The sequence below is a fragment of the Puma concolor genome, chromosome E3 (genome assembly GCF_028749965.1).
Source record: "Puma concolor isolate L17-30 chromosome E3, mPumCon1.1.hap2, whole genome shotgun sequence".
NCBI lineage: Eukaryota > Metazoa > Chordata > Mammalia > Carnivora > Felidae > Puma > Puma concolor.
The window spans coordinates 16,325,393-16,438,666 of NC_141682.1; the positions used below are offsets into that span (position 1 = coordinate 16,325,393).

The following is a 113,274-nucleotide window of genomic DNA, read 5'->3' on the forward strand; positions in this document are numbered from 1 at the left end:
TGAATCCAACAACACATTAAGAGAATTATTCACCACGACCAAGTAAGATTTAGCCCAGAAATGCAAGGGTGTGATTCATCGTAAGAAAATCAATCAATGTGATACATCACATTAATAGAATGAAGACAAAAGCATATGATCATCTTAATTGGAGCAGAAAAGGCATTTGACAATATCCAACATTGTTTTATGATAAAAACTCTCAGAAAAATCATGTTTGCTTTGACAAGTAAAATTGGAATGATATAGGGAAGCTAAACATGACCCCTGTGCAAGGATGGCACGCAAATTTGTGAAGCGTTCCATATTTTTGTCAACTATACTTTGATTTAAAAAAAAAAAAAAAAAACTCTCGGGACACCTGGGTGGCTCAGTCGGTTAAGTGTCCAACTTCAGCTCAGGTCATGATCTCATGGTTTGTGGGTTCAAGCCCCACATTGGGCTGTGTGCTGACAGCTCAGAGCCTTTAGCCTGCTTCAGATTGTGTTTCCCTCTCTCTCTGCCCTCCCCTGTTTGCACTCTGTTTCTCTCTCTCTCAAAAATAAATAAACATTAAAAAAAAAAAACACCTCTCAGGTGGGGCGCCTGGGTGGCTCAGTCAGTTGAGTGTTCGACTCTTGATTTCATCTCTGGTCATGATCCCAGGTTCTGGGATTGAGCCCGGCATCAGGCTCTGTGCTGAGTGTGGAGCCTGCTTGAGATTTTCTCTCTCTCTCTCTCTCTCTCTCTCTCTCTCTCTCTCTCTCCCTTTGTCTCTATCTCTTCCCCTTGGCTCCTCCCCTGCTCACGTGTGCACACGTGCACACTCCCTCTCTCTCAAATCAAATTATAAATAAATAAATAAATAAATCAAAAGTAGGAATAAAGGGAAATTTCCTAAACATAATAAAAGGCATGTATTTATTTATACAATTACGATAATCTTTTTTATCGGTATCATAATACATTGGCTTATTAATAATTAGGGCGTTCTGCATATACAATATCTCATTATGGACAAGAAAATTTTAATGTTGATTATTTGCTAGATAAAGGGCATTTATGAAAAACCCACAGTAAACATCATATTCACAGACTGAAAGCCTTTCCCTTAAGATAAGGAACAAGACAAGGATGCCTGCTTTTACTGCTGCTATTCAATATTGTAGCCAGTGCAATTAGATAAGAGAAAGAAATAAAAGACCTCCAAACTGGAAAGAGATAAAACTATGTCTGTTCATGGATGGCAGGATTCTGTATTTAGAAAATCCCAAAGAATCCACGAGAAAGCTGCTAGAGTGATAGTGTGTTACACCAACCCTAGAAAACTAATACAGTCACATTCTGAAGTTCTGGGTGAACATGAATTTGAAGTGGGGAGAGGCACATTCAACCCACTACACTGGGCTTTCAGATTCCTTTACTGACATTTATTCCTCTATTCCTTTTTTTTTTAAGTTTGTTTATTTATTTAAAGAGAGTGAGCGGGGGATGGGCAGAGAGAGAGAGAGAGAGAGAGAGAGAGAGAGAGAATACCAAGCAGGCTCCTCACTGTCAGTGCAGAGCCCAATGTGGGGCTCGATCAAAACAATGAATGAGATCATGATCTGAGCCAAGACCAGAAATCTGATGCTTAATTGACTGAGCCACCCAGGTGCCCCTATTCTTCCATTTCTAATCTGAAGATCACTTTCCCAGACAGCTGAGGTGTAAGACAAGCTGCAGGCAGCCAGTCACTATGTTCTTGTTCCAAACACAACTTCAAAGCCTCTTATGATCACGTTAGCTTGTTTTTGTGTTTCCCCCTCTTGTCTTCTTATTGTAAACCAGGTCTCCACACGGCACTGGACCTGTTTGCCTTGTTTTCTGTTTCCCATCTGCTCCAGTTCAGCCAGAACGACTCCCCCTCCCCCACTCATTTGACATTACCCAGTAGAATTTGGATTTTGAGGTTTCCAGAGCCACCCTCCTCCTTAGAGCATCTACTGAACTCCGTGAGTTCAGCCACTCACTTCTGGATCATGTCTTAGAGTTGTATGCTTCCTGCCCAATATTCGAGACTAGGGATTGTCATTTTTGCTAAGGAAAGGGACTGTTGTGGGAGCAGGGACCTGGTTGATCTTCCCTAAAGGTGAAATCAGGAGTGGATCAGTTTGACAAGCTCCCTCCTCAGGGTCAGGACCCAAGCAGAGCTTTCATTCGCTGCCTTAGCTGATGCCTGTCCTGTGGCTGACCTTGAAGAATGCCCTCTGCACCCTGAAGTACCCGATGGCTCCCCGAGCCAGGCTTGAGAGCTGGCCTGGGCTGTTGGCAACTGCTTCATCTTCAGTCCTTGCTCTGATAAATCCTCCCTCCTCCAGACAACGGGACATTCATCTCTTTTCTCTACTCTTACCCCTTTGAAAGTCCATCTCTGGGATGTCCTCAAGCATCCTTCCTATCGGCAGAGCAGCTCTGCAGTCTGGAAATGGGAGAGGAGGCAGCCCTGACCCATCTCCCTGACGTTTGCTCCTCAAAGGTGAACTCAGACCCCACAGCAGGCAGAGCCTGGAGATCAAGGGCCTGGATAGCGAGAACTTCAATACAGGTTCAAAACTTCCTCAGGGGCGCCTGGGTGGCGCAGTCGATTAGGCGTCCAACTTCAGCCAGGTCACGATCTCGCGGTCCGTGAGTTCGAGCCCCGCGTCAGGCTCTGGGCTGATGGCTCGGAGCCTGGAGCCTGTTTCCGATTCTGTGTCTCCCTCTCTCTCTGCCCCTCCCCCATTCATGCTCTGTCTCTCTCTGTCCCAAAAATAAATAAAAAACGTTGAAAAAAAATTAAAAAAAAAAAAAAAACAACCTCCTGACTCCCTGGGTTGTTATTTTTTCCTCCTCTTCCTTTTGTTTCCCCTGGAGTGAACTCTTAAAGAAAAAACAAAACAAAACAAAAAACACCTCTGGGCATTTTTTTTAGGGAAGGGAGGAGAAAATGTGATTACATATTTTCTGTAATGTTCTGCTAATCTTGAAAAAAATGTATAAAGTGACAGACCTAAAAACACTGATTTCGTATTCTCAATTCACAAAGCAGGATTATAATATAGACACATTTATTTTCAAACATTAAGAGGCAAAAGCCCAGGGGTGCCTGGGTGGCTCAGTTGGTTAAGCATCCGACTTTGGCTCAGGTCATGATCTCACAGTTTGTGAGTTCAAGCCCCACACTGGGCTCTCTGTTGTCCGGGTATACCTGCTTCAGATCCTCTGTCTTTGTCTCTCTGCCCCTCACCCACTGTCTCTCTCTAAAAAATAAATAAGTATTTTTTTAAAAAGATGCAAAAGACCACATATTATATAATTCAACTTACATGAAACATCTGGAATAGACAAATCTATACAAAATCTAGACAAAAAATAGATTAACGGTTGCTTAGGACTGGATGGGAGGGATAGAAGGATAGAAAGCAAAGAGCACAGAGTTTCCTTTTGAGGTGATGAAAATGTTCCAAACTTGATTGCAATGATGGTCACACACATCTGTGAATATACTAAAAATTATTGCATTGTATACTGTAAATGAATGAATTATGTGGTGTTTGAATTCTATTTCAATAAAGCTGTTAAAAAAAATAAACATCAGGGGGTGCGTGGGTGGTTCAGTTAAGCATCCGACTCTTGATTTCAGCTCAGGTCATGATCTCACGGTTCATGAGATCAAGCTCCACGCTGGGCTCTGTGCTGATAGCTCTCTTTGCTGAATCCACTGCAAGAATGGGGACCATTTATCACTAGCCAGACTGTCCACATTCCAGAAATGTTATCACTCTGAAAGACCAGGTATTGTGAAAGCCCAGAGGAATCCTGTGGAGGGACCTCATCACTTTAGAAATCAGCCTCCTTGGAAAGAAAAGCAAGAGATTCTGGGTTGACAAAGAGAAACTGGTGACAGTTCACACAGTCTGTAGTCAAATATAGCACATGATCAAGGGTGTTCCACTGGGTTTCCATTAGGAGGAGGTCTGTGTGTGCTCACTTCCCCCATTTATATCTGTATTCAGGAGGGTGGGTCTCTTGTTGAAATCTGATTTTTCACGAATGAAAAAAATCAATCTGCTGGGTAAAGTGAGGCCCGGTATTACTTGTTCAGTATCTCAAGCCCAGAAAGTTACTGGCATTGAACTTGTACCAAACTCAGCTTCTTTGATTCAGCAAGCTACAGCAGTTAATCAATCACAGGCTATCAGAAAAATTTTAGATGTTATCTGTCTCTTAGAAAGGAACTGATTGGTGGGCTGATGAAAAGATCTGAGGTCGTTCAGCTACAGAAGCAAGAAGTTGCCAAATGAGTCCCAGGACCTATTTGAGATAATGTTTAAATGCAATAAAATTTATCTATTGGGGAGCAAAATAGGAAGTCTCAGACTTGTGCTCTGATCAGCTGAGTATCCTGTGACTTGCTTATGAAATTCAAAGCTGTGACCATACAATCTTTGCAGGGACATTTTGTGTTGCTGTACTAGACCACGAAGCATTAGTATTTTCCTTCTTAGACATCAGAAAGTCCTTTGGATGTAGGGTAATTTGGGAAAAGGAGTGAATGTGCCATCAACAATGGTAAATGTAGTTTTGGGTGTATTACCTTGAGTAAGTCATTTTACCTCTCTGAGCCTTAATTTCCTCATCCGTGATAGAGACAGAATAGTCATTTTATAGTCTTTCAGAGCCATAAGGATCCCTTAGCAGAATGCCTGCTCACAGGATTTCTATCGTTATTGTCATCAAGTGACAGGAATCCAGTGGGCACCCACACATACCTCACCTTTGCCCCAGTGATGCTCTGTAGGCTCTCACTTGGGGGTCAGGGACCATGTGATGGTAGTCATGGGACAAGGAAGAGGGTCAGCTGCCAGTAAGTCACAGTCTGGCGAAAGCCAGACAGCCAGGACTCTAGTGCTGTCCCCTGAGTACAAATGTGCTGACAGCTGCCATCCCAGGAAGAAGGAAAAGGGAGAGGAAACGAAAGACTTGGCATCTGAACCACGCTTAGAAAGATGACCCGGAGATCAGCCCAAACAGTGCTACAGCCTCCAAGACAAGCCTGGGAAAGTATTTCTGGGCCCAAGAGGCCCATAAGCAGAAGTGTGCTGAGGGATGGGAGAAATGCCCAGAAAAGTAGCTTAAGACAGACCTACAGTCAAATAGCAAAATGACTCCATGTTTCAGATACAAAATACCGGTGAATAAAGCACACAAAGAAACAGACCCAGAAAGATCTAGTCAAGATTAAAGTAAGCGAGGCCTCTTTGTGAACCAGACACAAGCAGAAGTGGTGAATAGGGAGCCATAGGGATCTGCCCTGGGTCAAGGGCAGAGCTGGTGGCCAAGCACTTCCCTTCTGTGGGGCAGCAGGAAATGAAAGCACCCATGTGTACCAGCCCCATGGAGGGCCCTCAGGATGCCCAGTAAAGGGGAAGATGAGCAGACCCACCAGGCCGCCAGGCCACATCTCTATTCCTAGAACGCAGCTGGGCAGTCTTGCATGTGAGCACAGGATCAAGAACCGCCTGAGGAATGGACGGCGTGGAGTTGGTTGTGAAAGTGCAAAATGGAAACAGCCTAATTGCTGCATAGGAAAAGGGCAGGGGCGCCTGGGTGGCTCAGTGGGTTAAGTGTCTGACTCTTGGTTTCTGCTCAGGTCATGATCTCGAGGTTCGTGGGACCGAACCCCTGGATGGACTCTGCACTCCTGCTTAGGAGCCTGCTCTCCTCACTCTGCCCCTCCCCGGCTCATGGTCTCTGTCTCTCTCAAAATAAACAAACCTTGAAAAAAAAAAAAAAAAGGAAAAGGGCAAAATCAGTGGTGGTGTATTCACACAGTGGAATCTTCTCCAGCAATTAAAATGGGTGAACTAGAGCTATGTGTATCAGTGTGGACAGTTCTGGCCAAAGCACGTGATGTGGCTATGCATGGTCCTGGGGGTGGGAAAGTAGACCCATCCCCCCAAGGAAGGATGCTGCTGTCAACGAATGGTTTTTCAGTCTACCACAGGTATTCAGAGAGAGAGGAGCAAGGTCACTTCAGACTATGACCAGTGTCAGGGATAAATCAGGGAGATGTGAGAAGGTGACTTGACAGGGTGCTAATTTATATTAGGTGTGTCAGAGAAGAACCTGCCCCTTATTTCTCTTGTTTAAAATTATCTTCTGGGGGTGACTAACTGGCTCAGTCAGTTAAATGTCTGACTTTTGATTTCGGCTCAGGTCATGATCTCACGGTTCATGGGTTCAAGCCCCTAGTCAGGCTTTGCACTGGCAGTGCAGAGCCTGCTTGGGATTCTCTCTCTCTCTCCCTCTTTCTCTGCCCCCTCTTCTCTCTCCACCCCCAAAATAAATAAATAAACATTAACTTCGATTTCCAAACTGTTCACTGGCAGTTGAGGGGCTACATCATCTGGTGGCCAATTCAGACAAGTTCTCTGACAAATATTTGGAGGAAAGTCTCAGATATAAGAGCAGGAACTAGAAACCAGTGCCCAAGAGAGCTGAAACTCAGTAACTTGCCTACATTTGTTAGTTAGGCTAACGTTCTCCTTCTGGCAGATGAGTCCTTAGAGTAGAAAGAGTTTGTGCACCTGTATTTGGGAACATTAAAGAGGGAGCTGGTCTCATTCCCAGATCAGGTTTAGGGGCTGGGGAGAAGAAGATTTCGAGAGTGAGGTGGGTGGGGGCAGCAAGTGAGGAAGACAAACGGGAAGGCCAGGTAGAGATGCTCCAAAAGAACAGCTATGGAGTGGCAGGTGACCCCAGGAAGAGGCAGAGCATTGGTTCCAGAGGCAGAGAATGGCTTCCAGAAAGAATGAGATGAGGACTGCTAGATCCAGAAAAATGGGGCGGGCAGAAGAGATGGCTCTTCAGTGTGGTAAAGGAGCAAGTTTATAGTGAATGGGGATGGTGAAGGTAGGAGGAGATTGTGTTCTGGATGGAATCTCAGAGGCAGTGGGGTTTCAGAAATAAAGAGTCTAGAGTGTGGTCCAGTATATGAGCAACGATGGGAAAAGAAAGGACTAGTAGATCACAGAACTGAGCCCCAGGATGGGGAGGCTACTCACAAGGACAAGAAGTAGGATGGAGAAGGGGCTGAGCCACGGCCTGAATTGCACAGTGAGTTTGTGTGCGCAGGGAGAGTCTTGGAGACCAAAGGGGTGTGAGGATAAAGCTGTCTGAATGGGGTGTTAAAGAATGAGAGGGGTGCCTGGGTGGCTCAGTCGGTTAAGTGTCCAACTTCAGCTTAGGTCATGATCTCAAGGTTCATGGGTTTGAGTCCCACATTGTGCTCTCTGCTGACAGCTCAGAGCCTGGAGCCTGCTTCAGATTTTCTCTCTCTCTCTCTCTCTCTCTCTCTGCCCCTCCCCTGCTCACACTCTGTCTTGCTCTCTCTTTCAAAAATAAATTTAAAAAACCCCACAAAGACAAAAAACAAACAAAAAAATGAGAATGAAGGCAGAGGGAAGGGCATGAGCGAAGGCACAGAGTCATGCAGCAACATGGTGTGTGCAGGAATTGAGGGCCGGGAATGGGTATGATGGTTGACAAACCAAGCTTTGGGGTTTGGATTTATCCTCAAAGAGATAGGGACCTGCTCATTTCTCCTATTCCTATACTCATAATTTTGGGATGTCTCCAGATACATCTTTGGATCTGCTCTCTACCTGCCTTCATTTCTTTGGTGACCACATAAATTCTCAAAGCTGACAACTTCCAAGTTTACATCTCCAGGCTCATATATTTACACAAGGCCAAAACCTTAGGGGTGGAGGTGGGGTGGGGAGAGGAAACTGGGCCAATGGGCTTTACCCACCAGGGTCTGTTTTACAGGTTCACCTTTCATTAGTTCTCTGTCCTTTTCCCCATTAGACGGTAGAAAATCAATTTGTATTAAAGCTGAAGGGTAAATGAAAAATCAATTTATTAATTTTAGGAGACAATAGACCTTTAATTGTTTATTTTTTGCCTGTTTTTTCAAAAATATATTTTTGAAAATTCGTTTTTTTTTATTTTAAATGTTTATCTATTGATTTGTCTTATAATTGATTTATTTATTTTGAGAGAGAGAGAGAGAGAGAGAGAGAGCTGGGGAGGGACAGAGAATGAGAGAGAATCCCAAGCAGGCTCCGCACTGTCAGCACAGAGCCTGATGTGGGGCTTGAACCCACTAACTATGAGATCATGACCTGAGCCCAGATGAGGAGTCAACCAATTAACTGACTGAGCCACCCAGGTAGCCCTATTTATTGATTTTTGAGAGAGAGCGAGCACAAACAAGGGAGGGGCAGAGACAGAGAGATACAGAATCTGAAGCAGGCTCCAGGCTCTGAGTGGACAATGCAGAGCTGGATGTGGGGCTGGAATGCATGAACCACAAGATCATGACCTGAGCCAAAGTCCCACACTTAACCAACTGAGCCCCCCAGGTGCCCCTATTTATTTATTTTGAGAAAGAGAACATGGAGGAGGGGCAGAGAGAGAGAGGGAGAGAGAGAATCCCAAGCAGTCTCCGCACTGGCACTGACATCGCTGAGTCTGATGCAGGGCTCAAATTCACCAAATTAGATTATGACCTAAGCTGAAGTCTGATGCTTAATTGAGCCACCCAGGCGCCTCTGCCTGTTTGATTTTAAAAAAGCATTTATCGGGGCGCCTGGGTGGCGCAGTCGGTTAGGCGTTCGACTTCAGCCAGGTCACGATCTCGCGGTCCGTGAGTTCGAGCCCCGCGTCAGGCTCTGGGCTGATGGCTCGGAGCCTGGAGCCTGTTTCCGATTCTGTGTCTCCCTCTCTCTCTGCCCCTCCCCCGTTCATGCTCTGTCTCTCTCTGTGCCAAAAATAAATAAAAAACGTTGAAAAAAAAAAAAGCATTTATTGGTTTGATTAAAAGAATAATGTTATGTTCATTGCAGGAAATTTCAAAAAACTCAAAAAAGTATGAGAAACAAAATGGAAATTATCTATAACACCAGTAATGCTTCACATCTATCTGTATTTCTGCGGATACAATATTTTGATCATACTGTATGTACTTTTGCATCCTACTTTTCTTGTTTTTATATTGTGAGAAAAAAAAACCTTTAAATCTTGTCAGCTCCTAAAATATATTTTATTTTTACTATTCTGGGGACTCTGTTGGCAGTATGAAGGCCCATTATTAGGTTGCTTTGTTAAGTATAAAATCAGCAAAAAGTAAAAAAAATAGTAATTTTAAGAATCAGGTAACTGTACAAACAATTTTATCTAGACCAGGTTACTGGGGTCATAAGCCCCCTCTCCTTGCATCTTTATGATCCCACAACACCAACTGGGAGCCCTGAGGCCCTGGTTAGAGGTTTGGGGCTCAGGTGACGGTAGCTGGAGGCCCACGGTCAAGGCTACGGCCGCGGGGTGCACGCCACTAGGCACCGCAGAGACTTCGCCTGGGCTCACGGGCTGTCCGGCTGTTTCCCTGGGTCCCGCTCTGGCCGCAGCCCCGGACCGACCGCCCCGGGCGGGGGAGCAGTCGGACCGGGGAGGACAAGGCGGCGGGGCGGGCGCAGAGCCAGGGACCTCTGCCTTTCAGGACGGGGGCTGGAGGCTCGGGGTCCCTCTCCCCTGAGGGCCCACCCCCATCCCCGCCGCGGCCCTGTGGCCAGCAGACAGTGGCGTCCCTGCGGCCCCAGAACTCCTCCGGACCGGGCACTCGCCCTCAACCAAAATGGCGCGGGAGGCCTCAGGTGGGGCACGTGACTTCGCGCACCGCCCCGTCCGCCTCCAGCGCCGCTCCGAGCCGGTCGGTAAGCGGCTGGCTGTGAGCTGCCACGCGCGAAGCATGCTCCGGGGGCCGGCGGCGGTCTGGGCGGCGCTCGGCCCGCTGCTTTGGGCCTGCGGGCTGGCGCTGCGGGGCGGGATGCTCTACCCCCGGGAGAGCCCGTCGCGGGAGCGCAAGGAGCTGAACGGCCTCTGGAGCTTCCGCGCCGACTTCTCCGAGAACCGGCGCCAGGGCTTCGAGCAGCAGTGGTACCGGACGCCGCTGCGCGAGGTGCGGGCCCAGCGGGGGAGGTGGGCAGGGAGCCTTCCTCTGAGGTCTCGGAGCTGTCGGCCAGGAGGAGGTTAAAGCTGGACGGCTTTGGAGGCGTGGGATCAGACGACGGGGAGAGAGACTGCGAGGGAGGAAACGGGTGGAGGGCCGGCCCGGACGTCCGGGGGGCGGCGGGGCAGGCCTCTGCTCCAGCCCGGTTCGGTAATACTGGCTGAGCCGGACAGGCTCGCGGCGCTGGCACCAAGCTCGGGGGCGGGAGGACAGGAGGTGTAGGCGTCTTGGCACCAGCCCTGCCCTGGCGCGAAGGACCTGGGATTCTGAGGTTCAGAGAGAGGACGGGGCTTGGCACCCACCCGGCCAAGGACTCCTCCCCGGCTCTCCCCTCTGACTTGGGTGGTGTCGGCGGGAAGTGGTGCTGGGCCTGTGTGCCCACTGGTCCTCTCTTCTCTCCTAGATCCTCTTTTGTCAGTCTTTGCCATCCGTTCCTCAGGGGAGGAAGAACTGGGTGCCGGGCTTGTGCCCCACTCACAGTTTCCTCAGCAGAGCAGCCCCTGCCCCCACCAGCTTCCTCCCCGGGGCAGTCGGTTGTCTTCCTCTTAGGGTCTGGTCTGAACAGATCCTCTTGCCCCTGCCTGGGTTGTGGGCTGGGCTCGCCCTTGTCCACAGACTGCCCTGAGAAGGAGCTGGCTGCCCCCCAGCCCCAGACACAAACCATGCTAGCAGGAGGATCTCTTACCAAGTTATACATCCATTCAACGTTTTTTGAGTCTCTTACATGCAGGGCTGTGCCAGACCCTGGGATACAGCTGTGAGGGACAGAGGAAATCCCACAGACAGGACGTCAGGAAGGTCTTCCCCAGGCTGCTTACAGGCTCACTGAGCTGTCCTGCTGGTGCCTAGCCTTCTACTGGAGATGTTCAGGGGATGCCCTGTCAGGCTTAGGGTCACCCAGTTCTGCCAGGTTGTCAGAAGGCAGTATCCCATGGGCCCCCAAAGGCCTTCCCTGACCATCCCTGCCACCCTCCACACTCTCTTCATAGAGCCGATCACCTGACAGCGGAAGCCTTGCTCACGGTTTTATTCCTAGCACCCAGAACAGCATTGTAGGTATTCACTGCACACCGTTGATCGAGTGACTGAGTGACCGCTGTCTGCTTCGTGGAGTTGTGTGAATTAAATGAGCTCCATAAACGGCATCAGTCAGTTGCTGGCAAAGAATAAGAATGGTGGGGTGGCCTGGAATCCCGGGGCCCAGGGGAAGTCATCTTACCCAGCCTTCTTCCTGCAGGCCAGGTGGCTGGGGGACGTGGCCCCTGGGGAAGGGGGTTGCCTGGGTCCTGGTCCTCGATTCCTAGGTGGTCCGGACCTGATCCCAGCCCTTCTTTCCTCAGTCGGGCCCCACCCTGGACATGCCGGTTCCCTCCAGCTTCAATGACGTGGGCCAGGATAGGCAGCTGCGCAGCTTTGTCGGCTGGGTGTGGTACGAGCGGGAGGCGACCCTGCCCCAGCGGTGGACTCAGGACCTGGGCACCAGAGTGGTGCTGAGGATTGGCAGTGCCCACTACTATGCCATTGTGGTGAGTACAACAAGCATCGGGCAGGGCGAGTGGTCAGGTGCAGTTGCCGAGCAGCCTGGGGCTGCCTTGGGGTGTGTGGTTCCCAGGGGTCACCTGACAGCCTGCCTCCTGGGGTGGACTGGGGGGGGGGGGTACACCCATATTCCACACTGGGGTTGGTGCCCTGGGTCGGGGGAAGGTTGCCTGATCTGTTCAGCTGGAGCTTCATTCCTCCATTCCTGAGGCAGGGGGTGGCTGGCGGGGCCCTGAGCCCCCACATACGACACTTCTGTGTGAGGGAGTGCCTGCGATGGCCACCCTGACTTGCTGTTCCCTCCCCGTATCTCTCTGTCTGCAGTGGGTGAATGGGGTCCACGTGGCAGAGCATGAAGGGGGCCATCTCCCCTTCGAGGCTGACATCAGCAAGCTGGTACAGAGTGGGCCCCTGGCCTCTTGCCGCATTACCATTGCCATCAACAACACGCTCACCCCCCACACTCTGCCGCCAGGGACCATCCTCTACCAGACGGATACCTCCAAGTGAGCGGCACCCTGCTCCCCCCTCCACCCCACTCCCCACCCTGCCGACTGGTCTTCCCACTAGGGGCAGGGTGGCCCTAGCAGAGGTGAGGCCCTGGCTCTGGGAGGCCAGGGAGACATGTGAGCTGAGGTCAGAGTATCAGAGCAAGGTCCAAGTTGGCCATTGTTCTCCCATCCTAGGTACCCCAAGGGTTACTTTGTCCAGAACATAAACTTTGACTTCTTCAACTACGCGGGGCTGCATCGGCCCGTGCTCCTCTACACCACACCTACCACCTACATCGATGACATCACCGTCAGCACCAGCGTGGACCAAGACACTGGTAAGGGCTCCCTGCAGGAACTTCCCTCAGCCAGGCCCCAAGTGGCTCTGCTCCCTGTTTGGAAAGATGCTCCAGGAGAAAGCCTCTGCCGGCATCTCTTCCCCCTCGGGGTTCCCATCCGCCCAAAAAGAGCTGAAATCCAGCCTGTCTGAACTGGCACGGGCAGCAGAAATCATTCATCTGGTCTGACCTCCTTTTGTGAGGGAACGAAGCCCAAGGAGAAGTGGGGCCTGTGTAAAACCATAGCTCAGGGTGAATCGCTTAGGATTCATGAGAATCTGTGTCCCTTCCCACTGTGCTGCCCTCGCCTCATCTCCCCTCACTGCAGGTTGGGCTCCAGAAATAAACGGTTGTTGGCTGAGGACTCCTCAGAGTGGTGGCTGCAGGAGGCTCTCTGTGTGACCCAGATCGTGTCCCTCCCTTTTTGGTCTGATCTTCCTTGTCTCTTGCAGGGCTGGTGGATTACCAGATTTTTGTTGAAGGCGGTGAACACTTTCAACTGGAAGTGCGTCTTCTGGATGAGGAAGGCAAAGTCGTGGCCCAGGGGACAGGGGGTCGGGGCCAGCTGCAGGTGCCCAATGCCCACCTCTGGTGGCCATACCTGATGCATGAGCACCCTGCCTACCTGTACTCATTGGAGGTAACGAGGTCTTTTGCCCCCACCCAGCAGCCTTGGCTTCCAAGGGGGTGCAGGACAGGTAGTCAGGTACACGTGGTCCTCTGAGCTTCCGGTCTGATTTTCTCACCGCTTGGTAGGGAGGCCCAGTTTTGAAGAGCAGGCACCAGGGGCAGGGTGAACGTTCCTCCTTGTTAATGGCAGAAGCTGGGAATTTCTGCATCTCTCTGCGTGCGGCCCCAGACGTTGGCCGTTGTGGTTCACGAGGGGCCTTCCCACTGGAGGGTGGGCTGTGCGGGGCTCAGGCCAGCACGGATGCCTCACACCGGTGCTCGGCTTTCACAGGTGAGGTTGACCGCGCAGACGGCAGCTGGGTCTGTGTCTGACTTCTACACTCTCCCCGTGGGGATTCGCACGGTGGCTGTCACAGAGCACCAGTTCCTCATCAATGGGAAACCTTTCTATTTCCACGGGGTCAACAAGCACGAGGATGCAGATGTGAGTCGTGGCTTCTGGGTTCCTGTGACAGTTGTTGCTCACCACTGCCTTCCGCGTGACCCCTGAAGCAATTGAGGGTGACTCAGAGCAGTGAAGCAAACTGCTTGAAACAGTTGCCGGATGGGGCCTGATGGGGCCTGTCCTTGTTCCAGATTGAGGGCTAATGGGGCGACCCTTCCGGGGCCTGGCTCCAGATGGAAGTGCATCTGGGACAGGGGAGGGAGGATCACTCGACTGTGCTCTCCCCTAGATCCGAGGGAAGGGCTTTGACTGGCCACTGCTGGTGAAAGACTTCAATTTGCTTCGCTGGCTCGGGGCCAACGCCTTCCGCACCAGTCACTACCCCTACGCGGAGGAGGTGATGCAGCTCTGTGACCGCTATGGGATCGTGGTCATCGACGAGAGTCCCGGTGTGGGCATCGTGCTGGTGTGAGTGCCCGCCGCCCTCCCTGCTCGGCCTGCCGGGGGCGCAGGCGCTGACGGCTCCTTTTCCTCCCTCTGCCACAGCGAGAGCTACAGCAACGTGTCTCTGCAGCACCACCTGGAGGTGATGGAGGAGCTGGTGCGCAGGGACAAGAATCACCCGGCTGTTGTGATGTGGTCTGTGGCCAATGAGCCCACTTCCTTCCTGAAACCTGCCGGTTACTACTTCAAGTGAGTGCTCCCTCTGCCCTGGGTGGGGTCAGGGGTGAGACCTCAGCCCTTTGGTCTGGGTCAGCCTTGGGTGGCAGCGCTGAGGTTGGCTCTGGGGCAGGCATGTGCTATGAGAGGCAGCGTCCACTCCCAGCCCAGGTGGGGGTGCCTCCGTACGTGGTCACTGCAGGGCACCAAGTACACACCCACCACTTGTGATTTCAACCCACTGAGCCCCAGTGTCCCTTTTTCGCATCTGAAATGAGATCTAGGGTTAACTTTTTTTTTAAGGTTTATTTATTTTAAGAGAGCGCGTGCAAGTGGGGGAGGGACAGAGAGAGGGAGAGAGAGAGAATCCCAAGCAAGCTCTGCACTGTCACCACGGAGCCTGACAGGGGGTTTGAACTCACAAGCTGTGAGATCATGACCTGAGCTGACACCAAGAGTCACATGCTTAACTGACTGAGCCACCCTGGGCACCCCTGGAGTTAACTTCTGCACAGAGTGACTTAGAGACATAACTTCAGGTTATGAAAAGAACAGTGGCCTGGCCCAACTATGATATAGAGGAGGGTCATTTATATAATTACACGTGAGTGCATGAGCCAACTCCCCAGAAGAGCCAGTGAAGGGGTCAGACGCTTGCACTTAGATGTGGAACCGCCTGAGAACGCAGCTACAGATGCTGACAGTGGGGGCATCGTTTTGGTGACTGATGCCACCGGCGGTGTTTCCTTCACTGCTGTGCATTTATGAAGTGGTGGCTCACTCTAGGTAAAGTTCCAAGCCAAACCAAGTGTAGTCTTCTCTCAATTTTTATGTTATCTCCATTCCTGGGAAATTTAGTGCATGTTACACCTGCAAAAACCACTTGGTGATGCTTTGGGTTCATCTCTGTAAAGTGGCTTTATGAAACTGGATTATGTAGGCACATGATTATAAACAGGTTTTTCAATGACATGCACGTTCTGACTGTTTTAAGTTACATTATTAGACAGGATCAGCCCATCTTTTGTTCACGGTCCCATTCACTAAATGCCAGTAGGCTTCCGCCACCCTGGCATTACAGTGGACAGAAACCACACCTACGGGTGGTTTCCAGCGGTGGGAGGGTCTACTACCTCAGGGTGGGGGTGGTCCTTGGTTCCTTGTCTTTCTTACAATCATGCAGTTGTAACTTGGCCCACAGAGGGGGATCACTTCGCTTGGCTATAGAGGCAGCAGAGGCCATTCAGTGTCGTGGAGTGCTGTGAGCTGAGCCGTGGGTACAAGATGCGGGGCTCTGAGCAGCAGGCCCACTGGGCAAAGCTCTGAACGTGCAGCCTGGTGCCTTGGGGCACAGGCCTGTGTGAGCCAGGGCTGGGGAGACAGAAGTTTGTCGTGGAGCAGAAAGCGCAGGTGTCCGAGAACGGGTGCCTGCAAGCTTTTCTGGGAGGTGGAGAGAAGGTGATGCATGATCGTTGGTGCAGTAGGGAGGTGGCCAGGGAATGGCTGGAGCTGCCTGGGCATCAGGAGCTCAGCGAGGCTTCAAAGCTTCCCGGAGGCACGCAGGTTGTTTCAGAGTGTGGCTCTGGGACTCGAGGTGAAGGGTGCTGCTCTGGCTTGAGGAACCGCAGCCCTCGTGTGAGGAGAGCAGGGTGGGAAGAGTGTCGTGGAGAAGGAAGCCAGCTGTGGGGACGGGTTGCAGAGGAGCAAGCTTGACCAGTGAACGGAGTGACCTGTGCTGAGGTGGCCTGTGACGGGTCCCCAGGCTGAGCCCCAAGCGCAGGCTGGGCCCTCTGTTGGGAGCCTCTTTCCGCAGCTCCTCCTTGGTGAATGACATGAAATGCTGTTTCTTCTGAGTATGGGGATGACTCTCCAGTGTCAGTTAAGTGCCCTGCTATTGTCTCCCAGAGCCCTGTACCTCCCACTTGTAATGGCAGCATAGCGTTTCCCCGTGCAAATGTCTGGTCCCACTGCTCCTGTTCCAGTCTCCAGTGAGTGCCCGGTGCACACACAGCCCGCCTCCTCACACACATCCTCTACTCGTTAAATTAACGTCCACGTTGGTCCACGCCCCACCCGTTCCCTGTTTTCAAGAGGTTTTTCCGAGATTCCGGCAGCACCCAGCCCAGCCCAGCCCAAGGACCCCAGCTGTGAGGGTGGCCTTCCCTCTGTGGGGGTGGGATTTGGGGAGCGAGAAGGAAAGAGGCCAAGGAACGTGATCTAAGGCTAGAAGACCGTGTTTGCCTACCGAAAGGAGTCTTCAAGGTCGGGAGGGAGGAAGGGTTTTGTCTTTAGTTTTTGGCTGCGAGACAGGGTGGAGAGAGAGAGAGAGAGAGAGAGAGAGACGGCTGTATGAGGGCCCTTCCCAGACTGATGAGCCTGTGTCTTCTGCCCTCTGTGGACAGGACGCTGATTGCTCACACCAAAGCCTTGGATCCCTCCCGGCCCGTGACCTTTGTGACCAACTCCAACTATGAAGCAGACCTGGGGGTGAGCCTGGGGGTCTCTGTGCCACTTCTCTTCCCTGCCTGTCCTCTCGCCTTGCTCTGATCCTTGCTAACACAGGCTGCTGGGAGGAGCCCTGAGCAGCCGGTCCAGACGCGTCCCTGGATGGTCTTCAGGTTAAAGATAACTAGCTGCTTGTTTGCCCAGCAGTATGGCTTCTCAGTCCAAGGAGGCTGGGCACAGGGAGGTTTCGTGCGTTCTCAGGTCAGAGTCAGGGTTTGATGCTCCGCGGTTTAGTATGCTTTTAAAGTGGCACAGGTTTAAGGGAGCTTAAAGTTGTCACTGTCCAGTGTTTCTCAAACCCAGCTGGTTGTCAGAACCACTCAGAGAAGCTCTTTGAAAGTACAGACACCTAGATGCTGATCTAAGAAGTCCAGGCTGGCAATCTGAGTTTTTAAAAAGGGAACCCCTGACTGGACTCGAAGGGTCAGACAGGCTCACTTGGCTGGCTGGACCACACACATCCCTCCCCACCCCCTGGTGCAGCAGCCCCTCGGAAACTATGTGCAGGGTTACACTGAGGCTGTAGATAGAACATGGCAGCAAGAGAATGTGTCTTCACCAGAGAACTGAAGGCCAGTCCTTAAAAGGAAAGCACTACAGAAAGAGAAAACATCTGCAGAAAGAATGGAGGAGAGAACGCAATGTACAAAATGAACTGGGAACACTCCTTTTAACATGAGCGTCCAAAGGCTCGTAGCCCTGGTGTTTCCCTTGCCATCTTTTGAGAACAGCCCCTTCAAAGAAGCATAAAGACTGTGCCCAAACACCAGCATGGCACAGGCAGGCACGGATGTCCTCAGAGCCCAAGTGGCATATCCTCGTTCTCGTCTTCTGTGTGGATGGGGCAGCCAGTGCCTGGGCCACAGAGGGTTGCCAGGCTCACCTGGTGGGATGTGTGATCCATGTGCAAGTGTCCACCTGCGGGCACTTCCCCAGCTCCCTCTTTCTGCCCGCTGCTTTCAGCCACAGTTTGGAAAGGGGCTCGGTCGCTTGGGAAGGTCGGACCACATCAGCCCCAGTACAGGCTTTCGAGACTGGCTTGTGTTCTGGTGATGGGAGAGGCCGGACAGTTGGCTGGCCTAGCCCTTGCCACTCAGTCCTGAGCACCGCACTGTGTAGACATGAAGGGTCCAACGCATCATTGCCACTGCCCTCCTAGGAGGGAAGTTTTCGGCCACTCTGTGGCCCCAGCACCAGCTCACAAACGACATGGTTCACCAAGACCTTTGTGGGGAAAAAAACCGCCTCTGTCCTTCAGTTGGGAACATTTCCCAGGTAAGGGAAGCCCAGTGACAGGAGCGCCACCGCCCCGGGCTGGCACCGCAGCCGGCTCATGGGGCGTCTGCTCTACTGCTCAGTCTCTCCAGAGCCCAGCTACAGCCAGGTCAAGAGCGTCAGCCCAGGATTATAGACTTGCCTTATTCAGGTCACTTCTATGTCTGCTACACGTGGGAGCACCTAGATCATTTTCTGCAGCCCCCTGTTGCCTCCTGTGCCGGAAGAGCCCCCTGAGTTTGTGAGCCCTAATGCTCTTACCGTCTTTTGGTTCGTGAACAAGTTTAATGCTCTCATCCTAGGCGCCGTATGTGGACGTCATCTGTGTGAATAGTTACTACTCTTGGTATCATGACTATGGTCACATGGAGGTGATTCAGCTGCAGCTGGCAACCCAGTTTGAGAACTGGTATAGGACCTATCAGAAACCAATAATCCAGAGCGAGTACGGAGCAGACACCATTGCAGGGTTTCATCAGGTAAGTGGTGTAGAACATCATTTATTTTTTCACTCTCGGACATTTCCCCAAGCTGGAAATGTGCTCCTCTCCTACCCGTCACTTGTCCTGATGATCTCCATGCAGTGCTGGCTCACACCAGCCTGTCCTCCACACTCGCGGCTGCCGGACTCGGGCCTCCGCCTCGCTTGCTTGGTCCTCCTTACTGGCCTTGTTTCCAAAGAGCCTCCCCTAGCTGCCCGAATGGTCTCCTGAGCAAATCCGAATCTTGGGAGCCTCGTCATTGGCTTCCCCTGACCCCCACGCTAAAGCCCCAGTCTCTGGCCGGGGCAGTCAACGTCCTTTGCTCTCTGCCCTCTCCCAGGTCGTCCTCCTCTGCTTTCACTCCTGGGCTGTTTTCACTGTGCTTGTTGGCTTCCTGCTCTGGTGTGGGCTGTTCCGTCTGCCTGGAATGCCCACGTTAGCACCACATTCACTGACTACGGGATTCTTACTGTTCTCATCTCAGCTTAGACATCCCCTCTTTGGTGAGGTTTACCCCGCCTGCCCTAGGCAGAGGAAACTGCTCCTTCTGCCTGGTCTTGGTGTCAGCGTTTCTCACTGGGTGCCATCATTATCTCTTTGGCCCCCTCCCTGACCAGACTGTGGGCTCCAAGAGAGGGACTGAATCCTATGTATCAGTGCTTCCCAAGCCCTCAGCAGTGTCCGGCCCTCAGTGGGTGCTAAATAATAATTGTTAAGGAAATGAATGAAATCTTGGAGCAAGGTTATTTTTTTTTTTCTGTTTATTTTTTATTTTTGAGAGAGAGAGAGAGAGAGAGAGAGAGAGAAAGGGAAAGGATCTGAAGCAGGCTCTGCACTGACAGCAGAGAGCCTGATGCGGGACTTGAACTCACGAACTATGAGATCATGACCTGAGCTGAAGTCAGACGCTCGGCCAACTGAGCCACCCAGGCGTCCCCGAGGAAGATTTAATCACTAGCTTTTCTCTCTCTCTCTCTCTCTCTCTCTCTCTTTTTTATTCATTTCCTTCCCAAAGATATGATGCTTTATCTTGGGGATTTTTTTCATGTGGGTTCTTGAAGCACAGCCAGCCCCTCATCCCTACCCAGCTTCCTTACACTCAACTGTCACAAGTACCACATTCCTTGTTGACACATTTTTTAAAAAATTTTTTTGTAATGTTTATTTTTGAGAGAGAGACAGAGACAGAGTGTGAGTCGGGGAGGGACAGAGAGAGAGAGAGAGAGAGAGAGAGGAAGACATAGACTCTGAAGCAGGCTCCAGGCTCTGAGCTGTTAGCACAGAGCCCAACACAGGGCTCGAACCCATAAACCATGAGATCATGACCTGAGCTGAAGTTGGACGCTTAACTGAGCCACCCAGGTGCCCGACACACCTTTCTTAATATGCTTATCCTTGGTATGTTGAACAGCTACCTCTATGTGCTATATTATTCTGTTCATACCCTTAAATTCATCTTGCTTACACAGAATGCCACTTTACAAACTGGTAAAGTAAGGGAAAATAGCTTATGAAGACAGTGTATATGTACATCAGTTCTCTGTTTTTGAAAAGGTAACCAACTCTGAATGTTTAAGAAACTCAGTCTAGATCTATTGCTGATAGGACCCTTTGCAGTGATGGAATGTTTCTGCATTGTCCAAGAGGGTAGCCACCAGCCACATGTGACTCTTGAGGACTTGAAATATGACTAGTTATGACTGAGTTGACTTAGTTTAATTCGGTTTTAAGAATTAGACAATGCGGTTGTCTAATGGGTTGTTTCCATTAAAACAAAGTAAGAACATCTACATATACAACTTTGGAACTGGAACAAAACCTGGCTCAGTTGTACCGTTACATTACCAGTGTGTCCTCAATAGCATTTCTATCCTTCTCTTTGGAAAAGAAAGCCAAGGCCTACAGGGCTTTGTTCTCTTATAAAGTCACTGAAAAGCTCTATCCTTGAACATTTAAGATTTGAGTGCCCCTCAGATTGCTATGGGATGAAAACTGAGACCATCCCAAGAACCTCTAAAAGGTCATTATATCTTAGTACACAGCACACAGGCGCTCTTCACCAGGTACTGAACGAGTCCACAGACGTGGCCTCTGCCTTCGTTCGTCAGGATGCTTCTCACCTGTCAGGTCCTTGACGTCTCCTCAAGGGAGCTTTGCGTGGCCCTTCTCAGCCCCACCGCTAACCACCCCCTGGCTCTGGCTCTGGCTCTGGCTTTGCACTCTGCCAGTCACCCCCGTTTACCCTCATTACGCTAACACCTTGAGTCTTTCTTGTCGGAGTATAAAGCCTGCAGGGGCAGGGACACTCGCCTTTCTTGCTTGTCACTTCATCACCAGAGCCTCCATCCATACTAAGTGATTATTTGTCGAATGGACGGATGTACTAAGTAGCAGCTGCTCACCCAGACCAGATACAGAGGAATTCGAGTTGAGTTCAAGTGAGTCACACTATTTCTCAAATCGTCAGCTGGCAGCTACTTAAAATGTGAGTTTTAAATTTATTATCTGAAGACTCATTTTTACTTCCAGTGTAGCTCAGCTTTCAGGCTGCACCGGTGAATAGAGATGGAATATAAAATATCAAACTCTGCTTAGAAATAAAGCAGTTCCTAATTAAGGTTCCTTAAACAATCCCTTTTCTTTACTCTGGGCTATGCCACAGCCTGGCTGTATCTCCACCCGCGCCCGAGTCCTGCAGTCACTGCAGCCCACCGTGGAGACGGGTATTTTGGTCACGTCACATGGATCTTTATTTTTATCTACCATTTACAATTCTGCCAGTTCTGCCTCTTAACTTCACTCTTTGCCTTGAATTCCAGGACCCACCTCTGATGTTCAGCGAGGAATACCAGAAAGGTCTGCTGGAGCAGTATCATTTGGTTCTGGATCAAAAACGCAAAGAATACGTGGTCGGAGAGCTCATCTGGAACTTTGCCGATTTTATGACTAACCAGTGTAAGTGGCAGTTGGGTTTGCGGAGTGTACTGTTCCTCATTTTTTCAGGTTGGCCTTTTAGTTCAGGACATTTGTTTGTAAGAGCAGTGGAAACGAGGGGGAAAGCTCTAATCAGTGTAGGCTACGTGAGGATTTCCTAGTTTGGCAAGCAGCAATCACTTGCCTGCTTCCCAGATCATTTCATGGTAAAAAAGCAAACGGAGGATGTATTATCTTGAGGCAAAAATGACCAACTTGCCTCTGTCTGTTTCACAACAGTGTGTGGAAAAAGTGGACCTAGCGTTGGATTCACGTGTGGGCTACACTTATTATTCCAGAGTACGGTACAAAGCCCGGGAAACTTAGTATGTTTTGGTGTGTTTTACATCGTTCACTTGTAGGAGGCAGGTTTACCAAATGCAAGTGTCAAAGTGTTTGGAATGTGGGAGGGTCTGAAAGTCTTCGGAGAGAATACCGTCTGCATTCTTTCTCAAGCAGGGAGACGTGAGGGCCACTTCAGTGCCATTCATCGTGGATCCCATTTCTTTCTATACCTGTAGGTGTTACTGGTTTCTTGATATCCCATAAACTTAGCATAGCGATTTGGGGAGGTAAGGAAGGATTTGGTGGTAGTGGGATTTACAACCTATTATTCACAGGGAAAGACGAGTCTTTGGAAGGCGAAAGTTTAATGAAAAATTAGAATGGAAAGAGGAAGGTAGAGTAAAAGGAACAAGAACTCAAGCCTCTCTCTGGCAAGTGAGATTGACGGCTCCTGAAGTCTGGTTTCGTGAATGGATGCGCTGGCTCTGTGTAGTAAGAAATTAGCTGTGTGACTGTGGACAGACGATCTGACCCTGTCACAAGCCTGTAAGTGGGGATGAGCCCCCTGCGGGTCGATGTAGGAATTCATGTGATAAAGTGCTTGGCCCAGTGCCTGGCATTTGCTTCTCGTGGAAAGACTTTCCCGTTCAACGGAAGCTGTGGTTTCACCTGAGGCGGAGAGAAGGTGTGCTGGGAGCCTGTGGCCCGCTTCGCCTCCTTCCCAGCTTCAGCTGCTGCAGAGCAGCCGACCAGCCGCTGGCAGTTGGAACCCAGCTGGAAGTCTGCCTGAGAGAGCTTTGAAATCTGGTAGATCCCACCGAGGCACCCTTGCCTGGTCAGGACCCCAGCTCCCACTAGGAGAGCCGTCTCTTTAGAAAAGGCCAGGCCTTTCTCAGGGTTGACTCTGTCTCAGTCCCCACTCTCATTACCGGGCAGCTGGGTGCTCATGTTTCTTTTTTTTTTTTTTTTTTTTTTTTCAACGTTTATTTATTTTTGGGACAGAGACAGACAGAGCATGAACGGGGGAGGGGCAGAGAGAGAGGGAGACACAGAATCGGAAACAGGCTCCAGGCTCCGAGCCATCAGCCCAGAGCCTGACGCGGGGCTCGAACTCACGGACCGTGAGATCGTGACCTGGCTGAAGTCGGACGCTTAACCGACTGCGCCACCCAGGCGCCCCTGGGTGCTCATGTTTCAAACCTTATTTTGCAGATAAAAGAAAAATAATTTTAGATTTTCCTCTAAGAGACAACAACAACGAAAATATACCAGGGAGCTGAGCTGTTTGGGGGAGCAGCAGGTTAAATCTTTAGCCTTACATTAAGTGGCCACTTCAGACCAAGCAATCCTAAGTTTTATAGAAAAGGACATTTCTGTTTCGTGCCCAGCTTGTCTCTAGGTTGGTTCCCATTTGGCCCATCAGAAGTCATCTGAAATACCTTTTTGCCTTGTTTTTAGCACCGCAGAGAGTAATGGGGAATAAAAAGGGGATCTTCACGCGCCAGAGACAACCAAAAGGGGCAGCGTTCCTTTTGCGAGAGAGATACTGGAAACTTGCCAATGAAACCAGGTATCCCTGGTCAGCTGTGAAGTCACAGTGTTTGGAAAACAGCCCATTTACTCTTTAAAGCAAGAACTACCTCTGCCGACAAGAGCAGGTAGCAGCCCCTCCTCCACAAGTAAGGGGCGACTTCCACAGCAGTCCTGGACTGTGCATGGCCGACTGGGAAGTTTCTGGCCCGGATTTTGTACTAATTTACCAGAAGGGAATGTCAGAGGTGCAAATAAAAGCTTTCGTAGTGTGGGAATAAAGAGTTGTCTTAAAAGTGACCATCCATAAATGCGATGATCTATATTGCTGGAAAGCATCTGAAATTCTTATGTGTTAGGCTGTTTTCACAAACTTAGCTGTGTACGGACTCTTGCGAAACTTGCTTCCACACTCACACCACGGCCGGAGTTGCTGGGTGCAGACGGCACTTCCGTAGGACTAGCCTGGCAGCCCTCAGGCCCCAGGGCCTGTGCAGCGAACCAGGCGCGTGAGGAAAAGACGACTGCTTCTTCAGCTCCACAGATGAGCTCACGTCCCAGTGAATTTACAGAAAGCGATGTTACTGGAATAATCGACAAGGTCTGTGTACCAATTTCCACCAAGTTAAGCTGACAAATAAGCATAAGAAAGGTAAGAGATGAAGAATGTCTGGATCAGAAGGGAGCTCAGAGCTTACCAGTTCTTCCAGGACATTATTCCAACCCCAGCCATAGTCTAGTCTTGACAGAAATGGACAGAGGAGCATAAAGGCCCATTAGTCCCTTCATATCCGACTCCACTGAATGTGACGGGACCCTCTTAAAGAGGTCAGGCCTACAGACAAGTAGTCTAGGGCTTTGTCCTTTTGGATGATGCCACCTGTCTTGCTCCTAGAGGATGGTCTTATTCCTTATGGAATCACTCCTCCTCCTCTTCCAGAGGCTCCGTTAAGGCAAGTAAGGTACATTATTCCAAGATGGCAGAATCGGTCCTGGTTTAAAGCTCAATGCTGTGGGGGCGCCTGGGTGGCCCAGTCAGTCAAGTGTCTGACTTTGGCTCAGGTCATGATCTCATGGTTTGGGAGTTTGAACCCCGCATTGGGCTCTCTGCCGTCAGCACAGGGCCTGCTTCAGTTCCTCTGTTCCCCACCTCTCTTTGTCCCTCTCCTGCTCTCTCTCTCTGAAATATAAATAAACATTTAAAAAAGGGGGCATCTGGGTGGCTCATGTCCAGTTGAGTGTCCGACTTCAGCTCAGGTCATGATCTCACAGTTCGTGGGTTTGAGCCCCGCGTTGGGCTCTGTGCTGTCAGCATGGTCTCCCTCTCTCTCTGACCCTCCCCCAGTCATGCTCTGTCTCTCTCAAAAATAAATAAACGTTAAAAAATAAATAAAGCTCAATGGTTTGGAAAAAGGCTCCCTTTGGTGTCCAGTCAAATGGAGGACCGTGAACCAAAGCAGTTAATACAGAACTTGATTCACTTCACTTGTGGTTGATTCACATGTCTCAACACATACCCATTTGTATCCTTTCTTTCCAAACTCCAGGAAAGACAGTGAAGATCATTGAACCTTCTTTTAGTGGCCATCTTTAGACCACTTTTAAGAAATGCAGGTGTTGTTGGTTCAGATATGAAGTTAGGGGCTCTGGGGGTTACATGTTTGTTTTGTTACCACTGAACTTAAGTTCCTTGAAGGAAATCAAGTTTTGCGTTCCATTTAATGTCAAGGAATAGCACAGAACTCTTTACTTAACAACATTAAAAAAAATTAAACACTTAAATGTTTTACAAGTTAGGAGTGGTAAGGTCCATTTCCTAAATCCTGAGGTTCTAGAGAACGCGTTTGTTGTATTCAATAAAATATGGCTGAACTCTATTTTAAATGGATTCATCTTCCTTGCAGATGTTACCTTTTTAGGGGACTGAGTGGAGCATTCAGGGGGAGCTGAAGTAAAGCCGTGGGCAAGATCTGATCAGCACGGGCATGTGCTTATAGAACTCTAAGCACTAATTCCTTTCTCATGAATTCTTGACAGCCATATATATCATGAGCCCACACGCATTCCAGTACTGGAATCTCTTAAGATTTCTGCCTGTGTCTTCTATAAATTACATCTAATTTAAGGGAAAAAGAATCAACTCAGGACGCCTGTAGAAATGAAGTTACAGTATCAGCTTCAAGAATAGTTTGTAGGAAGACTGGATTCATTGCAGCTTTTTGTTTGAAATGTAATACTGCAGTGTAAGAAGGATGGCCGTACAGCTTCCACAGGTAACGTCTACATTTATTTTATACCAAAAAAGTTATGTGCAACAAATAAACATTCTTACATATTTACATTTGTTTTTACCAGTTAGCAAAACTGTGTCCTAAATCTCTGGTAAAGAATATTTCTATCTATATTAAAGGGGAAGTCTGCCCAGTGAACTCCACTTTAAATGAATGTTTACTCCAGAGCTGAAAGCACTAGTAATAAATATTTTCGATGGAACATACTATACAGATCATACACCTAATACTTAGGCCATGCTTAATACAGTTTTATAACAAAACATTTCACCTTTTCTGGGCTAATTATTTGTAAAAAACAAACAAACAAAAAAACCAAGTAGCCCGGATTCCCACCCCTGCCCCTTTTGTTTGATTGAAGGGTAGTTCTCACAGATTAGGAATCATTAGTGCTGCCTAAAATGTCTGAATAGAAATGTTCCACCAATGCTTATATCTCGGGGGAAAACCCATGAGGACAAAGGTTGCAGGTTAGGTATTCCTTCCCAATAGGTTGCCAATAATGATAGTGAATTTCTTGTTGGCATTTGTCCAATACAGATTTTCAAGACAAGGTCTGTCAGCATTCACTCACGTTAAGCAGTGGTTCTAATCTCAGTTACAAAGCAATTGCTGAAGATTACTTTGCACTTTTGCTGATAATCTTAAAGATATAAATGAAATACAAACAAATAAAAGCCAACAATTTAGGTTTAATTAGGTTTAATTTCACTGTAGTCTTGGTCCTATATCCTACTTAGTAGGGTCCAAAGATCTCTTGTACCAAATGGCAGATCTCTGTATGAAACAGTCAATGCTTTCAACATCTTTAAAAGTAATAGATTTAAAGAGAGGTGACATACACAAAGGAAAAGTAATTCCTGGCACACAGCTAGTTAAACCTGAGTTATTTCACCAGTTTACCTTCCTGGAAAGCACCTAGCTGAAATGCAAAACTGAATGAAATCCTCCAAATCACCTAGATTGCCTAGAATTTATCATTTAACCACAGCTTCTCTCATTTCTTCAAATGATATGACTACACAGTAAATAAGAGGCTTCATTTGTTACATACAACTTATTCCCAAAACCAAGAAGCATGGAATAACTGCAAAAAACAGAAATCCAATTCTCCCTCCCCCCTCCCCCCCCCCCCCCCCACCGCAGTTTGTTCTTCAATGTCGGTGGCTGGTAATGTCGCAGTGTTTTAAATATTCAGTCTCAAAAAGTCATAACGATCCTCAAATTTTATAGCATGGTGTTTTCTCCTTCTTGGAGTGGAAGAGAGGATGTAGAGGGGAGCCTAAATTCTTCCAGGGCAAAAATATCCCAGCACCCACTGGGGTCCTGTTACTTACTGACATACTGGCATTACCCTGCTGTTACTTCAGGCGGCACACCTTCATCACTCAGTGAGAAAACAAAGAGATTAATTCTACTGGGCTCATAGGAATGTGGCAAAAAATTTTCGTACAACTGAAACAGTGGTGTTTCCCCCAAGGCTTAGGAAAGCAAAGGAAAATCTTGAAGGGTCTGGCTGAACGTTTTTACATTTTATCACATGAGAGTTGACATTTGCAAGAACACAACATCAAGACAAGCTTTAACTATACTCTGCTGATTGATACCAAATATGATGAAAATCCATTTGAAATTGGGACATGAGGAACTTATTTAGCACAACCAGTGTTATATATACCACAGAAGTCTTCACTGTTAACCTTTTCCATTCTAGCCTAGAAGAAAGAAGCAGTAAACTGCCTGGCAGACCGGGAAGCACTGCGATAAGGTGACCTCATTGTACAAGTCCTCCAACATTACGACTTGTTTCTCCACAAACACCAGACATCCGATCAATGCTTTCTAGAGTTCTTTAACTAGAAACAAGAACAATACACACATAATAAAACAGGCATTGAAATATTCACATTCATGGGAAAACAGCCTTGAAATCTGAATTCAACTTTTACAAAACCTGTTAAAACCCGTTGGAAGTTCATTACAATTCAGATTTTATACCTGCCTTGGGCCAGAAAAATACATTGCATCAATTAGGACAGTTAGTTGGAAACTGCTGAACAGTTGCTGACTCTACACAGTACGGTTTACAGAGCAGAGCCTGTCCCCTCCCTTCAAAAAGAAGGCTTATTAAAGAAAAGTCACCGGTCTATTTTTAACATAATGATTAATCTAACTGGAAGCAAAAACATTGCTACTACTTCTCAATCTAAGGAACAAAATGATTGTACAGAACCTTTTTATAGACTGATGCAGGCTTTCTACTTCATGGTAAGAGGAAGGAAGGACACTTCTGCCCAAGTTCAACACACAAAATATTTGGTTTGAGATTTAAGACAGAAGGCACTTTTAACATTCTGATATAAGGTGTTAACCATAGAAACATACTGTCACACTTTCATTTGGGTTTATTCAAATCACTCTTAAAACCTATGCATTGCGTAGTACTAGAAGGAGTAGTGACACCATTAGTGTATTTTACCTTCAGATATTTCTACCCGTACTACCGGTTATGCAAACTGAGCAGCATGTCAGCCCTAAAATTTACAAATCTAGTATGGACTCTAAAACAATTAGAAACTAGACATCCAATTAGTGCAGAATTAAACAGGAAATACTACAGAGCTACCCAAGAGCAATCCTACTCTGGAGCAACTGGGCTTATACTGGTTATTTCAAGGTCCTAATACTGTTTGGTCGACTGGCACCGATGTTAAGGAAGAATATCTGCATGAAAATTCAACTGCTGTAAGAGACTTTACCTAAAAATGCCATGTTAATATTTCCAGCTTTTCTCCAAAGAAATCTACCCATTTCCCCATTTTTAGTGTCCTGAAGGCCTTGGATGTGAAGGTCTGGTCACATGACTCATTTGGTAAGGTTATAATCAATCCAGTTTTATGACTAGACACAGGCTTGACTTGAATGTCCAAATTTAGTTTCTTCCTTTCTGAGGAAGGAGATGAAAGGGAACCAACTACCCTATTATTTTTGCTGTCAGTGCTGGACCCACAGCTGTCAGTACTTTTCACAAGATGCTCTGTATGGACTTACTATTTTCACTATTTCTTCGGTCAACGTTGAGCTGACAATTCTTCATCGCTACACTTCAACTAAACTGTACAGTAAGTTCTGCAGGGATGGATCCAATATTTCTACCTTTATTTACAAATATCACATAAATGGATTCTAGTTGAATCTACATGTTTAAATCCATCGGCTAAAAACATATTACATATTGTAAACATGGCAATATTTAATACAGTATCTATTCTAAAATATTTTCATGTCATGATCACATTTGTTATACCTGAAATTGAATTTATACACATTAGAGAATTACTAGCAATGGTTGCTCACTTTACAATCAAGGGCAGGGGGCTAGGGCTACATTTTATTATTTCAGAAACATTTTCAAAGTAAAGTTAAAGCTTGTCTTTGATTGGCTCGGCATATCCTTTTTTTTTTTTGTATCCATATTTAAAATGAAGATTGACACAAAATAGCTAGGGCCCCTTCTAATTTATAGGATTTTATAAAATCAGTTTAAGATTCTCAGGGAAAGTGTCTGTTGTGAAGAATTTAAAAAAAAAAAAACAAACAAAAAAAACAAAAACGCTGCAAAATAAACTTAATGGAAAAGGGAACTTCAGGCCGTCAGTCCGGAGCTGGTCAGGCTGTCAGTCTTGCTTAGGCTGCAGCTGCCGTTTCCAGGCCTCATTCAAATAAACTAGTCGTTTGTAGTTGATGATAAGAAGAATGAAGTTCAGCACATATGTGATGACACAGATGATGCAAAACTCCTTCAGCACAAAGTACAGAATGTAGGCCAGGTACAATGACCCCACCACAGACACAATGGAGGACGTCATGAGGATTAAAGCTGCGACTGCACTTGCTGTCATGCCTGCAAGAGAAAGAGACGTGTGGCTCTGTCAGTCCTTGACAATGGCGAGAAAGTTTCTGAGTTAAAAGCTAGCACTCCATGATTTGCTGCAGCGTTGCAATACTGATTTTACTGCAAAATGCTATGGAATTTGAGAACAAAAGTTACTCATCTATTTTATTAAGATTATGCAGGGTGACTTTTGCACACAGAATACCAGTTTTATAGCTGCAGTGTTTTTGATTTGTCAGTATTCTAGGTGAAGTATCACTTCTATCATAAACTAGCTTTAGTTAAGTCATGCAAAGAAAATATGCAGTCTTGTAATCACATTATGCAATAAGCCAGTCTGTAAAATTGACAGTCTCACCCCCTCCGAATGGATAAAGGAATGTGAGGACCACAACCTTCTCTCCCAAGCAGGACACGCTTCCCCTGGCCTTTGCACTGGAGGCTCCCCATGTGTGGGAAGTAAAATTTGCTTTCCATGTTTAGATCAAATTTATCAAAAATCCGAAATGGGAGATGATTATACCAATATGCTGCTGAAGAAGGGGAAAAAAAATTGTAGTAAACACTTCAGAAAGGGCTCACCCTGGAAGGTAACGGAAACCACGTTTGGCCAGTCGGCCACATGTGGGTCAAAGCAGATCAAGAAAAAAGGCAGTTATGTGCACTAAACCAGGGCTCTCTCAGTGCTGACATCCTCACGTGTATTGTTTTGCAATTTCCCACAGCTAACAGAAATGAGAACGTGTGTGCTTATTCTCAAGGACAGAGGAGTTAGAGCATTTTACACTACCCTCCTACCCAACAACTAACGGACAAGGAAAACACAAAGAGGAAAAAATAATTGGTGGTAGGAGGTTTGAAGAAGTTAATTAAGGAGCTGAAATCCCCACCTCCTGTTGAATGAGAAGCTGCCTGGAGGCTATAGTCTCACCATAAAGGCCTGACTTGCCCACAGGACTGGTCAGTACTAAAGTATGGCCTCTCATAAGACTCTTCCAGACTAAGATACTATTGGATTACTTACAGTGAGGGACTGGCCAACCTGGCCACCTGCTTTTGTAAATAAAGACTGACTGGAGGGGCGCCTGGGTGGCGCAGTCGGTTAAGCGTCCGACTTCAGCCAGGTCACGATCTCGCGGTCTGTGAGTTCGAGCCCCGCATCAGGCTCTGGGCTGATGGCTCAGAGCCTGGAGCCTGTTTCCGATTCTGTGTCTCCCTCTCTCTCTGCCCCTCCCCCGTTCATGCTCTGTCTCTCTCTGTCCCAAAAATAAAATAAACGTTGAAAAAAAAAATTTAAAAAAAATAAAAAAAATAAAAAAAAATAAAGACTGACTGGAACCCAGTCACACTCACTCATTTAGGTAACATCTGTGGTAGAGCTGAGTAGTTGCGACAGCCAGCAAAGCCTAGATGGTTTTCTGTCTGGCCCTTTACTTAAACAGTTTGCTAACGTCATTGATGCTAAATGTCTAAAACTTCAAAAATTAATGCTGCCACATTAATTTTAAAAAGAAAGTGAGTTTCAGAATGATACGAACTGTTATTTACTTCCTCCATGTCACTCTCTTCCTTGAGATAATAATCGTTTTTACCTCCTAATACTGATGTGTGGATTAAAAGAGCTGATAGGTGGGGCACCTGGCTGGCAGAGAGTGCAACTCTTGATCTCAGGGTTGTGAGTTCAAGCCCCATGTTGAGCTTAGAGCTTAGTTAAAAAAAAAAAAAAAAAAAGATAAATAAAGGAGCTAATAGGTACAAAGCACTTCGAATGCTCCATAAATACTGGCTGTTGGTTAAGTACTATTGTACCAAACCTGTCCTAATGTAACGTAATGTAGGCTGGTGGCTTGGGATACAATTCCCGGTGGAATTTACAATGTGCTGTAACTCTAAATAAATGACAGTACTATCAAACAATGGAATATTTTGCAGCTGTAAGGAAGGATGAAGACACTTAGTGGGTGGCTATGGATATCAATGTATTAGTCAAGCAAAAAAGAAAGCAGAGTATATAGAACAGTATGTATAGCATCTGCCTTTTATATTTTAAAAGCAGGAAAATTAAGATGATATATTTGTATTTTCTTGGATATGCCTTGCGAAACTCTACAGCAACAACAAGCAGATACCAGTTGGGCATGAAAGGCAGTAGGAAGTGGGCAAAGGGGGACGAGGGGTGAGGTAGGCGTTTCGCTGGACAGCATTTTAATTTTTTTTTTTTTACTTTTGAACTCATGAATGTATTACCTATGGAAAAATTAAAAATGCTGTCTCTCAAACACCTTAGAAGGGAGTGAAGATTATGTGCTCTGGAAAACTGTTAAATGAGCTCACATATATATGCCTTCAATGTGCCTCCAGACATTAAAAATGCATGTGAATGCACAAAATTGTGAACAGAAAAGATACATAGGATACATATGATTTTAAAATATATATATAAGGAAATTCACAAATCAAATATTATAAATAGAAATTTGTTCCATCTCTATCTCAAAAAATTAACATAGTCAAAAGCATGTTTTGGGCTATTTTAATTTTGGCTTGTATGTTTGGATTTATAGATTCTTCTTTAGAAATCCAAACAGAAAAAATAAATGGAATAAAAAATAAAAATCTCACTCCTGGCCTCCAACCACCAGACCCTTTCCTATGCATTCACATGCATCTATGTAACATAAACTTGTATCTATTATACTATAATTTACTTTTTTCACTAACCTATGTCTTGATCCTTCCAGAATATACATGTAGACCTACTTTTTCCTTAAATGGCTACATAGTATTTTCTAGTATGGAGGTAACCTAATTTATTCAGCCATTACGTTTGAACGCTTCCAATTTTTTTGCTATTTTAAACTGTACTGCTGTGCATATCCTTGTGTATATTTTTGTATTTCTATAGGATATAGAACAGGGCAAACTTGATAAGGAATATTTAGAAAACTTAGATTCACAATTTGCCTCATAACAAATCAACTTCAGCTAGACAGAAGAGCAGAAAAGAGCTGGCAGATAATAGGGCAGAATATTAACAATTGAAGCCCAAAGATAAAAATGGATAGATTTAACTCTAAAAACATAAAAAATTTTCGTATGATCAAAATTCACCAAACTAACATAAAAAAGGAAAAAGAATGGGTAAAATGTTTCTAACAAATATGGAAATGGACTATTATCAGGATCCCATCAACAAAAGTGACAATGTAAGGAAATTAAAATGTAATAATGGCTATACTTTGTAACTACTGAATTAGAAATTTAAACATTAAAAAAAATCTATGTGTTTTGACTCATCCATCTCATGTTTGGAAATTTATTTTGCAGAACTAATTCAAGGAGGGAGGTGTGTGTGAAGGGGTCTTTAAACGATGTTGATTACCACAGTGTTAATGAGCATAAAAAAATTGAAACCTTGTTATCAACAACAACAAAAAACTGAAAAGGAGAAACAACATAAGGATTCATATAAAATTAAGTAAAAATAACAGAAAGCAATGGGAATAGTGGAGGTGTAAAGGTGATGAAATTATGCACATGGTTCACTGTTAGTGTTTTCTCAGTGCGTAATAGTTTTAAGTAACCACACAGTATATAAAGTAATAAGAAAAAAAGTTTCCAGGGAAGACTGGAGTAATAAGTTCTCTGATTGGGACTGTTTTTTCTGGACACTATGGGATGTTGCCATCCTTGATTAAACACCAACAGATACCAAGTTCAGCATTAGCATCATCAAAATCTTAGGGAGCCAAATTTTCACAACAGAAAAATGTACTGTAAACTAGTGGTTCTATCATTAACATGCTTTTATTTAATATAAAGACATTTCAGGGAAAAGACACAAAGTACTAAATGGAATACAACAAAACAAACTTATTTTTGTATTGCTGTATACTTACCAAGTAATAATTGTAGTATATAAAATATAAGTCCAAAGACACTGTTTGGCTGGTTTAATACACCATCCTTTCCAAAAATGGAACCCAAAAGACCAAATCCTCGACCCCATCTGTAAAATAAGGAAAACCAATAACCCTATTTTGAGTCCTCCTATTTTTAAAAATATAAAATTACTTGAGAATGCCATGCCAATACACCCATCTGAATCTCTAAGTTGCCTATTTCTATATATTCTCTTATGCAAAAGGTAGGATAAAGTACTCTTTTTCTTTTTAAATGTTTATTTATCTTGAGAGAGAGAGCGCACACACGCACGAGCAGGGAAGGACAGAGAGAGAGGGAATCCCAAGCAGGCTCCGCGCTGTCAGCACAGAGCCCAACGAGGGGCTCAAACTCACAAACTGCAAGATCATGACCTGAGCCAAAGTTGGACGCTTAATTGACTGAGCCACCTAGGCACCCTCAAAGTACTCTTTCTCTGATGGCATTAGTATCTGCAGAGAAAGGGCTCTCTCAATTTAAGCCAGAGCCTCCTAGCAGCAGCAGCACTCACATTTTGGGCTAAAGAATTCTTTACAGTTGGGGGCGGTTCAGTGCATGACAGGGTGTTTAGCAGTATCCCTGGGCGCTGCCCACTAGATGCTAGTAGTACAACCCGCCAGATGTGACAACCAAAAATGTCTTAAGCCATTGCCAAATGTTCCTGGAGGGGGACAAAACCACCCCCATTGAAAGCCACTGACTTAAGCTGCCCTATTTCTTCATTCAAAGTCTGTAGATTGCAGTGTTGCTTCCTGACAAATTTCACCAGGATATGCAATAGGAAATGTATCTTGGGAACACATCTTTAAATGTAGAACAAGAGCAGAAACTATAGGCCCTTCCTAGAATCATACATACCTCAAGAGTAAAAAACTGACACACTATTTGTTCCATTGTTTTTATTTGCAGTTTAACCTCAAGTTTTGCATTTCACTTCGCATTTTCAGAATCATATTTTCCTATTTTTTAAAAAGATTACTTCTGATCTAATAAAATTTGATTCAAATATCAAACTAACATTTACTTCGGATGAAAACTTTTGAAGATAACTTTAACTACGAGCATGCTTTTTAAAATACCAGAAAGAAAACACTAATGGTTTTAAGTCCATAGCAAAGCACTCAATAAAATCTAAACTTTGGTTTGGAAAACAAACTACCTGAAGACAAGGATAAATAAGTGATTCTTTATTTGTCACACTATTTTAAAAATTTTTTAATGTTTATTTTTGAGAGAAAGAGAGAAAGAGCGTCAGTGGGGAATGGCAGAAAGAGAGGGAGACACAGAATCTGAAGCAGCCTCCAGGCACTGAGCTGTCAGCACACGACATGAACTCATGAACTGCAAAATCATGATCTGAGCCGAAGTCGGACGCTTAACCGACTGAGCCACCCAGGAGCCCCCATCACCCTATTTTTAAAAAATATATATATTTTACAAGCAAGTGAGAGCCCTGAAGATTTTTACTGTACAGAGTTACACACTTTGAGGAACACAAAATAATCTCCACGTTTTTGTATTCTTTCACACATCAAATACTCATTGTGCATGTTCTAGGTGCAGATAATGGGTCAGGCATTGGAATCCAGGAGAGTACCAGTCAGAAGAGGTGGTGCCCTTGTGGAACTCTTATTCCATTTAGGGAGGAGAAGTAGTGAACAGGTGAACAAATGACAAAGTTATCTTCAGAAATGGATGAAACCATTAACAGATATGTGGGAAAAGTGAGGCGGGAGATTATTCGAGACCAGAGCTTCTGAAAAGTTAAAAGTGCATATGATCACTTTGGGGTCTCATTAACATGCAGGTTTTCCTTTAGCAGGTCTGTGTTAAGGGCCTAGGACTCTGTGTTTCCAAACAAAACAAAACAACTCCCAGCTCAAGCTTCTAGTCTGAGGACCACACCACTCAGCTCTAGACGGAGAAGGGGTGGAGGGAGCTATTCTAGCTAGATGGTCAGAGATGGCCTTTTCCAGGAACTAAAATCCTGAATGAATTAAATCCTGAATGATGAAAAGCAGCCAATCTCAAGAGGAACAGCAAGCACAAAGGCCTTGAGGCAGGAAGGAGCCGATGAGTGTCCTAAGGCCATCAAGGCTGACACAGGATGAGGGAAGAATGGCAAGAGAATGAGGCACCCAGTCATTTACATCATTTATGGCCTTGTTTGTAGGCCATGATGAAGAGTTTGAATTTTATTCTAATTGCAATGGGAGGGCATTCAGTGGCTTTAAAATAGGAGATTAATATAAGCTTATTTATGATCACTCTTGACTACTGTGTAAAAAACAAACTGCAGGAGAGCAAGAGCAGACGGAAGAAACTATATGCAATCAACTTCTTAGCCCCACTCATCTGAAGTAGGAATTCAAATGTAAATCACCACCTTTGGCAATGGAAATAATTGGGCAGACTGCCAAAATTATAACCGGCAAACAGAATTTTTATATATTCCAAACACTGATCTCTAATTATTCACATAGGATCATGTCGATCTTTTTCCATAGAATGAATATATTGGCTTATCAAAGTAATACGTATATAAGGTTTAAAAATCAAATAACACTGAAAGTCTTACAGAATAGACACCCCATACTCCAGCCCTCTCCACACACAGTTCTGACCCCAAGAGGCAACGATTTTGATATCTTTTAACCTTTTTTCCCTATTTAATTCCACATTTCTAAATAATATGCTTACATGGCTATTTCTTGACTTCTGGATTCTAAATATCTTCTGATTTTCTAATACGGTAGACCAGAATGTTGCTTTAAAGAAACATTTTATTGTGGAAAGCGTTAAATGTACAGACGCAAAGTTAACAGAACAATCCATGTAATAATCTCATCACCCGGCTTCAAAATTAAACCTCTTTTGTTTCATTTCCACCTCTACCCACACACCACTCATGATGATTTTTAGTTACTTTTTAAATTTTAATGCACAAATCTTAACTTTTCTGTAATTTTTTAAAAATTTTTTTTAATGTTTATTTATTTTTGAGACAGAGAGAGACAGAGCATGAACGGGGGAAGGTCAGAGAGAGGGAGACACAGAATCCGAAACAGGCTCCAGGCTCTGAGCTGTCAGCACAGAGCCCGACGTGGGGCTCGAACTCATGGACCACGAAATCATGACCTGAGCCGAAGTCGGCCGCTTAACCGATTGAGCCATGCAGGTGCCCCAACTTTTCTGTAATTTTGATGAATGGAACACCTGACTACTCCTGGATACATCTGAGTAGTCCTGGTATACTAATTCTGGTATACTTACTAATAGTGTGAAAGGAGAATTTAAGTACCTTTCCTAAACAAACAAACAAAACCCAAACATTCCAACACCAGAGAGTCTTCCCATCTCCCCAATTAAGTTGTTAGTTCCTTCCTGTCGATCCACACTCCTCTTTACCACAAGCAGTAAGTACCTGGCTATCTAGGTTGGAATCCAACCTCAAAACCAAAATTAGATCTCTGGTCTTCCTGATCACACTGCTACGCCGTTTCCCTCAAGTCACATTAAGTTATAAAGTACAATTACCATTCTAGCATTTTCAACCAAACAGAACGATCACTTAATTACTTGATGAATATAATAAAGTTTAATAAACTTTGATGAACGATGGAATAAGTGTTAGCAAGTCAACTCACAAAGTAGACTGACATTATGTAAGATTATTTTCCTTGGAAAGGTCAATGAGAACAGATTTTCATAAATGACACTTAAAACTGCTAAGGGTGGTTGTAATTTAAAAACTTCTTAGTGAATTTTTTTCAAGTTGGGACATTTGAAAATACTGAGTTTTCCCCCACTTCTAAAAGCTATATGGAACTATATGAGATACATTTTATGTGCTAACTTTATTCCTGGCTTTATCTTAGTTTCTAACCATTTTCTCCTTGTCCCATCTATAATCACAATTCTATTATTTTACTTATCCCAGACCTGCCCCAAGTAATTTATGGAAGGAGGTGGGATATTAACCAATTGAGAAAAAAAAAAATGTTCTCATTTTTTTAAAATGATGATCTTTTTGGTCATTAAAAAAATTATTTTAATGTTTAGTTATTTTTGAGAGAGAGAGAGAGAGACCAGAGCACAAGCAGGGGAGCGGCAGAGACAGAGGAAGACAGAATCTGAAGCAGGCTCCAGGTTCTGAGCGGTCAGCACAGAGCCTGACGTGGGGCTCGAACTCACAGACCGTGAGATCATGACCTAAGCTGAAGTCGAATGCTTAACCGACTGAGCCACCCAGGCACCCCTTGTTGGTCATTTTTTATTAAGTTTTTAATTTTAATTCCAGTGTAGTTAACATACAGTGTTATATTAGTTTCAAGTGTACGATATAGTGATACAACACTTCCATACATTACCCAGTGCTCATCACAACTGTACTCTTTAATCCCTATCACCTATTTTACCCAATCCCCCCCACCCCCTGCCTTCCCTCTGACAATCAGTTTGTTCTCTATAGTTAAGAGTCTGTTTCTTGGTTTGTCTTTTTCCCTTTGCTCATTTTTTTTGTTTCTTAAATTCTACATGAGTGAAATCATATAGTATTTGTCTTTCTCTGGTCTATTTCGCTTAGCATTATACTCTCTAGCCCCATTCATGTTGTTGCAAATGGCAAGATTTCATTCTTTTTTTATGGCTGAGTAATATTCCATTTTATACACACACACACACACACACACCACATCTTCCTTATCCACTCATCTGTCGATGGACACTTGGGCTGCTTCCATATCTTGGCTATTGTAAGTAATGCTGCTATAAACATAGGGGTACGTGTATCCCTTTGAATTATTATTTTTGTATTCTTTGGGTAAATACCCAGTAGGGCAGTTGCTGGATCTTAGGGCAGTTCTATTTTTAACTTTTTGAGGAACCTCCATACTGTTTTCCACAGTGGCTGCACCAGTTTGCATTCCCACCAACTGTGCAAGAGGGTTCTTTTCCCCACATCCTGGCCAAAAGCTGGTTCTTGTGTTTTTTATTTTAGCCATTCTGACAGTGATATCTCACTGTAGTTTTGATTTGCACTTCCCTGATGAGTGATGTTAAGCATCTTTTCATGTGTCTGTTGGCCATCTGTATTCCTTCTTTGGAGAAATGTCTGTTCATGTCTTCTCATTTTTTAAATTGGATTATTTATTTCTTGGGTGTTGAGTTGTATAAATCCTTTATTTATTTTGGATACTAACCTTTTATTGATGTCATTTGCAGATATCTTCTCCCATTCATTAGGTTGCCTTTTAGTTTTGTTGGCTGTTTCCTTTGCTGCGCAGAAGATTTTTATTTTTTTTATATTTAGAAGATTTTTATTTTGATGAAGTTTATTTTTGCTTTTATTTACCTTGCCTCAGAAGACCTACCTAGAAAAATGTTGCCACAGCTGATGTCAGAGACATCACACTGCCTGTGCTCTCTTCTACAATTTTATAGTTTCAGGTCTCACATGTAGCTCTTTGATCCATTTTGAGTTGACTTTTGTGTATGGTGTAAGAAAGTGGTCCAGTTTCATTCTTTTGCATGTAGCTATCCAGTTTTCCCAACACCATTTGTTGAAGAACCTGTCTTTTCCCCATTGTATATTTTTTCCTCCTTTGTCAAAAACTGACCATGTAATTTGTGGGTTTATTTCTGGGTCTTCTGTTCTATGGATCTATGTGTCTATCTTAATCCAGTACCATACTGTTTTGATCACTACAGCTTTGTAATGTACCTTAAAGTCTTGAATTGTGATACCTTCAGTTTTTTCTTTTTCAAGGTTCCTTTGGCTATTTGGGGTCTTTTATTTATTTATTTATTTATTTATTTATTTATTTATTTATTTTTATTTTTTGGGGGGGGGCCTTTTTTTTAAATTATTTTTTTTAATGTTTATTTATTTTGGGGTACAGAGAGAGAGGGAGACAGAGGATCTGAGGTGGGCTCTGTGCTGACAGCAGAGAGCCCAATGTGGGGCTCAAACTCATGAAGAGCAAGATCATGACCTGAGCTGAACTCAAGTGCTTAACCAACTGAGCCACCTGGGTGCCCTGGGGTCTTCTATGGTCCCATACAAATTTTAGGATTACATTCACAAGTTTTAAGCTTCTGATGACTTTTATTTATTTGCTTATTTATATATTGGAAATCATTTGCTTTTTTCTTTGGTATTTAAATTTTGTAATGTGTGATGATTTTGCTTTTACCATTATATTTTAACAATACAATTTAATAATAGCAATTGAAAAATTCTCTTTATACAACAAATACATAGATATTTGAGTTCTAAGTATGTGTAGTAAATTTAATCACCAAATTTCCACATGGAGAGACCTCCATTTCAGCATTACTTCCTGCCTCTTGACCCATCCCCTCACTTATCTCTTGCTAGGCTGGTAGCAAAAACTTGTTTGATTGATCAGTTTACAAGAAGGAACTGGGCATCTGTAGATCAGACCCTTCTGGATTCCTTCTTTGGGATCTATCTGAACAAAGCTGCATCCAAGACTAAACTTTTTTTTTTTTAATGTTTATTTATTTTTGAGAGAGAGAGAGAGAGAGAGAGCGAGCACGAGCAGGGGAGGGGCAGAGAGAGAGGGAGACACAGAATCCAAAGCAGGCTCCAGGCTCTGAGCTGTCAGCACAGAACCTGATGTGGGACTTGAACCCATGGACTGCGAGATCATGACCCATGCCAAAGTTGGATGTTTAACCAACTGAGCCACCCAGGCGCTCCTATTTTTTTTAATTGTGGTAAAACACACACACACACACACACACACACACACACACACACACACACACACATTAAATTTACCACCTTAACCATCTTTAAGTGCACAGTTCAGCAATGTTAAATATGCTTGCATTGTTGTGAAACATCTCCAGAACCTTTTTATCTTGCAAAACTGAAGCAACTGCTTTTCTCTCTCCTCCCAGTCCCTGGCAACCACCTTTTCATTTTGTTTCTATGAATCTGACTACCTTACTTTAGACACCTCATATAAGTGAAATCCCACAGTACCTGGCTTTATGTGACTGCTTATTTCATTTAGTACAGTTCCTTCAAGGTTCATACATGTAGCATGTGACACGATTTCTTTGCTTTTTAAATAAAAGGCTGACTAATATGCCATTTTCTGTGTATACCATACTTTGTTTATCCATTCGTCCATTCAGGGACACTGGGTTGCTTCCACCTCTTGCCATATAAAGCTTGTTTGCTATTTTTTTTTTCTGGTACCCCAAACAATTACAATTGCTCTGGTAATTTTTCACCCATTCCTCTGAGTTTCAGGTAAAGCCCAATGTCCAAGCAAATCAAAGATGAGGCCCTTCAACAAGAGCTAGGACATCCTCTCCTACCATTTTGTTGTGAGAGTTAACAGCATGGTTCATGGGAGGAAGATGGCCCTGGGTGAAGATTAAAAAAAAAAAAAAAAAAGATATTTCTCTGATTCTAAAATCATGGGTTATGATAATGATACATCATCAACTTAGTAACAATTTTTCAGTGGAAAAGGTACCATATAAATATCTACATTCATCCAGATGTTAAAGCTAAATAACAATGGAACACAAAAATCAGAGAAACAAAGAAGTTAATGTCTGGGTTTAGAAAATCTTTGTCAAAGTTTCTTTTGAGGAAATGACCAGCTTGTACCAGGAAAGGGCCTCATTCCCAACCCACTGTGGACACGAGGTGTGGAACAAAACTTAAAATTTTTTCAGGATGAAAGGTCTGTTTTTTCACATTATCTCAAGAACCCAAAAGGGTCAAAAACCACTAAAAAGGAAAAATGGATCCTGGAAAACGCACAACAGTGGGATAATCCTTGTATTGGCCTAGCATGGTATCTGGTAATACCATATGTGAAAAAAATACCTGTGATTACTACTATAAAAATTTCTGAGGAACTTGATGGAAGACTTGTATTCTCATTTGGTAAGATTTTTTTTTTTTTTTTTTTTTTAATTTTTTTTTTTTTTCAACGTTTATTTATTTTTGGGATAGAGAGAGACAGAGCATGAACGGGGGAGGGGCAGAGAGAGAGGGAGACACAGAATCAGAAACAGGCTCCAGGCTCTGAGCCATCAGCCCAGAGCCTGACGCGGGGCTCGAACTCACGGACCGCGAGACCGTGACCTGGCTGAAGTCGGACGCTTAACCGACTGCGCCACCCAGGCGCCCCGGTAAGATTTTTTAAATTTGTTTTCATGATATTAGTTCTCTGATCTTGGAGTCACCCTTCTCAGAGGCACTTTCAACTCATTTGAGTGGTTTCTTTGGTATTTACCCAGAAATTTCTTTGTATACACATTCAAATGATCTTTTCAGATAATCTATTCAATGATGCAGCAAGCCACAGAGAAATACAGTCCATACCATGGTCTGGCCTTTGGCTTTCATGACACTGCTTAGTGTGTGGTTCTCCACAATCTTTGTTTTACTGTTGTCTCCGTAATTCAGCTGCTGCGGCGCTTCCTTATATTCTCAGCCAGCAAGCTTCCTTCACATTTCTTCCCTCCACCCCCAAGGTGAAGTCTTACGGTGACCATATTATTTATGTATGTAAAATTTAACAACTCTTTGAACTCTGTCAGTATTTTAATTAGGGTTATTGTTGCTTTCTCTTCATCATCTGGTTACATTTACACAGGTTTTGAATGGTCCACCCCATCCCTTGTTTTCCCATAAGCCCTGGGAAATGTACTTTTTAAATGTACTTTTGATCAAAGTATCATTTACATATAGAAAACTACCCACAAGTGTATTAAACTTAATTTCCAGGAGTCTCCACTCCCATTTTCTTTTATTTGATGTTAAGTCACTTTTAAGCAATAAATTCCTAGTCCTGGTATTTTTAAAGTTCAATTCCATAGGAAATGCATTTTTTTCAGTAACATATTATATCAGAAATTCTATTAAAACTATAATTACATTTCTTTTTGTGCACAAATTGCTTTTCCTGGAGTTAATAATTCATTCTTATTTTTTCTTTTTCTATGCCACCATCATTAATTTTCCAAAATCCTTCTGAGCAATATTATCCTTTTTTTTGACACCCTAACATGTTTTTTATTTTTTAAGTTTTTAAAAACTTATTTGGAAATATTTTCAAACTTATGAGAATCACAAAAATAAAAATAGAACAAAGAACACCCATATATTCTTTAGAAAGACTCACCTACTGTTATTTTACCCCGTTTGCTTTTTTATTCCATCTCCCTCTCCTTCTCTCTACACATACACACACATACTGACTGTCATCCTAACTTCCAATCTCTTCCCTACCTCAAACCTTCTTAGATCTTCCTTTTGCCCTTGGTTAATCACTTGTTTTGGTGAAACAATCTTTTAGTAGCTTCCCTGAGAAAATATTACACTGGAGGTAACATTTCTGAGATGTGGAATCTTAAAATATCTTTCTTCTACCATCAGAGTGGATTGGTAGTTTTGGGGGTATATAATTATAAATTAAAAATAATTTTCCCTCAGGAGTTTTAAAGCCATTGTCCTTGAAAAACCTGCTGCCGTTCTGACCCTTGAATATGTCCTGTTTTTCTTCCTTTATGAGACTTTTAAGAAACTTCTTTTTAATCCTACTGATCTAAAAAAATTTTTTAAAGTTATTTATTTTTGATAGAGAGAGACAGAGCACAAATGGGGGAGGAGCAGAGAGAGAAGGAGACACAGAATCCTAAGCAGGCTCCAGGCTCTGAGCTGTCAGCACAGAGACCGCCTGATGTGGGGCTCGAACTCACCAACTGTGAGATCATGACCTGAGCCGAAGTCGGACGCTTAGCCAACTGAGCCATCCAGGTGCCCCTAATCCTGATGTTCTAAAATTTCACAGGGGCACCTGGGTGGCTCAGTCAGTTGAGCATCTGACTTCAGCTCAGGTCATGATCTCACAGTTGGTGAGCTCAAGCCCCGTATCGGGCTCTGTGCTGACAGCTCAGAGCCTGCAGCCTGCTTCGGATTCTGTGTCTTCTCCTGTCTCTGCCCCTTCCCATACTCATACTCTGTCTCTCTCTCTCTCTCAATAATAAATATACATTAAAAAAATTTTTTTTAATTTCACAAAGGATGTGCCTTGATATAGGTCTTAAGTTGTTCATTGTGAAGGGTCCTTGGTAGGCCCTTTGAATGTACAAATTCATGTTTTTCAATGCCAGAAATTTTGCACATAGTACCACTTAGCCAAATGTTGGACTTCTTAAACTGAACCTCTAGGGTTTTTTTTTTTTACCCCTTTCTTTTATTTTCCATCTCTTTTTCCTTTTACTCCATTTTCTTGGAGATTAACATGATGTAACTCTTCCAAGTCTTCTATTAAATTCACTTATTAAACTTACTGCTACCATATGTTTAATTTCTAAGTGTTCTCTCCTATCCTATGATTATTCGTTTACATAAATAGAATCTTCTTTGTTTAAAGATACCACTTATTTCTTAGATCTAATGAGATAAAACCATCCATTTTTATTTTAGGTTTACTTCTTGGCAGCTTCATTTAGTTTCTTCTGAGTTCCTTGGTGTCATCTCTCATATTGGGAGACTTTTCTCAAATGTATGAGGATCCTTAAGTGTCAATTCACTTGTAAGACCAAGGCATTAAAAATATGAATGTCAATTCTAGCCCTGGACAGAATACAATATGGCTATTCCAGCCTCTCTCTCTCTTCCCTACTGATTATAACTAAAAAATGAACAGAATACAGAAAGCAACTACCTGAGGATCCTAAAAAGTAAAAATAGCCAGTGGATAGAGAAGAAAGGTCAAAACTTGAATAAAAACCAGAACGGTGGAATTTTCTGAGGGTTTTTCCTCCTTTACCTTCTTCTTTTGAACCGAGGGTGGTATAAGTTGTGGAACTGTCCATGGGAAGAGATAATAAAAAAGCCCCACTTTCTGGCCAAAGGATGAGTAAAAGGGACCCATGTGAGTTGGAGAATGTGGGAGCTACCAAGTTTGTTTTCACATTTAATTTTTCCCTCCTGGTCTTGCCTAAAGGGAAGCAAGAGAACTGTACCTCAGGCATGGTTTGAGATACCTTGAATTCTGAGAGAAAAGCCTCTCTCTGTCTGGAAAAAATAAGAAAAGGGGCCCCTGTGGTCTTAAGTATGTGGGAGGAATCCTGTAATTTTTCTCTTTTCTCTCATGGCTTTACCCCAAGGGTGAAGTCAGTCATGTGGAACCGTATAACAGTAAGAAGGGCTAAAGCTCTCTGTGAGAAACCTGTCTTTTTAGCAGGAGGAATTGTGAAAGGGGGCACTGGGAGTCAGAGATTAGGAAGAGAATCCCAGCAAAGAGCAAGCCAAATAAGGGACCCTTAATTCTGAAGAGAAATTAACAGAAGTCCCAGAATCATCCTTGAGATGCAGCATGGAACAGATCCAAAGAAGCATAGCAAAGTCTTTGAGAACTAAACTACTGTATAAACCACCACTCAAGGTGCAGACTAACTGACTACTGAGTGTGGCATGTGAAGGGAAACTCAACCAGGAGAACACGGAAAGCATCGTCTATAGTGGGAGAGACAGAACCTGTAGTCTTAATCTGATTGAGTTAATTGCCAAAACAAACATCAACATCTCAGAAGATCTTTAACAGGACCCAAAGTCTAACAAAATAATATTCAAAATACACTTAAAATAACATGCCAAAATGACATAACGTACAAAGAATTTAAAAAAAAGTGACTAACTCTCAAGGAGAAAAAATAATTAATAGATGTCAAGCCTAAAATAACACAGGTATTACCAGTATAAGATTTAAAAGTACATCTATATTCCACAAGGTGAAAGTAACCAGAAATGACTGGAAAGGTAAAAGTTCTCAGCAGAGAAGGAATCACTAGAAAAGGTCTAACAGTCATGTCATGGAAATCTAGAAGAGACTGAGGTGCACACACACACAGAGAAATACTGGTAAAAACTCCACAAATTTAGCCAAATATAAACATTTATAGACTTGACAAACTGGGTAAACATGAAAAAGTTGATAAATTCAAAGAACATCACACCCAGACACATCATAAACTGCTAAAAACCAAAGATTGAGGGGAGAAACTCCTGAAAGCATCCAGAGAAAAATAATACATTACCTTAAAGGAACAATAATTCAGGAGACACTGAAGGCATCTTTTTTTTATTAAGATTTTATTTTTACGTAATCTCTACACCCAACGTGGGGCTCAAACTGACAACCCCGAGATCAAGGGTCACAAGTGCCACCCACTGAGGCAGCCAGAAGCCCATGACACCAAAGCATCTTTAAAGTACTGAAACAAAAAGAACTATCAACCAAAAATTCTATATCCAGCAAGAGCATCTTTCAGGGATCGAGGATAATTGAAGACATTTCAGAAGCAGGAAACTAAAAGAATTTATTAACCACACTCTTGTACTAAGAAAAATGCTAAAAGCAGTTCTTTACATTGAGGGACAAGGATACGAGAGGGAAACACGGGAACTTCAGAAATTAAAGAGGGGAGAACAGAAATGGTATATATTTGGGTAAACATAATAGATTATTAGTCTCCTTATGAGTTCTTTAAAATATGTAAGACTATTGAAAACAAATGTTATAACATTGTTGGGGTGGGGGGTTCAATATATGTAGATGAAACACACATGACAACTATAACAAATGGGACAATAAAGGTCCCTTTATAGATGTAAAATTTCCATATTCTCCTTGGTTATTAAATACTAAACAGAATATGAAAGATTATGTATATCATAATCTCTACAACTACCATTAAAAAATAATTCAACTAAAAAATAATTCAGAGATATAAACAAAAAGCCTATTGTGAAGTTAAAATGAAATATAAAAACATCCAGATATCCAAAAAAAGATAAGAAATCGGGAATGGATGAGCAAAACAAGAGAGGGTACAAAGAGGGGGAAAAAAAAGGTAGACCTAAATCTAAACATATCAAATATTAAAACTAAACAGTCTGGGGGCGCCTGGGTGGCTCAGTCGGTTAAGCGTCCGACTTCAGCTCAGGTCACGATTTCACGGTCCGTGAGTTCGAGCCCCGCGCCAGGCTCTGGGCTGATGGCTCAAAGCCTGGAGCCTGCTTCCGATTCTGTGTCTCCCTCTCTCTCTGCCCCTCCCCAGTTCATGCTCTGTCTCTCTCTGTCCCAAAAATAAATAAATGTTAACTGAACAGTCTGAACACATCAATTATTATGTTGTACACCTGAAACTAATATAATGTTATATATGTCAATTATACCTCAATTAAAAAAAAATCATCCCCCCACCAAATCAAAAGACAGGCATTGTCAAAGTGAACTCAAGAACAAAAAAGGACTGAGTATATGCTGCCAATAAGAAAATCACTTAAATATAACACAGGTTAAAACTAAAAAGATAAAAAAGATATGTCATACAAACAGGAATCTAGAAAAATCTAGAAAGCTAGATTAAAAAGGTTAAAAATGGTAAAGTTTGTGTTATGTATATTTTACCATGAAGGGGGGAAAAAAAACCTAGAGTGGCTATATTAACATAAAAAAAGTAGTCTTCAGAACAAGGGAACTTATCAGGGTATAAAAAGAGTATACAATGTTAAAAGTGTCAATTTAACCAAGATGACAAAACAATCCTAAATGTGTAAGCATCTAATAAGAGAACTCCAAAATACAGCAGTGATAGAACTGTAATAATAAATAAATAAATTCATAATTATACTTAGAGACTTCAACAAATCTCTCAGTAAGTGATTGAACAAACAGGAAATCAGAAAGGATATAGAAGACCTGAATAGAAAATCAACCAACCTGATTTGACTTTTATAGAACATTCCACCCAACAATAGAATACATGTTCTTTTCAAATACACATAGAACATTCACCAAGGTAAACCATACTGTAAACAAAACATAAACAAACATTGTAAACAAACTTGAATAAATTTAAAATAACTGAATCCATAGAAAGTATATCCTCTGACCATAGTGGGAATTAAACTAGAAATCAGTACAGAAATATACCTGAAAAATGTCACCAATTATTTGGAAATTAACATACTTCTAAAAACAAAAATCCACAGATCAAAAAGTCTTAAGGAAATTAGAAAATATTTTGAACCCAATGAAAACATAACATATCAAAAGCACTGGTATGCAGCTAAAGTAGTGCTTAGAGAGAAATTTGTAGGATTAAAAGAAGGAAGGAAAAAAAACTAGGGCAAAAATCAATGAAATTAAAGACAGAAAAACAGGAAGACTGGGGCGCCTGGGTGACTCAGTCGGTTGAGCGTCTGACTCAGGTCATGATCTCACGGTCTGTGAGTTCGAGCCCTGCGTTGGGCTCTGTGCTAACAGCTCAAAGCCTGGAGCCTGTTTCAGATTCTGTGTCTCCCTCTCTCTCTACCCACTCCCCAGCTCATGCTCTCTTTCTCTGTCAAAAATAAGTAAACATTAAAAAAAAAAAATTAAAAAAAAACCAGGAAGACTAAATGAAATCAAAAGCTGATTCTCTGATAGAAAAAAAACTAAAAAACAAACAAAAAACTGATAAACCACTAGCTACAGTTCATAAAAGGAAAAAGAGAGAGACAAGGAAAGAGAGAGATATATACACAGACACAAAATATCAGATATGAAAGAGAGGATATCATTACAGACAGGTATAGACATTAAAAGGATAAGGGAATACTACTCTATGCCCATAAATTTGACAATTTACAAATAGAGCAATACTTTGAAATTCACAAATCCTAAAACTCACTCAAGAAAAAACAGAATCTGAATGGTTCTACTAATAGTTTAAAATCTTTCCTCGAAACAAAAACTCCAGGTCTAAATGGTTTCATTGGCAAATTCTAGATAATATAGAAGGAAGGAATAATACTAAATTCGATACAATCTCTTCCAGAAAACAGAAGAGAATGGGACACTTCTCAACTTCATTAATTTGAGGCAAGCATTACCTTGACATCAAAACCAGACAAAAACATTACAAGAAATATTAAAAGAAACAAAACTGCCATAGACCTGAATCACTCATGAAAACAGACACAAAAATCCTCAACAAAATATTATAAATCAAATCCAGCAATACACAGAAGGGATAATGGGAGCACCTGGCTGGCTCAGTTGGTAGAGCATGCAACTCTTGACCTCAGGGTTGTGAGTTCAAGCCCCACGTTGGATGTGGAGCCTATTAAAAAAAATAATAATAATGAATCATGGAATCTACTCCCAAAACCAAGAGCACACTGTATATGCTGTATGTTAGCCAACTTGACAATAAATTATATATATATAAAAAATAAAACAAAATAAAAAGAAGGGATAATGTATCATGACCAAATGGGATTAATTCTGAAAATGCAAGGCTGGTTCAACATTGAAAAACCTATCAATGTGTTTCATCATATTAACAGACTAAAGAAGAAAAATCACATGAGGATTTCAATGCAGATAATGCATTTGCTAAACTACAACATCCATTCATGGTTTAAAAAAATGTTCAGCAACTGAGAAGGGATTTTCTTTGACCTGATAAAGGTTATTTAAATATATTAAAAAAAAAATCCCTACAGCTAACATCACATTCAACAGGGATAGACTAAATTCTTTCTAAGATCAGGAACAAAAGCAAAGTCTGCTCTCACCACTCCTTTTCAACATTGTGCAGAAGTCCTAGTCAGTACAATTATGGAAGAAAATAAAAGTCACACAGATTAGAAAGTTAGAAATAAAATTCTACCTGCAGGCCACATGACTGTCTACATGGAATCCTAAGTGAGAGGATATATATACAAAAAAGATGATAGACCAAATACAAAAATAGAACTCTGACCTACAAACTCTGCAGCAACTAGTTGAGGAAGCCAAACCACAACTTCTAGAGCTATTGACTGATTCCAAACATCCAGGACTTGATCAATAATTGTCAGCTTCTCTAATTTTTGCCTCCACTTCCAATTTAGGACCAACCAGAGAAAACCAAATACGCTCCCTTAACCAATCACATAGGATGCCCCACTGCTAGTCAGGCAAGCTTCCAGCTTCCCCATACCAACAACTTCCAACAAGGACAACGTGAAGCTTTCTTTTTCATTAAAAAGCTTTTATATTTTCCTTTTAGATTCCCTTTTGAGTCTGTACCAAATGGAAGTAATGGTGGCTGACACCTTACTTGTTCTCATTTGGGTGATCTTCATGGATAGTATGTTAATTCTCCTCAGACTGATCTATAGAATCAATGCAATTCTAATCAAAATGCCAGTGAGATTTTTTCTGTAGATAGTGACAAAAATTTACACAGAGAGGTAAAGGAACTAGAAGAGCCAAAGCATTTTTGAAAAAAAGTGTAGGGGTGCCTGGGTGGCTCAGTTGGTTGAGTGCCCAACTTCGGCTCAGGGCATGATGTCATGATTTGTGGGTTCGAGCCCCACATCGGGCTCTGTGCTGACAGTGCAGAGCCTGGAGCATGCTTCAGATTCTGTCTCCCTCTCTCTCTGCCCCTCCCCCACTCGTGCTGACCTTCTCTCTCTCTCTCTCTCTCTTAAAAATAAACATTTTAAAAAATTGTTTAAGAAAAAAATATAGCTGGAGAATACATATTAATTTCAAGATATTCTAAAGCTATAGTAATCAAGACAGTACTGGCAAACAGGTAGATACAGATCAGCAGAGCAGAATACAGAGCTCAGAAACAGACACAATTGATGTTTTTGTTTTTTTCACAATTGAGGTTTTTAACTAAAGTACAAAAACAACTTAATGAAGAAAAAAATCTTCAACAAATGGTGCTGGGATTATTAAACATGGATATGCGAAGGAAGGAAGGAAGGAAGGAAGGAAGGAAGGAAGGAAGGAAGGAAGGAAGGAAAAGAATGAAAAGAAAAGAAAAGAAAAAAAAGAAAAGAAGGGAAAGGAAAGGAAAGGAAAGGAAAGGAAAGGAAAGAGAGGAAGAAAGAACTTTAACCCATTATCTCATACCTCAAGCATAATTCACAACAGAGAAAATTACCAAAGTGGACTTCGAAACTTAAAACAGTTGGTCTTGAAGATAGTGTCAAGAAAATGAAAAAATAAACTAGAGACTGGGAGAAGATACTTGAAAATTACATATCAGGTAAAGAACTTTTATCCAGAATATATAAAGATCACTAAAATCTCAACCATGAGAAAACAAACAACTCAATCAAAAAAGAAAAAGCAAAAGATTTAAATAAAAACATCACCAGATATATAGAGATGGCACACAAACATATGGAAAGATGTTCAGCATCTTCAGTCATTAAAGAAATGCAAATTAAAAATCTAATGACACACTACTACATACATAGCTACCAGAATGGCAAATAAACAAAATATAACAAAACTAAGCATACACATCTAAGTGACGATGAGGATGTGAAGCAACTGGAACTCATACATTTGTTGACGGTCATGTAAAATGGTACAGCTGTTTTGGAAAAGAAATGATTCGTTTCTTATGAAGTTAAACATACATGTGTCCTATGACCCAGCAATCCTGCCTGTTTATCCATGAGAAATGAACACTTATGCTCACTCAAAAATTTGTTTGCAAATGTTTATGGTAACTTTATTTATAATTGCCAAAAATTGGAAACAACGCAATTGTCCTTCAACAGATAAATGGTTGAACAAACCAATCACTCAATATCACTCAATAATAAAATGAAAGGATATATGCAACATATATCCATGTTGTATATGCAACAACCTGGATGAAACTGCAAATACATTATAATAAGTTAACAAAATGAGACTCAAAGACTGGGTACTGTAAAATTCACTTAAATGATATTCTGGAAAAGGTAAAACTATAAAGACAGAGAATAGATAAATGTCTGCCAGGGATTAGGGATGGAGAAGTGTGGACCTCAGTAGGGAACTGTTCTGATGCGATGGGACTGGTGGGCACCTGGCTGTGTGCATCTGTTTAAACTCAACAAAGTGTAAGCAAAATAGGGAATTTCACTGTATGTAAGTTTAAATTAATTCAGTTCGAAACGCAGAATGGAATTTCTATTATTGGATGTGGTTTTGTCAACATTATATGTTATCATAAGTAGATAATTAGGCAAAGAGCTATCAATTGTATCAGTAAGGGTCCCTGAATGTCAGTATCTGTACATATTTTACCTAGAAAATAAATTTCTGTACAAAATAAAAATTCCACCAGTCTCCTACTGCTAGAGGTAGGGATGTTCTTACAGCTGTGTCTACTTTCCTATTCTTTCTGTCCTTGTAGTTTTATACAATTTCTTTTATTCCTTTATTCTCATTTCCTTGGGGGTTCCTGAGGGTTCAGAGATAAACACATGCATAGAAGCTATTATGTTTACCTGGAAATTACTCATATCTTATCAAATACATATGTGCCAAGCAGGTGGTATCTGAAGCAGTAGGTAGGAATTGTGAAGTTGGACGGAGAACACATGAATCAGAGTATCTACCCCCAAGAAGCTTAGTCTTTAAAGAATGGGGAAAAGTCATATTCAGAAACACAGAAATACTGTAAAGTACCTATGTATCTAAGTGAAGAGAGCTTAATTTTGCTTAAGAGGGTTAATAGGTAATTGGTACACAGCAGAGATTGATTGGGGTGGGTGGGTGTCAGAACTGAAAGATAAGACCAGTTAGGAGACTGCTGTGTCCATGAAATGTGAAGGTCTGAACTAGGACAAAGAGCACAAAAGATGAACTCAAAAGAAATTCAGAAAGAAAAATGGACAGATTTGACAACAGAATTGTGAGGGAGTAATGACTGGATAGATGGTGAGGCCACTCATGAGACAACACAGGAGGAAGAACAGTGGATGACTGAGTTAGGTTTTTGTTTTTGTTTTTTAATGTTTATTTATTTATGTTGAGAGAAAGAGGAGAGAGACAGAGAGAAAAAGAGAGAGAGAGAATCCCAAGCAGGCTCCTCACCGTCAGTGCAGAGCCCAACACAGGGCTCAAACTCATGAACCATGAGATAATAACCTGATCCAATATCAAGAGCTGGTCGCTTAACTGACTGAGGCACCCAGGCGCCCCTGAGTTATTTTTAACATGTTGAGTTTACACATATCTCTGAGCCACACAGATAGTTGCGTTTAATAAGAGGCCCAAAATAAAAATCTAAATATTTATAAATGGGTTTAAACTGTGGATTTAGCAGTGTGGTTCTAAAAACAATAGCCATGAAAAAGATAGCTCAGGGAGAGTAGTTTTTTAAATGTTTATTTATTTTTGAGAGAGAGAAAGGGAGACAGAGTGTGAGTAGGGGAGGGACAGAGAGAGGGAGACACAGAATCCAAGCAGGCTCCAGGCTCTGACCTGTCAGCACAGAGCCCGACGCCCGGCTTGAACTCACAAACCTCAAAATCACTACTTTAGCCAAGTAAGACACTCAACCGAGCCACGCAGTCGCCCCAAATGTTTATTTATTTTTGAGAGAGAGACAGTGCGAGGGAGCGAGAGCGAGCACAAGCAGAAGGAGGGGCAGACACAGAATCTGAAGCAGGCTCCAGGCTGAGCTGTCAGAGCAGAGCCCAACACAGGACTTGAACCCATGAACTGTGAGATCGTGACCTGAGCCAAAGTCAGATGCTTAACCAACTGAGCCACCCAGGTACCCTGGGAGAATATTTAGAAAAAGATTATATAACGAAGGAGTCCATGAGGGTGACTGAAAACTGGCTAGCGCAATAGGAGAACCAGGAGAGAGTAAGAGGAGTGAATGAAAGAGAATTTAAGGAAGAAAACAGTCTTCAATATCAAATCCCAAGGAAAAGATTAGTAAGATACAAAGTGAAAAGTACCTCCTAGATTTGGCAATTAAGCTAGTGATTAACCATGACTTAAAAGAATGGGCAGGTCTTAGGGGTGCCTGGAGGGCCAACTCTTGATTTTGGCTCGGGTCAGGATCTCATGATCATGAGATCAAGCCCCACATCTGGCTCTGTGCTGGGTGTGGAGCCTGCCTAAGACTCACTCTCACTTTCTCTCTCTCTCTCTCTCTCTCTCTCTCTCTCTCTCTCTCTCTCTCCCCCTCTGCCCTCTCCCCACCCTCCAAAAAAAGAATGGGTAGGTCTTTTTTTTTTTTTAATACTTATTTTTGAGAGAGAGAGAGTGAGTGAGTACGAGCGGGGAGGGGGGGGGAAAGGGAGGGGTGGGGAGGGCAGAGAGAGAGGGAGACACAGAATCTGAAGCAGGCTCCAGGCTCTGAGCTGTCAGGACAGAGCTCGATCGATGCAGGGTTCAAACTCACGAACCCGAGATCATACCTGAGCCGAATTCGGATGCTTAACTGACTGAGCCACCCAGGTGCAACATCACTTTAATGTTGGTATGCCCAATTCCAATGTGGGGCAGGGAGCTTCTTATCCCCCACAAAACCAAGCAATTCTTGAACACAAGCAAGCAAGCTGTCTGAGAATTCAACTCAATTCCATCAGTATGTGGAGATTCCAGATTTCATAGATTAAGGGCTAAATCCTACAAGACCGCCTCCAACCTCAACTTCAGAGGCCAGCTGCCAGCCTCAGCAGCTCTCTGAACCTAGTCCTTCTTGATTTTTAATGGAGGCTTCATTACATAGACTAGCCCAAAAAACTCCAAAACCAAACACCAGAATTGATTAATCTAAGAGGAGAAAGAAATCAGTGGGAGAAAAAGAAATCGTGAGATATTATTTTTAAATCCAAATATACCAGTAATTAAATTAACCATGTGAAAGGTCTATTAAAATATCTGCTAAAACCACTATTATCAAAACTTGTGGGATTTAGTTAACAGTACGTATAGAGAGAATTTTTAACCATAAATGCATGCATTAGTGATCTAAATATGAATCTCAACCAATTAGAAAAATAAAAGCAAATTAAACCTCCCCAAAGTAAAAGAAACTAATATAAACAGTCAATGAAATAGAAATAAGTATAATGGCACAAATCAAAGATTAATAAAAGGAATCTATGCCTAGAAAGACCCATCTTTAATTAAAAAAAGAGAAAAACAATTTCAAGAATGAGAAAAAGCACACCATTTACAGAAGCTACTTAATGTTCATTTTTCAGATCCCAGCTTTTGACCCTTGAGGGGGGAAAAGCCTCCCCACCCCTCCTGTCAGCTTCCTAGGGTTTTTACTCTCATACAACCAAGCTCCTTCCTTGAGAGCTTTTCTTGGATTCTGCACATTCATTTATGTGCTATTAGTGTCTCCCATGAGTCTATGCTCCATGAGAGGGATCCCTCACTGTGACTACCCACAGTCTAGCACAGTGTACAGTCATTTATTTAACAAATACTGAGTGCCCACCATGTGCCTGGTACTATTTTAGGGGCTCAGAATACAACAAACAAAACAGACAAAATTCTATGCCTTACATTCTCATGGAAGGAGTGGCAAGCAAACAAGTAAAATATACATGTCGGATGGGGAGAAACAGAAACAAGGCAGGGAAAGGGGAGTGTGGGGCTGAAAAAATTACGTTTAAAATTTAAAGTCAGTGAGGTGAGAAAGCAAACTATACCCACCTGGCAAGTTTGAAGAACAGTCAAGAAAGCATGGATGGAACAAATTGAAGGGGAGAGCAACAGGAGACCAGGAAAGACAAGGAAGAAGAAAGCAATAGGAGACAAAGTCAAAAAACATCAGGGCAAGGGTAGCAGCAGATCATACAGGATGTTTAGGGCATTATTATGACTTTAGCTTTTACTCTCAATGAAATTTGTGGGTGTGGCCACTGTTTATATTATTTTTTTTTTTTACTGTTTATTTATTTTTGAGAGAGAGAAAGAGAGAGAGAGTGTGAGTAGGGGAGGGGCAGCGAGAGAGAGACACAGAATCCGAAGCAGGCTCCAGGCTCTGAGCTGTGATCACAGATCCCGGTATGGGACTTGAATTCATGAGCCGAAGTCAGACACTTAACGGACTGAGCCGCCCAGGTGCCCCGCCACTGTTTATAATTTAAAAGGATCACTCTGGCTGCAATGTTGAAAACAGTCTGAGGGACAAAGGTGGAAATCAGGAGTCCAGTTATGAGGCTACTACAATAATCCCCCAAAAAGACCATGGTGAGAAATGGTTAGGCCTCGCATAAATTTTGAAGGTACAGAGAGCCAAGCAAGACTTGCTCACAAATTGCATGTGCAGTGTGAGATAAGGAAAATGGTCTAAGATGATACCAAGGGTTCAACTTGAGCAGTTGAAAACAGAAGTTGGTATTTTCTGAGCTGGTAAAGAGAAGGCTTTGGAGAGACAGAATTGAGGGAGAATTCAGTTTTGGACACATTAAGTTTAAACTGCCCTTTATTAGCCAAGTGATGAGATGTCAGATAGGCAATTAGAGGAGTCTGCAGTTTAAACTAGAGATAAAAATTTGAGAGTTGTCAGCACATGGGTGGTATTTAAAGTCATGACACTGAATGACATCACCAAGTACCCTTTGACAAATGACTCAATTCATCAATCAATGACTAATAAACAAATGATGTGGCCCTCTGAGCTGTCAAGGATCAAACAGTTTTGTTGAACTTTGGGGACTTGAACTTCAGTTGGAGTGAAACCACAACTATGCTGCTTGTTGTGTTTTTTTTTTTTTGTTTTTTTTTTTTTTTTTTTTTAAAGAAGAATCTTCTCAAATATCACCTCCAAGGGGAAAAAATGTATAGCCAACATCAGGGCAAGTTTCCTCAGTTTCCTCTTACTTGTTCTCCAAAGTTGGTAGATTTCCTATTTGACACCATGTTACCTGCATTCTAACATGCATTCTATATATACCTTGAAATGGATGCTGTACATATCTTATCAAATCCTAGGGGTAAAAGTAACCTTTGTTGAGTGCTTGAAGATTATCCCAACCATTCATTTTGATGGGTATTAATTGGAAATCAACCTGGGCCATCAGAAACCTATGCCTTTGGGGTTGCCTGGGCTCAATCAGGTTAAGTGTCCAACTTCGGCTCAGGTCGTGATCTCACAGTTCGTGGGTTCGGGCCCTGCATCGGGCTCTGTGCTGACAGCTCAGAGCCTGGAGCCAGCTTCGGATTCTGTGTCTCCCTCTCTCTCTGCCCCTCCCCCGCTTGTGATCTCTCTCTCTCTCTCTCTCTCTCTCTCTCTCTCTCTCTCTCAAAAATAAATTAAAAAAAAAAAAAGAAATCTATGCTTTTGGACAACATTGTCCATCCTGTGTAAAACTGCTTGCATTGAGTTTCAGCTGGCATTACATCTGGTAATTTCTAAAGGGAAGAGTCATATGATAACTGATTTACTTTGTTTGCTATAGGAATATTGCTGAAAACACTGTCTATATCTGTGTCTTTTATGCGTAATCCTACAAGAAATTTCTTTTATAATTATAACGTATAGTAATATAGTAGTTTATAATTAACAGTAAGAAGCAGGATAAAACTTCCTGGGGTTATAGTTATGTTTCACATCAGCATTTCTTAAAAGTGGCACTACTGACAGCTGTGACCAGACTCTACCCACTAGATGTCAGTGCTACCCTACCCTTCCCATGCCCGGTTGGAACAGCTAAAACTATCTCCACATGGTCAAATGTCCCCTGGGAGGCAACATCGCCACTCATTGAGTACCACTGCACTATATCTTAACAGAATTTTGGCTTACAAAGGTGTATGTATTTATGTCAAAACTCAGAGAACATATACTATCAGTGTGTTGCACCGTGTGTATTTTAGCTCAAAAGAAAACAAACTACAAACACACAGTGAACTCTAGTTAATGATATACATGCTAAAGTATTTAGGGTTTTTTCAGTGATGGTTGGATAGAGAGATGGATATTTGTATAGTCATGTATAATGTATAATGCAGGCATAGTAAAATGTTAGTGGTAGAATCTAATTGGTGAATATACAGGCACTGTAAAAAACTCTTTAAACTTTTCTGTATGTTTGAAATTTTTCGTAAGATGTTGTGCTATTGTCATTGATCCATTACATAAATCGGGTACCCAGTGGAGCCAGTTCAGAAGCACGGGGATACTTGTGCATTGGAAAGGATCAGCTGTAAGCACTGTGATCTTGGAAAGTCACAAGTTATACCACACGGTATGTTGTCTCTGATGGCTCCTTGAAGAAGAAACAATGCTCTACAGCTCCGCTATCACTAATAACTTATATCAGCAAGTTCATACTTCATAAGTATTTAAGAACACTTTAAATAATCTGAAATTTCAGTTAAAACTATAAATGCCGGGGTGCCTGAGTGGCTCAGTTGGTTAAGCGTCAGACTCTTGATTTTGGCTTAGGTCACGATCTGCACTAAGTGTGGAGCTTGCTTGGGATTCTCTCTCCTCTCTCTGCTCTCCTGCTCGTGTTCTCTCTCAAAATAAATAAATAAACATTAAAAAACCCCACAAAACCCTGTTATTTCCTATAGACTTAAGTACTAGTGCATATAAAGCCTACAGCTTTACTGCGGGCAATACAATCATCTAGTCCACTGACTTTCAAAGCATGGAACATAAACCAGTGGTGGTCTATGAACTCTCTTATGGATTCATGTTGAGATCAATTCAGAAACTGAAAGTAAGCACTTAGAAACTTTTACAGAAGTGTAACATTACCATGACATCAAAGTGCATTAGTGGATTGTCTTGTTGAACAGAATACACACAGATCCAAGTGTGGACAAACTCATGTGGTGAGTTGTATATGGCATTACATGTGCTAGGCAAGCATAGAATCAAGTTACATGTGAGATTTTAAGGTAATCTTGCCAGCTACCTGAAGGCGTATAAAATTCTGAGAAAATACACAGGCTTATTCATTTTCATAACTAGTTAATTTTATGAACATTTTCATCTTAATCAAGCCGGCTTTTTATTTTATTATTTAACATAATTAGCTAAATTAGAGAAGTGAAATTTAGATTACTGTAACCTAATTTACTGAACAAGCTTCAGTGGATTTTTCAGCATCTTTTTAGTGGAAAAGGCACATCTTTTCTGAATGCACCAGCGGCAGTTAAAGAAATGAGAATGAAGGAAGTGGTTCTGAATAGATGTTATTCTGCTAACAGAAGCAGATATTCAGTATTTCATCCATAAATGTTTGTTTTACAGGCTTCCTATCCTAGCACTTTGGACTGTTAAAACTAAAATGGTAAATACGATTGTTAAGAAACAAGAGAATAACTAAATCAAAAATATTTGCTTGGAAATATTGGGTAAATCTGTATTTTTCGAAGCTAGCACAGCTTACCACATTTAGAAACTAATGATCTGGAAGAACCAATTTACAAAACAATACTTGCAAAGTATTTTTCATTGTACCTGGACAAGTGCACAGATATTGCTAATATGTTGTTTAAATATGAAGGAAGAACTCTTGCTCTCAGTGGAACAGCCAGCAAACACAATCAGAGCTTTGAACTGGATAAAACTATGAAGAATTACACTGCCAACACAAGTGATCTGGAGTTTTGCAGAGAACAATGTTCTGATGGCACAACTGATATGACAAGAAAACATTCTGGAGTAATTTTCCAGATGAAGAAGCATCAGAAAGTAAATCAACACACTGGTTCTTTTGTTGACAAAATCTTGTTACACAAAAAGTCAGTTTAACTCAACAGCGGGTTTAGTGTCCTAATAAAAATCATGAAAATGTAAAGCATCAAAGATTATTTTATTATGTAATAATAAAGATGTATCTTATAAAGGATTACTAATGGATTAATGTTAAAACAATGTTAATGTTAAAACAATGGCTACTGGGGGGGGAAGTTGAAATTACAAACTCAGTGTTTTCTGTGAGATAAAAAACGAGTTTCATTCCACTTTTCAAAGATGGCACTGGATAACCAAGTTGTATAATATCTTCAGTACTTTTAATGATCTTAAGCCTTCCTTACAAGGAAGAAATGCAACTGCACTTGTTTTTGGTTAAATTCTAAATGAATATTCTGAGCTTGATGAAACTGTTTTTAAGATCACTTCTTCTAATCCTACCAACATAATTAACATGTTCTCTCCTTTATTTTTTAATAGAATACACATTTTATTTTTTATTTTTATTTAAATTTAACATTTTATTTTATTTTTGAGAGAGAGAGACAGAACATGAGTGAGAGAGGGGCAGAGAGAGAGAAGGAGACATAGAATCTGGGACAGGCTCCAGGCTCCAAGCTGTTAGCACACAGCCTGATGCAGGGCCTGAACGCACGAACCGCAAGATCACAACCTGAACCAAAATTGGACACTCAATTGACTGAGCCACCCAGGCACCCCTTATTTTTATTTTTGAGAGAGACACAGAGAGAGAGAGGCAGAGGGGGAGACAGTGAGAATCTTACGCAGGCTCCACACTTACCGTGAAGCCTGATGTGGGGGGCTTGATCCCACAACCCTGGGATCATGACCTGAGCTGAAATGAAGAGTCAGATGCTCAACCGACTGAGCCACCCAGGCACCCCACAAATCCCTACTTTAGAGTACTATTAAATAAAAGCATAGCAACAGTTTAACCCTATGTCATCATCTGAAAGTATTGCCAACTTCAATCCAACCTAGATAACAAGCAAGACATAAGCTCATTTGTCACATTTAAACTTTAAGTACTGATAAGACAATGCTTGTTCAAGGTATATGTTAGGTGTCTAAAATACCCAACTGCTGGGGTGTCTGGGTGGCTCAGTCAGTTAAGTGTCTGACTCTTGATTTCAGCTCAGGTCAAGATCTCAGTCATGAGATCAAGCCCCACATTGGGCTTTGTGCTGACAGCGCAAAGTCTTCTTGGGATTCTCTCTCCCTCTACTTCTGCCCCTCCCCTGCTTGTGCTCTCTTTTTCTCAAAATAAGTAAATAAACTTTAAAATAAATAAAATACCCAACTGCTATTTATCATAACTTTATTTTTATAATTTTTTTTAGGTAATCTCTACACCCAACATGGGGCTCAAACTCACAAGAGTTGCATGCTCCACTGACTGAGTCAACCAGGCACACTTCTATTTCATAACTTTAGATACAATTACCAAATAACATAAAGTTAAGAGTGTAATAGAGAAATTTACCATAGTAACTGACTATACATGCACAGTTTTTATAATTCTTCACATTATTTTACTGATTATACTATTAAAATGCAATTTTGTCAGTTGCATAAACTACTTGACCTTTTATTTAGCATGTGTTGTTTGCATTTATTTTTTGATAAATGTTTTTTGTAAACTATCAGTCCATAATAGATGGGAAATTTTAAAAACTCATCTTCTACTAGTTTGAAAAACACTGGGCTAGCCTAAGTAGCTACTTGTATCTTGAGTTTCTGTCAAGAGTAAATCCACATAAATCCTGAAAGAATCTCTATTAACTGAAATTTTACAAACACTTGAAGTAAACTTAAATTATTAAATATTTGGAAACTTTCAAGTTTCCAAATACAGAAAAATGTCTTAACTGGTTGTTGGTATTCATATGCAGAGTAGTTGTGGCCTCCCTTTATCAGAGGAGTTCACAGGTCTGGCATATTGCTTTCTTTTTTCACAGTAAATAAAGAGAACCTGGACTATAGCATATTTTCATATTTAATCCAGCATTTCAGCCACTGAAACTACTGTCTCCAATGGAAAAAAGAAACTGATGAGGATTCTCTTAAAAGCAAAACCTCCCCAGCTGAGATTAACAAAATTGTATTTGTAAATATCAACATGTTCTGATTGTAACCTTAGACTCCCTGAAGTGTAAGTAAATTTGAACTTGAAAAATAATTAAACACCTGGTCCAGACATCTGTAGATCATTAGGCTAGCTAATATCAATGAAAATATTAGACCTTCCCCCCATGATTTAAAAATAATAGTGGTATTCACAGTGGCATATATTGCCAGTAATTAAAACTGGACACTGGGAGATGTACTGTGGATTATTCAGGAATATGAAAGCAAATCTAAGCCACTCTTTTTTTTTTTAATGTTTTATTTATTTGGAGAGAGAGAAAATACAAGCAGGGGAGGGTTAGAGAAAGAGGGAGAGAGAGAGAATCCCAAGCAAGCTCTGCACTACCAGTACAAAGCCTGATGCGGGGCTCAAACTCACGAACTATGAGATCATGACCTGAGGCAAAATCAAGAGTTGGACACTTAACCAACTGAGCCACCCAGGTACCCCTAAGCCACTCTTTCAAGACATAAGTCAGTGTTGGGAAGAGGATACCTGAGGCCATCAGAATTATTGCTACCATAAATAGTTTTCAAGTATGAAGGGAAAAAATTTTAAACCTCCATTTTAACTTAAAGTTTTAATGATTAATTTCACATTAATGTGAAAAGAAATAGAATTCTAGCAGCTACATGCACAAAACTGAGGTTCAGTCCCATTCCCTTCAAATCACCTATCTTGAGTCAATACATTAAGATTTGTTTTCCATCCCTATAAGAGGATTCTTACAACTAGAAAAAAAAAAAAAAACTTAAGCATTCCTTTGTAGCTTTTTTATTCATCACAGGTTAAATGGTATCACTCCAAAATGCAATCTCAAATCTCTTTCATTCTGCAAAAGTCTCTGCTGACCTCTCAGGAGAAAATGTAAACCACAAATTATGGATCTCCTTCACTTTCTGGTACACCACTACCACTACTGTTTTACTTACTTTGTTTATATTGTCTGCGTCTGGCATTAAATTGGACTTCAGGAGAAAAGGAACTCTCATTCATCTCTGGGTTCCCAGGTCAAAATTCTAAAGTATAAATAATTAAAGAAAGGAATAACCAATTCTTTCAAGTTCCCAATTGCCGTCCTCTAAAGAATAGGTATTTTGTATTCAAACTTTCATTACTTTTTCTTTGACCAGTTCTCTACCTTCTGGGGTCTCAAAAAGTAGTTGAAGAAGTAGATGCTGTCTCGGGGTGCCTGCCTGGGTGGTTCAGTTGGTTAACCGTCCGACTTGTGATTTCAGCTGAGGTCATGGTCTCACAGTTTGAGAGTTCAAGCCCCCCATTAGGCTCTGCACTGACAGTGTGGAGACTGCTTGGGATTCTCTCTTTCTCCTTCTCTCTCTGCCCCTCCCCTGCTCTTGCTCTCTCTCTCTCTCAAAAAAAGTAGATGCTGTCCAGAATCCTCCCACAGAACAATCTTTGCAAATAAAAACTCCTGAGCCCTAACTTTGTACTACTAAAAGGCTGTGATTCCACATTTTAATTGTGTCAAAGTGAAGTAAGGGAACAAATAACAATACTAATACTAATACTCCATTTTCTTTTCTTTCCCAGCCCTAAAGTATTTTGAAATGTACTACACAGTGAAGTTTAAATACCCTAGAGCTGAAAAACAGACATAAAATCTGAGTCTCAAATAGTTGATATAAATTGAGAGGAAAGTAATAAAATGCACAGAGCTTAATATTTTTAAAGAATCTCAGAAAATTCTGCATATGGGGAAAGGATTAATAGAGATGAAAAGATTTTCAGAGATGAATAACATGACTTGCCAAATTTAAAACAGCAACAGAAGTACTGAGTAGCAGATAAACTACTACCAAACAAAAAGTGACATAAAACAGTAAATTGATAAATTATTCCACAATAATAGAACAACAAAAAGGACAAAACAGACTAGTAAGATGAAAGAAAAAAATGTTAGAAATATTATACAGGGGTGCCTGGGTGGCGCAGTCGGATAAGCGTCTGACTTCAGCCAGGTCACGATCCCGAGGTCCGTGAGTTCGAGCCCCGCGTCAGGCTCTGGGCTGATGGCTCAGAGCCTGGAGCCAGTTTCCGATTCTGTGTCTCCCTCTCTCTCTGCCCCTCCCCCGTTCATGCTCTGTCTCTCTCTGTCCCAAAAATAAATAAACGTTGAAAAAAAAAATTAAAAAAAAAAAAAAAGAAAGAAATATTATACAGATCAACCTTACCAATAATAGTTGTAGAAAGAAAAAAAAAACAGTATTTATTCTTTTAACAAATTTATTGAGCATACAGTAAACTATTGCCAGGCACCAAGGAGGCAATAGTGAACAAGAGTGATATGGAAAAGTTCATATTCTAGAACAAATAAAGCTGAAGTAATAACCAAAGAAATGAAAACTAAACTATTAAAGTAGGAAGAAGGAAGGAGGGAGAGAGGGAAGGAGGGAAGGAAAAAGGGAAAAAAAGTGAGAGAACGAAGGAGAGAAGGTAGTTGAAGGAAAAATAAATGTACACATTTTGTGTTCTAGCTAAATTTAATGCAGAGATTGGCAGAATTTTCAAACTTCAAAGATAAAGAAGTATCCCATAAGCATCAAGTTACAGTTTAGAAAACAATCTGATTGGCAATGTTTAATACTAGGCATGTAACAAGGAAAAGGTTAAATTGGCACTCCTATACACTATAGGGGGAGTGTAAATAGGCACAATTTTCTAAAGATTAATTTAACAATCCCACTTCCAGGAATCTAGCTTAAGAAAATAATCAATGATGTAAAGATTTACATAAATGTGTACAAGGGTGTTCAACACAGTATTATTTAAAATGGCAAATTGAAAAACAACCTAAATGGCAAATTATCTAGGATGAAGCAAATTACATTTTGGATATTCAGTGGAATACTATACAGACATTAAAAGCTCTTTTCAAATATTTTATTATATGTCAAAATGCTTGTGATCCAAACTTAAATGGAAATGAAGAGCATGGCCTCAATTTTTTTTCTTAAAAAAAAAAAAAAACCCAGCACATATTTATGTATAGACATTTGGATGAATATGCATGTGTACACATACATATTTATAAACAAAAATCAACTGGGAGTGCACTAAAATATTAATAGAGGTAATTTTTTATCTCTTTTACTTTGCAAAGCTTTTCAAGACCATTTACATTTAATGTAATGACAGGTTGATATGACTATGTTTAAGTCTAGCATCTTGCTGTTCCCTGTTTGTCCAAACTGTATTTTGTTCTCTTTCCCCTCATTACCTGCCTTCTTTTGGATTAACGGAGAATTTTTTTAGGATTCCATCTCCACAATTACTTGATTAGCTATAATTCTATTTAATTTACCTAGTGGTTACTCTAGGTTTTACATTGTATCTTTTTTTTTTAATTTTTTTTCAACGTTTTTTATTCATTTTTGGGACAGAGAGAGACAGAGCATGAACAGGGGAGGGGCAGAGAGAGAGGGAGACACAGAATCGGAATCAGGCTCCAGGCTCCGAGCCATCAGCCCAGAGCCTGACGCGGGGCTCGAACTCACGGATCGTGACCTGGCTGAAGTCGGACGCTTAACCGACTGCGCCACCCAGGCGCCCCTACATTGTATCTTTATATTACCTTTAACTTAGGCTGCTTTCCCACAGCAGATAAAGAGCACCTCATGTATTATTTAAGAACTTTCTAATCATATATTCCCATTTTCCTCCCATCTTTTTGCTGTTGTCATACATTTTACTTCTATATGTTATAAAATCCACAATACGTTATTACTTTTGCTTTAAAAACCAAGTATCTTTTTTTCCCCCAAAATATTTTATTTTGAGAGAGAGCACAAGCAGGGGAGGGACAGAGAGAGAATTCGAAGCAGGCTCCGCACCACCAGCGCACAGCCCATGCAGGGCTCAAACCCACAAACCATGAGCCAAAATCGAGTTGGACACTTAACCGACTAAACCACCCAGGTGCCCCCCAAGTATCTTTTTAAAGCTACTAATTCCAGAACATTTCCATCACTCCGAACGTAAACACCATACCTGTTAGTCACTCAATTCAATGATCATTTAAAGGAATTAATAATAAATATCTTTGTATTTACCCCACATTTACCACTTCCGGTACTTTTCAATCCTTTGTAAAGATCCATATTTCTACCTTAAATAATTTATCTTTTGCCTGAATAACTTCCTTTAACATTTCTTGTTGTACAGGTCTGCTGGCAACAAATACTCTCAGCATGAGTTTGTTCAAAAGTCTTTATTTCACTACTATTTCTGAAAAGTATTTTCCAAGATAAGAAATACTAGGCTAACAGTTCTGTTTGTTTGTTTTTAAGCACTTTAACGATGTCTCTCCACCGTCTTTTGATTTGCTAAATTTCTGATAAGAAATCTGCTGACATTCTTGTTACCCTACATAATGTGTCTTTTTTCTCTGCCTGCTTTTGAGATTTTGCCCTATCACTGGCGGTCAGCAATTTGATTATGATGTATCTTGATGTGGTTTCCTTTATACATATTCTCCTTGAGATTTGTTGTGCTTCTTGAATCTGTGGGTTTGCAATTTTCATCAAATTTGGAAATTTTCTGGTCATTATTAAAAATGTCTTTCGTTCTCCTCCCTCCCTCTTTTCTGGGCTCCAATACACATATGTTAGACTGTTCTTGTTCCTGACTACTGTTCCTGTTCTAGACATTGATGATCTGCTAATTTTTCCTCACATTTTTTCTCTGTCGCATTTTGAACAGTTTCTACTGTTACATCTTCACGTTCACTGATCTGCTGGTGCCTCATGTGCTGCTAATCCCTTGAGTATATTTTTCACTCCATTTCCATCTCTGGAAGTTATATTGAGGTCTTTTTAATATCTCTCCATTATGTTAACCATTTCCTCTACCTACCTGAACATATAAAGCATATTTAAAAGAGCTGTTTTAGGTGTGCCTGGGTGGCACAGTCGGTTAAGCCTCTGACTTTGGCTCAGGTCATAATCTTGCAGTTGGTGGGTTCGAGCCACACATCAGGCTCTGTGCTGACAGCTCAGAGCCTAGATCCTGCTTCAGATTCTCTGTCTCCCTTTCTCTCTGCCCCTCCCCTGCTCACACCCTCTCTCTCAAAAAATAAACATTAAAAAAAAAATAGAGCTATTAAAAGAGCTGCTTTAATGAACTTTTTTATTCCATCATCTCTGGGTTTATTTCCATTTTTTTATTTTTCTGATTATTTTCTAATAATCCTATTTTTTGGTCCTATTTTTCTGGTTCTTTGCTTGCCTGGTAATTTTTTAATTGGATGGCAGGGACACTGTGAATTTTATGTTTGGGATACTAGATTCTGCTATATTCCCTTAAAAAGTGCTTGTTTTTGTTCCAGAACACAATTAAGTTTCTTGGAATCATCTGGATCCTCCAAGGCTTGCTTTTATGCTTTGGTAGGGCAGGTCCAGAGCAGCCTTTATTTTAGGGCTAATTTAGCCCTATAACCAAGGCAATATCTTTTTGATGCCCTACATATACTTTGGCTAGTGAGAACATACACTATTCCCAACCTTGTGTGAGTTTCAGCCCACTCTTTTTCAGTGGAGTTCTTTTTTTGGCTTCAGGTAGTTTCTTCTTATGCATGTGAAGATCAGTGCTCAACCAGACTCAAGGGTACACACCTGCATATCTCTGGGGTTCTCTGGGCAACTTCTCCTCTCTTACATTGTGCCCCACAAATGAGAGCTGCCTTTGCCCCATCAAACTCCCATCTCTGTCTTCTCAACTCAAGGAAACCATTGGGCTCTATTTGGGTTCCCCTCTCCGCTCTGCAGCCTGAAAAACACCTCCCAACAAGAAACCGGGGCAACCACAGAGCTCGGTAAATTCGTTTCTCTTCTTTCAGTGATCACAGCTGTGTTGCCTCTTATCCAATGTCTCTAAATTGTTATTTCATATGCTGACTTTCCAGTTGTTTAAAATAGCAAGGTAAATTCAGTCCCTGACATTCCATCGTTGCTGGACAGAATCAATTTTGTGATCAACTAGTGATTTCACAATTTCTTATCTAAAGTATTCATCCAGAACTCTCTTTTTTAGTACCTAACAATGCTAACTACTCCTTTTTTTCTTGGAATTTGTTCCACTCTTAGTTTGACACTAAACTCTTAATTCTCTTGCTTCTCTATGATTTCTTATTCTTGAATCCCCAAATATAGGCAAATTTCCAAAGTTCTGTCCTTGCCACATTATCTTCTCCATCTGTGCAGGATTCTCACCATGTGTGATTTCAACAAGCCCTACAATTGCATTTATGACCTCTTTCTTTTGCTGTTGACTTTTAACACAAGAGAAGCATCACATGTAACTGGCTCTGGACTTTTTCATTCATGAACAGAATACAAAGAAAAAAAGCAGAACACAAAATGTAAAATCTCAACTCCATTTTAAAATGTGAGAGTTCATACATATACTTTCATAACACGTAACCAAAACAAATAAACACACACACCCAGAAGTTAATTCAGTTAAAATGTTAAGAATGATAATCTATTCTATGGATAATTTTTTCTTCTATATACTTTTCTGCATTTTCTACACAGGCACACATAAACACACACACATTGGCATACACTAAATTTATAATGAAAACTTATTTTCTAAATCCCCACTTCCAGCTCACAGCTTCAGCATCTCAAACCAATACATATTCAAAGACTAGTCACATATCTTCCACCTAGAGCCTGCCTGTCCTTCTCTGTTCTGTTTAATAGTACAAAGTCCTCTCATAAACTTCAGTCATTTCAACTTGTTCCTCTGTCCCCACACTCAGTCAACAATCCTGATAGAATGAGTCTCAATTCATGGGAAACAATATTACTGCAGAAAGCTCTAGAACGAGACACCCCCCCCCCACCCTTTTTTTTCCAGGTCAGAGATACAGGAGAAATCTGCAAAGAGGAAGCAATGCCCTTGGCATAGAACCAGGTTGTGCCAGGGGTAAAGAGGTAGACTTTGAGGAAAGGGCCAAAGTTGGACAATAAGCCCAGGGGAAAAACTACTGTACTGAGCAGACTGAGAGTCAAGAGGCTGGGGACTTAATGACCCTCTATTCTGGTGATACCTATACATGAAAACAAGGAGAAATATGTAGTAAAATAAAACTTTAAATGGCACTATGGTATAAATCTGTTTTGCTGACAAAACTGGCATTAAATGATGGTTGATGTGAATAATACACACTACCAACTTTTACATATAATTAACCAGCTCTGAATGATAAAGTCTTACCTTTTTATTCTAATGCTCCTTTAAAAATAGGTAATAGGGGAGCCTGGCGCTTCAGTCGGCTGAGCATTGGACTTCGGCTCAGGTCACAATCTCATGGTTCACAAGTTTGAGCCCTGCATCAGGCTTTCTGCTATCAATGTGGAACCCTCTTCGGATCCTCTGCCCACCCCACCTCCCTCTCTCTTAAAAATAAACATTAAAAAAAATAATAGAAATCGGTAATAAATGAACAAGGTACAGAATTCAAAGATCACAAAATACGATGTCTGAGCCTTGAGGACATTATGTTAAGTGAAATAAGCCAGTCACAAAAATACATACGAATATTTTATGACTCCACTTTTATGGGGTATCTAGAGTAGTCAAATTCATAGAAACACAACGTAGAATGGGTGATTGCCAGAGGTAAAGGGGAGGAGGAAACGAGGAGCTGTTTAATGGGTTTGAAAAGTTCTGGGGGCACCTGGGTGGCTCAGTTGGTTAAGCATCAGCCTTTTGGCTTTGGCTCAGGTCATGATCTCATGGTTTGTGAGTTTGAGCCCCACTTCGGGCTCTGCTGACAGTGTGGAGCCTGCTTGGGATTCTCTCTCTCTTTCTCAAAATAAACTAAAAAAAATTTTTTTAAGTCCTGGATACTGGTTATACAATGATGTGAATAAAATTAAATTAGGAGTACTGAATTGTACACCTGAAATGCTTAATACAGTACATTTTATATTATGTGCACTTTGCCATTATGAAAATTTTTAAAATTTAAAAGTATACGAGTATTCAGGGAAAGTATCTCCCATTTTGTTCCCCAGCCACCAACTTCTCCCCAGAGAGCCAGCATTAATATATTTTTCTATACTTCCAGAAATATTCTATTTATATACTTTTTATGTAAATGACTTAAAAAATATACCCACACAAAATACAGTTGGTCCTTAAACACAGGTTTGAACTGTGCAGATTTAGTCATAATAAAAATTTTTTTTGATGAATACAGTACAGTACTGATGTATTTTCTCTTCCTCTTAAACATTTTTTTCTCTAGCTTATATATTTGTATAATATACAAAATATGTGTTAATTCACTGTTTATGTTATGTTCACAGCAAGCCTTCCAATTAACAGTAGGCTACTAGCAGCTAAGTTTTGGGGGAGTGAAAAGTTACACACTGGAAATGCAAATCAAAACTACAATGACTTCATACTAGTCAGAATGACTAGTATTAAAAACACAAGAAATAACAAGTGCTGGCAAGGATGCGGAGAAAAGGGAACCCTCACCCAGTTGGTGGGAACGTAAGTTGGTGCAGCTGCTATGGAAAACAGTTTTCCTCAAAAAATTATAAATTCTGTATGATCCACTAATTCCACTGCCCATTTACCCAAATGAAAACACTAGTTTCAAGATATATGCACTCTTATTTACTGCAGTATTATTTATAATAGCTAAGAGCTGAAGGCAATTTAAGTGCCAATGGATGGATGGATGGATGGATGGATGGATGGATGGATGGATGGATAAAAAAGATGTGGTATATATGCACACTGAAGTATGACTCAGCCATAAAACAGAACGAAATCTTGCTATTAGTGACAACATGGATGGACCTAGAGGGTATCATGCTAAGTGAAATCAGAGACAAATACCACAAGATTTCATTTATATGTGGAAAAATCTAAACAACAAAACAAATGAACAAACAAAAACAGAAAAATTCTCAAGAGAATTTTGCCAGAGGGAAGGGGGGTTGAGGGGACAGACGAAACAGGTGAAGGAAATTAAGAGGTACAAACTTACAGTAATAAAAAAAGTCACAAACAGGGATGAAAAGTATAGCAAAAGAAATGCAGTCCATAATATTACAACAATGTTGTATGGTGACAGAGTGTAACTGCATGTATAGAATTGTGGATTATTTTGAATACCTGAAATGTAACACTGCGTGTCAACTATACTTCAATTTTAAAAAATGCAAATTGTACTACACAGGTGGTCAGTGCCCCTAACCCCCATGTTTTTCAAGGGTCAACTGTATTAGCATACTACATATATCATTCATGCACCTTGCTTGGTCTTTTAAAAACATCTTAAGAGATGTTTCTAAATTAGTTCACAAAGAACTCCCTTTCACTTTTTAAGAGCTGCTATTCATTCACTCTATTACATTACCATTAATTATTTCACCAGTTCCCCACTGACTGGTAACTAGATTTTGTCCCAACTTTTGTTATGATAAGCATGGCAATGAATGTCTTCATACTACTTAACTGCCACATACAAGAGTGTATATGTATGTATTCGTGTTTACAAGCACAGAAAAGAACTGCTAAAAAAAAAAGGGGGGGTATGTGCATTATGACTGTGTATATACATGCTATTATCTATTTAGAATTTGTTATTGAATTATAGCATACATTCAGAAAAGTACACAAAAGCTTGATGAATTTTCCCAATGTAAGCACAACTGTGTAACCAGGACCCACATTAAGATATAGAACACTACAAGCCTCCAAAAGCTTGTCTTGTGTTCCTTTTCAGTGAGGTAACACTACTCTGACTTCTAACAACATAGCTTTAATTTTGTGTTTTGAAACTTGTATTTTTGTCTGGCTCTTTCACTCACCATTATGGTTGTAAGAACCATCTATTTTTGTGTGTAAATTGTAACTCATTCATTCTTGTTCTCTGTAATATTCTATTGTATAAACACATCATAATTTATTTATCCTTACTACTCTTGAAGTACATACATTTTTAATTTTAATGGATATTATCAAACTGCTCTTCAGAGTTTAGAATCCTACCATTACTATATGGAACTTGATACTTCTCTACATCTCAGCCAAGTTAATCAAAATTTTTGATCTTTGCCAATCTAATACATTAAAAACGTTTTCAATATAGTTTCAATTTGCTCTTATTATGGCTGAAATTTCCTGTTTAAGATCTATTTGTGTTTATTTTCAACTGACTTTTTTTAAGTTTGTTTGTTTGTTCGTTTGAGAGAGAGAGAAGAGAAGGAGAGAATTCCAAGCAGGTTCCACACTGTCAGCGCAGAGCCCAATGCAGGGCTCGAACTCAAGAACCATGAGATCATGGTCTGAGCCGAAATCAAGAGTTGGATGCTTAACTGACTGAGCCACCCAGGTGCCCCTATTTTCAACTGTCTTTGAATGTACTGTGCCCACTCGTCTGTTGAGATGTTGGTCCTTCCTGTATTTATTTAAAAGGATTCCTGTCTTTTCCTTTTCTTTAAAGGAAATTAGCTCCTTGAAAATGATGCACGGCAAATATTTTTTCCCAGTTTATCTTTGGCATTCCAACTTTATTTATGCTAGTTTTTGCCATGCACAGGTTTTGTCTGCCTTTATGCAAATTAATCAACTTTTTCTCTTTATGGTTTCTGAGATTTTATAAAACTTAGAGCAACTGGAACTCTCATATGTTGCTGGTGGGAATGTAACCTGGTATACTCACTGTGGAAAACAGTTTGGCAATATACACTAAAATTAAACATATATGTAGCCTATGACCCACCACTTCCACTCAATTCCAAGAACAAATGAGTACTTAACACCCAAAAAACACATACAAGAGTGTTCTAAGCAGTTTTATTCATTTTAGCAAAAAAAAAAAAAAAAAAGTAAACAAAAATTTCTATCAATGATAGTGTGGCATATTAACACAATACTACACAATAAAAAAGAACTGCTACATGCAACATAAATAAATCTCATATAGTGTTAAGCGAAAGAAATGAGACACAAAAGAAGACTTAATATATTGATTTATTTGAAGATCAAAAACAGGCAAAACTAATTGATGGCCAGAGGCCCAAAAAGCGATTACCACCAAGGGGGTTGGTACTGACTAGGAGGCAAATATAAGGGAAACTTTGGGGGTGCTAGAGAGTCTATTTCCTGATCTAGGTGACAGATCTTGTTACACGTGTACAGATACATAAAAAATATTGGCCCTTTAAAATATGTGTACTTTCCTTTTTTTAAAATTTTTTAAAAATTTTTTAAATTTACATCCAAATTAGTATATAGTGCAACAATGATTTCAGGAGTAGATTCCTTAGTGCCCCTTCCCCATTTAGCCCATCCCCCCTCCCACAACCCCTCCAGTAACCCTCAGTTTGTTCTCCATATTTATGAGTCTCTTTTGTTTTGTCCCCCCCCTGTTTTTATATTATTTTTGTTTCCCTTCCCTCATGTTCATCTGTTTTGTCTCTTAAAGTCCTCATATGAGTGAAGTCATACGATTTTTGTCTTTCTCTGACTAATTTCACTTAGCATAATACCCTCCAGTTCCATCCACGTAGTTGCAAATGGCAAGATTGCATTCTTTTTGGTTGCTGAGTAATACTCCATTGTGTGTGTGTGTGTGTGTGTGTGTGTGTGTGTGTGTGTGTGTGTGTGTGTATGTATATGTATGTATGTATATATATACCACATCTTCTTTATCCATTCATCCATCCATGGACATTTGGGCTCTTTCCATACTTTGGCTGTTGTTGATAGTGCTGCTATAAACATGGGAGTGCATGTGTCCCTTCGAAACAGCACACCTGTATCCCTTGGATAAATGCCTAGTGTGCAATTGCTGGGTCGTAGGGTAGTTCTATTTTTAGTTTTTAGAGGAACCTCCATATTGTCTTCGAGAGTGGCTGCACCAGCTTGCATTCCCAAAATATGTGTACTTTCCTATCTGTGAATTGTATCTCAATAAAAGCTTTTCTTTTTTTTAAGTGAGATGGCAAGCTAGCTTTCTTTTTTCTCAAATGGCTAACACAATATTACTTACTTATCGAAGAATTCACTGTTTTCACCTTCATTACCTGTGACATTTCTATAAATGAGGTCACAGCACTACTCTCAGCTGTGTTCTGGGGATAACCTACCTGCTCCGGGCATGCTTAATCACTTCAGCTTGAACCCTGACTTTCACATTACTAATTCTCCTTCTTGAATTATTGATTTTCATATTTTATAAAAAATTCCATTTGTGTTCTTTCATATAAACTTTAGAATCATGTTTTTAAAAGCCTGTGGAAATATTAACTGGGATTACACTGAATTTACAAATTATGTTTGATCAACTCCAAAATACCTTCAATGTAAGATGTACAATTTTATGTAGCCCTAAAAAAAGGACATTGCCACCCTGACATAATGCTGCCTTGTGACTGAGGATTTTTCTTTTAGGCTTATTAAAATAGCTCTTTTAGCATATGCATATGAATTGTGCTTATAATGAAAGGAAAATAAGTAAAATAAACTGGTTAAGATGTTCATAAATAAAACTTCTTCACCACTACCACATGGCCAGAAGTGACTAGAAGGTATCCTCAATTTTAAGGCATATCTCAATTAAAAAAATTTTTTAATGTTTGCTTATTTTTAAGAGAGAGAGACAGAGACAGAGCATGAGTGGGGCGGGGGCAGAGAGAGAGAGGGAGACAGAATCCAAAGCAGGCTCCAGGCTCTGAGCTGTCAGCACAGAACCCTACACAGGGCTTGAACTCGCAAGCCACGAGACCATGACCTGAGCCGAAGATGGACGCTTAATCAACCCAGGTTAAGCCCAGGCACCCCAAGGCATATCTCAATTTTAGAAATGACAAGACGCAAAAGTGTATTTAGCAGACAGTCTACAGGGATAATGATATCTTTCCAATGTGACAGTTATCCTATCTAAGAAAAAGTTATGTTTCAGCATTTATTCAATTCTTTTATGTCCTTCAGTGAAGTTTCACATTTTTCAGAGATACCCTTAGTCTTCTTGTTAAATGTTTTGGTTTTTTTTTAATGTATTCTGATATAGACTTTTTTCACTTTAAAAATTCTGTTAGGAAGATGCGCAAAACTGCTGTTTAGAAATCTACAAAACATTACTGAGAAAAAAATTAAAGAAGACCAAAACACACTGAGAGACAATGTTCATGAACTGGAAGATGCAACTGTGTAAATATTTCAATTATCCCTAAACTTATTCAATGCCAATTCCAATCAAAATCCTAACAAGTATTCTTGTAGAATCTTACAACCCGATTCTAAAATGTATATACAAATGCAAGGAGCCAAAAATAACCAAGATTTATTATTTACTATTTATCAAGATTTATAAAGCTACACAGTAACTCTCAAACCTGAGATTCTAAAGAGCTTCAGTTCATGTGCTTTTATCTATTATATTTATCACACTTGAAATTAAAATAGAAAACTGAGGGGCGCCTGGGTGGCGCAGTCGGTTAAGCGTCCGACTTCAGCCAGGTCACGATCTCGCGGTCCGTGAGTTCGAGCCCCGCGTCGGGCTCTGGGCTGATGGCTGAGAGCCTGGAGCCTGTTTCTGATTCTGTGTCTCCCTCTCTCTCTGCCCCTCCCCCGTTCATGCTCTGTCTCTCTGTGTCCCAAAAATAAATAAACGTTAAAAAAAAAAAATAGAAAACTGAAATATTTGTTCACTTAAAAATAACAAGAGGGGTGCCTGGGTGGCTGTCTCGGTTAAGCTTCCGACTTTGGCTCAGGTCATGATCTCGCAGTTTGTGAGTTCGAGCCCCATGTCGGGCTCTGTGCTGACAGCTCGGAGCCTGCAGCCTGCTTCAGATTCTGTGTCTCCCTTTCTCTCTGCCCCTCCCCTGGTTGTGCTCTCTCTCTGTCTCTCAATAATAAACAAATGTTAAGAAAAAAAAATGTTTTAATTAAAAAAAATAACAAGAAATCCATTACATGTTAACAGAAATAAATTCTTTATGAAAAATCACTATTTTCCAAAACAAAAACTTAGTGAAGAGTCACATCTGGCTTAAAAGGAGACAGTTTTTGTCTAGAGACAATTAAAAAAAAAATTCCATAGATTGTTGACCTAAATGTGAAAGACAAAATGTAAGAGAAAATATCTTTATAGAGAATATCTTCAATACCAAGATACAGAAAGCTGATTATAAAGGAGAAGGTTAACTATGTTAAAACTAATAATTTCTGGGGGGCGCCTGGGTGGTGCAGTCGGTTAAGCGTCCGACTTCAGCCAGGTCACGATCTCGCGGTCCGTGAGTTCGAGCCCCGCGTCAGGCTCTGGGCTGATGGCTCGGAGCCTGGAGCCTGTTTCCAATTCTGTGTCTCCCTCTCTCTCTGCCCCTCCCCCGTTCATGCTCTGTCTCTCTCTGTCCCAAAAATAAATAAACGTTGAAAAAAAAAATTTTTTTTTAATTAAAAAAAAAAAAACTAATAATTTCTGTTAATCAAAACATACCTTTAAGAAAATGAAAAGGCAAAGCAAGCCACAGAGTGGAAGATAATATACACAACACAGATTATCTGAAAAAATATACATGAACATACATAGACATATAGACACATGTATATACATACACACATATATACATATAAATATATATATATATATATATATATATATATGTATGTATCTTAAAATGAATAAGACAAAGAACGAACACCAGGTAGAAAAATGGGCAAAAGACTTTAATGAGCCTTTCAAAGAGAAGATATCTAAATGGCCAACAAAAAAACAGAAGAAAGGCTGCTCAACCCCTTTAGTAATTAGGGAAATGCAAATTAAAACCAAATAGGAATGTTAAATAGAACAACCACTTTGGGAAACTGTTCTATAGTTTCTAACAAAATTAAATACCTACCCTATGACCCAAAAATGCACTGAATGTGTGTGTGTGTGTGTGTGTGTGTGTGTGTGTGTGTGTGTATAAAATCATACAATGGCACTAAGCAATAAAAAAATAACTGATAAAACCAAAAACTTGGATGAACTGCTATTATGCTGGGCAAAAGAAGCCAGACACAAGAGAGTGCATACTGTTAGGAGTCCTTTTACATGAAGTTCAAGAATAGGAAAAGCAAATTTACAGTGATAGAAGTCAAAACAGTATTGTCAGGGGGCGCCTGGGTGGCTCAGTCGGTTAAGCGTCCGACTTCGGCTCAGGTCATGATCTCACGTTTGTGAGTTCGAGCCCCGCATCGGGCTCTGTGCTGACAGCTCAGAGCCTGGAGCCTGCTTCTGATTCTGTGTCCCCCTTTGTCTCTGCCCCTCCCCCACTCATGCTCTGTCTCTCTCTGTCTCAGAAATAAACATAAAACAATTTTTTGAAAAAACAGTATTGTCAGAATAACAGCTTCTGACTGAAAAGTTGCATAAGAGTACTTTCTGAGGTGATAGGAATGTTCTTCTGAGTAGTGGCACATGCACATATAAAAACATTTTCAAGTTGTACATTTAGGATTTTTGCATTTTACTGAAATACACCTCAATAACCCACAAAAATCCATTACATATATACCAGAATGGCTAATAAAATTTAATAGACTGACAATTCCAACACCCGACAAACAGGTAGAACAACAGGAAATCTCATACACTGTTGGTAGGAATCTAAATTATTGGAATCACTTTGGAAAAGTCTGGCATTACCAACTAAAATTGAAGACACACAAAAATGTTCATTGCAGCATTATTCATAATTGCTGCAAAGTGAAAACAACTTAAATGTCCATCCAAAAAAAGAGTGAATAAGTTAATTGTGATGTATCTGTATAACAGAATAGTCAGCAATGACACATAAACTCTAGCTCCGTAAAACATGGATGAATTTCACAAAATACTGTTGAGTGAAAGCAGCCAGAATAAAGAATACAAACTAAATGGTTCCATTTAAATGGAACCGTTTAGGGGCGCCTGGGTGGCGCAGTCGGTTAAGCGTCCGACTTCAGCCAGGTCACGATCTCGCAGTCCGTGAGTTCGAGCCCCGCGTCGGGCTCTGGGCGGATGGCTCAGGGCCTGGAGCCTGTTTCCGATTCTGTGTCTCCCTCTCTCTCTGCCCCTCCCCCGTTCATGCTCTGTCTCTCTCTGTCCCAAAAATAAATAAATAAATAAATAAAAAAAATAAAAAAAATAAATGGAACCGTTTACAAAGTTCAAAAAGCAGGAAAAACTAAACCAAGTTTAGATGCAACCTCAGGTAGAAAAGTAAGAAAGTGAGTATCATAAAAGTCAGGACAGAAGTTAGTTACTCTTGAGAAGGAGGAAGAGTATATTTGATAAGGAGGGGGTTAAGGGAGGGCTTTCTGAAGACAATAGTCTATTTGATGACCTGGATGTTGGTTACAAGGGTTATGCTTTGTCATTACTACATCAAAAAAGATGCACAGCTCAATGTCTCTTCCATATGTGTGTTACAAATCAGAACAAAAAAGGTTAAAAAAAAAAAATCAATGGGACCTGGTGATTGATTGGATTTGGTGGGGGAGGGGAGGGTGGAGAAACAACCAAGGACAACTCCCAGGTTTCTGACTTGCACAACTGCTGGGGCAGTGATGCCTTTCACTGGGATCAGAAAAAGCATTTTCAGGGTAAGAATATTAATTAAATCTTGGACACATTAAACTTATAGCACTTTGGAGATACCTAACTAGAGATGTCCAGCAGGCAATTAGATATGCAGATCTAGAGTTCAAAAGAGAGATATAAATTTTGAGGCTATAGACATAAATTTCCAGGCTAGAGATATAAATTTTAGGTTCATCTGTGAGTGATGCCATGAACACGGACATGACTGTTTAGAGAAAGAAGACTAACAAGAGGGTAGGGCTGATTCCTGGTAAACCAACATAATGGGTAATTGCAGGAGGATAAGCCAGTAAAGAAAGCTGAGAAGGAACCAAGTGGTAGGAGGAAAATCAAGAACATGTCATGAACCATTAAGCAAGGGAAGAGAACGTCTCATGAGTAATAAGTCACCCACTGCAGGTTGATGCATACTTAAGAGAGAATATGGCTTATGTGCAATACTCAGCAAGCCAGTTTTTATTCCACCTCTTTCTGGTTGATTTGAGACAACAACCCAAGAGAAAAACCAATGCTTCTGAGAATGGCTGAAAGTTTCTATGTTATCTTTAGAAGTGAGCAATCAAGGCCCTTCTCACTGTTCTTTCTCCCTGATTCTCACGAAGGAAGAGGACAGATTTGAGAGCACTGATTGGGTCTGTGTGATACTGGGTAGAATCACCATTAAAAGTTCAGCACACGAGTACAGGCTCACTTTTCTGCTTCTTCTACATGACTAGAGTGGTATGAGAAGCCCTCAAGAGGGTTTCTCTTCTCTAAGTGAGAGCCAGGGCCAAACCTACTACTTGGGCAGAAAAGGCCTGAGGCGTGTGGCCAAGGCCAGAACAGCAGTCAGCCAAAGCAAATGTGTGCTTTGGTTACACAGCCCTGGGCACTGATAGGAATGAGTTAGAGCAGGCTTTGCTCACATCACAAAGGAAAAATCTAGCCATGTTTGAGAGTTGGGGAGATGAAAGGGGTCCACAGCACAGCCTGTTTTAGTTTGAAACAATTTAAGACTAACTGGATTAAAAAAAAAAATTTTCCACATGAACCCAGCTGGGCTCATTACATTCTTTTGTCTTGGGAGTTTGGTACCCAAGTCCTAGTTAAGAATAAATGCAAAGTAGTTTTTCATTTGTAAGTACAAATATTTAACATAAATTTCTTCCTTGGGGTGCCTATAGACTTGAAAATAGTGGTTGCAGACTAGAGAAAATTGTTCCTGGGATCCATGACCAGGAATACCATCATAAAATTTCTCAATTTACAGCACCACATAAATCACATACAAAACAAGACCACAATGGGCATCTAGGTTAAAATGATAACAGATTAGTAACTCCAGAAATAGACACAATATGTTACTTGATGGAAAGTTTTGAGTAAAGGTTGACTCCCAAATTCATCTAAAAATTAAGTACAATTCTAATCAAAATCTCATTGAGATGTTTTTTAGAACTCATCAAAATAAATATTAAAATTCACCTGAGATGGAATAGCCAAAACATTTTTTAAAATAAGCATATTTGCCCTATCAGATATCAAATTACTATTTAAAACCACAGGGCAGATGGGGACTATAGTAATGGAAATGTGTGGAAACACAGACAACATGTCACTGAGAATCCAGAAAGAGGCCCTATAGAATACAAGGAGATTCTTGTGGTACTTCAAATATGGTCAAGTCAATAAATTGGGAGTTAGGCAAAAGTCTATCAATTTAGAAAAAAGTTAGATCCCTACCTCACACCACACACAAAAGTATATTCCATTCAAACTAAAGGAGCTAAATATGAAAAAAAATTCAAACAAAATATATGAAAGTTAAAAAAAAACAACCACCTTGGAATGCTACAGATTTTGCTGAACAAGATTAATGAAAGAAAAAAAAACATGTTTTAAAACAACAGCTACATTTTATGAGCATTTACTTTTGTGCCAGGTGCTATACTGTTTACAGAAACTGGTGCATTGGTACACTTCATATTCACAATAGTCCTGAGTTAGACACTACTGTCACCCTCATTTTATGAAGAGGAAACTGAGACAAAAGAGAGATCAAGTTATGCAGCCAAGATTTCAATCCAGGTACTCTTGCTCTATAGAAGTCTGTGATATTAATTTTTAACACAATGAACAAGCAGAAATAAATCAAACTTATAAAACACAGTGTAGTTGAGTATACTCCACCTTAATTCATATTTTGTCATGGATCTTCCACTATCTTACATCTCAAATACAATGATTATTTATTTTTTTTTATTTTTTAGAGAGAGAGCGTGCACAAGCAGAGGAGGGACACATACACAGAGAGAGAGAGAGAGAGAGACAGAGACAGAGACAGAGACAGAGACAGAGAGACAGAGAGAGATATACAGAATCTGATGCAGGCTCCAGGCTCTGAGCTGTCAGTGCAAAGCCCAATGCAGGGGCTCGAACTCTGAAGTTTGAGATCATGACCTGAGCCAAAGTCGGACGCTTAACCAACTGAGCCACCCAGACGCTCCTCAATGACTATTTTTAAAATGGTCAATAACCACACAACAGTGAAAATAGCATCCTTGAAATTCCCCTAAGTTATAGATGCTCATAATTAAAGCAACTTTATAGCTTATAATCTAATAGTTTTAAAAATTCTTAGTAAAAGAATTTTTTCCAAATGAAATTTTATGTGGATCTATAATGAGAAACAGATTAAAGTAGTATTTCATTCTATCACTGTATTTTATTTAAGTATTTACAGCTTTTTAAGTGTTTTATTTTATTTATTTTAAATAGGCTCCACGCCCAACGTGGGGCTTGAACCCACAACCCTGAGATCAAGAGTCTGATGCTCTACTGACTGAGCCAGCCAGGCACCCCCTTATCAGTATATTTTAAAAGCTCAAGTTTATAACATTTACAATGAAGGTGTTCTGATTAACACAAACTAAATTATGGATGATTGGGGCAGTCAGACTTGTTATGTTTTGATTGCACAGTATCAAGAAAAGCCCGATCCAAAGAGATTAGCAGTTGCAAATGATAAAGACTTTTTTTGTCATTTTTTTAATAGTACATTAATGCTATCTAAGGATTTTATTATACCTGTCCAGAAGTCTAAGTAGAAGAACATTCCTAAGTTAAATCTCTAATAATAAATCTTAAAATATGTAATAATAATGACATGACATATTATGCATAAAGCAGTCACATGTAATAGTATAAGGCAGTAAGAGTTCCATAATAGTGAATTTGCTGATATAATTTTACATGAGCAAACAAGCACCGGCCTGAATTTTTAAAATACCAATATATAGCTGTAATTCTTCTAATCAATAGTATTTTTTAGAATTCAAGTATATACACAAAGAAAGCAAGAAACTCTATTATAAGGATTGTTATCCTGAATGGCGGTATTATGGATAATTTTAATTTTTTTTTATCTTAAGAGAGAGAGAGTGCATGAGCAGGGGAGAGGCAGAGAGAGAGGGAGGGAGAGAGAGAAAATCCCAAGCAGGCTCTGTATCCGCAGCATGGAGCCCAACACAGGGCTGATCCCCCAAACCGTGAGATCATGACCTGAGCCAAAATCAAGAGTAAGACACTTAACCGACTGAGCCACCCAACTGCCCTAGGATAATTTTAATTTTGTCCTTTTGCTTATTTTCCCTCAAATATTCTAAACATGTTACTTTCCCCCTCTTCTTTTTTACTTTTTATCTCAAAATAACTATAAATCACAGGGATTTGCAAAAAATGCACAGACTGGTCCCCAGGTCACTTTTCCAAACTTTATATCTTGGTTAATATCTTGCATAACTATAGTACAATATCACAATGAGGAAACTAATCTTGGTTTTTTTTTTTTTTTTTTTTTTTTGAAAGAGAGAAAGAGGAAAGAGCAGGCAACAGGCAGAAAGGGAAGGATCAGAGGATCCAAAGTGGGCTCCATGCTGACAGCAGAGAGCCCAACACAGAACCCGTACCCACAAACCTCAAGATCATGACCTGAGCCAAAGTTGGACATTCAACCTACTGACCCACCCAGGTACCCCCAGGAAACTAATCTGGGTACAATCTAGAGTTTACTGAGATTTCACTACCTGCATGTTTGTGTATGTGTGTGTTTCTGTGCAATTTTATCACATTTGTAGCTTCATGTAACCACAGCTGAAATACAGAACTGTTCCTTCCCCACAAGGCTCCCCTCAAGCTACCTGCCTTAACCAAGCCATCCCTTCCCCCATTCTGAACTCCCTGGCAATTACTAATCTGTTCTCCATTGCTGTAATTTTGTTATTTCAATAATGCTATATAAATGCAATCATACAGTATGCAACTATTTAAGATTGGTACTTTTTCTCACCTAGCATAACTATCCTGTGAGATAACCTGGCAGTATAAATCAGTGGTCTCTACTGTGTTAAAAAATTTAGCATGTTATGCAATTGAGTATATATAAATGTTTATAATGTTTTAAAGTTTAACATGTTAAAATGTGAATCAAATGCTTATGAAATCCCTGTTGTACCACCACACAACTAGGAGTTTGGGGAATGAATTTTGAAAACAGATAATCTAATACCAATCTAGTGCAACTGAATACAAATACTATATAGAAGAGAAACCCAAGGTTCAGTGCTTTTAAGTTTTGTCCAAGTTTACAAGAACACATGGTTTATAAGAATGACTGGTTTTGCATTTTTCAGGACAAGCTCTAGATTCCAGTCCTTTCCCAACCCAGGTGGGTCTATGTTACATCCAAATATGGCCACTTGCTAGTCCCCCCAAAGGGCCACCATTTTCTGCCTTTCCCAATACTGTTCCCTAGAGTCTTCCAAATTGTCAAGGAAATGAATCCCTGTTAAATTCCTACTTCTGTATGGTGATTTAGCCAGCATCACACCCCAGGCCCAATTCTCCTGACTCCATGTACAGTAGGTCCATGACTCAACATCTCTCTCAGAAAGGGCTACCCCACCCTAGTATGAATTCAAACCAACTTTCTCCCCTCCCCGCCTCTGGTGCCTAGATGCCCTTTAGCTTCCTTTCCTTGGCAATTATGTTAAGTCTTCCTGATAGCTCACCCACTGCATACCTGTTCACTAAGTGTGACAAACTCCTTATCTTCACAAGTTGAGGATTAGAAGGCAACCACTCCAGAAACAACTTCTTATATACCATACCTTCATAGTAATGTCCTTACTTTTCTAAAAAAATTGCTCTAAAAAAGTAAAAGCTATAATACAAACACTAGGCATTTTGGCATACAGATGTTTAAAAAAAAATGGCACCAAGGTTGGCATAGTTTAAAAATTTTGGCTGATATGGGCATCACTGTGTCAACATTAGATCACTCAATCTAATATTGAGACAGATTGCCTGGGTTAGAATCAGGCCTCTGCCATCGTATTATCTAAATCAAGTTTCATTTGTATTTTGTGCGCCTGTTTTCTCATCTGTAAAACAGTGATAAAAGCACCTCATAGGACTGTTATGAGAACTAAATAATACAAAGTAAAGCATTTAGAACACCGCTTAGCACACAGTAAGTATTATCTTAAGTTTTCACAGTTATCTCTAATGCATGGCAGTCTGGTCACCCTTTGTGGATAGGCCTCCTTTCCTCTTGTACTCTAAGTTTGTACTGCTTCTGAAATTTCCATACCAAGAAACAATAGTAACATAAGAACTTATATTTTATTTATTAGGTTCATATCAGTCAAAACAAACTACTAGAACAAGTTTTCTTTTACATATCAGCAATTATTAACAACATAACAAATGTGAATATAAGCACTTAAAATATGTGATGGAAAGAATGCTAACAAAAAGGTACACATCAGAATATATAACATGATAATTTATGTTTAAAAATGGGGGTGGCACCTGGATGGCTCAGTTGGTTAAGCGTCCGACTTTGGCTCAGGTCATGATCTCACAGAGCATGAGCTTGAGCCTCACATCAGGCTCTGTGCTGACACCTCAGAGCCTGGAGCCTTCTTTGGATTCTGTCTCCCTCTCTCTCTGCATCCCCACCCCACTTGTGCTCTCTCTCTTTAAAATAAATAAATAAAATAAAAATGGGAAGAATAATACGGTCATATTTATGCTTGTATGTGCACAAAAAGCTCTGGAAAGTTTCACAGTTGCTGATGGAGGACAACTGCATGTTTGGGTGACGGGGTTATGAAGGAGATTATTCACCATATATGCTTTAGTATCTTTGAATCTGAAGCAGCAAATGCATTATCTATACAAGAATTTAACTGAAAAAAAATGTAGGCGGGGTCTCTAAACAAGTACTCTGGAAGCCAGGCTTCTAGTCCCAATCTGCTGTAACTGTGTTACCCTGGGCAAATCGTTTAACCTCTGAGTCTAGGCGGACAAAGCGAGGAGCACCAAAAACTTCAAGGTTCTATTCTAAAAATGTAAGATCTCAGGGTGCCTGGCTGAGCATGTGAGTCTTGATCTCAGGCTCATGAGTTCAAACCCCACGTTGAGCAGTAGAGCCTACTTTAAAAAAAAAAAAAAAAAAAAAAAAAGGAAGATTTCAACAAAGGAGTAGTAAGTAGATGGCACTACTACTTTTTTTTTCTGTCATGAGAGAGGTACTAAACCAACATTTTGCAAAAGAAGGCAACTTTTTGAGGAGTTGATGGCTTTCAAATACTATTTTACAGCTTTTAAAAATGTAGAATTGCCAAGTCTATTAATCTTTAAAGATAACTTGTAGTATTCTTAACAAAAAAAAAACCTTTCTTAGAAGGGGGTCTAATGTAACTTGCAGAAAATACCTATAAAGAATATTCTGCATATCATATTGTTTCTCTTGCCATGCTTCTGAAATTGTTTTAAATGGACTTTAAGTCTTTATACTATGGCATGGAGGGAACAATAAAGTATAATAATTTACATTTAAAAAATACACAAATGACTGGGGCACCTGGGTGGCTCGGTCGTCCGACTTCAGCTCAGGTCATGATCTCACAGCTCGTGAGTTCCAGCCCCGCTTCGGGCTCTGTGCTGAGCCTACTTCATATTCTGGGTCTCCCTCTCTCTCTCTGCCCTCTCCCGCTCATGCTGTCTCTGTCTCTCAAAAATAAACATTAAAAAAAAATTTTTTTAAATACACAAATGACTATACCTTAAACAAACAACTTACATTACTTAAAGGCATTTATTATCAGATACTGCAAAAAAAGTAACATCTCCAGTCAATGGCAACAGCCATAATTGAGTATATAATTTATTCCAGGTACTATCCAGGTATTCACTGTTAATCCCACCTATCATTGTTAATCCCACCATTCTCTGGCAAAGCAGGTTTTAACAGCCCCATTTACCATATGTAGCAATGGAGGCTCCCTGAAGGTAAGTGACCAGCTTGAGGTCACAGTCTAACAAGCAGCAGAACTAGGAGCCCACCAAGAATCTTTGGATCTGAGCTCTGCACAAAACAGGGGCTACTTAATGTTGGCTGGAAGGCTGGTGCAGGTTTGCAACAGACTTTTTACTGATTTATATAAAAATGAGGAAAAATAATAAGAAAGGAAACTTTTTAATAAAGCTAAATGATTCAATTTTATTTCATTTTACTTTACAGAGAGATGGTATGGGAGGGGGCAGAGGGAGAGAGAGAATCTGAAGCAGGCTCAGCAGGGCCTGATGCAGGGTTTGATCCCATGACCCTGGGATCATGACCTGAGTTGAAAGCAAGAGTGGATACTCAACCAACAGAGCCACCCAGGTGCCCCTAAATGATTCAATTTAGAGGTCTTTTATTCTGAAATTCTGTCCTCTCAAATTATTTGAGTTAAAATATCCTTTTTTAAAATAAAATGATAGTGAATGTAGCTAGTGATATGTTACTGTTTTTATTGGCTACACCTGACAAAACAAAACAAAACAAACAAAACAAAACAAAACAAAACAAAAATTGGTAACTCCACTGCACCCAATTTGGGGTGGTGGTGGATAATTTCTTCTTTAAAAACAATTTTTTTAAGTTTATTTATTTATTTTGTGAGAGAGACAGAGACAGCGTGGGTGGGTGGGGGAGGGGGGGCTGGGTAGCAGAGAAAGGCAGAGAGAAAGACTCCCAAGCAGGCTCCTTGCTGCCAGTGCAGAGCCCCACGTGGGGCTTGAATCCATGAAACCTTGAGATCATGACCAGAGCCAAAACCAAGAGTCGGACGCCTGACAAACTGGGCCACCAGGTGCCTTCTTCTTCTTCTTTTTTTTTTTTTTTTTTTTTTTGCTTAATTTTTATTTGAGAAAGAGAGCACACTCAGGGATGAGGGGAAGAGGGAGAGTGGGAGGGAGGGGGGGAAGGGAGGGAGGGCGGAAGGAGGGGGAGGGGGAGTAGGAGAGGGGGAGGGAGGGAGAGGGAGAGAGACAGAGAGAGAATGAATTTTAAGCACAGGCTTAAGGCTGTGCTCCATGCTCAGCACAGAGCCCAACGCAGGGCTGGATCCCATGACCCTGGGATCATGACCCAAGATGAAAACAAGAGTCAGATGCTCAACCAACTGAACTATCCAGGTGTCCCAATAATTTCCTTTGAAATCCAAAGTCTGGAAACTATTCCCTTAAGACAATGATGCCTTCCTAAATACTAGAGGACTTTACAAACACACATACATCCCCACCTAAAATTCTCTCTTTAATCTCTATTCTGTTTGGATTAAGACACTGAAGGACTGAAAAATGAGAATAAAGTGGGATTTAGCAATCCAAAGTCACATGAGTTAACACTGGGGGGGGGGGGCTTACTTTAGGATTCATCAGGTAACTTTCCTTATCTTTTATCTGCAATTCTACTCATTCTAACTTGGGCTCAGACTTCCTTTTCCTAAAATAGTCACATTTTTAATACCTCTACTAAGTGGCAATCAACAATTAAGTCAAAGAAAAAGAATTACTTGAGGTCTCCAATAATCTGATTTTATTTAAAGACTCTCTGAAAAAATAAAAATTTTTAACAATGTTTATTCTAACTATATACAAAAAAAAAATTGGTCTATAAATCAGACTCAAGCCACTTTAATTTCCAAATTTCTGTGCCTCCATTAAATACACACACACACACGGTATACACATATACATACATATATATATATATATATATATATATATATATATATATATATATATATAGTTTTGTAAGCAGTTTATAAACAGGCTGATCAAACTGGATAAATTTCTTGAAAATACTTTTATTGTGTATAAGGCAAATAAGTTATTTACTCCTTTTGTTAGCCACGTTTTATTTCTTACCTATCCTCCTTTAGCAAGCATCAAACTTATTTTATGTAACTAAAAGTTAGTTGCAATCACAACGTATTAAATTCACATTTAAAACTACGGTTTTTAAGATCCAGTTATTTTTAGTCTTACTTTTATATTACTTTATGGTGCTTTATTAAAAATTTTAAAAAGAGCACAAAAACATGGACCTTAAATGACATATAACTGAAAATACTTAGAGTCTGCACTTATTACATGGTTCAAAACATGCCTTCTCAAAGGAAAATCAATTTTAAGAACTTAACCACACAGTTTGGGTAACATAAAGCAGTCTTTCCATGCCCACATGTTAAAAGGCCCAGTTAAATTTATTATAGACTACAGTGTTTGCAAAATCTAAAACTGGTAATAATTCTGCCTAAACTCCATACTCATCTAATATCAAAAGTTATTTTTATTTCTTCTTTTTAAAAATTACTTAAAATATACTGCTGGATAGTCTTTTCACTATATATTTATTCAACTAACTCTGGGTGCAAGCTACTTTTAAGTGTAAAAGTCCTTTCCAATGGAAGTGAAAATAACATAAAAATGTTTGCATAAAATACACTCAGTGGCTCTCAAAGAGACGCTGAGTCTATTAAGTCTATTAACTTGGTTCAAAATACCCAATCAAAAATGTTAGCTTTTGTCACATTGATATATTTTAACTGTTAACTAATATCTACATTTTAAACGCACTGTGTTTAATGTAGCAATAATGATGACTATTTTCTCACTAACGCAACAGGATTTTAAGGGCAAATGAGATAGAGCTGTCTAACTGGAAAAGACTGGCAGCCTGCAGTTTGTAAATAGTAACAAGACAAACTCCCATGCTTGCTTCTTCATGTAATCACCAATATGTAGGTCAAAATAAACTAGTGAGCTATACATTACCATCTACCTAGCAATTACGGATCAACAGGAGGGGAAGAAACTGTTCAAATATGACTACTGTTAAGAAATGCAAATACTAAGCATCGTATGTCTTTATAAAAATTGTAACCTATCAATTCTGAAATCATTTTCACTTTTGCTACTTTTAATGAACCCTCCTCACTAATTTAAAAAAAAAAAAAAAGCCGCCACTTTAAGATGTAAATTCCTCTTTTTTTTCCAAAGTAACTTGCCTTGGAAAATCTAACGCAGAAAATAAAATATAACAGATAAATCACTACAACATTTTAAAAAACCTAAAGTTATCAGTAAAAAAAAAAACAAAACAAAACAATCCCTCCACTTAGGCAAGGCGTGTATTTTTAATCTTCTATGGGTATCCCATTATACTAATCAGCAACATTTAAAAGTCACCAAATGCTCCAAACACTACCACTACACATGACATACTCCCTTTTACTCAAATGAAGCTTAAACTAGACCCAAACTCAGGCCAGTTCCCCCTCTCAGGCACAGTGAAATATACGAGGGGGAATCCAAGAAATCAGATATGTTAAGTGCCGGTATCTTCTTCCAGAGTAGGGTCAAATTCGTGTTTGCCTGCAAATGTCACCGACTCAAGAAGTCTGCAAATTCTCATTAGCGCTATAGAGTACAAAGAGGCCTGACCACAGAAACACCTGTCCTAGCACTGAGAAGACAGTGGGAAATGCAACCCAAGCCCACGCCGGCCCGCACAGCCTCCGGCTGCAGCGAGCCGGGACCAGGGGTGGACACTGACCTCACCGCTCCCACGGCAGGGTCCCACACGCTCGACCCGCCTTCCCCGGCGAGAACCAGGAAATCTGTCAAGCCGGCCGGGACCCACCCTCCGCGAACCCCTCTCGCTCCTTCCCAGCCCGGCCCCAGCCGGCCCAACTGCTCCCGGTCCGCTCCGGCCTCCCGGCTGCACTCTGCCACCTCATCCCTCCTCGCCGGTCTCGCGGCCCCGCCGCCTCCACCCCGGGAGCCTGAACTCGGGCCGTCCCCCGGGCCGGAGCCCCCGGCCGCCGCCCCCGGCCCCGGCCAGGCTCGCAGCGCCGTCGGTCCCTCCGCGGCCCGGTCCCCGCCGCCCCCCAGGCCCGAGCTCCCGCCGCGCGCTCCCCACCCCCAGCCTCCGCCCTCACCCCGCTCGGCCGCTCCCGGCCCGCTCCCCCCAACCGGGCTACCTGGAGGCAAGGGCGGCGGAGCACTTCACCCAGGGCCCTAGGTCGCAGAGGGCCCGGTGCTCGGGGTCCCGCTCCTTCTCCCGCTCCACGTGGTAGGCGTAGATGGAGAGCAGGATCCCGGCGGCGCACACTGCATACCGGGCCACCCGCTCCCACCGCGGCACCGACACTCTCAGCAGGACGGGCGCCGCCATCTTCCCCCCTCCGCCGCCGCCGCCGCCGCCTCCTTCGCCGCCGCCGCCGCCTCCCTCCGCCTCCACCTCAGCCGCCGCCGCCCGTCGGGGCCCGACCCAGCCGCCGCCGCTACCGCCACCGCCTCCGCTGCCGCCGCCACCGCCGCCGCCGCCGCCGCGCCCCATTGGCTCGACCGCCTCCTCTGGGCCCCGCCCCCACAGGCGCGCGGCCCAACCGCCCCGAAAGGAGAGAGCCCGGCGGGGCGGGGAAGGCGCGCGCGGGCGCGGCGGGAGGGGGCGGAGCGCGCAACCGTCGGAGGCCGGGCCGGCAGGCGGAGACAGAGGCGGCGCGGCGCGCGCGGCGGGCGGGGCAGAGTGGAGGGGCGTGGCCAGAGGAAAGAGGGGCGGGGCTCCGGGAGGGGAGGGGAGGGGTCGTGAGGGGACGGGAGGGGTCATGAGGGTGGTAAGGTGCCTGAGGGCTTTAGGGGACTGGGTGCAGCGAATAATAAATTTCACGTGTGACTGAGTAAGCCCTTGGCCCCTCCCCCTGAGGGGTGGCGATCATTGCCATCCCTTTTTCCTTTTTTGTCATCATTTGATATTTTTGGACCCAATCCAGATTAACCCTGGCCAATGCCTGGAGTTCCAGAGCCATGCTTCCATTACCTGATATTCCCCACAACCTCCAAGCACCTCCGTGTTCAACAGGTGCAAACTTAAATATTTTTTAAATTATTTATGAAAAAAACAACAAAGTTATTTATGAATGCCTTGCTTCTCTGTAAGTTGAACTTGAGATGGGTTAACATAATTAATGTAATATAGAAAAATATAAAAACGAACTAAAAAAACAGGAAAAAGAAAAAGACAAATCAGAATAAAAAGAAAGACCAGGAGTAAGAACACAGGTAAGCAGGCCATAGAGTCTTGCATAATTATTAAGATTGAACCATAAATTTGGCTCTGAGCTTCCTGGTGATCACAACTAAAAGGAGAACATGTGTGTGTGATTCTCACGGTCTCTAAGAAGAAAGAAACACACCGTTCTTGGGGATGGCCAGCTTTTCCCTGGTTTCAGTTCTCAGAGATTTCAGGAGCTTTATATAGTGATTTTGAGTAACAAGCAATGTCCTTGTTGGTAACAGATTACCCCAACGTTAGCAGCTTAAAACAAAAATCGCTTATTTTCTCACAATTTCTGTGGGTCAGGGATGTGGGTACAACTTTGCTAGGTCCTCTGGCTCAAGGTCTCTCACATTCAACTTGTGAGTCAGGGCTGCAGGCATCTCAAAGTTGGAGAATTCTCTTTCAGGCTCACTCAAATGCCATTTACAGGCCTCTGGTTCTTTATTAGTTCCTGGCTACATGTACCCCTCCATAAAAAGCTGCTATCTTCCCCTAAGACAAGGGATGAGAGAGGGAGATGGAAGTCACAGTCTTTGTTGTAATATAATCTCAGAAGAGACAGCCCATCACTTTTACTTACTCTATTACTTAGAAGCTAGTCCACAACCCAAGTGTCCATCAGGGATGAATGGATAAAGAAAATGTGGTATTATATATACCATGAAATATTATCTGGCCATAAAAAAGAAGGAAATTCTATCATTTGAGACAACACTGATGAATCTTGCGGACATTGTGGTAAATGAAATAAGTCAGACAGAGAAAGACAAATATTATATGATCTCCCATGTATGTAGAATCTTAAAAGGCCAAACTCAGAAACAGATAGATTGGCTAGAGGTTAGGGGAAATGGGGAGATGTTGATCAAAGGGTACAAACTTCCAATTATAAGATGAATAAGTTCTGGGGATCGAAGGTGCCACATGGTGAATGTGGCTAATAATACTGTATTATATACCTGAAAGTTGCTAAGAGAGTAAATCTCAAATGTTCTCACCACATAATACTCACAAATTATGTGAGGTGATGGATGCATTAACTAACCTCATTGCGGTGGACATCTCACAATCAATTTGATCACAAAATGATCAAATCATGTACACTTTAAACTTACACAATGTTATATTTCAACTATATCATAATAAAGCTAGGAGGTAAAAAAAAAAAAAAAAAAAAAAAAAAAAAAGCTAGTCCCTAGGTCCAGTCTGCAATGAAAGGGAGGGGATTACACAAAAACATGGAAACCAGGAGAGGGAATCACTGGGAGTTTATCTTACAGGCTGTCTACCACAGTCCTCAAAAAATCACTACTCTCTCTCTAGTGGTTTCCATAAATCTGAGTGAACTCATTCTGCTGCAACCTCTCTCCTTCTGTATCCCTTTCCTGACTTGATGAGATCTGTTGATTACCTGGCTTCTTTCACTCATCATCATGTCTATGAGGTTTATTATTAATAATTGCGCATAGCTATTATTATTTTTCATTGTTGTGTTATAGTCCATTATATGAATAACCACAGTTTTATTTGTCCATTCTCTCCCCACTGTTGATAGACATTTATCCTGTTTTAGCTGTTATGAATGAAGTTGCCATGAACATTCTATAAACGTCTTTTGGTGGACATAAACACTCATTTCTAGTGGTAATAACCCCATGAGTGGGATTAGAGTCAGACAGAATTAGTAATTACTGCCTCTGTCAATTCAGGTCTTCCATAAAGAAGATGCCAGCGTAGAATTAGATATGCAAGACATTTCCAGGGGGCCTTGCCCGTGAAGGCTAAAGGAGAGAGGGAGGAAGAGTAGACATGGGGAACCTCCAGACCACAGTGCAGATCTGACCGCTGTGAAAACTCCACAGTCTCAGCCAGGCTGACAGGGAGCCCAGTGTACAAACTGTCCATCATAGGAGCTGTGCGCAGTGTAGGATGGCCTGGAACTAGGACCTCTGCCATGCACAGTCACGGGCCGGGAGCAGCCTGGAAAAAGCATGGCCTCAGCATGAACACTGGGGTGGGTCTAACAGTGTGGCAGCTGGAGCTATTGGCCAACTAGCCTCCTTGCAGCAGGCTCTCTTGAAGGGAGATCTGAACGGTGTGTCACCAGGGCCACCAAGCTACCAAACGTTTTTCCAAAGTGGTTATACCAATTAAAACTCCCACTAGCAATGTCTGAGATTTCTTTATACTCTACGTTCTCACCAACCCTTGGAAGTGCCAATGCTGTTAGTTTTACACATTTTGGTGGTTCTCTGGAGGGATCTCACTGTGGTTTTTTTAAAAGTTTATTTATTTTGAGAGAGAGAGTGTGTGTGAGAGAGAGAATGCAAGTGGGGGAGGAGCAGAGAGAGAGGGAGAGATAGAATCCCAAGCAGGCTCTGTGCTGTCAGCGAGGAGCCCAATGTGGGGCCCAACCCCACAAATGGTGAGATCATGACCTGAGCTGAAATCAAGAATTGGACACTCAACCAACTGAGCCACCGAGTGCCCTTTATTATGGCTTTAAAATAGCCTTTGCTGACGACTAATGAATTGAGGCACATTTCATATGCTTATTGAGTACATAAATGTTCTCTTTTGTGAAGTGCCTACCCAGGTCTTTTTCCCACTTAAAAAAAAAAAAATCTGTTGCCTGTCTTTTTCTTATTGGATTATAGAAGTTCTTTATATATTGTGGATATGAGTCCATATGTGTATTGGAGATATCTTCTGCCACACTTTTTTTTTAAATGTTTATTTATTTTTGAGAGAGAGAGAGAGAAATTACATGCATATGAGCAGAACAGGGACAGGTAGAGAGGGGGACAGAGGATCCAAAGGCTCCATGCTGACAGTAGACAGCCAATGTGGGGCTTGAACCCACAAACTGTGAGATCATGACCTGAGCTGAAACCAAGAGTCAAACGCTCAACCAACTGAACCACCCAGGGGCCCCATCTTGTCTTTTTTTAATTGTGTTTGTTGCTGAACAATAGAAGAGACTGTGAATTCCTCACATACATTCCACTACCTCTCACCTTGGAAATGTCAAACTCCTACTTATTCACAGCTTAGATATCTCTTTCTCCTGGAAGGCTTTCCCACCTCTATTGTAATAGTGAGGATTCTGGTAACACAAACTCAGTTCACCAGGCCAGGGACTCAAACCCATCAGGACTCTCTCTGCCCATCTTCCCACCTCTGTGTGTTGATTTTGTTCTCTCAGGCCAGCTGTGTGCATTCGGAAGGAAAAGTGGCTACTGGTTCCTCCATCTTGCATCTTTGTTTTCTCCTACCAGAAGGGAACTGCCTGCCATCCCTTAAATCCAATTTTAAAAATCCTGATGAAGAATTCCAGGTTGACCAGCCTTAGGTCACTCATGGGCCCTGTAGCTAGAAAGAGTGCTGGCTATGACAAACCCACACACCCACAGGAGATTCTGTAAAGGAGCAGTCCTCCCAAAGAATGAAAAAGTGATATTCTCAAATGCAGGAAGAGGAACTAGGCAGACAAAGTAGGAGGCTAATCCATTCACTTATTTCACAAATGTTTATTGAGTACCTACAACGTGCCAGGAAGAATTGCAAGTGTTGGAGCCATAGAGAAGATGAGCAACAGCCGTTGCCTCACAGAGCTCATGTTGTGTGGGAAGCTAGGTGAGGCTGTTGTGTGGAAAGCTAGGTGTTCCTGTTGAGGGCTCACAGAGAAGAGCCCCTGTTGTTGTACAGAGGAAAGTCCTCTGCTCCCAGGCAGGTAGAGCTGTTCACCAGCCTTTCCGCAGTACCAGCAGACAGCCAGGGTCTTCACTGGCTGGTGGGCAAAACTCTGGGAGATTGATTTCCAATTCAAGAATGTAAACTTCAAAATTTATACACAGATGGAAATGTCATACATTGCTGGTGGGGAATGTAAAATGGTGTAGCCACTTGGAAAACGTGTCTCAAAATGTTAAACATAGAATCACCATGTGACCCAGCAATTCCATTCCTAGGCACATATCCAAGAGAATTGAAAACATGTGTGCACAGAAAAACTTATCCATAAGTGTTCATAGGAGTATTATTCCTAATGGCCAAAAATGTCCATCAACTGATAAATGGATAAACAAAATGTAGTATGTACATACAGTGGAATATTACTATTCAGCCATAAAGAGGAATGAAATAGGTGTGCCTGGGTGGCTCAGTCGGTTGAGTGTCCAACTCTTGATTTCGGCTCAGGTCATGATCTTGCCGTTTGTGGGACTGAGCTCCACATTGGGGTCTGTGCTGACAGCAAGGAGCCTGCTTGGGATTCTCTCTCTTTCTCTCTCTCTCTCTCTCCCCCTCCCCAACTTGTGCGTGCATGTCTCTCTCTCTCTCTCTCTCTCAAAATAAATAAATTAATTAAAAAAAAAGGAATGATACTGATACATGCTTCCACATGGACGAACCTTGAAAACATGCTAAATGAAAGAAGACAGACCCAGACACAAAAGGCTATGTATTGTATGATTCCTTCTATTTTTTTAAAATTTTTTAATGTTTGTTTATTTTTGAGAGAGAGAGAGAGAGAGAGAGAGAGAGAGAGAGAGAGAGAGAGAACGAGCAGGGGAGGGGCAGAGAGAGAGGGAGACACAGAATCCAAAGCAGGCTCCAGGCTCTGAGCTGTCAGTACAGAGCCTGACTCGAGGCTCAAACTCACGAACCCGCAAGATCATGACCTGAGCTGAAATCAAGAGTCAGAGGCTTAACCGACTGAGTTCCCCAGGCACCCCTCTCCATTCCCTTTCATGGAGGCTTGGTAGGGATCTCTGCTCTAGCTCGTCACCTTGGTTTCTGGGGCCTCTGCATCCATGGCCACATCCCCTTGGGCCACTGCAGTTCCATCCCTGGGCTGGTTTGAAGGCCTATCTTTCATCAACACCTGAAGATGTTCCTTTCTTCCTGCCAAGTATGGCTATGTGGTTAAGCTTTTTTTCCCGGCATGTTTTATCCAGTATTTCTGCATTTTCTGTGTTGGCTCAATCTACCATGCCAGAACCAGAAATCCAAAAAGGTTTTCATAAGCTTGTTCATGACCCCAAACTTGCTTTGCTGAGTTAAAACGCTAGACTGTATGTTTTCTGTTTGGGAAAAGGTCACAGCAAGGATATGGCAGGACAGTACTGGAAGTAGCTGACCAGCAATCTTTCTATAGCAGGATCTGTGAAAGCCCAAGCCTCCCAGGACCCTTCAGGAAAACACTACTGAAAGTAAGTGTCCTACTGAGAGGGGATGGATGTGTCATTTTCTCATTCAAGGGATAGTAGAGTCTGATATCATCTCATAACTGCCAGTACAGAGGAAATGCTCATTTTTAAATGATGAGGAGTGGACCAGTAAACATCCTATGTACATGGATGACCCACTGTCTCACTAGGCGATGAAGCCATCCACTGAGCACACATCTAACAGCTAGACACTGTCAGCCTCTTGATATTTAAACTTCATACGATCTGTATAACGTAGGTATCATTATCCCCAGTTTTCAGGAGAAAAGTAAGTCTGAGAGGATTAAGTAACTCGCCCTATTACTTAAGAGGTAGAACTTCGTATCAGGAGTGTTGAATCGCTATATTGTACACCTGAAACTAACATTACACTGTATGTTAACTAACTGGAATTTTTTTTTAAAAAGGTGGGGGGAGGGCTTCAATTAAAACCTAGGCCTGTCTGATTCAGGTGTCTCCCGCTTTCCACCTATGTAGCTCCCCTGTGGGAAACCACCTCTCAATTTCACTTGGATGCTCTGTTTGTTACTAGGATGCAATGAATGGATTATTCACTACCTCTCCCCTTCCATTCTACTCTATCAGTATAACTAAGTTCCAAGGTCTTGTTTCTGCATCCAGGTGAAAACAGATATTTCCCTGTGGTCTGAAGTAGGCTGAACCCAGGGTTAAATCCTGAAGTCTGCTGAGATTTCATCTGCACGCTGCCATCCCACATACTACCCTGGGGCAGCCTGAGGCCCCTGTGACGTGTCTTCATTGAGATCTGTTCCTCCCCAGATCTATGAACCCCAGCACAGGTACCCTGACTGATAGGATAAACTTGGTCCCTGAGCTTCAGGAGGAACTCTGAAGCCTGTGACTTCCCCTTCTGGGCCTCCTGTCCCTGTCATCCTGTTCTAAGTTCTTTTCCTGTATTAGCTCATTTAATCCTGACAACAACTGTTGATGCAAAAACTACTGTTTTCAGTGGTGTACAGATAAGGAAACTGAGGTTCAGAAAAGCTAAGTAACCTGCCAAAAATCACACAGCTAATAAGTTGCAGAACTGGGATTCAAACTCCAGCAGTCTGGTTCCCAGATCCATGCTCTTAACTCCTGTGCTATTATCTAAGATGCACAGAGAATTTGGACTTTTTCCTTTAGTATTTATCACTATATAATATCATGTGCATTATTCTTTTTTTTTTTTTTTTTTTTTTTTTATTTATATATGAAATTTATTGTCAAATTGGTTTCCATACAACACCCAGTGCTCATCCCAAAAGGTGCCCTCCCCAGTACCCATCACCCACCCTCTCCTCCCTCCCACCCCCCATCAACCCCCAGTTTGTTCTCAGTTCTCAACAGTCTCTTATGCTTTGGCTCTCTCCCACTCTAACCTCCTTTTTTTTTTTTTTTTTTTTTTTTTTTTTTTTTGTTCCCCTCCCCCATGGGTTTCTCTTAAGTTTCTCAGGATCCACATAAGAGTGAAACCATATGGTATCTGTCTTTCTCTGTATGGCTTATTTCACTTAGCATCACACTCTCCAGTTCCATCCACGTTGCTACAAAAGGCCATATTTCATTTTTTCTCATTGCCATGTAGTACTCCATTGTGTATATAAACCACAATTTCTTTATCCATTCATCAGTTGATGGACATTTAGGCTCTTTCCATAATTTGGCTATTGTTGAGAGTGCTGCTATGAACATTGGGGTACAAGTGCCCCTATGCATCAGTACTCCTGTGTCCCTTGGATAAATTCCTAGCAGTGCTATTGCTGGGTCATAGGGTAGGTCTATTTTTAATTTTCTGAGGAACCTCCACACTGCTTTCCAGAGCTGTGCTATTATCTAAGATGCACAGAGAATTTGGACTTTTTCCTTTAGTATTTATCACTATATAATATCATGTGCATTATTCTTCAAAAAAAAAAAAAAAAAAGAAAAGAAAAGAAACTATTTTAGGGGCCCCTGAGTGGTTCAGTCAGTTAGGCAACCGACTTTTGGTTTTGGCTCGGGTCATGATCTCATGGTTTGTGGGGTCGAGTCCCACGTCGGGCTCCATACTGATGGTGTGGAGCCTGCTGGAGATCCTCACTCTCCCTCTCTCTCTCTCTCTCTTTCTGCCCCTCCCCTGCTTGCTCTCTATTTCTCTCTCAAGATAAAGAACTAAGCGTTAAAAAAAAAAAAACTCTTTTATGTTTGTCTCTATCACTAAAATATAAGCCTCACAAGGGTAGAGATCTTTGTCTATTTTGTTCACCACTGTATCAGCAACTATGTCAGCATCTAAAACAGACCTGACCAGAGTAGGTACTTAGGAAGTACATTTTGAATGAATGAATGAGTACTGTAAAAATGTTAACCATTAGTGTCTTTGCACAAAAAAATAGGCCCACAGCAAATATGTTTCCCACATAAAAGAGAAGTCCTCCCCACAGAGATTACTTTCTTTACCATCCCAGACCCAAAGGCAAAACTCAGAAGATTTTGTTTGCCCTCTCTGCTTTTATCACACTCTCTCAAGCCCTTAGCTTTCCTGAGGATGTCAGTGTCCATCCAATGGCCATGCAATTACCCTGACTCATCGTCCCAGACCTCCCTCAACTCTGATGACCTTTGCTTCCATTCCACCTAAATTGCCTATAGGAGTGGCCTTTGCGATCCTTTCAAATGTCCAGATTTCTGAATTCTTGAGCTCTGATATTCTGCTCTTTGTACACACCCTCTGTGGCAGATTGTATTTTCCAAGATGGTTGCAATGAGATTCCCCCATGCAACACACTTTTCTCTGTGATGTTGACCCTGCTCCTGTCAAGGTTGAGTCTGTGTTCCTTTGAAGCCAAGAGGGTCTGTAACTATGGCAGAAGTGACCCTCTGTATTTCCAAGTCTAGATCATAAAAGGTGATACTTCTTCATGGTCTTCTTGGAATGTTTGCTCTTTGAGCCCAGTCACCACGCTGGGAGGAAGTCCAGGCCACACAGGGAGGCTGCACTTAGATCTCCCAGCCAACAGCCCCAGGTCTCAGCTGACAGCCAATATTAGTCACCCAACATGGGACTGAAGATGGCTTTGAGATAACTCCAGTCCCAACGATACTAACAGCGTGAGGAACCCAAGTGAAAACCACCTAGCCGAATCCAGTCAACTATACCAGAACCATTAAAAAAAAAAAAAGTATTGTGTTTTAAGCCTCTAAATCTTTGGGGTTATACATTATGCAGAAAGAGTAACTGAAACACATTCTTTTCCTTCTAGCTCTCCAGTTCCCTTATGCACCAAACCTAGTCTCTCACTGGAAACCTGCTGTGACCTAATCAATGTTTTCCCCATAGACCCAGCAGGAGATGGGTTGGGGCACCTTTCTCCTTTTCATGGCCATTTCCAGACCATTTTTCATCCTGCTTGGCTAACCTAAATGTCTCTGCATTCTCCCGCATTCTATCACCAAAAATATTCAATCTGTGCGAGTGCAGCAAGCCTTGGTTTTATAGGGTTCCCTCCCTAAGGATTTCTGAGATCTCTGAGGAAGCTAAAATGCCACCCCTAAAGAGGCGAGTTAATTTGCTCACAGTCCATATCACAGCCAGCAGTGAAGCCACATGCCAGCAGTACCTGGCTGTCCCTGCACACCACACTTTCTTTTCTTGTATATACTCTCCTTGCTATATGAGAGCAAGAATACTTTTGATCTAATCAATGTGCATGCTTTCTGTTTAAAGCAAAATACATAATAAATTAACACTGCCAAGGTATCGAATTCTTAGTGGAACCATGTGTTAAAAGCAGCTGTCTTCAAACACAACTCTTATGAATGTTTATAATTTTGTTTCCTGATTAGAGACTTCCCATGATACTCTGAACTCAACAATTCACAGGAAGCCCAAGAATAAATTATCAAAAAATAATTAACAAAAATCTTTATTTAATAATTGTGTTGGTGATCTTTTCTTGCTGGTATAGAAAATATTTTTTAGAAGATGTTTCGGTGTTTAGGAATAAGGAGACTTCTAGCAACTTTTTGGCCATGAGTTGGATACAACACAAGGTAAACCTCTTTTATATAAGAAATACATTTCACAAAAGTGTTGAATAAAGGCACATTTTGAGCACCAAAGGAATTGGTCTGGAATAAGAGTAGAGGAGCAGGATTGTGTAGGTTAAGAGCATAGGTTGGAATTGAAGCTTTAATCACCCTTCGCCTCAGTATCTTCATCTATAAAATGGGGGTGGCAGTAAAACCTGCCTCAGAGGGTTTGAGGAAGGTTAAATACATGGTGACTGACCCACACCAGGTGCTCAATGAATGTTAACTCTTGTTATCTTAATCTTTGTCTCTATGTATAAAAGAAAAATGCAGCATTCAGTGAAAGTTTTTCCAAAAGCAATGGCTTAAAATAAACTGCTATTTGAAGACTAAGATTATCATTTGGGTAAATGCTATCCCAAATTTAACTGATCTGTATTCCAATAACTACATGAAACACATCAAATTGTGTAGTTACTTAGAAGAACATTTAACAACTAATGCAAAATGCAGATTCCTGGCCTTTGCTTCATATCTGATTCCCATCAGAGAAGATGCCTAGAAATGTGCATTTTTGTGAAACCTCTCTCCAGGTGATCCTTATGATCAGGCAAATTCAGGCAGTAACATTGATTGAAGGGTTGGGGAGTGTATGATTTTCCTGAGGAGGGCATTTTAGTAAGCCTCTCCTTGAATAGTCTCCAGGTTAAATGATATTGTTGAGCAGCTGTTTTCAAATTCTAACATACTTAAGAATCACCTGGAGAGGTGGTAAAAATTCAGATTCCTAGTCCTACCTTTAAGAGATTCAGATTCAGAGATTCAGGTGGCACTTGGGAATCAGCATTTTTTAACCAGCCCCTCCCCTCTAGGGTGAGTCTTTGAGAAGCATTTTTGACTCTTGGCATTCACATGCTAGAGAGGAAACAGACATAGATATTTTTTAAATCTGACTTTCCTATGTAATTTGAACATTTCAGACCTCCTCAACTTGTAGGTACAAACAACTTCACAATAAAATTATAAATGGATCTTGTGAAATTCGAATACTAGATGATCATCCAAGAATCAGTTCTCCTCTCCAGGTATATATCCGGAGATCTCAAAAAAGTGCCTTCATGTGTATGTGTTTTTTGTTCACCAGACCGATGGCTCAAATTTCAGCCTCACCACTTACATGCTGTGGGCAAGTTGTTATTTATCTATTGCTGCATTACAAATTATCCCAAAACTTAGTGGTTTAAAACAGCAGCAATCATTTTATTATTTCTCATGGTTTCTGTGGTTGGGAGTTTCAGCAGGGTTTGAGTTGGCTCAGTGTCTTTCATGTGGTTACAATCAGACAGTGGTTGGAACTGGAATAGCAGGGGGTGGAGGAGCTGGGGTTTGCTGGATATCTCTCCCTCTTCACGTAGTTTCGGGACCTCTCTATGTGGTCACTCCTTGTGGGTAAGTTTGAGCTTCCTCACAGCATGGTGGCCTCACAGCAGTCAGACTGCTTCCGTGGTAGCTCAGGGTTTGAGGATAAGTATTTCTTTCTTAAAAAAATGTTTGGGGCACCTGGGTGGCTCAGTCAGTTAAGCGTCCGATTTCGGCTCAGGTCATGATCTCATGGTTTGTGGGTTTGAGCCATGCATCAGGCTCTGTGCCGACAGCTCAGAGCCTGGAGCCTGTGTTGGATTCTGTCTCCACTTTCTCTGCCCCTCCCCCGCTCATGCTTTTTCTCTCTCTCTCTCAAAAATGAATAAACATTATTGCCACATTATGTTTATTCATTTTTGAAAGAGAGAGCATGAACAAGGAAGGGGAAGAGAGAGAGGGGGACAGAAGATCTGAAGTGGGCAGCAAACCCTTTATGGGACTCAAACCCATGAACCATGAGATCATGACCTGAGCTGAAGTCAGATGCTTCACTGACTGAGCCACTCAGGCACCCCCAGCATAAGTATTTCTGTAAAGAAGGTGGAAAGTGCATCTCCTTTGTGACCTAGGCTTTGAGGTCACATTGCCTCATTTCTGCTGCATTCCATAGGTTACAAGAGATCCAGAAGTCTGATCAAGATTCACGTGGAGGAGAATAGACCCCATCTTTCAATGGTAGGAGGATCAAAGTCACATTGCAAAATAACACGTGGGTTAGGACATATTGTGGCAGCCATCTTTGGAAAATGCAATCTGCCATATAACCTGTCCAAGCTTGACTTGTAGAAGGACGATGATAATAATATCTACTCACTAGGGTTGTAGTGAGGACTAAGAGAAGAAATACATGGAAAGCACTTAGAATAGTAGCCACCATGCTCCATAAATACTACCTATTATTATCACCATTATCATCATCACTCTTTCTATTGCTTACTGAATGGGCACTGGGCAGTCATTGCCCCCACAGGTCCTCAGAACTGCCTCTGTGAGACCAAATACACCACTGCCTCTGGCCTCTATTTCCCTGAAACACCCTCACTGTCTGTAAATCTTCCACCATTGCTGGTGTCATGCTGGCTGAGCCAAGACCCTGCAGGTCCCCACACATTCTCAGATATTCCAGTGCATAGACCCCACACCAACTGGCTGCAATCCATTGCTGCCACTGCCTCAGCAGCATTATTGCCACCAATCCCAAACTCTAGCAGGCAGCCCAACATTTCCACAAAGGAGTCACCTCTGAGTGACCTGCCCCCCCCCGCCTCTTTCTGTCACCCCATGCCTGAGGGGCAAATACCTGCTGATTCCCCCCACCACAAACGTCCATTGAGAAGCAAGTAACAGAATCAAACAAGTAAACAAAACAACTCCCTCCCTCAGTACTATGCTGAGTTGTGGAGGCTGGAACACTGTTGTCTGGGCCCTAAACTGGCTGATTGTAGTAAAACCTTTTCTCAAGTGACAGACATGGTTGTTCTCCCTGGAGCAAAACACACTCCTAGGATGGGTTCTGACATCAGACCCAGGGCTGTTTCCTGCATACACCTCCTCTTTCCTCCTCACCCTGGCCCTGTTTAAACATGTGGCTATCACACCAGGTGCCATGAGGAATATGGTAGTTTCCATAGTCTCCTTCCACTGGTCCCAACAAGTGTAGTTGTAAATTGTAAACAAGGCTGAAGTTGATTTTCCCCCAGAGTCTCCCCATACAAGTCAGTAGATGCAGATAGATATTTGGGAGGAAGGGAACCACTTAGGCCCAGACACGGAACACATTTAAATCCCAGCTCTGCCTGCCGGGATACTCTGTCACACCTACCAGGACCCCCTCAACCACTTGCTTGTTTAGAAAATAGGCAAAATGTTCCATGTATTTAGGAAAGAGTTTTCATGATTTCCTTGACTCAGGCTGTGGTGGGGGGACTGTTACCCTGGATGGGCGACATAGCCCTTCAAGGAACAGATTTCAGCAGGTGTTTTAGAGGAGATGAGGAGGGGCATAAAGAGATCACCAGGAGTCAGACTTCACAGCTCAGGCTGAAGAAGCAGTTCTCACAAGTGATTCTATGGGCACTGGGGTCCACGCCGTGCACTTTGGTACACAAATGTCAGTGTGGCTCAGAGGAGGCTGGGGGGCTCAAGTGTCAAATGGATGTAAGCCCCACTGCGGTGGACATCTGTTCTCACCCAGGGGTACCCAGGATCTAAACTGCTCTTACACTTGGCAATCTCCACCTAAGGAGACAGAGCCCACCTCCCACTGAAAGAGCTGAAAACACTAGACACTTGCTTTTCTCAGCTTTGCTGGAGGTAATGTATGGGGGAGACCCACTGGCCTTGTGTCAGGAAGTAGATGCAGTGGCAGCATCTCCATCTCATTTCTTCTGGAGGTGACAGTGACAGAGTTCTGGTGTCAGTGGGGACAGTCTGGGTGTACAGCCAGGGCATCTTGGAGAGGGATCTCCTCACTGAAATAGCCCCCAGATAGGATCTGGACATTTTTTTCTGTCTATAGACCTCCTCATCATGTTTTCTCTGGTTATCCAGGAATTTTGAAAACTATCCAATATCATTTTAACAAGAAGTTCCTTTCTTTCTTTCTTTTTTTTTTTTTTTTAAGTTTCTGTCTTTATTTGTTTTGAGCGAGGAGGGGGTGGAGAGAGAGAATCCCAAGCAGGGTCTGCACTGTCAGCACAGAGCCCAGTTCAGGGCTTGAACCCATGAACCATGAGATCATGACCTGAGCCTAAGTCAGGCACTTGACCAACTGAGCCACCCAGGCACTCCTCGTTCCTTTTTGTTTTTTTTTTAATTAGCCTGAATTGATATGATGCTTGCCCGTAAGACTTTGACCAATACCGGCACTTTTAAACATTTTTTAACTCTAGAGACTTCAGAGCACAGTACTCTCCACAAGGATACCAATGTCTACAAGGGTGCCACTGGCCCAGCACGGGTAAGGCCTGTCAAGGAGCTGTGGATATCAACCAAGAAGACCAAGGCTGGGAAGTGGGGGCTGGGGAAGAATGCATTGGATGCCCTGGGGTAGCAAAGTTGCCAGTTCTCACCTGTAAAACATTCTTAGGAGACTGGCCTTAATGGTGGAAGGACGATCCTACCACAGCAGGTGAGAGTAAGACCCAGAGAGACATTTAGCGTATTCATGACTGTCAATGTGATCTTCCATTTATCGCCAGGCCCGTGTAGCCCCAGGAAATCTGTTATTCCACAACAACCTCCACTGTACCCTAGGGAACTTGTCAACCAGGCCCTGGCCACAGACTGTAACCTCAAAATGGGGATCATGAAAGCTTGTTAGAATGCCTGGGGCTGAGAGAGAAAGAATTCTGGAATTTGTTGTTTGTCTCTCTCTATATATATGTTGTCTCTCTCTCTCTCTATATATATATATATATATGTGTATATATATATATATATATATATATATATTTTTTTTTTTTTTTTTAAGAAGGCTTCACACCCAGCACAGAGCCCAACATGGGGCTTGAATTCATCACCCCGAGATCAAGACTCGAGCTGAGATCAAGAGTCGGATGTTCAACCAAATGAGTCACCCAGGCCCCCCTGTTTATGTTTTTAATTGAGGTATATCAGTATGGTTTTTGTAAAAAACAAAACAAGAAAAATAAAAAACAAAACCAAAACCCTCTTTTTTAAGTTAAAAAAAAATCTTTACATTTATTTATTTTTGAGAGACAGAGCACAAGCGGAGGAGGGGAGAGAGAGAAGGAGACACAGAATCCTAAGCTGGTTCCAGGCTTTGAGCAAGCTGTCAGCACAGAGCCCTACATGGGGCTCGAACCCACCAACTGGGAGATCATGACCTGAGCCAAAGTCGGATGCTCAATCGAATGAGCCACCCAGGCTCGCCTCCCCCCACAAAAAACCCTCTTTTAATGCCTTTGCCTATAGCAGGTGATATAGGAAGGTGGTATGAAGAGAGGGAGAAGGGGACAGAAAAGAAGAAAAATAAGAGAAAAGGAAATAGGGAAGAATTTCAAGCCAGCAGTATCACTTTCACACATCTCTGCAGGGTTTAGGTGGCAGCATGAGATGTCAGGCCATCCAGGGTGTGCCCGTATCATTGTCACCATTCTAAGGGAGGCTTAAAGTTCATTTCCCAGTGAGGTACTTCAGGGTTAACAATGCCCTACCATTTGAAGGAAGGAGTCCAGGGCTTGGCTGCCACTTAAACTGTCTCTGTCTCAGTTCCCTCAAAGGAAGAAGAGAAGGGAGAATTCAGGCACCTTTTTTTTTTTTTTTTTTTTTTTTTTTTTTTTTTTACTATAAGTTCAAGTGTTCTTTCAAAAGAAACAAAAAAGAAATCACAGAAATATTTATAATGCTACAAGACAGGAACCACAATAAGAACAAACAATAAGCTTTTGAGTCAGAGCCCTCCCAGTGGGGAGGTGGTGGCTGGCAGTGAGGACCAGAGCTTCTCCAGAGGGTGGAAGTGAGAGGAGCTTGCAGGGGCCATGACAGCTCACCCTGCTCCTGAACCTGCTCGCACCAGCAGCCCTCTTACAGCCAGCCAGTTAGTCTTGTGCCAGCAACTGTGGCCAATTAACCCATCTTATTTCGTGAGGATGAAAAGTGAGTGATTATTTTTTTGGAGCAAAGAAGTTGACTCTGAACTTTATAGGTGAGGGGATCTTTTGAGATGACTGAGTCCAACCCCTTTGATAGCAAATTTCAGTAAAATTAAATCTGTAAATGAAACACTTGACACACTGAAAGGAGTCCTGATAGATGAAGCAAGGTTAAGACAGTGAGGGTTCTTGGGGTGCCTGGGTGGCTCGGTTGGTTGAGCATCCAACCTCGGTTCAGATCATGATCTCATGGTTCATAAGTTTGAGCCCCACGTTGGGCTCTCTGCTGTCAGCAGAGCCCGCTTCAGATCCTCTGTCCCTTCTCTTTCTGCCCCTACCCTGCTTGTTCTCTCTCTCTCTCAAAAATAAATACACATTAAAAAGAAAGAAAAAGAGAGAGCGAGAGAGAGACTGAGGGTTCTTGATAGTCCTGGATGAAGTGTTGGTTATTTACTGCTGCACAACAGATGACCCCCAACTGTAAAATCTTTAGGGGCCTAAATGACAATACCTGTCATCTCAGAGTTTCTGTCAGACAGGAGTCCAGGCTTCCAGGAACCTACAGCCTAGCTGTGTCCTGTCTCTCTGGGTTCTTACAAGGTTTCATCAAGTTGTCAGCCAGGGCTGCAGTCTTATCTGAAGGCATGACTGCAGAAGGATCTGCCTCAAAGCTCCCTTACATTGTTCTGATTGTTGGATTCACTTCCTCACTGGTTGTTGGACTGAGGGCCTCCATTCTCTGAAGCTGTCGTCCACGGGCTACCCTCAGTTCCTCTCCATATGGCAGCTCGCTTTGAGTGAGCAAGCAGAAAGAGCAAGAGAGGGTGCCAGCAAGAAAGAATGTCCTAATGAGATGGAAGTCCCAATCTTTTGTAACTTAGTCCTAGAAGTGACATCGCATCACCTTTGTGTATTCTGTTCCTTAGAAGTCACCAGGTCCAGCCTATACTTAAGAGGAAGGCATTATACAAGGGAGTGAATGCCAGGAGGCAAGCTTATTGGGAGGCAGACCAGAAGCTGCCTGCGAAAACAGGGGTATATAGAAGGTAGGAAAAGGGTCAGAACCACAGAAGTATAGAATTTTCTGATTGAAATGAAAGGGGCCCAATAAATCCAGCCATCTGCATGTTGCCTGAATTCTTAATATAGCTCCCTGTCAAGTAGCTTTTCACTCTACATCTGCACAATGGTGTAGTTAGAAATGGTAATCCTGGTTATACTGGGCTAGAAACCACCTGCCTATAACATTCATCCATGTCCAAGAGGCACGCTATAACCCATGAAAATGGTGGAAAGGTCAGAAGATTCTATTCTCTTTAATGGTTAACTGCTTTGATGAAAGCTAAAAAGTAAATTGTAAATAAAGATTTGGTCTAATTTTAAAGTAACCTGGAACATGTAGAATGTTTCTCCAGTTATTAGTTTATATATGCTGACATATAAAACACAAAAGATCTTCCTAAGAAGCTGGACAAGTCAGTAAGGTTTAAAGAAAAAAGTAGTGGGAGTATCGAATATTACCAAAACAGACATCAAAGTCAGCAGCTAAAAATTTCAGAACTAAGACAATAAACAGATTAAAAGGAAGAGAAGGCCCTAGTGCTTTACTCCTTTGACATTAAGGATATTTTTCATATGGAATTTTGAATTTGGCAAGAAGTGTGAACTGTGGCTTCATGACTGGCAGACAGCATTTCAGACTTCACAGACTGCTCTCTGGGAAACTGTTGTAGCCAAGGTTGTGGCATCATGCTTGACCACTCACTTCTTCAAAGAGCTAGCTCAAATGGCTATTTGTAAATGTCAACTCTAGTCTCAAAAGAGAAAAGACTGTAGAAAGTAATTATAAACTATCAGAAAACAATAAAGCTAGGAGGGAGGGAGGGAGGAAGAAAGGAAGGAAGGAAGGAAGGAAGGAAGGAAGGAAGGAAGGAAGGAAGGAAGGAGGGAGGGAGGGAGGGAGGGAGGGAGGGAGGGAAGGAAGGATCTTTTCCCTTGAATACTCCTCCCTTATTTTGGGTGATTACAAGATTATAGGAACTCACATAAGGCCTACCTTGAGAACCACAGCACTATTTTGGGTGTGTGCTTATTGGAAAACAAAACTCACTAATTAACTCATAGAATAGCCAAGATGCAAGGATCTTAAGGAACATGTGGTGTCATCCCTAATTTTGAAGAAATTGGGTTCCAGAGAGACTTAAGTAACTCACCAAGTAATTAGAGCAGAGTGACACTTAGGTCAGCTATTCTCACAGGGGGTCCAATATGAAACAACTAAAGTCAGCTTGGTAATGTCTCCATCTCAGGGGGCAACCAGTTTGTCCTTTGCCTTTTGCACCGACTCCACAAGAGGTATTTCTCAACATTGTGTTTATGCAAACTCTTGAGCAGCACAGACTCCTGAGCTAAGAGACTCTCCACTCTGTGTGCAATTGAGGGCAAAGGCTGGGATAGCTTGGCCCTGCTCCAAACTCTTTCCTCGGAGGCCTGAGGGGACAGAAAAAACACATGTACTTTTCCTAGTTGGGTGAATAGAGACCAGGCTCATCAAGTAGAGGTGAAAGTGACTTTATTCTTGAAGTAAATGAAAAACACTCAAACCTGAGGAGAACATTGACTGTTCCTAGTCAGTATAAAACTTTACAACTGGCCAACTCTCATGGAACAGGTGGGATAGGGGAGAAACCTGAAAAGATAGTTGATGTTAACTCTAGTGGAGACAGAAATAATTTGTCTGCTTTTCTTTATGCTTTCTCTCAGCCCAAATGAAACAGCTTTTAATTCCAAATGCAAAATAAACAACATGGAAATATAAGATAGCACATTGAAAAGACCCAAGAGTCAAAGGAGGAAATTTGTATCCAGAGGTGTTCCATGAAATTGGATGCTGAGAGATAAGAAAAGGAAAAAAAGGGAAAAAAATGGAGACTGAAGAAAGCAACATTTTGAGAGCTGAGCAGGTGTTTTTTTTTTATCAGAAATAATGTTTATTGGACTCCCCTCCATAAAAAAAAATTGCTTATGGAAATAAGATTAGTATCTTTTCCCTTTGGTTCCCAGAACACCTAAAAAAGGAGATGAGAGGGAAACAGGGGAGGAAGGAGAGAAAGAAGGACTTGGTGAGAACTGGGGAAATCTTCAAGAAAGTTGGGGGGCAGGTCCATGCTTTTGCTTCTCTGCTCTCCCTTCCAATTCTATAATTGGCACAAGAAAGGATTCCAGCCCTACTTTGGCTTATCTCTCATATTCTTAAATCCATGCCTGTTCCTCAAGTATTTAGTTAGGGAGGAAAGCTGTGAGCTGGTAAAGTCTGCTCCCCCACCACCTCTGGAATTTTCCCCACGGAAATAGGACACAATAAAGTCAGACAATGCGAGCATTCACACCAGGGCAGCCAGGGATGCCTTTGTTCTGGTGAACCAGAATGAAGCTTAACTAAATATGCTGTGAAGCAACTTAAGCAAAGTGGAAAGAGAAAATGATTTTCCACTTCTAGATATAGCAAAATACATTAGCAATAGGCGCTTGGGTCTAAGCAGATCCGATGAGTTACAAATGATCATTTTCATTATGGCCTAATGAGATCACGGTTGAAGTAAGTTAATAACGATTAAACTTAATGAAAAAGGGTGCCTATATAGTTTGTTTTCTCTAAAGTTGTGTCTTTTTTTAGCCCCACTTTATTGAGGCATGATTGACATACAAAAAGCTGTACATATTTAGTGCATACCACTCAGTGAATTTAGGAGTCAAATTGTGTCTTCTTGGGGTTATACGGTAATTAGATTGCTTAAACATTTTAAACATTCAGAAATGCTACCTGGATCACTTAAAAGGCAGTGCGTGATGATACTAAGTGTCTAAATTTAGCTGTTTTGATGACAGCTCTCTTTGATTAAAAGGAGTTTAAAAGACACTACCTAGGAGTACTCTGGGACAGAAATGATGATAGCGAGATTGAAACAGTGGTTGTGGGATGAAGGAGAGGGAGGCACACAGAAGAGGTGGTCCAGAGGTACAATCAAATAGGACTGGGAGAGCAAGCATATCAGGTGGGGAGCATGAAAGGAGAATCAAAAGAGGGCTCCCAGGTCCCTGGGTTAGATGGCCAGGTTTGGCATGCGGCTTCAGTCACTGAGCTGGCAGATGAAAGAGGGGCAGTGCCACCACGCAGCCAGTCAACACACTCTGACCAAGTGACTGCAGAGGGCTGTGTGTTCTCCAGATTGCTGCCAGATTATGGACAACTCACTTGCCCTGGCTGCCTGTCTTCACAGTTACAAAATGAAGCTTGTTTTAAGACTCTGCTAACATCGTGTTTAACAGTTGGTGTAGATATTCAGAAGCCCCCAGATAATGTACACATTTGATGAACTTTATGGGTAAACAAATTAAATAAAATGAATTCCATGAAGACAAGAATTATGCCTTTTGGATATCCCATTTGGTAATCCCTCATTATGCACAATATGCCATTTAACAAGGATGCTGGGAGAATGGTCCTTGGGGTGGGGGACAGGGGACCAAGAAGGTGGCAAGGAACAGAGGGACACAGCCCTAGTGACACCCTCCTCTACCTTGCCTCACTCTTGTCCGTTCCTTTCTATAATCCAATAATTTAAAAATAGTTTCCCAAATATAAAATGCATGCTTCATTCAATGACAGAATAGACAATGTTCAAATTTACTGAGAGGGAAAACCCCCCATTTGGAGGGGCGCTTGGGTGGCTTAGTCCATTAAGCGCCCTACTTTGGCTCAGGTCATGATCTCACAGTTCATGGGTTCGAGCCCTGCATTGGCTCTGTGCTGACAGCTCAGAGCCTGGAGCCTGCTTCAAATTCTGTCTCTTTCTCTCTCTCTGCTCTTCCCCCATTCATGCTCTGTCTGTCTGTCTGTCTCTCTCTCACACACACAAATAAATACACATTTAAAAAAATTAAAAATTTTGGAAATTAAAAAAAAACATACATAGGTCAAAGGAACTGAAAAAGAAAAAAAAAGCTCAATTAAATGTTATTAGAGAAAGCAGAAACAATTTTAAGGAACTTGGTGTTTATACAGACCGGTATGGTTGGTTTCTTGTCCTCTCTTTTCCATTTCTTGTCCCTCTCAAAGTGTGGGTTTCATTGACAAACTTGGGGAAAGAGGTGTTGAAGGAACATTCATTATTTAGAAATCCACTGCTGCCCAAGGGCTACGTTGAGTCATAACTAATACACTTCAACTGGGAGCCTGTAACAATGATTTCTCTTTGTGTGAACTCTTGAGCAACACACACTCCTGAGCTAAAGACACTCCACTCTTTTTGCAATTGGATGGAGCAGATGTAGGCATTGTCTCCAACATCAAAGGAGTGAATGAAGATATTGGTTTGAGAAGCCAGTGATTTCCCAAGAAGCCTCCACAGCCTGACCCCACTGGGCCTTCCCAGGCACAGAATGTGAAGGTGAAGGAATCTGGGGCTGGGTCATGTTTTCTCAGAGTCCCTGCTCAAAACTTGGCCTGGAGTGATCAAAGGAAGTTGACGTAGCTCCTCCTCATTGTCCTGCTCCCTCTCTTGTCCCTCCATGTTCAATTTCTCAACAAGCAGCTAGAATGTTCTTTAAAACAAAGACAAGTTACTCAACCATCCAACAACCTCCAAAATTCTTAGAATAAAAACCAAAGACCTTACTAGGGGCTCAGAAACTCTTTCTGACAGACCCCCATGATCCTCTGACGTCATCTTCTGCCTCTCTCTCCTGTTCTGGCCACACTGGTCTCTCCGTGGTTTCTCAAACACACCAGGCACATTCCTTTCTCAGGGACCCTGTACTTGCTGATCTCTGTGTTGGAAGACTCTCAGATCTTCATGTGACTCCATTTCTTACTTCATTCAAGTCTTTGCTCAATTCGTCTTGCAGAGAGGCCTTTCTTAACCCTTCCTCTAAGCAGTACCCCCTCATTCTCTATCCCCTTGCCCTGCTTTTTCTTCATAGACTTATCATATCCTAACCTTACATTATATATTTAATGCTTATTGTTTGCTTACCCTCACCTTCTGGGAGAAGGAATCTTGTACTTGATGAATGAATGAATGAATAATGAATGAATGAATGAGAAAAGAGTGATTGATGATAACCAGTGAAAGGTTATTCCCTTTAAATTAGTTCAGATTCAATAATAGGAAATGCCATCAGATGAAATGTTTCAATGGTAGGTAGGATCTCCATATAAAGGTGGCAAATCCCAATATCTCCCTCCATTGATAATCATTCATTCTCAAGACATTTATTGTATGCCTAGTATGTGCCAACTACATTCTGAGAATGAACAAGATAAGACTCCTGCCATATGGTGCTTAGGTCCTAATTTGGGGAGGAGGACATACAATTTAAAAAATAAATAACAAGCTAATTTTTTAATGTGATATATGCTCTGAGGGAACTAAGCAGGGTGATATTATGGGAAGGAGAATGAGTTCCTTCTTTAGACAAGATGAGAGAGAAATCCTCTGTAGAGCTGATGCTTGAGCTGAGGCCTGAGAGACAAGAAAGATCTAACCATAGCATGGAAGTCCATTTCATGCAGGGAAGAGCATGTGCCAGGGTCCTATGGAAGAAAAATACTTGGTATTTATAGGAGCAGAAAAGAAACCCTTTTGCTGGAGCACAATGAACAAGAGGCAAGGGTTAGAAGAGGACAGGCCCAACCAGATCTAGGATTTGGTCTTGTTTTTATTTTACTTTTTTATTTTATTTTATTTTATTTTATTTTATTTTATTTTATTTTATTTTAAACTGAATTCTAAACCATTAAATGCTGTCAAGTGTAGGACTGACATAATATCATTTATATTTGAAAGTCACTCTGTATATCAGTTATCTATTGCTGTATAACAAACCATCCTCAGCTTAGTGGTGTAAAGTAACAACAACATTCATGATTAGTCTCACAATTCTGGAGCCTGATTAGACTCAACTAGGTGGTTTTGCTCAAGGTCTCTTGTGTAGTTGTCTTTAAATATTGACTGTGACTGGAGTCATCTGAAGGTTTCTTGGCTCAAATACCTGGTGGTTAACGTGAGCTATCAGCTGGGACCTTAGTTGGGGCTCTGATGGAACACCTACATGTAACTTGCCCATGTGGCCTGGGCTTTCTTTTTTTTTTTTTAACGTTTATTTATTTTTGAGACAGAGAGAGACAGAGCATGAACAGGGGAGGGGCAGAGAGAGGGAGACACAGAATCTGAAACAGGCTCCAGGCTCTGAGCGGTCAGCACAGAGCCCGACGCGGGGCTCAAACTCACGGACCGTGAGATCATGACCTGAGCCGAAGTCGGAGGCCCAACCGACCAAGCCACCCAGGCGCCCCTGGCCTGGGCTTTCTTAAGGAATGGAAAATGAGTTGCTAGAGAAACAATGCCAAGAGAGAGAGCCAGGTGGAAGTCATATCATCTTTTATGACCTGGACTTGGAAGTCATAGGCATGTGACTAAGTCCATGTTCAAGGGAAAAAGAAATGGATTCCACCTCTTGATGACAGAGTGTCAAAGAATTTTCAGACATGATTTAAATAAACCACTACATCCTGGTTCCTGAGTGGAAAATAAATTATATGGGGACAACAGGGGAGGAAGGGAGAACAGCTAGGCATCAATGCATTATTCAGGAAAAAAATGACAATGGATTGGAGATGAAAGACATGCAGAATACTAGGCCACATTTGGGAGGTACAAATAACAGAACTTGGTAGTGGATTGGATGTGGAGCATAAGAAGGATGACTCAGGCCTTTGGTTTGAACAACAGGATGAGTATTGGTGACATTTACTCCTATGGAGAACACTGAGGGAGGAACAAGTGACTGGGAGGCAGGAGATGAAAACCAAGAGTTCTCTATAAGACATTTGGCTTTTGGGATGCATACTAG

At 41.7% G+C, this 113,274-nt stretch overlaps 2 protein-coding genes, 2 long non-coding RNA genes and 2 other non-coding genes across 6 annotated transcripts; 3 read left to right on the top strand and 3 right to left on the bottom strand.

The window, feature by feature from the left end:
- The first annotated feature begins 208 nt into the window (after window positions 1-208).
- Window positions 209-312, top strand: LOC112860171 (U6 spliceosomal RNA). The gene has a single exon (XR_003223587.2). It is a non-coding gene; the product is annotated as a U6 spliceosomal RNA (small nuclear RNA).
- A 9,440-nt stretch (window positions 313-9,752) lies between these two features.
- Window positions 9,753-23,528, top strand: GUSB (glucuronidase beta). Its single transcript, XM_025923299.2, has 12 exons — window positions 9,753-10,024; window positions 11,416-11,601; window positions 11,939-12,120; window positions 12,301-12,443; window positions 12,896-13,083; window positions 13,405-13,557; window positions 13,808-13,986; window positions 14,065-14,211; window positions 16,581-16,665; window positions 18,261-18,437; window positions 21,260-21,395; window positions 23,157-23,528. The coding sequence occupies exons 1-12, from the start codon at window positions 9,815-9,817 to the stop codon at window positions 23,324-23,326; spliced, it is 1,956 nt and encodes a 651-aa protein (XP_025779084.1). The 5' UTR covers window positions 9,753-9,814; the 3' UTR covers window positions 23,327-23,528.
- A 1,965-nt stretch (window positions 23,529-25,493) lies between these two features.
- On the bottom strand, window positions 25,494-89,372 carry VKORC1L1 (vitamin K epoxide reductase complex subunit 1L1). The gene is made up of 3 exons (XM_086692071.1): window positions 88,999-89,372; window positions 33,314-33,423; window positions 25,494-29,423 (listed from the first exon to the last, which is right to left on the bottom strand). Exons 1-3 carry the CDS (start codon window positions 89,355-89,357, stop codon window positions 29,197-29,199), a joined length of 696 nt encoding a protein of 231 aa, XP_086548197.1. The 5' UTR covers window positions 89,358-89,372; the 3' UTR covers window positions 25,494-29,196.
- Window positions 59,416-64,381, bottom strand: LOC147572993 (uncharacterized). Its single transcript, XR_015245449.1, has 2 exons — window positions 63,214-64,381; window positions 59,416-62,966 (listed from the first exon to the last, which is right to left on the bottom strand). It is a non-coding gene; the product is annotated as an uncharacterized LOC147572993 (long non-coding RNA).
- On the bottom strand, window positions 80,405-80,477 carry TRNAK-CUU (transfer RNA lysine (anticodon CUU)). Its single transcript has one exon. It is a non-coding gene; the product is annotated as a tRNA-Lys (tRNA).
- Window positions 89,373-101,365: 11,993 nt separating the features above from the next.
- Window positions 101,366-108,267, top strand: LOC147572994 (uncharacterized). Its single transcript, XR_015245197.1, has 4 exons — window positions 101,366-101,419; window positions 103,636-103,703; window positions 106,287-106,406; window positions 108,124-108,267. It is a non-coding gene; the product is annotated as an uncharacterized LOC147572994 (long non-coding RNA).
- The last annotated feature ends 5,007 nt before the right edge of the window (window positions 108,268-113,274 follow it).

Coding starts and splice junctions, on each gene's coding strand:
- GUSB (XM_025923299.2), top strand. CDS start 9,815: ATGCTCCGGGGGCCGGCGGCGGTCTGGGCGGCGCTCGGCCCGCTGCTT. Junction 10,025..11,415: donor ACCGGACGCCGCTGCGCGAG/GTGCGGGCCCAG, acceptor TTCTTTCCTCAG/TCGGGCCCCACCCTGGACAT. Junction 12,444..12,895: donor CAGCGTGGACCAAGACACTG/GTAAGGGCTCCC, acceptor TGTCTCTTGCAG/GGCTGGTGGATTACCAGATT.
- VKORC1L1 (XM_086692071.1), bottom strand. CDS start 89,357: ATGGGGCGCGGCGGCGGCGGCGGCGGTGGCGGCGGCAGCGGAGGCGGT. Junction 33,424..88,998: donor TCCGCCGCCCTTGCCTCCAG/GTAGCCCGGTTG, acceptor CTTATTTTACAG/ATGGGGTCGAGGATTTGGTC. Junction 29,424..33,313: donor TATACTACAATTATTACTTG/GTAAGTATACAG, acceptor TTTCTCTTGCAG/GCATGACAGCAAGTGCAGTC.